Source organism: Schistocerca gregaria, chromosome 1 (assembly GCF_023897955.1).
Source record: "Schistocerca gregaria isolate iqSchGreg1 chromosome 1, iqSchGreg1.2, whole genome shotgun sequence".
Taxonomy (NCBI): domain Eukaryota; kingdom Metazoa; phylum Arthropoda; class Insecta; order Orthoptera; family Acrididae; genus Schistocerca; species Schistocerca gregaria.
Window position 1 is genome coordinate 1,144,964,415 of NC_064920.1, and position 144,179 is coordinate 1,145,108,593.

The window sequence follows — 144,179 nt, forward strand, 5'->3', positions numbered from 1 at the left end:
CGCCACCAACCCGAATATATCCTACCCAGTGCACCACATTAAACATGGGGAACACGAAATTCACTATGCAACACTATCTACGATCTGACGGTCACAGAAGGTGCCACAAATTCAATATTCTACGCTATGGACGTCAAATTGAATGACTACGTTAGGCAACGCTGTGTGACGGCCACAGGAGGTGTAATGGACCCGAGTTCCTGGCATGGGACGCCACAATGAAAGGTACTGCTGGTGGGGACTGTTGATTCTGTTGGCATAATTTTAGTGTTCAAACAACATTTATCTTTTTTCTAAGGAAACAGCCACAAATTATGATAAAAAAGTTATTTATTGAATACTGTATATAACTAACTGGTGGTTTAAGGCTACACTGGACAATGATCCTGGGTTGGCAAAGACGGTTTAACTCTGACCCTAAAATGTGGATAACGCAATCGGAATTCATCTGTCGCTGAGCAGACTGACTGATCAAATCTACTGAAGTTTCTCTATATAAATTCCGCTGAGAGCAAGTTGCAGTTGAGATCAGTACGCCCTGACAATGCCAGAGAAGCATTACGTTACCCTGTTTGCTTCGTGTGGCGCTGTAAATTGCAGCTGGCGAGGTGCTTGCGGCGGAGGTGACACGTGGAGGCGGCACCCGCAAACTGATCGTGGCTATGAAAGAAATGCGAAAATCTCACGGTCTAGCGATAAGGCAGACGGATATCAATTTACTCTCTACCAGAGCCCTGAAATCAAAGTAGATTTCACTGTGTGACACACCCATTCGCCGGTCATGCCAAGGAGCTGTTTGGTCTACTTATACAACAAAGCGCACAGGGATACCAAACGTCAAGACTGGTAAACCCAAGTTGCATAAGTGTGCCCCTGTCGAACAAGCAATCCGAGACATTTGAAGTCATATTGTCAGTACAGTAAGACCTTCACCACAGGCTCCCCAGTTCAAACGACTCGCAAGTGAAGTCAGGCTCGGTAAAGGTCCCAAGTACCAACCACACATGCCAGAGCTTCGACCAGAAGTGCTTACCAGACCAAAAACCCACAGCCGAGTGCTTTGCACCTCTCCAGAAAAAATTGCGTTTTCCGGCAAAGTGCATGAACGACGCTGTCTTCACCCCGTCTTGAGCCAATCACACGGTTCTAGCAGCGCTAAATCTCCCCTCCCACACAACAGCAAAGTCTCGTGTCCAACCTGCGTATCAGGAAAAAATAAAGAAAACGCCAATTATCGGCTTTTTTAAGTTCTCGCAAAGAAGGAATATGATTTTCTCCAAAGTCGTGTCACTTCACACAGCAACAAGTAAACAGATATAATCTTAAAGATCTTTATCTAAATCGCCTGTACCTTGGAGCTTGTTAGTACTAGCTATCAGGTGTAATTAAAGATTCTATCTCTAAACGTTTGTCAGGCGCTGGAGTTTCTTATACAACTGAGATGGCCAAAGGAAGTGATTCAGGGGCCTGTTTGCAGTATTGGCGAACACGAAAACTTCTGTATTTTTATTACACATGGCCCTGCACACAATGCCTGGTTTACGATTCCACTGTGTAGATGCATTCCTTCAGACCATTGCCCCCAGCCCAAGTTTTGGCTGGCACCATTGCAGGTATCGCAGCATTGTTCTACTGGGACCTGTATCGACGAGGGGCTGCCCTGTCTGCCCTGTACGGCTGTGGACCTGTCTGGTAAGATTTACTGAGGGATGGGTTCACCGCCAATTGCTTTCTACCACCAATGTGCCATTTCTACGAGCAAAGAACAGAAAAAAATATACCTCACGCTTTTAGCACCCTACCGGACACCATCAACGTCAGCACAGGCCATTAACTTTCTAGAGACACGCTTAAGGCGTGCCAGGTTATAACAAAATCTTTAATGATTTTCCGTATACAAAAAATTGGTGGGAGAGTAACTTGTCCTCTCTCACTGGTTGAATTAATAAACTAAATGCAAAGAGACGACTGCAGGCGTTTTAATTTTCATTTCTTACTGCACATCCAAAGCCTCTGTAAACATCTATTAGAAGAATGGACATAGAATGAATTGTTCTATGAAAGTATGACAAACCTTTAGGAGCATTTCTGGTAAATGCAATCGTTTAAAAACAGCAGCGGTGCTGAAGTAGTGGCGTTTGCAGAGAACTCCCAGGCGCAGCACAGCATTTTGCTAGTCTGCCACTGCCAGACAAGTTCAAGCATAGCGACACTGCCGTGTAATCAAGAAGAATGGAGATTTGGACTGCAGACCAAACAAAGCTGTCTTCAAACTGCCTTTTCCCCACGTGGGAGCTGCATTCAGCACCGCCTGAGGCTTGCCAGACTGCACCTGGTAACGACCAGATCGAGCACAGCACACTGCGGCACTTGCAGTCCGCGTCATAGGAAGTCCACCTTGAATGTTTTAATTTGATACAGCAGACAAAACACTTCCCCACCTTGTGGAGACAATCAATTTTGATACGTCTCCTGAAACTGGGGTAGACAGAACGTGCCTCTTAGCTGCTGGATCGAACAGGAAAGACCTTGGAGAGCATGGCTAACTGTCACATGGTTTGGATGTCAGACTCCAGGTGGCTCCTTACCCGCTCACAGTCTGGATGCCGAGTGGTATATCCAATGGCGACAATCTGATTCTGCTAGAAACGGCTATTGAGCAGCCTTCCTATCCAAACAGCAGTCTACAGGCATATTCTATGATATCATAGAGCGTATCTGGTGACACAGTGTTCTAAGGCAGCTCCACCAAAGGAGCTTTCGTGGCCACTTCTCCATAGCCAAATGGTCTTTCTTAGCGCTTTTTTTTAGGTATGGTGCTGGTGACTCGTTGTCAAATAGTTTTGAGAAGGCGAATGGTATTCCCTGAGGAAGCGTTTTAAGTGTTAGTACAACACAAAATCCACTGTTTTAATCGACTGTCATTCTGATTATCGCAGCGGCCTAGTGTAATTTTAGATTTAATGTGGTACGGAACACTGTGCACATCTGCATATGTTTTTTATACATTTTATGACATTTTAACTGAGGGCCACCTTTATATAGCTGTATGTAAGGATGGGTCTAAACAGGAGTACTCCGAAATCGTGTACTTACGACGGGATGCCCCAAGACTCTTGTCGTCGATGAAGAATTATTTGCGAACTTGCGGACACTGAAGCAGATGTGATGTGTTGCGAGTGCTAAATTTCTCTCCTTTTAAAGACAACGACGCCAAGGTTTTCGGTCCGGGTTCCTACTTCGTCATTGCGTAAATTTTGAAAACAAATCATCAGCAATGGTGGCTGAAGACTTCCGGCATAAGACGTCAGACTCCTTCGGCCAGCGGGCTTGTCAATGAGGGCGGAGGAGCGGACAGAGCTTCAGGGCAGTCCTTTGCCCTTGGGGTGGGCAACTGTGCCTAAAAGGCAGAAGAACCAACACTTATCAGCTGCATGAGGAAACCTCTGCATTAAAGAAACATTATATCTTACGGATATGTGGCCTGTATTTGAAAAAGTGTAATGATGATCTGTCCTGTGGAAAACGAATCGATACTAATTCCCAATTGGTATCTCCGTGATGAAATCATAAGAAAAAGTTTCAATAATCAACTAAAAAGATAACGTTCTGCGAGTCTGGGAGTGGAATGTCAGAAATCTGAACGTAGAAATATATAAACAGGAATGATAAGGCTAAGTGTAGATATATTAGCGGGAGGGGGGGGGGGTTCAGAAAAATTAAATGGAAAGAACACAAAGACATCTAGTCAGTCGAGTGCAGGGTAATGTCAACAACAGCAGGAAGAGATAAGAGATCCAACGACAGAAGGATTTGTTATGAATAGGTAGGTAGGGCAGGAAGTGAGTTACTGTCAACGGTTCAATGAAACGGCTGTTCGACAACAAACCAACACCGACAGCAACATTTCTGGTATACATGCCGACGTCGCAAAACGAAAATTAAGAGACAGGCAAATAATATGAGGATATTGAACCTTTCATTACGTATGTAAAGAGAAATGAAAGTCTAATTGTCACGGACGACTGGAATGCTGCTGTAGGGGAAGGAGTAGAATAAAACGTTATAGGAGAATTTTGGCTTGGCATAGAAATGAGTGTGGACAATACTAATTGTGTTCTTTTACATGTTCTGCTCTTCTGGTCACATTCACAGCTGTGATACATATGATGTAAACTGAAGGAGAAGGGGGCGAGAAAGGAAAGGAAATGCAAGGGTCTAATGACAAGAGTTGCATCTGGACTTCATGCTGAAACTGGCAATGAATGAAAATGTGTGGCGGACGTGGACTCGAACCCGGGAACTCATGCTTACTACACAGTTACGTTAACTACTGCTCTACACAGACACACTGTTTACCGCCACTATCTCTTCAGTCCCCCAACCATATCCTCCAGGCTCCTCATGTTAGATTCCCGTTGTAGGCTGAACGTAAACGCGCATCGGCACTGAAGCTCCGAAGGAACAGATGCCGCACATTAATATAATTGATTCGCGTCAGTGGACAGTGCTGATAAATATTTACGTCCGACCTCCAGCATGAATGTAAAATTAGCAAGCATGTATAAACCGAGGGGGAGTGCGAATAGGTGGCCCTGTGCTGTAATGTGAATGGGTTGTGAGAAGGAGATCCCATGCTCGAGACCCTGCCCGCTGCACATTTTCACTCATAGTGGCTGATTTCGCATAAATTTCCGATGCAGCTAATGTCATTAGACCCTTCCATTTTCTCTCCTTTCTCCCCTTTCCCATCCACATTTAATTTATACAGGATGGACGGAAATTCTCGTTACAAAAGTCTAGGACTTGTAGAGGGTAGTGAGTACAGAACATTTCGAGTAGGAACCCATGTCCGCTCAACGACAGTTTCAAATCAGATGTGCACCTCGTCAACATCTCTTTAGGGCAAGAGAAAGGTCTCAGAGTTCCCTGTCCTGGCATGCAACAGAGTAGACACGATAACGTGTACTACGTCAAACGATTCCAAGATGTCAGTTACTGTTCACTTTGCTGTGAGACCGAGTCAACACCTGTGCATCACCGTTTGAGGAATACACAGACATGCTCCTTGCGTATGGAGAAGCTGGAGGTAACGGAAGAGCTGCTAGTCGGGTGTATCACGAACGTTTTCCACTCTGTCACACGTCATCTCACTAACTGTTTGCCCACGTTACGCAACAGCTACGACAAACGGGTACCTTCACCGTGAGAAGGCAGGACTGTGGTACTCCACGGCGACGCCGCACTCCCGAATTTGAAGGATATGTACTGCGTCGCATTGAAGGATTGAAGGTAGCCCGTCAACGAATTCGCGAACAATTGCGCGTCCAATGGATGTTAGACACAGTACCGTCTTGGACGTCCTACATGAGCATCCGTACCACTTACATAGGGTACACACTATGGGTCCGGCCCGCATCTCGTGGTCGTGCGGTAGCGTTCTCGCTTCCCACGCCCGGGTTCCCGGGTTCGATTCCCGGCGGGGTCAGGGATTTTCTCTGCCTCGTGATGGTTGGGTGTTGTGTGCAGTCCTTAGGTTAGTTAGGTTGAAGTAGTTCTAAGTTCTAGGGGACTGATGACCATCGATGTTAAGTCCCATAGTGCTCATAGCCATTTGAACTATGGGTCCAGCAGACTTTCCACAATGAGTCGCCTTCTGCACATGGTTCCTGCACCGTTGTATCGACGCGCCCATGCTTCCACGTCGAGTTCTCTTCACAGATGAATGTAGGTTCACAAGCGATTGTGTTCTGAATGCTCGAAATAGCCAAGTCTGGGTGGACGAAAACCCTCATGCCACGCATGTTCAGGGACTTCAAGATGGGTTTGGAATTACTGTCTGGGCAGATATTCTGGGCAGTCACGTGAGTGGATCATACCTCCTTCCATCCAAGCCCACAGGTCCCACATACGTAGTCTTCCTACGACACGTAATGGACCCGTTCTTGGAAGCTGTGCCATTGAACGTCCGTCAGGAAACGTGGTTTCAGCATGATGGAGCACCACCTCACTCTTCACTGGCTGTCCGGTGACATCTCAACTGACGATATGGTCTGCATTGAAACTGTCGTAGAACGGAAACGATACGTTTTCGGACATGGGTTCCTATTCAAAATGTTATGTACTCACTACCCTCTACATGTTCTAGAAGTTTGTAATGGGAATTTCTGACCACCCTGTTTAACCGAGTTGTGCAATAAATTTCAGCGAACAATAGTGAACACTCTGTTCAGAAATGAAGAGGAGCAATATTATAGTTAGATAACATCATTGTCAGGCAGGGATTCCAGAATCGGATATTGCTTTGTAAGGTGTACCCAAGAGCAGATAGAATCAGATCAAAATTTAATCATGATTAAGAATTGGTTGCAGGTTAACAGACTAGTCAGAAAGAATTAATACGCAAAGAGGAGCGATACGGAAGTATTGAGGAATGAAGAGATACGCTTGAAGTTATTTTTAAAAGGACAATCACAGATACGGAAAAAAACATAGACACAGGGAAATTAACTGGGAAGAAACCATTGGTACCAGAAGAAATAATGCAGTTGATAGACTAAAGAAGGAAGTATAAAATGTTTAGAGAAGTTTATGGATACAGAAGTACAAGTCACTTAGGAATGAAATAAAGAGGAAGTGCAGGGACGCTAAGGCGAAATGGATGCATGAAAAGCTTGACAGAAGACTGAAACAGCATACAGAAAAGTCAAGACCACCTTTAGTGAAATAACAACGGAGGTAAGATTATGGGTGCATTGCGAATTTATCTGTTAAATACAGAGGAGAGAGTGGAAGGATGGAAACAGTATACTGAAAATGGAGGACGTCTCATGGCGTGATAGTAGAACGTAGTCGACAGGGAAGAGATAGGGCATCCAGCACTAGAATCAGAATTTAAAAGAACTTTGGACGACCAAAGATTCACGGTGGTGTGTAGAAAGTATGAGACGCGATATACCATCAGATTTTCGGAGAGCATCACTCACACAACAAGAAGGTGTGAAGAGTTGATAAAGGCGGGAATTACCTCACAATCAGCTTAACAGCTCTTGCATCCGAGTTTCTGACAACAATAATATAAAGAAGAATGAAAAAAATTGAGGATATGTTATTATGACGATCAGTTTGTCTCTAGGAAAGGTAGAGGGCCAGGCAGGCAGTCTAACGTTGCGGTTGATATTGGGAGCAAGACGAAAGGAAAATCAAGACAGGTTCATTGGATTTGACGACCTGGAAAAGGCATTCAACAAAGTAAAATGGTGTAAGATTTTCGATATTCTGAGAAAAAGAGGCAAGCATAGGGAGAAACGGGTAATACACAAAGTGTACAAGAATTAATAGGGAACCATTCGACTGGAAGACGAAGATCGAAATGCTGGGGTGTAAGAGAGAGAAGTACTTTGTCAATCTTTATGCAGAAGAAGCGTCGATGAAATTAAAGAGAGGTTCAAGAGTGAGATTAAAATTCAAAGCGAAAGGATGCCATTGATACGATTCGCTGATGAAAGTGAAGAATTACAGGGTGTCTTGAACTGAATGAACGTTCTAATTAATACAGTGAACGGAAGAATGATAAAAGTAATGAGAAATATCAGAAACGAGAATAGCAAGAAACTCGACATCAGAACTGGGGTTCACGAAGTAGACGAAGTTAACTCCAAAATAGCGTTGGATGAACGGAGCAAGGAGGCCATAAAAAGCAGACTACTTCCGGCAACAGGACATTCCTGGTCAAGTCGTGTAGTAATAAACATAGGCATTACGCTAAGGAAGAAAATTCTGACACGTTACATCTGATGCGCAGCATCGTATGGTAGTGAAACATGGAGTATGGAAAAACGCGGACAGAAGAGAATAGAAGCATTTGAAACCTGTTGCTACAGCAGAATGCTCAAAATTAGGTGGACTGATAAGGTAAGTAATGAGGAGGTTTTCCGCAGAATCGGCGACGAAAGAAGTGTATGGGAAACACTGACAAGAAAAAGGGACAGGATGGTAGGACATCTGTTTACACATCAGGGCAAAATCTCCATAATCCTAGAGGGAGCTGTGGAGAGTTACAACTCTAGAGGAAGACAGAAAATGGAATACATCAAGCAAATAATTGAGGACATGGGTTGAAATTGCTTCTGTGAGATGAAAAGATTGCCAGAGTAGAAAAATCTGCGGTGCGCCGCAACTGACTTTATGACTCGGAAAAAAGGAAATATTTTCCCTGGCACCCAGCGGAAAAAGACCTCCTACCCTAGTCCCTAGTCTTTGTAAGCAGAGAGGGATGTCCTGTCTATTCTGATCTCCTTTGTCGGCTGTGTAAAAGTGTACTGTTGTTTTGCTTGTTTACTTTATTTTTGTTAAGCTATTATAAACCACATGGCTAGAGACATAATCGCAATGCTTAAGCACCTTCAACCGAATGTGGAAATAAGATTTCTTTTATGCAACTGGTTGATGATTATTTCAATAAATACAGCGACAGTTCCTGAAGATGGATACAATATTATCTGTTACTGTTATTGAGATACACGAGACTGGCCTTTTCCAAAACTATTCATAATTTTACTCAGAAAGTGATCTGCGTCACCTCAAATAGGCTATTTTTAATAGTAGTATTCCATGAGGAACGATATTACAGAAATCAGTCTTCCACTTAAAGTAAAATTGTCTCTTCCGTAGCTTTAAATAATAATCGCTTGCGACTCATTATGAATCGTACAACATGTAAACTAGAATGAAAATTCAAGGCGGTCTGAAGTTGTTTTGTGGGATCGTAGCGTGAAGAGGAGTTTTGATTTTCGAAAATATGAAGCTACTCAAGCTCATAAGCGGTTCCGTTTTAATTTCTCAAGGAACTTAATTTAGACAGTTGACGCATCTTTATTTCAGATGAGATCACTGGTAATAGGAAAGCCTTCTGGTTAGGGAAGCATTTTTTCCTCTTTGAGAACTAGTGAACTGCCGCCACTTAAAAATTAATTGGTTGGATGTGATGAATTGTATATCACGTAGAACAATAAAAAAGCACCATTTCAGTGGAAAATAGTGCAGAAAAGTTTCGTTTCAATAGTACGGGTGCTGAACTAATATTTGCTTGTAAATTGCTTCTACACACCAAAAGGTAAATAGGAGAATTTGAATTATTTTCCTCCCTTTTTCAATAACGAAGCTTGAAACACAACTAAAGTAAATATTTGTGATTGTTTCAGAAACGAATCGAAATGAATACTCAGGTTAGCTTATGGTAAATGTCTCCGTTAAGAAGTTACACCACAGTGCATATGGTGCATTTAACAGAACAAGAAAGGAATCATAGTAATTGATCGCTTTGGCTAGAGTTGACCAAATGGATATTAAACCTGTAAAAAAACTTCCGGAAGATACATTTGAGTTCTTTGCTACAATTTCAGAGTTGTAGGAACAATACTACTTACCTTAGAAGATATGTTACAAAAAAGAAGAAAAATTTGACGCGCGGGATTAGCCAAGCGGTCTGGGCGCTGCACTCATGGACTGTGCGGCTTATGCCGGCAGAGGTTCGAGTCCTCCCTCGGGCATGAGTGTGTGTGTTTGTCCTTAGGATAATTTAGGTTAAGTAGTGTGTAAGCTTAGGAACTGATGACCTTAGCAGTTAAGTCCCATAATTTTCACACACATTTGAACATTTTTGAACAAGGAAATTTATGTTCGTAGCAGTTGTAAAATTAAATGAACACACTTGACTAGAAGACACTCTTTGAAGTTCTGAAGGTAGCAGGGATAATACAGAAGGAACGAATGGTTATATACAGCTTGTACAGACACTAGACGGTTGGTATAACTGCTGCTTGGCCGTACACGAACACCAACTCGGCTTGTTCCCGACAGGAATACCAGACCATTCTGCTGTTCACAGTACGCTGTGTCAGTCACACAGCCTGCTACAAGAGATGAACACACGGCACGTGGCCAGAGGAACTTTCATTCGTCAGAGTCACCTACCGTGGCAACGACGTATTTCGTAGGGTCTTTTTTCCTCCATTTCCAGTCAGGAATCCTCCCCTGCAGATTGTTGGCTCTGTCACCCTTTATACCCTCCACTGTCATGCCGCCACCTGCAGTCTGTGAGTGGTTACTGCACGTTGGCGTAGAGCCGCAGTGACAGCATTGATGTCCATCCTCAGGCTGGACTAGCGCTCGAATGCATGACCGTCCGGATCCGTTGTGCGTTGTTGGCAACCGAGGTGCACTCGGCCGTTGTGAGACGAATTGAGGATCTTCTTAATTAAGAACGATGCCCCTGACTGAGGGGTAGCAGTTCCTGTCACGAAGAATGACAATGGCTGGGAGAGTGGAGCGGCAATGTACTGACCACATGTCCTTCCATATCAGCATCTACTGATGTCTTTCGGCTGATGAAGACACAGCGGTCGGTCGGTACCATTCGGCTTTCCGAGGCCTTTTCATTGCGGATGAGCTTAGAGACACTGGCGTATGTGTGTCAGTGGAACCGATCGATCTGGAAAATTTTTTCGTCTAAAACTGCATTGTCTATAGTCTAGTTACAATTACTTGGTGGTTGATGTCCTCACTTACCGCTAAGGTGTTGCCACATCAACTCCCGGCTACCATTCGGTTATGGGTGACACACAAGCACGGTGGATGCTTGTAATATGAAGCACGCTTCAATGTTGGCCATAATCTTTTTTTCTTTTGTGATATGTTACAATACAGAATCACCAGTCTTCGATGTCCTCACTTACCGCTAAGGCGTTGCTACATCAACTCTCGGCTACCACTTCTAATGTGATGCGCGGTGCAATGTCGCTGTTAATCTCTTTACTATTGAGATATGTTACGATAGAGAAATCACCAGTCCTCTGCAGTGTGGGATGTCCCTACTTAATATAATATGATTGTGTTATTGCGGCTGCGAGTACCAGCGATGATGCGCTACCGTAACTGAGACGATAACGCTTATAGCTGTGACGACAACACTCTTTGCTGTGAAAGAAGGAGCATCTATGTTTTCATTGCCGTTGTTGGACATGAGAATGCCGATTAGACATTGGGTTTTCTCGAGGTGTGATAAGTTTGCATATGGAAGTAATTTGAAGCGCAGAGGTCAACTTGTAATTGCAATTATCAAGAATTAAAAAATTTATTTGTGGAAGAGAAGATAAATATCCTTTACGAACTTTTCTCCAAAGTTGCTTGACGTTCTCTGAGAACCGGAGAAGCGGAATGACCTGCGACCGTCAACTCCTCCTGTACCTAATCTGTTCTCTGCTTACATAGCCACAAAGAAAACATAGCAAGTTTATTAATTAATTTTTTTCTTTACAACGTAGCAGTTGCATTTTAGAGTGGCGATCGTGACAGACTGCTTGCAAAGTTAAGGGAACTTGTTAGGATTTTGTATCATTACCATGTATGTATGCTATTCATGAGAAGGGTACTATAACGTGTGTTTCTGTGTTTCATACCTTATCCTTGTCCGAGACCACAGTGGGGACAGAGAGGCGGGCAGACATGCTGTATGGTTCATCTCTACACATCACCTGAATGTCCAGGTTGTAGGCAAGCAACAGCAAGTTTACCCGTCTGGAATCTAGTACTCTCCTATTCTGTAGAGTCTTCCTATTTTAATAGTTATATATGTATATTTAAAAAGATATGTGTAGATTAGTACTTATTTTATGTGTATATTTTGAAGCTAAGTGGGTCGTCTGAAGATTTTCTTTTTAGTGATTTACGGTTATGACACGCACCCAGTCGAGAACTGAACGGGACCAGAATAGAACGGACAATGTTCAACCAGTTGAGGATGCCCGTTCCACTGATAGTTCATTACCCGTAGTTACCACAGCTAGGACTGAGGAGTTTAACGTTAAAGATATTTTACCTAGCATATCTCAAGATGTGCAGATGTTAACTGCAAATCAATAATCGATGTCTGCTAAACTGCAATCTATAGCAACTGAACAGTCGAGGATAGCTTCCAAACAAGCATCAGTGGCAGCAGAGCAGAACAAAATATCCACCATAGTTCATACTGTAGCAGTAGAACAGGCAAGTCTCTGTGCTAAACAAGACTGTCCCGTTAAGCACCAGGAGGCACTACTACCTAAACAAATATCAGGCTAACTATATCAGGCTATCTATGCAAGATTATATTGCTATGGTTGAATCATTGCCAACCGAACAAGATTTTGGGAGTTTGAAATGCGAAGTTATCATTTAATCATTCAGCAATGTGCTCTTGCTATGCAAATGGCAAATCTGATGCTGTCCCAGGAAAAAGTTCCAGATAAAAATCTCTAAAATCCAAACCGAAGCATAAGATGTTACCGCAACCATAGGTTCTCTTGTGTCCAAATTGGAGCTTGTAAAAGCAGACTGTGTCACAGTTATAGAAGAAGAAAAAAATTGTTCAAATGGCTCTGAGCACTAAAGGACTCAACATCTGTCACCAGTCCCCTAGAACTTACAACTACTCAAACCTAACCAACCTAAGGACAACACACACATCCATGCCCGAGACAGGATTCGAGCCTGCGACCGTAGCGGTCGCACGGTTCCAGACTGAAGCGCCTAGAACCACTCGGCCACAGCGGCGGCAGTTATAGAAGAGACGGTGACACAATGTGTTGATGAACAACTGCAACAAGGTGTGCTAAACGTTCAACTGGCTAATGTGTCGGATTCCATAAGGATTGAGATTGATAGTGATGTAATAAGCCAGCAATTTGGTGAAGAGTTCTTGAAGTGGAAAGACGAAAAACCAAATAGAGTGTAGAATGTTCCAAGTCAATAAAGGAAATAGGAGCAAGTGGTTCTGACACACATGTCTCATTTTCCGACGAACCGAAGCAAAATGTGATTAATTCGGCGTCAGTGATGAGCAGCCCGACGCCTACGACAAAATGTGCACATGTGGTGTCTGACTATATATGGCAATGTGCCATCCGACATTGTATACGCTCAAATGTTAATCTAGGAGAAGCTCCTAAAACACATGCAGTTACAAGCCTTCTGTCCGGATAAGAAACCTGTTAATCCTGTCGTTTTCATTCGCGGATTCAGAGGTGTTTTACTCGGTACGTAGACTGACGCACAACAGATTTCTTTGTCGCTGGCTTCCTACAACCTATTAAAGGAAGACTTAAGAGCTGCAAATCATGGGAATGGGTCGTCGACTAGTGTAAACCAGAACTTTGTGTATCACGCAGGACCCAGCGGTAATAATAAGAGTAGAGCGCAGCAGAGCTCAGGCTTCCAAGCTCAGCATAACAAACAACAGCTCAACAGCGGCCAAAGATTGAATGCCAATGCTGTGCAGTTCTAACCTAGCTGGGCGAAAAATAAACCTAACGAGTAAAGATTCAACCCGTTGCAAAACCACGAATCACGATAACCACAACCAACGTAGTCAGGATAATCGGCAATTCCGCGGGAATAACCAGAACTGGCAACCACAAAATACTCGTATTAATCGGCAGTCTCCGAATATAAATGACACGAGAGAGCAACCCCAATGACTACGGATGCCACTGACGAACCCAGAACTCATCCGTTAAACTAAAGATGACGGGATAGTGCCCCAGAGAAACGGTCGATTGTCATGCTAGGGGCTCCGGCAAGAGAGTTGTCCCGTTCCAATGCAATGACGGACGGAGACTAGTAGATGAACTTACTCATGACGTCCAGTATTATACAGCCAAGCGTATGACCATTCGTATACATGTGATATATGCAGGAGTCTGTGGCCAAACCATTAAAGTAATTGTTGGTACAGGTGCAAATTTGAATGCAATCTCCGCAACAATGTTTAAGAGGTTGACACGACACTGGAAACTATCTGTGACTTTCCTGTCAGTAATTGTGAAGTTATAGGTGCAATCGATACCAGGGCACAGAACGTAAAGATACAGACTCTTATTAAACTAAGAATAGGAAATATAGTGACTTTGAGCACGTTCCTAGTAATAAATAGATTGAGGACTGTATTTCGGGTATTCAGAGTTTCCAGGAGAAGGACGTAAAATTCAACTTCTCTGCGGGCAGTGACTCTTTTAAAATTGAAGATGAGAATGTGTGTGTGTGGAGCTGATCGGAGAAGACTGTAGCCACAGAAGATATAGTCGGGGTTCAAAAATTAAGCTTTTAAGGTGTTTCAAGAATAATCGGAGATCACAGGCAGAAGAGGTTTATCAAGTATGCACATTACGTGATATTATATCTCAAATACGTCTGAATCTGTTCTGACGATCGGCATCGAAAACAATTGGCAGACTTATTGCAGTAGAATATCGATGTCATTAGTGAAGAACTGTGTATGTGAAAGGCTATGTGGTTCAAATGGCTCTGAGCACTATGGGACTCAACTGCTGTGGTCATTAGTCCCCTAGAACGTAGAACTACTTAAACCTAACTAACCTAAGGACATCACACACATCCATGTCCGAGGCAGGATTCGAACCTGCGACCGTAGCAGTCGCACGGTTCCGGACTGCGCGCCTAGAACCGCGAGACCACCGCGGCCGGCGAAAGGCTATGTGTGCAACTTATAAGTTTACCCATATAGTACAAACTGCCAATGTTTTTATCCTGTACCTTGGAAACTTCGACGACCTGTCGACGAAGAATTGCAACGAGTGTTGGATTGGAAGTTGGTTGAACCATCCACAAGCCCATACTGTAGTCTTTTATTAGTTGTCCCTTAACCAGAGGGCAAATTTCAACTAGTTTTGAACGCAAGGCCCATAAATAAGATTATTGTTCCTGTCCGCACTCATCCAGAAAATATTGATGAGCTCATACATAAGTTTCACGGCAAGAAATTGTTTTCAGATTGTTACCTTAGGAGCTCTTACTGGCAGAATCGAGGATATACACAGCATTTGTTTATGTAGGGAGAAGCTATCACTTTAAGGTTATTCCAATTGGCCTAAATGTTAGCTCTGGTGTGTTTATGCAGGAACTGAACACTGTTTCAGGACCTGAACCGCGTAGTCAACTTACGCTTTTTGTCCCTGATCTTCTCATTGCTACATATTCTTGGGAAGAACACATTAACCTCTTGGCCAGAGTCATAAGTGCATTTAGCAAAGCAGGTGTGACAGCTAAACTGTAAAAATCTCATTTTTTCACTCGGACGGATCCATTTCCTCGGTCATATAGTAGACAATAAGGGAACAATGCGGGATTCAGCAAAGGTGAGCGCCTCAATGATTTTCCCACACAAGAAACAGGTACAATCTTTCATAGGAATGACGACCTTCTGTAGGCGATTTTTAAACAAACAGTTGATGAATGCAAAGTCGTTACACCAGCTTCTACGAAGAAACGTACCGTGGAGGTAGGCAAACGACTGTGAAGTTGCATTCCAGCTTATCAAAAACACTCCTGTGGATGCAAGATTGTTAAACAACCCGGATATGACTTTGGAGTTTAGTTTGATCACTGATTCATCGAGCTTTGGTTTAGGTAGCTCTTCGTTTCAAATCAAAGACATTAATAACCAGCCAATGTTCCGTCCCATAGCTTGCGCAAGTCGCGTATTATCATGTTACAACCCTTCCTACTCTCCCGCTGAACTGGAAGGTTTGGCGGTTGTGTGGGCGTTTCCTAAATTCCATTATTACTTGTTTGGAGCACACACTGCCGTGTACTGCGATCATCAAGCTGTCACATTCTTGTAACACTGCTAAATAGCTCACGCTCGTCTATCATGCTGGACCTTTGCTTTACAACAATATAATTTCAGCATTGTATACATAAAGGGACACCGTAACCAGATCGCAGATGCTTTATCTAGAGTACCTGAAGGTTTGGTCAGCATTACTACTGTGGAAAATGAGGAGAAGTATCATAGGATCTTGCTGATGAAAGATTTGGAGACATTATTTATATATGTGCAGAAACCTATCGGTCCTCCAGAAACAAGACGATCATTGGTCTTTAGGTTTGAATGAATTGAGTCAGCCAGACCAAGGGCAACTCCGAAGATTTTTCAAAGTAGTTGACAATGTTTTGTTCTACAGGCAGTCCGATACTTCAGATAAATGGTGTGTATGTGTACCAGAAGATTACCGCACACTCACTATGTTTTGGGACATTTTGGCGTATTTAAATGTGCAAGAAACGTCAGTAGCTATTGTTACTTTCTGAATATCAGGAGAACAGTTCAGCAGGTTTTGAAGAAATGCAAAGTTTGTTATCTGACTAAGGCTTGTAACAAAGATACACAAGATGAGACGCACTCCATCATTCCGCTTAAGTCCTTAGACCTAATCTCTGTGGACATCTGTGGCCAGTTTCGAGGGCAAGAGGGGGTAGTAAATATATATAGTTTCATTTTTGGATACGTTTTTAAGTATGTTATGTTGCACTCAGTTCGATGAGCCACCATCAGATCCGGTGTCAAGGAATTGTTTTCTGATTTTACTCCACCTGTTGGGAAGCCAAGAACGATTCTAACAGACAATGCAACGATTTTCACGCATTAAACGTGGAAGAAGGCTTTAAGGGAAGCCAATATTACACATATCAAAACGTCACTTAAAATCTCGGAGCGAGTCTCGTCGAACGTGTATTTAGTGAGTTAAATAGTTTTATGGTAACCTACTGCTCAACGAAGAAAACCAAGTGGATTGATCTGTTGCAAGACTTGGCTACAATCGTGAATAACCTACCGCATAGAGCTACTGGTTATACTCCAGAAGAATTACTCCTAAATACCGAAGAAAATAATGAGTGGGCCCAAGCATTACCAAAAATACCCCGAAAAGGGATCTCATGGGAAGGAAAAGTCACGATGCTTACCTCAAGATGAAAGACAAAGCTTTTACGACAAAGAGACACGACAACGGATTAAAGAAAATATTATAATGTTGGAGATTTGGGGCTATTGAGTTCTCGCCGGCCGTTGTGACCGAGCGGTTCTAGGTGCTTCAGTCTGGAACCGCGCGACCGCTACGGTCGCAGGTTCGCATCCTGCCTCGAGCATGGACGTGTGTGATGTCCTTAGGTTACATAGGTTTAAGTAGTTCTAAGTTCTAGGGGACTGATGGCCTCAGACGTTAAGTCCCATAGTGCTCAGAGCCATTTGAACCATTTATTGAGCTCACATGCAGGATCTTCACTTCTGGAGAAGAGGGCCAAGAAGTGGCAAAGAGCATGCCATGGACCACATGTTATCACAAAACAGCCGCATACAGGTGCATATCTGTTGGTACATTCAAAGTCATTGAAAATAAAGGGTTCATAAGGATTTAAAAATGTTTTATAAATAATTCGGTGTATGTTTAGCTGTGTAAATTTTTTTCAATATCTATGCTGAAAACCAACGTTTGATTCGAAATTCCGCTTTTATGTTAAATATGATAACTACAACCGGTCTGGTGAGGTCTTTGACGAGGTTTGAGCTGGGGTTCCTCCACCAAGCCGGCCGCTGTGGCCGAGCCGTCCTATGCGCTTCAGTCCGGAACCACGCTCTGCTACGATCGAAGGTTCGAATCCTGCCTCGAGCATTATAACTAATATAAATAACGTATCATTGGGTTAGATTTAACTAGTTCAAAGGGACTGATGACTTTACATGGTAAGTCCCATAGTACTCAGAGCTATTTAAGCCTGCATCAATCGCACCCAAATGAGTGGACCTCATTACTACTATACAACCCATTTATGTAAGCCCTTTGAGAATGAAATCCCAGTTTCACCATATCTATGTCCACATAATGGCCCCTCATGTAGTATGACTTTAATATTGCGGCTGCGAGTACCAGCGATGATGCGATACCGTGATTCAGACGATAACGCTCTTTGCTGTGACGACAACGCTCTTTGCTGTGGAAAAAAAGGAGCAACTGTCTCTTTCTTGCAATTGTTGGAAATAAGAATGTCGATTGGACAATGGGCCTTTTTGAAGTTAGATAAGTTTGCATATGGAAGTAATTTGAAGTGCAGAGGTCAATTTGTAATCGCAATCATCAAGAACAAAAAATTTTATTCGTGAAAAAGAAGGTAAATATCGTTTACGAACTTTTATTCCATGTTGGATCCTCGGACCTTCAGAAAAGACTATCAGTGTCTTTAGCAATACAGTGCATAGTCATTTATTCGCGAATTAACAATACTCGGCGAATCTGCTACTACCACGGCCAAACGCCCCACAATATTTCGCAGTCAGCTTCTGTGTTCAAAACGTTCCCAGAGACCAGATTCTTAGTCAGAAGATACTACACTGACACTGTTTGTTCAACCATCTTATTCTGCAAGTCTTTTCAGAAAATCTTAAGGGCGACTGTGAGTACCTTTGTGACCAAAAGTCTTCATCACAAGTTGTAGCAGATTTCTCGGGACTTGTCTGGCGATCTCTGAGAACCGGAGAAGCGCTAATCTCCGACATCCACCTCGTCCTGTATGTAACCCGTACTCTCCTTACCGCAGCCACAAAGAAAACATTCATCTAAAGTCAAATTTTTTCACATATTTTTTTATCTTGGACAGGTAAAAATATTAGAATGCATGCATCTAGGAAAAAGAATCAAAAGAGAGATAAAATCCAGTACCTGTCTTTTATGTGTCAAAGACAATAGTCAAAGAGCAAGTTAATTAATTTTTTTTTCTTTTCGACGTAGCAGTTTCATTTTAACCTCGTAATGTGCAATGTATGCAACAAAATGGCGTCAACAATCTACGGCAGAACTGAGATCACGATCGCTTTGTTCACGGCGTTTAAGGCTAGCCTCTACGAGAAAACTCAAGACAGAAGATTTTGAATTAAAGCTGTAAAAGTGAACAGTCATACTCGCTGCCATTGGTAACCTAATCTTATCACTACTATAGTTAGATGGGCTGCCGCGTTACCAGCCGATGTACATTCCTGGTTGGCACGTGGTAGTAGATTATAGGCGATACAAGCAGAATCCAAACGGAAAACAATAATAGTAATAAAAATAAGAACTCATAAAAAAGTCAATACGATTATGAAAATTGACGCAGCAAAGTAATGGAAAGAATAAGAATAACTTATTTAAACCAATTGATTGAATAAAAATAATGTCTGTTGATAAGATTTAGAAAAATGAAATACTTTACTGCAGTTGGCGAATAGCACACGGTGTTACGCCTTTAATTTCATGTTATTTGTTGTATAACTCTGTGACACAGTCACAGCGATTACGTGCAGCCTTCTAAACTTCAATATCATGATAAGCTTATCTCATATAAGCCGATTTCCGTGATTATAATATCTGTACATACAACGCTAATCGCTTCTTGTGGGGAAGGGTCAAGTAGTGTTTGATTACTGCTGTGAAACGAGTGTATTTCCTTCGCTTACGGAAGAATGGAAAAAACTGGTAGAAGCCGAACCGACCTCGGCCAAGGTCAGTTTGGATTACGGAGAAATATAGGAACACGCGAGGCAATACTGACCTTACGACTTCTCATGGAAGATAGGATAAGGAAAGGCAAACTTACTTTTATATCTTTTGAAAATGTTGACTGGAATACTCTCTTTCAAATTCGAAAGGTGGCAGCAGTAAAATACATGCACGAAAAGCTATTTACAGCTTGTACAGAAACCAGATGGCAGTTATAAGAGTCGACGGACATGAAACGGAAGCAGTGGTTGAGAAGGGAGTGAGACAGGGTTGTAGCCTATACGCGATGTTATTGTGTCTATATTGAGCAAGCTGTAAAGTAAACAAAAGAAAAATTTGGAGTAAGAACTAAAGTACAAGGAGAAGAAAACAATAAAACCCTGAGGTTTGCCGACGACATTGTAGTTCTGTCAGAGACAGCAAAGGACTAGGATGAGCTGCAAAAAGGAATGAACAGTGCCTTGAAAGGAGGGTATGAGATGAACATCGACAAAAGCAAAACGATGATAATGGAGTGTAGTCGAATTAAATCTGGTGGTTCCGAGGGAATTGGATTAGGAAGCAAAATAACTGATGATGGTCGAAGTAGGGAGGATATAAAATGTAGGCTGGCAATGGCCAAAAAAGCGTTCCCTAAGCAGAGACATTTTTTAATATTGGGTATAGATTTTAGTGTCACGAAATCCTTTCTGAAAGTATTTGTATAGGGCGTAGCCACGTACGAAAGTAAAACATGGACAATAAACAGTTTAGTCAAAAAATAATAGAAACCCTTCAAATGTGGTGATACAGATGAATGGTGAATGAAGGGTAGATCGCGCAGCTAATGACGAGGTACCGGACAGAACTGGGGAAAAAGAAACGTGTGGCACAACCTGACCTGAAGATGGGTTCGGTTGGTAGGACACATTCTCAGGCATGAAAGGATCACCAATTTAGTACTGGAAGGAAGTGTGGAGGGTAAAAACCGTTTTGATAGACGAAGAGATGAATACATTAAGCAGTTTCAGAAGGATGTAGGTTGCAGGAGTTACTCGGCGATGAAAAGGCTAGCAAAGGATAGAGTTGCGTGGAGAGATGCATCAAATCAGTCTCTGGACTGAAGAGCGTGTTTCCGCATGTATGATTAAATACGAAATAAAGAATTTGTGGTCCTATGCTTCAAGAAAGAAAGACGAACAAAAACTGGTTGGCCCCGGCGGAGGTTCGAGTCCTCCTTCGGGCATGGGTGTGTGTGGTTATCCATAGGATAATTTAGGTTAAGTAGTGTGTAAGCTATGAGACTGATGACCTTAGCAGTTAAGTCCCATAAGATTTCACACACATTACAAAAAAGAAACTGGTACTGAATTGAATGAATGGTTGTTTGGTAACGGAGAACGGTTCATGTGTGACGCTGAGCTCTCTGGTTGGAGGAAACTAGCTACAACGCGTCAAGTGTCAACTATCTAGTAATTTGAAAAGGATTATAGTTTCCTCAATTCATCATTAATGTAGCATATTATCAGTCGTCCTTGAAGGTAATCCTTCGTAACAGACAATCCCATGTAATGCATTAACGTATCTTTCATCTCGTAATGTGCATACAGTGTGTATCGATCAGAGCCACCTAAACCTATTTTGGATTTGAGGTCCGCCAGTTATGCAAAACACCGTTTTTCTTTAACACCCAAACATGTTTCGGCACCACTGTGCCATCATCAGTGGGTTTCCTTTTTATTTTGCACTGTAATATGAACATTTTTGTTAGAAGTTCGTAAGGTTATGTTAATATTTAGTAGAAACAATCGATCGCTTTTTTGTATATACCTTTACATTTGATGAATGTGAAATTTACAGATCCCTTTTATGTTGTAGCTTGTCATCTGTAACCAAACAATGTTGTTTAGAACGTTTTTTGGTGGGAATTAACCTATCTTCTGGAATGTAATTTAGTTACTCGCGATGTTTTCGCGCCTATATTCGGTTATTACTTACAGTTTTCCGTGGCCAGCACTCTCATTTCCCGCATTATGTTGACGTGTAGTGATGCACACGCAAGTATAGCCGGTTGTATCACAAATATCTTGATGAAAACACTTTTCCACCTCTCCAAAACACAGTATGATCGCGGTTTGTTGTGTGTCCCAGCCCAGTCGATGTTCATTTGTTCACTAGAGAGTTCGGCGCTAAATTTGAATCTTGTTTGTGTTTTATCTTTGTGTGTGTGTGTGTTTTCTGTACGCTTCTTTAGCTTTTTGCGTTGTCATTTTTATGTGGTATTTCTTTTGTGTGTGAATGGTGCGTCTTTGTGAATTTTTTTTTTTCCTTGTGTACTTTTCGTATGTGTGTGTGTGTGTGTGTGTGTGTGTATGTGTGTGTGTGTGTGTGTGTGTGTGTGTGTGTGTGTGTGTGTGTGGACTTTATCTGTTTGTGCTGTCTTTATTTGTAAAGTTCCTTTAATGTGTTGAATAGTGTGCCCTTGCAGAGTGTAATGTATTCGTTTAAGACCTGTTTTCCCTCTGCTATTGCCTTTTGTATATGGAAGTTTTCTTCAATGGTCAGTTTGCTGTATAGGCTGTGGCTGGGTTTTAGTATTCTTAAGTCTGTTTCTATTGTGGTTGGGTGGTGATTGTGGGCTACAAGGTGGTCAGCGAATGTACTATGGGAGCTGTTGCTTTTTAAAGCTCTGAGATGTTCTGAATATCTAGTTTTGAAGTTTCTGCATGTTTGTCCTATGTACACTGACTGGCAAGTGTTGCATGTGAGTTCATATATTCCTGATCTGCTGAATTTATCCATGGGTGTTTCTTGTGTTCTGATCTTTTTCTGTGTTGTGTTCTCCGTCCGGTATCCTATTTGGAGCCCCTGTTTCTTTAATATGTTCCCTATTCTGTGAACAATCTTGTTATCGTAAGTGAGTATATGCCATTTTGTTTTGTGTGTTTGTTGTTGCTCTGTTGTGTCTCGTGTGTGGTCATTGTTTGTGTTTAGTGTTGTTCGGTGTTGGGTGAGGATTTGGTTGTGTGTGGTATGTTCCTTCCTGTACTGCTTGTATATTTTTTGATTTAACTTGTCTACCATATGTGTTGTATAACCATTCTGCACTGCTATTTGTTTTATTGTGTTTAGTTCCTGTGTGTAATTCTGTTTGTTCATGGGTGTTCTGTTTAATCTGTGGAGCATGAATCTGAAGTTTGCTTGTTTATGAGTTGATGGGTGGTTTGATAGGTTGTGAATGGTGGTGCTTGTGGTTGTTGGTTTCCTGAATATTGTGAAGTTGTGTGTGTTGTTTGTTTTATGTATGGTGAGATCTAGAAAATGTAGTGTGTTGTTAGTTTGTGTTTCTAATGTGAACTTTATTTTTGGGTGTAAATTGTTTACCTCATTGTGTAGCTGTTTTATGTGTGTATGTGGTTCATCGATCAGGCATATAATGTCATCGACATAACGGTACCAGTATATAATTTTGTAGTTTTTTGGTTTTATTATGCATCTGAAGATCATGTTCTCCAGGTTGTTCATGAATATGTTAGCCAGGAGGCCACTGATTGGTGATCCCATTGGCAGTCCTTCTTGTTGAGAATAAAATTCTTTGTTGAATGTGAAATAATTTTGTGATGTTATGGTCTTGAGTATGGTTGTTATTTCCTTGATGTGTGTGTCTGGTGTGTTTCCTTGTTGTTTCAGTCTTTGTGTGATGATGTTGATTGTTTCATTTATTGGAATACAAGTGTACATTGATGTGATATCGAATGATATGAGGGTTGCTGTGTCCGGTATGTGTATGTTCTTGATTCTGTCGATTAACTCCATTGAGTTTTCCAGATTTCGGTTGTTGTCAAAAGTGTACAGTTTTTTCAGTAGTAAGTGCGTTTGCTGGGCTAGAATTACACACAGGAACTAAACACAATAAAACAAATAGCAGTGCAGAATGGTTATACAACACATATGGTAGACAAGTTAAATCAAAAAATATACAAGCAGTACAGGAAGGAACATACCACACACAACCAAATCCTCACCCAACACCGAACAACACTAAACACAAACAATGGCCACACACGAGACACAACAGAGCAACAACAAACACACAAAACAAAATGGCATATACTCACTTACGATAACAAGATTGTTCACAGAATAGGGAACATATTAAAGAAACAGGGGCTCCAAATAGGATACCGGACGGAGAACACAACACAGAAAAAGATCAGAACACAAGAAACACCCATGGATAAATTCAGCAGATCAGGAATATATGAACTCACATGCAACACTTGCCAGTCAGTGTACATAGGACAAACATGCAGAAACTTCAAAACTAGATATTCAGAACATCTCAGAGCTTTAAAAAGCAACAGCTCCCATAGTACATTCGCTGACCACCTTATAGCCCACAATCACCATCCAACCACAATAGAAACAGACTTAAGAATACTAAAACCCAGCCACAGCCTATACAGCAAACTGACCATTGAAGAAAACTTCCATATACAAAAGGCAATAGCAGAGGGAAAACAGGTCTTAAACGAATACACTACACTCTGCAAGGGCACACTATTCAACACATTAAAGGAACTTTACAAATAAAGACAGCACAAACAGATAAAGTCCACACACACACACACACACACACACGCACACACACACACACACACACACACACACACACACACATACGAAAAGTACACAAGGAAAAAAAAAATTCACAAAGACGCACCATTCACACACAAAAGAAATACCACATAAAAATGACAACGCAAAAAGCTAAAGAAGCGTACAGAAAACACACACACACACACACACACACACACACACACACACACACAAAGATAAAACACAAACAAGATTCAAATTTAGCGCCGAACTCTCTAGTGAACAAATGAACATCGACTGGGCTGGGACACACAACAAACCGCGATCATACTGTGTTTTGGCGAGGTGGAAAAGTGTTTTCATCAAGATATTTGTGATACAACCGGCTATACTTGCGTGTGCATCACTACACGTCAACATAATGCGGGAAATGAGAGTGCTGGCCACGGAAAACTGTAAGTAATAACCGAATATAGGCGCGAAAACATTGCGAGTAACTAAATTACATTCCAGAAGATAGGTTAATTCCCACCAAAAAACGTTCTAAACAACATTGTTTGGTTATAGATGACAAGCTACAACATAAAAGGGATCTGTAAATTTCACATTCATCAAATGTAAAGGTATATACAAAAAAGCGATCGATTGTTTCTACTAAATATTAACATAACCTTACGAACTTCTAACAAAAATGTTCATATTACAGTGCAAAATAAAAAGGAAACCCACTGATGATGGCACAGTGGTGCCGAAACATGTTTGGGTGTTAAAGAAAAACGGTGTTTTGCATAACTGGCGGACCTCAAATCCAAAATATTTTTAACTGCAAACACGGCCAATACAAGGACCTGCACATCAAAATGATGAATACCACCTAAACCTATTCAATGGTAGGAAACAGCCATTGGCTACATAAGAGTTCTGTTCTGCGATTGGCAAAGTAGTTGCTGCGTTTTTTATCTGTCAACACATGCATTTGTTGCACTGTACATTGGGATTATATCAGGATCTCCACTTGTCGAAAAATGGTTCAAATGGCTCTAAGCACTATGGGACGTAACGTCTGAGGTCATCTGTCCACTAGACTTGGAATTACTTAAACCTAACTAACCTAAAGACATCACATACATCAATGCCCGATGCAGGATTCGTACCTGCGACCGTAGCAGCAGCGTGGTTCCGGACTGAAGCGCCTAGAACCGCTCGGCCACATCGGCCAGCTTCCACTCATCGAATCTGTATAATTGGTATAGTGCATCGACGACATTAGTCAAGATTTCTTGGCAGCGTAAGACAGGAGTGTAAGTTCCTTCGTAAACTCATGCAGAGGAGATCTGAATTCATTGTTCCTCCTCGGGAGAAACTACGGAGAAATTTGAGATTTTGTTCCCCTGTAGTTTCCTAACGATTGCCATACCATTCGCCCAAAGCCACTGTGCAGTTTCCACAGAAGTAAATAATTATTACAAATATTTGCGACTATAGTTCAGGCTTTAGGTGAGTCTGATTAGGACATGCATGCGTTTCTGCTACTTCTTGTGCTTCTCAGACAGCATAAATCTGTTACTAACCTTATCTGTGTAAATGTAAGAATCTGTCAGATAGCCATTTTGAGGTTTAGTCAGAGCATCGATTTTTATAGCGTACTTTGCAGGCTTTTGTGGTATATACATTTTGAGATGACCCTGCCTCTACTTGATACTATGGCTTCATCAACAACAGCATAATTTTTCGGTAAATTCTTCTTCTCTGTTTGGTAAACGCCTCTCATAGACACAGCTTCTCAGACATTATTCATCAGAATACAGGTCGTAGCGTGCGACATATAGAAAAAAAAGATCTGATTGACTCTCGAGACTATTTGAAGCGATAACAGAGCACCAGAAGTCCCAAAAGAGCGTTCATCTCTGTCATGTTTTGTGTTTTTTATGAAACGTCCTCTGGAGTTTTTAAACGTGACTGCAGTGATTCTAATTCTTTGTTAAATCTGAGAAAATTTGTTGTATGATATCGTCGGTAAAAAAGAAGCACCAAGTGTCAATGGCAGACGGGTTTCTTTCTGATGCACGAACTGGTCATTCAGGTTTTGATAAAGGCATTTTTATTGGGTTGTGAGCTTATCTACAAACACAAACACTCTGACATACGGCACTCCAAGTAAAACAGTTCTCCCTAGCGTGGAAGTAACTAACAGAATCGCTTTGGTAGTCCATGATGAACTAACAGAGAACTTTGGAACACTTCTTGAAACTGGTGCGTCACGTTCTGTGTTTATCATATCTGGCACTTCATCACTGGAACTGTGATTTCTCACTTTTTCCTGTTGGGTGATGATATTCGAGATTAGTGGTTTGTTTCATAGAAAATATTCTCATCCAGTGCTTATTCGCCTATTTTCGACTGAGTGCTTTCTTCAGGGACATATGAATCACTGGAGTCAACTTCAGAGCCAGAATCTTCCGAAAACATCTATGTCATTTGCAATAATTATTCTGCTTCTGTTAGACATATCTGCAAGTATTTTTGCAACTTCTTCGCTGTCTGAGTTAAGAAGCAATTCGTGTTATGACTTTTTTGTTGAATGTAATTAATGGAAGAAGTTGTATGATGAGTGCCTGTCTACCTTCGCAGACTAGTGAATAGTTAAGAAACAATGGTAAAATGAATGAACCAAACCAAATTAAATGAGAAACTGATACTGTATAAAGTACGTACATGTTTACAAACAATATTTTGAATGAGCAGAACTGCAGTTTTCTCAAACAAAGAGAATTACATTAAAACTAACTGAAACTGCACTTAAACATAATAAATTGGATAGCTGTGATTTTATGAACAAGGCTCTTCTCCCATGTTCCTCTAAGCAAACTTACTGAAACATAAACTAAGCTGGGGTCAGGTAACTAAAATGTCAAATAAAATATATTAAAGAATAAGTTGTATTATCCATCCGCAAGGTAGATGCACCACAACAGTGGGAGTTCAGGACCTGCAGTCTGGGTGAATTTTTGCAGCATGGGTCTGTAATGGAAGCAAGTTTTGTTGGACAAATCGGTGCGAAGAGGCACGTGACCATCACTACACTATGACTCTTAACATGCTGTAAGTGTAGTGGAACCAACGTTAACCATATCCACCTGACAAACGTACGTTCCGTTCTAAGTGTAAAATATGCAGGGTACTTCTTTCGGATGAAATTCCCAACTATCTGTTTTTGCTGCAGAGGACAATGAGTACCCTAAGGAACTTTCAACGCAACAAATAGCAGGTCACATCTTATGTTCAGAATAAACAATAATTGTTAGAAAATTTTGTTCCACGCAGAATGAGCGAGAATTTTTGTTTATGTTCTTTCAGACGTTGTTCAGACGTCTAACAGTGGTACTACCAGAAAAGTTTCCAGCTCTCGAGACGTTGGATGCAGTGTACTATTTTACATTACTGGCGTACGGAATCATCTGAACATCGTTAAATCTAAGTACTGAGTTCCATACTGCAATTGTTCTTTTTCACATTACGTAGAATTCATATATCCACACAGATTTTGTTATTGGAAAACCTCTAAGTATGACGTATTTTAGATGGTTATAGACATTACTTCTTCTTAACTTTACAAAGCTCTTCTCATGTTTGCAGCAAATTGCCTGATGATGATTTCTAAACATCGAAACAATAATACAAATGTTCACTGCCGATGACTGAGGTAGCAGAACATGACTGTCGACAGATAAGCGCAAACTGTGTGGCAACAGTTACATACGGAAAATATTATAAACAGAAATAGGAAGCTCAACTGACGTCTGACGATGAACCTGTAGGTTGAAATCGGTAACGACGCTATTTGTGTTTAATAAATAGTATTACTAATAGTGGCTAAGGGCTGCCTTTTAATTATTGTAGGAAATAACTTGTAGGAAAGTACTACCAAAATTCCAAACAATGTGCTTATACGGGACTCTTCTGTTGAGAATCCAGTGTGACACTTAAAATTTATTTCCTTCTTGGGAGACCACAGTCATGTACAATCTCTTTGAAAGTGGCTACCGCGGTGGACGAAGCGGTTCTAGGCGCTCAGTCCGGAACCGCGCAACTGCTACGGTCGCAGTTTCGAATCCTGTCTTGGGCATGGATGTGTGTGATGTCCTTAGGTTAGTTAGGTTTAAGTAGTTTGTAACCTCCCCACAAAAATAAAATATAATATGAATAATACTCTCATTTAGCGTAACTACCCAACAGTGAAAATATAATACAATGTGACAAACCTATAACCTTTCAATAATTGACAGTCAAGTTAACCTGGTAAATTTTGGACGTCAGCAATGCTGCGTCATGGCCCTGATACAACATTCTGAATAAGCTGAAAAATCTTACCTTAATTAGGTCGCCGGATAACGCGTATATATCGGCTCCTATAAGACATTTTTCCTGGCGCAGCTAAGTGCAATGCTGGCCGATAGATTTGTCTTATATAAAAGGGAAGAACTGATTTTTTTTTCAATGATCGGGATGGCCAAGGATTGGAGAAATTATTGAATTGTTTAAATTGAGATTAATGTCAAAAGTTACTTTTTATGAGAAAGATTATTTTTAACAGATTTTTTTAAACATTTACATGGGACTTGATGTAACAATACTACATATGCGCGAGGCTGCTTTTACCTTATCCTACAACGCTCAGGCTCAGCCATCGCTGCACACGACCGGCCCAGCCAACACGATACACCAGACACGACTGCTCGCTAGCAACAACTTACTCCTACTAACACACAGTTCTTACTGCAGTCAATACTACTCTTTGGTCTCAGATTCATTTCTAGCTTACATATCGCAGGCAGCGCGTGAGCAATACATCGAAATTACATCAGCTCGAGTGCGCCAGCAACAAATTCTTTAATTACGGACCTCTTACATAACCCTCCACTGCGGGGCAAAAATTTGGCAACGATGGTGAGTCAACTGGACTTTCCATGAGCAACAAATTTTTCTATAATCTATTTAGTTTACTAAGGCTACAATCACAGAGTACATACATCATTGATAAGTGCAGAACATATTCAGAAATTAAATAGTGTGCACATGCACTGAGTACAAAACATATTCAGAAATGACAAAGTATATACGCAATGAGAACAAAATATATTAACAAAATAGAGTGCACACGCACTGAGTACAAAACATATTCAGAAATGACAAAGTATATACGCAATGAGTACAAAATATATTAACAAAATAGAGGGCACACGCACGATAAAAGTTTTTATAATTTTACAGGAATTTAAGTGCACTGTATAAGCTTTTACTATTTTACAGGAACTAGGAAAAGAATGGGAAGGATTGCATCATGGTTGTAGCACAGTAGGTTGCACGTAGCTGCACTGAAAGTCCATATCTTTCTACAGAACCACAACACCAAGTGAGACAATCTGAAGTTCTCTTCCGTGAAGTATTTATCAGTGTAGCCAAGACACTGAAATGTTGTATTAATATTCAATGTTATCATTTTGGTAGTATATTAGGTACACCAAACAGTGGGACCATAATAACATCTCCATCGTTCAAGGTTGTGGACAGCTTGATATGTCAACACCATATTCTTGTAGATTCCATACTCTTACAGCAACGTAGAATTAGTGCAAAAACCAAAATAGTGCTCCATGATCATGAGGATGGACAAGATAAACGGATATTGTAGTAATTAGGTCAGAAGGTGAAGGACACATTATGTCTTATGCTAGTCATCATAGAATTACACTAGTGTATCAACCGATATGAACAATATTGAGTATTGCGAAACACTATTCATAACTCATCTGACTAAATCAGTGGCATTCATAGGCCAGTTACAAAGTATTCATATAGTGTTACAAAACATTATTCAGTGTTATTCACAAGTCAATCAGTGGCATTCATTGGCCAGTTACAAAGTATTCATATAGTGTTACAAAACATTATTCAGTGATATTCACAAGTCATCATTTAAACCAGGAGTTATTGAGTGTTGCATCAAGTTACTGGTCTTTATATACGATATTATGTAAGTGACAGACATATTTAAATTGTAAGAAATTGGAACTATTACTCAAGGTCGGTAGCCCAATAATACATAGACATAATGGAATCAATACACAGAAAATTTGCATTCTCTTTAGGACTAAAAATATATCTTACACTTGTAGCATTATTTAGTTGTATACTGGTAATAGTTGGGACTCGTAATTTTTTTTAGCAATGCATTGCACTGGGATCGATAATTAATTGCTGGGGCATGAAAATATTTGCTTTTGACTTATTCCTGGATATAAGGACTATTAATGTCATTCGTCATGAGTCAGCTGTAGCACGGTTATGAAACAAGTACAGTATATGTGATCACATTCATAAATGATAGACACAACTGGGTAACAAAATGCAAGTACTAGAACAGGTTTAATAACTAACTACTTATAGCATATTATGTCACGAAAAGCTTCTCCTGGAAAAAATACCAAATGGATTATTGAGCTGAAAGAATAAATGCATATTATGCTGAAAAATAGTGAATTTCGAATTAACAGGTAATGAAACATGTACTTAATATGTATGTACTCTAGCTGTCTTTTCCAAAACATTCAGTCATTATACTATGCAACATAAGACATACTGTCAAAAGGAATGGCAACAAATACTTAAATAACTACATATCATTTCTTAACTAACAGTAAATATATATATATATATAATTATCGTCATCTGCAAAGAAAAACTTCATTATTCATATTATCATAACTTCATCACTATAATCACCTGCAAAGAAAAGCTTCATTATTCGTATTAGCATATTATTCATATAACTATTCATCATCATTTATTATCATCTGCAAAAAATAAACACTTCATTATTCATATTCATATTACCATTTACTTCATACAACTACTCATTATCATTCATTACTTCCTATAGTGTAGAGTTTCTTACTTCTAGCATATTTCATCACTAAAATTAACATGTGTAGTTCTGTCTGACGGTCTGGATCAATCGCCTTGTATTCTGAAAGAAAAATAATAAGTCAAGACAGCTATCATACGATGTGTATAGTATATTCTGGTTAATGCTTGTTAATTCAGATCCATTTACTCTTCATGACAATATATTGCATTTTCTTTCCTTCATTCTGATGGTAAAATTTCCATTTCATAGTAAACCACTGTGGTTGTTTGATTCATTTCTTTTACACGGTATTGCTTTCTGAAAAATGATGAATATGGATTTATATTTCTAGTAATATAATTGAGCATACAGCATAGCATGACAAAACGTATTAGGTCAAAAACATAGTCAGTTGCCAAGCGCAAAAAATGTACACACAGTATCATAATGTAGTAGCTAAAAATGTAGAATAGTCAAGATATTGAGATATCATAAGGAAAAATGTCAAACTCAACTGGTGTTTGTTACATCTTCAATATTTGATAGTGCATACAGACAAATATTCTACTTTCGATAGGAAAACAATCATACATACACAAAATCGAAAATGTGCACGGTCTGATATATAGCGACAAGAAAAGCGACCTGCTAACCTTACCTTGCCGGGCACTTTCCAGGAAAAAATATGATAATCATCAGTAAATAGTCACATAAATATAATTGCGTGAGTGGTCATATAAATATCAGGAAATGGCGGTACAGTGAAATAAATCGTAAAGTATGTTCATTCAATAAAGGCTTTAATATTGGAAATATATTGATTGCCCTTGCTTTTTCTGGTTCTCAAAGTTTTAACATGTACCACATTGGAATGAGGAATGCTGCGAATTCTGTATGGACCTGCGTATAGAAGTTCAAATTTACTGCATGTGCTCTTTCCTCTGTTGGATAAATAGTGTGTGCGTACTAATATCTTCTGTCCAATATGAAAGTCACGGCGTGAACAAACCTGTTTTTGTTGTTTTCTCCGGCGCTCTGCTGCACGTTTGATGTTGTTGAGCGCAATCTCAATTATTTCATGGTGGCGTAGTCGACGAGATGTAGGAAAGGACACTAATTCTTTAATTTTTTTAGGTGGTTCAACATTTTTCAATATAACAGTCGGAGATAGCATAGTAGATTCATTTGGTATGGAATTAATTACATCCTGGAATGAGAGTATGTGTGTATCCCAATCAATATGTCTTTTATGGCAGTACATTCTACACAGTTTACCCGTTTCTTTCATCAGTCGTTCACAAGGGTTCGAAGAAGCGTGATACTTGGATATATAGATCGGAGAAATGTTTCTAGCTCGTATCATACGTGTCCATATCGCAGATCGAAATTGTGGTCCATTGTCGGAAATTACTTTCAATACATGCCCTACATGAAATAAGAAATGTTTTACAAATGCATTCGAAATAGATTTAGCAGTAGCTTTGCGTAATGGAGTTAAGGTAACAAATTTCGAAGTCAGTTCAACAGCGACAAAGATGTAGCAAACACCTCTATTAGTTCTGAGAATCGGTCCAAAAATGTCTACAGCGGCCATGTGACTCAATTTAACACGTACAATGGGATGTAACGGAGGAATATGTGAAGTCGTGTCTGATTTAGCTTTCTGGCAGATTTTACATGACGCCAAAACTCGTCGAATCCGTTTCTCCATGTTGGCAAAATAACAGTTCTGTCTCAGTATAAGAAAAAGTTTTCTGGCTCCATAATGTGCGTAACTTAAATGTGTATACCAAATTAATTTGTTAACAAGCTCGTCAGGGATACATAATAATCAGTTGTTGTTATCAGGGTGAGAGCGGCGAAAGAGAATGTTATTGCGTACCGTGTAATGGTTTCTAATGGTAACGTTATTCTTATCTTGCCAAAGGCGTTTAATTTCTTTCCACACGTTGTCTTTGCTCTGCTCTTGTGCTATGTCTCGTAATGACGATGAAATAAAATTTTCAAATGCGACATGTTGAATATACATGACGCTAGAATTTGCTTGGCAGAAGTTGGTTGCGATGTCTTGCTGATTGTTGCAGAGAGAACGGGATAGTGCGTCTGCTACAATATTTTGTGTACCGGGAATGTGAACAATTGTAAAATTAATTTCCTGTAAATACAGTTTCCATCTGCTTAATCTGTCATGTGCAAATTTAGTGGAAAGTAAAAACAGGATAGCTCTATGGTCTGTGTAAACGGTAGTATGTCTTCCATAAAGAAAATGCCTAAATCGGGTAAATGCCCATACAACACATAATTTTTCAAGTTCTGTAACAGAATAATTGCGTTCAGCAGGTGACAGAACGCGACTTGCAAAAGCAATGTTTTAATTACTGTATTACCGTCTTCAATTTCCTGAAAAATGTGTACGCCTAAAGCTGTGTTTGAACTGTCGGTGGCAATGGAAAAATTTCTAGTGAGATCTGGGTGTGATAAAAGTGGTGCATTCAACAAAGCTTGTTTCAGATTGACAAATTCAGACTGCGCTTGGCTATCCTAGGAGCAAACAGTGTTTTTACCCGTAAGTTGGCATAATCAAGGGGTGTCTAAAGCAGAGTAATGAATAAATTTACGGAAAAAGTTAATTAACCCCAGAAAGCTGCGTAGTTGTTTCTTCGTCGTTGGAACAGTAATGTCACGTAAAGCTTGAAGTTTTTCCGGGTCAGGCGCAATTTCTTCTGCTGAAATTACATGTCCAAGAAATTTTATAGTAGTTTTGCCAAAGTGCGATTTGCTAAGATTAACTGTGAGACCTTGTGCACGAAAAGTTTGCAGCAGTTGTTCAAGAATCAGATTATGTTCAGACCAGTTAGCTTCTGCAATAAGAATGTCGTCTACATACGTTGTGATTCTCTCTTTAAGTTCTGTCGGAAGTATAGTATTCAAACCGCGAATAAATGCTGCTGAAGAAACTGTTAAACTGAACGGTAATTTGCAAAACTGATAACAGTCACCAAAACAGAGAAATGCTGTGTACTTTCTGCAGTTCAGATGGAGCTGAATTTGCCAAAATCCCGATTTCAAATCTAATGTGGAATAAATAGCAGTACCATGAAATTTCAGTAGGAGTTCTTCTAGTGTCTGTGGGCGATCTGTTTCATTAATAATAATGTCATTGATGTGAGGCGGATTAAGTACGAGCCGAAGTGAGCCATCCATTTTCTTAAGAAAATGGAGCGGGTTTATATACGGACTAACTGCCGGTTCAATAATAGCTTGCAATTCTTTCTAACCTGTTCTCTGTGAATATACGGAATGGGATAATGTTTAGCTTTAAATGTGTCGTGCTGTTTAACTTGAAATTCTTACATGAAACCGGACATAGTACCAGGGATGTTGGCAAAATCTGGAGCTTGCTGTAAAAGAATTTTGCGTAGTTGCGTACATTCGTCGTCTGTATTTGCACTGCTCTTTTTAACCTTATCAGAAATCATTTGCATAACGTCATAGACGGCTTCGTCTGGTATATTATAGTTGTGTACGAACGTATCTGTGAACAATGTGGAATGACAGTCTATGTTACGTGATGCAGAAATGACCTCTGTCCGATTAATTGTTTGTTCTTCTGCAGATAAAGAGTGCTGAAAATCTAATACCAGTTGTACATTTTCATCCTTTAACATTAAATACGAATTTTGAAAGTCAATAATTGCGTCGCGTTGTACCGAAAAATTCGTACCTAAAATAACGTCTGTTGTCAATAAGGCAACAATCCAAAAATTTGAGTAGGACGTATGACCTGCAATACAAAATGTTAAGTGTGTCTGTAATTTTACATCTACTCCTTTACCAGATACTGCTCCTTTTACTTTAGTTTTGCCTAATGGTAATGTAGGATAAGTATTCTCTTTGTTACAAGCGTTGAAAGTTTCCTCATTTATAACTGACATAGGTGATCCAGAGTCGATTACTGCTGAAAATGTGGATGATCCAATCTTTACTTCAATGACAGGGTGGGAAATGGTTTTTTGAACAACTGGTTTTTCCTGCAAAAGAGTGTCTCGGATGTCGTCAAACGTAATAACATTTTCGTGAACAAGAGTCTGTGTATCAAAAGTATTGCTTACATCGCTGGAAGGTTCAGTCTGTGCTGTATCTAGTCAAATTCTATCTGACGTGCTGTTATTTGCGGGAGGATGCTGTGGAATCTCGACTATTTGTACTGTTCTATTATTTCTTCCTCACGTATTAGGTTCGGGATGATACCGACTGTCAGGTTCATTCATGATAATCTGTTGTTGTGGTTGATTATGCTGCTGGTAAAACCGACTGTTACGCTGAAAACTGTGCTCATTACTTTTACGTCTGACATATTAATCATTGCTGTCACATTGTATTATATTTTCACTGTTGGGTAGTTACGCTAAATGAGAGTATTATTCATAGTATATTTTATTTTTCTGGGGAGGTTACAAGTTCTAAGTTCTAGGGGAGTGACGACCTCAGAGGTTAAGTCCCACAATGCTCAGAGCTATTTGAACCATTTTGTCCTTTTGTCTCTGAAAGCAATTTTCGCACTTTGACTGTTAATTGTTTATTTATTTTACTCAATCATTATTTCAGCGTTCTAGTTATTCCCAAGTCCATGTTGAACTACAAAAATATAAAATCGAAATCATGACTGAGTAAAATAAATGAAAAATTAACTATCGGATGATGGAAATTTCTATCGAAAATCTCTACATGGCTGTCATCCCCCACGAAAGAAGGATCATTAACTGCTTGCCAAGCAGTATGGGAATGTTCTTCGATTCCAAAGGACGAGGGTAACATTTTTTTGTATAAGTCACCTTGAAACAGTGAATCACGATGTTGTAATCATGTGATTGCCTTGAGACCATTTTATGTTTTTGTTTTTGTGCATCTAAAATGGTTATATCTGCACTCTGAGTATTTTCAGTTCGACAAACACTTGAGAATTTCTATAGAGCCGAAGGCATGCTTGTGTAAAATAAATGCACAATTAACAGCAAAACGGGGGAAATATTTATAAAAAAGTATATTTAGGATTTCCTTCGTAGATTTTTCCGTTCGAAACCACAAACATCTTAAACTGGGTTAGTAATTCAGGAGCTCAGGGAGAATCACATAAGACACTCGTAGCTCTTGCATTTCATGTCCGCCATTCATAACAGACTTACTGTGGTGGTACGCCTTTAGTATGGACGGGACGCGAGTGGTTGCGAGACACCTGCAGAGCAGGGCGGGACGCTTGAAATGAGCGCCAACATTTTGTGAGACGCGCCCACGGTCGCCACACGCCACCATGAATAAAGGAGTGTTTAGCCACGCGGCCCGCCGGCCGCTGAATAATGCATTGGAGCCGCCGGACAGCCGCCGCCGACGCCGCCGCCTCCGTCGCAGAAAGGTGGAGGGAGGTGGCAGTGGGGCGCGGCAGAGTGAGCGGGGGAGGTGCTGGGGCAGCGACAGATGTTCCAGCCAGGCGGGCGAACCAGGCCCTCACTCTAATAAATTCCGAGGCAGAGCCCGACGGTGATAGCCGAGGGAGAGACAGGCGACAGGAAACAAATGACAGGTGAGACGCGAAGTAAAACATCAGTCGGCATTTATTATGTCTTTCTTCAGCTGCCGGCTTTTATTGCATATCTAGACTTCATGGGGCAAAGGAAGACAAGACACGACTAACTCCAAGTAGAGCTGATGCATGACACCAGATATTACTTCGATGAGGCGAGATAGAAATGACTGTAGTCGGCTAAGAGAATGTACGTCCGCAGAGTATTACCAAAGAGGATGCGAGAATCTGAAACTGATTTTGTTGTTCCGCATAGTGAGCGCATACACCACTTTCCCACTAGAGCACGCTCGCTAAGCACAACAGCGCAGGCGCAGCGCTCGTCCGTCTCTGCACTACGAGATGGCGCTGCCATAGAGACGGACCATATTCTGCTTCCGACGATACGCATATTATTATATAACGCAGCCAGTGTTATTGCTGCTAACTCCCTCATCCGCCCTATCCTTTGTTATGCCCATCCGTCCTGGATCTCCGCCCCCACTCTACCTTTTATAAATCCCTTCAAATTCTTGAACGCCATGCTCTCCACCTCGCCTATCGCATCCGTCTCTCCTCCCCCACGCGGATCCTGTATGATCTCATTCCGTTCCCCCCACCTCCTCCTTTTCCATGAAAGGATGCGGATCCTGTGCATCTCCTGAAAACTCGATCCTCCTCACCCGCTTGTCTTGCCCATCCTCTCCCACCCCTGCCCGCTGCCGCGCCTGTATTCCCACGTCCCACCCAGTCTCCATCTCTCCAGCCTCCTTCCACTCTCCCGAGGTGGCTTCCACCAGCTCCCTCTACCTGATGATGCCCTCCTCCCCTCCATCTACCCGTCCTACCAACTTTGATCCTCCCTCCCTCTTCCTGTGTTTGCTTGTTTGGGCACGCTCCCTTCCTGCTCTCCCTCTTCCCTCCCTCCTCACCACTCCTGCCCTGAGCTTCCCCTTCCCTGTCCTTCTCCTCCTCCCCCCACTTCCTTAGCCATTGGCATCCTTGTTCTCCCCTCTCCCCCACCTCACCCTTCTTCCCCTCTTGGCAGGCCCCGGACTCGCACACACTAAGTGAACATTTGCGCGCTGGAGATTATCGCCATCAGTGTCTCGTGTGTGCCGTCTTGTTTAGTGTTCCGTGTTCACCGTCACACTCCATCGTTCACCAGTGCCATCGACATCTTCAGTGTTTGTGCTTCGTGTCAACAGTCTGTAGTGTGCATTGTCATAGAGTCTGAACGGCTTCATGATGTTCATGTGTCTACCTTTTTTTCCCCCCACCGTTTTGTTTCAACTCATGTGTCTTCTCTGTTTTATCATTGTACTATCTTTGGCTGAAGAGTTGCGTATTGTACTGCTGCCAGCCTACCTGTTATACGGATATTAAAATCACAATAAAGTAAAAAAAAAAAATTGCTGCTAATTAAGAACCATTTCTCTTTGCAGATCACACTCGCGCAGTGATACATAAACGCTCGAGGTATTATAACGAGTGTTGAGACCTCCAATTAGTCAGTCTGCCTTTGTCTGCACCAGTCTGTACGAGATCTACATTTGTCTGTACCAGTCTATAGTCAAGTTTCAGTCTGCGCCTAATAAGATTACCATATTCCTCTGCATAGCCATGAAGATAAATGTATAGACATTTTTGTCAAGTATCAGAGATATGTGTGAGAATACGATTAACGTACCAATACCAAAGGAACTTCACATTGTCAATTGTAAATAGCATCCACAACTAAGTTAAGTAATTTTTATGCTTGATGTTATTTTAAAAAATGTGTGTGAAAATTAATCAAGTTCTGTTTAAAGTTGGTTACCGTCAATCTGCTAATCTAAGCGTGCAAGTGGCATTTCTATTGTCTGACCTAACGGCAGAAGATAAACGCACCACGATAAGACCACGAGACATATTGCTGACACTCGCCTACTTCGTTAGAGCGACAAGTCAAATAATCTGAAGGTGTGTGTACTGAATGTCTTAAGTACGCTCACCACACATTTCTACGTGTGGTTCGTCTAATCTGAAGATGTATTATGCTCCCTAAAGAAACACAAAGCTTACTGTATTCTCAACACTTTCGAGGTACAGCTCCTGGGGTGCCACCAGATATCCTTTATTGAACACGGAAAAGCTGCGGATCACACAATATTTCTCGTTACACAAGATGTATTCTAAATATTTAATATTTATCTATACCGTATATTTTTGATGATAGACTACTCAGTATCTGCAAGGTAACACACTTCATTAGTATAATCAAAGTGCATCTTTATGCACGGTATTAGAATAATAAGCACAGCTGCTGCTGACAGAGTGTCCGAAGTGTCTGCCTATTACAGCTATATCTACATGATTTCTCTGCAGTTCGCAGTTACGTGGTTGGCGCAGGCTTCGTCGAACCATCTTAGGGTATTTCCCTACCGTTCCACTCTCGAACGTCTGAGAGCTCCGATTTCTGTCATTTCAATGCGATGATATTTCGTCCCTGTGTAGGTAGGTTCAAACGCTGAAGAGAAATTTAGTGACTGAAATTTCATGAGAACTGCCGCAACAAAACCCTTTTACGTCACTGTCATGGCGGCAAACAAGCCGTACTCAGAACCGCTACGTATCCTAGGAATCTCATTAAGTTTCATATGGGTTTAAGTTACGCTTGTCAGTTATATTGGTAATTCATGTAAATGATACAGTGGCTTCTCGGAAATTGGTGACTTTATTCGCACTCCAAATGTGTTTATAACATAATGATGGAACGGGATTGAAACTAGCATGGTAGAGCTAATTACATACTACAACGAAAATTACTGGAAAAATGCTGAAAGAAAAATGAAAACAATCATCTTGTGTGTATATCAAACGACTCTTATTCACTAGAGGGTGACAGAACTGAAACTGCATGTTGTCTGGGCATAGTATTACGAATGTTTTTGATGAAATTATACAGATGTTTTAATGAATTAGCGGTAATTAAGAAACGGGATTTAAGAAAAACTATTAATCGGAATCGAGGTATACTGACGTCGTGCTTCAGACCCTCACTTCCTTCAAAAGGCTTCCCTAAGGGAAAGTGTCAAAATTAAGTTGAGCAGAGCCCTCGTATCAAGCTTCACAGGATTAGTTTATGAAAGCTACCTCGCATAAAACCCTAAATGAATAAAAAGTGCTTCGACCACCTGTACATGTTAGCAAAGTTGCGAGCAAGCTGATGGAGCAAATACAGGTAAAAAGATCGATGTGGTAGGGCAAATACAATTAGAGGAATTTTATATAATACCGAAAGTATCTGTTACGTTCATTCGAAACCAAGGCTTATTACGCAACGTTTTACGTCATACCTTACAAAGGAGTTTTCATCTCATTCAATCAATTAGAAGCAGGCTGAGAGATTGTCAAGACTTAAGACTAACAAAAACCGCAGATATTCGGGAGATTTATCAAATCTCACAATACGACGTTCCTAAAGTAACAGTAACAAATAAAGCGCAACAGATCGGATTCAGAGATTTAGAAGCAAAGACAGGTCTGCTATATCTGGAAGTGAATGCCCCCTAAGATTGATGTAGGAGGTTGCAAGACAAGGAGAACGAGAAGTAAAACACTGTTGAGATAAAATAAGCCAATCATAATGAATTTTTCCCTCTGCAGCGGAGTGTGCGCTGATGCGAAACTTCCTGGCAGATTAAAACTGTACTGGCCAAAGAAGCACTGTGAAGACGGGTCGTGAGTCGTCCTTGGCTAGCCCAGTTGGTAGAGTAATTGCTCTCAAAATGTGAAGGTTCCGACTTCGAGTTTCCGTCCGCCACACAGCTTTAAACTGCCATGAAGTTTCAGGCAAAATCATTCTCATCTAATTCTCAACAGTGCATGTATCACACAAATTAAGCAAATAATTTCTTAATAGATGGCAAAAAATGTATATGCCTGCGGTGCAGAAGGAACCCGCGTTCAGTTCTAAGTTTTAGGAGTAGGCAAAAGACGACCGGTTAAATCCGATACCGGTATTTTAGTTCTGAAGAACCAGTAAATGTCGTTAGTTGTTTGGCCTCAGTTACTTTTAACTAATAACCGAGTAAAAATCCCGAAATATCAGTTAGCCGTAGTAGCAGAGATAATTTATTTCCTTTTTAAATAAACTTTTTTTCTAAAGGAGTAATTTGAGTAATTTTTATTCGTGAAATTTGCACTGATTTTAAGTACTGCGTTGTTATATAAAATGGGAAAAGAAATCAGTGCTACTTCAGTAAAAATGCTGACAGAAACAAGCAACAGCCGGCCGGAGTGGCCGAGCGTTTCTAGGCATTAGACTCTGGACAGCTACGGTCGCAGCTTCGAATCCTGCCTCGGGCATGGATGAGTGTGATGTCCTTAAGTTAGTTAGGTTTAAGTAGTTCTAAGTTCTAGGGGACTGATGACCTCAGAAGTTAAGTCACAGTGCTCAGAGCCATTTTTAGCCAAACTAGCAACAACACATGGCATAAGAATTGGTACGGCGTTGTTGGGACAATTATGTTCCTGTTGCGGTGCGTTCTGGCTTACGGTACTTGTGTACGTGAAGTAAGCTGACTTGCCCCCAGCCCCCCTCCCCCCGCATTTGGTCAACACAGTAGTTCATTCCTGTCGTCGCCGTTACCAAGTGACGTAATATAATAAAACAGAAAGGAAACTGTGGTAACAGTAGTACTTTAAAAACATAATAATAATTCGTTCACAGTGTACAATGAAAATGGAAAGGAGCTGATGTGCTGACTGTGTCTACTTAATATGCGTTTATTTACTTGGAGCCCTTGAAAACGGACAGATTAACCCGAAAAAAAGAGTTCTACAACCTTCATTTTAACACTTTAACACTGACTATTCGTAAAGCCCAAATAGTCGCATGATCTCCGATTACTGCACGATTTTTGAGCTGAATTTCAAAAAATTAGAATCAAGAAGAGATAGCAGATTTTTTTTTGGTATTAGCTAATTATTACTTTTCGCCCCAAGCAGCGATTTTTGGACAACTGAATTTCCTTTTATTTTGATCACATAATTTAATATTGGGTTGATATGTATCTTAAAGCTGAGATAGTCAAAATTTTTCCGTCTCTGTTCGATTTTTATGTTTATTACAGGAAATAACAGGGATAAAACCTAAAATCAGTTATTTCAGAAAGCGATTATTTTCAGTGGTTTCAACAGTCAGCTTGTACTGGTGTGGAATAATGGGGATACACCCGAAAACTGTTTGTTTCAGCTATTACACCTTCCCTACCAAGTACCTCCAATGACTTTTCTGATGTAGGGAAGTCTCGAACTTGGTCCATCCGGCCACGTGAGGCCCGATGAGGAGTTGCTAGAATAAAACAGATGCAGCAGCAATAACATCAGCATTCATCTACCGGCTGGAGAGTCTGGTGAGAATCTGACGATATATACGCTAAGACAGATCGCTACTCGTACCGTCTTGTAGGCACTAGTCTGCAAATCGGAATAGGTTAATGGTCTAATCCGTGAGCGGTTTCTACTTTACATTAACGTCTACATACACACTGTGAAAAAATTTTCTGATAATAGTCAGACCAATGATACAATTAAGAACAACCGAAAACAATACTGTGCCGGCCGCGGTGGCCGAGCGGTTCTAGGAGCTTCAATCCGGAGCCGCGTGAGTGCTACGGTCGCAGGTTCGAATCCTGCCTCGGGCATGGATGTGTGTGATGTCCTTAGGTTAGTTAGGTTTAAGTAGTTCTACGTTCTAGGGGACTGATGACCTAAGATGTTGAGTCCCATAGTTCTGAGAGCCATTGCAACCATTTTGAAACAATACTGTCTAACATTTCGCCTAGCCTTGGTAATGATCTCAGTTCGGAGAAGGCCTATCCCAAGCTCTTCCAGGTATCTCATATGGAGCCAAAGTCACTCACTGATAATAAACCGCCGCACAGTTACTATAATGTGAGGATCTAGATTGATAAGTTTTCCGCGCGCTTCCAAATAGTCCCAGAAATTTTCTGTGGGCGTTAACCCCAGGATGCACGGTGTGCCGAAAATACACATGAATGCATATGCTGGTCCTTCAAGGCCCTGCCGTAATTTAAAATTTTCCCCTTTTCATATAATAATTCTTTGGAGTTAAATTTATTTATGTCAAATTTATTGTCATATTGAAAGATTCCTAAGAAACAGGAACAGGGTCTGGTGGGCCTGATTAACATTTTATTAATTTTTAAAAAAGCTCTGAGAGTGAATTTTTATTAGTTACATACATTTACGTACAATATATAAAAATAATTTTATTAATTCAGTTATAAGTTGCAGTTTACGTTTTATAACATTTATTACAACCAATTTCTTCAATTAAAAACCTACTCATTATTCACAGTATTATGTATATAGGCAATATTTTGACAAAATGTTATTATTCATTGTTCACATAAAATTGCATTTTTCTTAGTTTTCAACATGTGACAAAGAAGAAGCACAAAGAACGGCACTATGTTCTTTACAAATGGTGGTTTTACACTTACTGCATGTCATAGCACTTTTCCTGTGTTTATTATATGGACAATAATTGCATCTTATTCTTTTTCCTGAAACAGGTAGTTGGTTCAGCAATATGACATCTTTTTGAACACCACATCTTTGCATGACATCAACGATTTTCTTTGGAAGATTAGGGGTCTGAATACGAAGTTCCAGTAGTGGTCTTACCATTTCCTGTGTTAAATGTCTTAGGAACATACACCTTTTATCACTTCTTCAACTATGGTATGTCAGATGTTGGGCGGAAAATATAATTTCAGTGTTAATTGCTGCGACGTCCATCATATTGCTACATAATACAAATGGCCATCTTCTTGTTTGTCTCTTGCAAGTGTAATAACGAATTTTCTGGTCCACTTGATCTACTCCACCCTTTGTAGAGTTATAGAACTTTATTATATCTGGTAATTTTTTTGCATGAGTTTCATCAATGTTTCTGTCGTGATGCATTGTGCTAATGAGAACTACAGACTTTTTCTTTTAGGCAACATAACTCACTATTGTAATGTCACCTCTAAATGCAAACAAAGAGGAATGAATCGCTCTTGAAGCAGATGGTTTCATCTCATTAGGAATTTCTGGTTTATTTTGTTTGATTGTTCCCATCACTGAAATTTGCTTCTGAAACTTCTCTTCTGCCAGCTGGACACTAGTAAAGAAGTTGTCAACAGTAATATTTTTTGATGATCCTTCAATGCTTTTAGCAAGATCTTTCATCACATTCAATCCAAGATTTTTCCGAATAGGTTCAAGGGTCTTGCTTCCAGTGTAAACAATTCCGTCTAAAGCATATGCAGATGTAGCATCACATAACCAAAATATTTTTATGCCATACTTGGCTGGTTTATAGGGCATATACTGGGTAAAGCTGCATCTTCCACGGAATGGGACTAGCTGTTCATCAACTGTGAGCGAATCATTGGGAATCATTCTATTTCTACACTTGTCAAGAAATAGTTCCCATATATAGTGAACAGCTGCAAGTTCGTCATGTGCAGATCGAGCTTCACGGGTACACCTGTCATCAAATCTAATCATTCTCCTTATATCCTCGAATCTATTTACTGACATGGTGGCTTTATATGTAGAATTAGCCTTTTCATCCAAGAATAATTCTGTAATGGGAACATCCCAACTCTTCTCAACACTGGAAAGCAGTAAGAGACCAAGAAAACCCTCCACTTCAGCAAGTGAAACGTTTTTCCATGTAAAGCAGCCACTCTTCTGCCTTCAATATTTCTGCAGTTGATGATTTCCTCTAGTATTTCCTTGGAGATGAAACACTCCCAGGCATCCTTAGGTTCACAGGTTTTCAAACCACGGGCCGCAGCAGGTGTCTTCTTTACAATATTCTGGACAGGCGTACGAAAAATTGCAGGAGGATCTAATTTCCAAATCGTTCCATTCCGACTACTGTATGTGTGATTTTCTATACCTTTTTGCGGTGGTTCCTCATTTTCAGACTCTGATGAAGTAATATTATCGGATGGACTGTCATCTACCTCAATATTCACATCTGCAGTTTCATTGGCTGATCTTCACTACTTGCATCTTCAAAAATATTTCCTTCCTTGCAAGAATCATCTTCTTCAAACCACTGAGACACAACACTTTCAAAACTATCTGTATTTGCACGTACTGACTCTCTTGCTTTGCATGTCGAATCCATAGCAAAAGTCGTGTCTCCCGAACAACAGCTTGTGCAGCACTAAACAAGTCATACCAGTAACAATATGGGCCTTGCAGCAACAAACAAACAACAGTAACAATGAGGCTGACAAGAGCAGCACATGATAACAATACTATGCAATAATAAAACATTTGATAGCAAAAAGATCGTTAATACACCGACATCGCCAATATGTGAAAGTAGTGTGTATTATTTTTTAGTTATACTACTACTACTACAGCTACTGCTGCTGTTGGCACTCCTGTTGCTGGAAATACCACTACAGTTATTATTGAATTAATAACTGCTCCCAAACAAATGTTGAAGACAATATAGGCTAAAGAACATTTATAAATGTGTGAGGGCCGCTGAAGCCCTGCTTATGCACTCACGGTGTATGGGTAAACATATTGAATTATACAAAAAACTTAAAAAGGTATCTCGTTCAGACTTGATAGGAGGAATGTCACAGTGTTAGTGAAAGAGTATTGGAAAGTAGTTTGAAATATATTTAAAAAAAATACAGAGTTATTTAAAAATGAAGACATACAAGGGCCTCGGAGGCCCTGTATATGCATCCTAGGGTAAAGAGAGAATGATTTAGGCTTTCTGAATGTTACCCAAATGAAGAACGTGTTTGTGGAGATCTGCGACTTTGAGGACCGTAGATGCAGCAGCATACTCAAAACTTGGTCGCCGCGAACGTCTAAGCAAACACCCTGGCGCTTGCTCAAGGTAGCCTGGGAGGGTGGACCGAAGTCCTAATACGAAAAACGTCGACAGAACTTCACAGGACCACCTTCAGCCTGAACAACATCCTGGACTCCATACTCTGCGGACTAATCGCTCCACTGGACAGACCTCACACTCGGCAACAACACCACAGCTTGCTTGGAAACTGATTTAGGTGGACAGCGAAGCCTGTCGACGGTAAAACCGATTGTCCTTGACAAGGTGTAACACTCTTCTTTCGGTTTGGATCTTTTGCACGAGTAGCGTTCGTACGTCGTGTTACAGTGCTGTCATTGGCAAACTATTCCTTGTAGCTAGTACAGTCCGCGTTAATGCACAACCACTATTCACGGTGCTGTCATGGGCACCCCAAGACATGATAGCTGTTTCCCGCCATTAACTCGCGGCCCTAAGTTTAACCATCTGACCTGTGCCAGTTCCATGAATCGATTAACATATAGACACCACTGTGGATTATGTTTATGATCAATGCGGCAAAATGACCACAGCATTGTGATAACTTTCTGAATCTACCATTAGCTAAGACCTGCGAGGCACACGTGGTATCGTCGTAAGCAATGATGCTGTAGGGATAACTACCCAACTGCACATCGTCTGTCCGTCCTAGGTTACAGTCTAGGTTGATTAATGCTCCAAATGCGGTGTGGCTTTCAATAATAGGTATTTTGACGAACTCACAGCTGGGGAAGTGGAAGATCAAGAAAGAGGTTTAGCTTGCTGTTGTGTGGAACAGTCGAATGGCTTAGAATCGGGGCGATCGTAGATGCTCATTTAGATGGAAATATCTATCACAAAACCTACAGTTGAAGACGAAAAACAAAAAAAAATTCAAAACGGAAGAATTATAGATATGAGACAAAAAGTCCTACATGAGATATACAAGTGGAGAGAAACAAATTATTACAGCGTCAAAAAATTGTATTATTAATTCAAGAGAAAGAACTTCACAAACTGAGGAAGTCAGTAATGCGTTGGTCCACTTCTGGCACATATGCAGGCATTGGCTGATAGAGTGTTCTTCTATGTCCTCCTGGGGGATATCGTTGTATAAATTTTGCCCAAGTTGCTTATCAGGCTGGGAAAATCCCGAGCTGATTGGGAGACGATACTCATAACGCTCTAAGCGTTCTCAAGTGGTTAGGGTGACCTTGCTACCCAAGGTAGAATTTGGCAAGGACGAAGACAAGCATAGAAACTCCAACGTGCGCGGGCGGGCATTATCCTATTGTAATGTAAACCTAGGATGGCTTGCCGGCAAGGTCAACAAAACTGGGCGTAGAACATCATCGACGTCCGCTGTGCTACAAGGATGCCGCGGATGACAACTAAAGGGGTCATAGTACGAAAAGAAATGGCACGATAGGCAATTACTCGTGGCTCTCGTGCCGCATGGCACGCGTCAGTCAGATTGGTTTCCCACAGCCATACGGAGCTTCTTCTGATATGTGTTCGTCCTGGAATCTCACCGCTGTCGGGATTTGAAGCTCTTCTTTTCAGAATGTAAAAACGCCGACATTGACTTTTAATATTTGTGACAACGTTTTCAGTGTATCTGGTTAACTTGTCCGAGGTCAGTGAATATTACTATCATATTTGTTGGTCATATGTGCACAAGATGTCTATCACTCTGTCCCTGTGAGTTTCTCTCTCTCTCTCTCTCTCTCTCTCTCTCTCTCTCTCTCTCTCTGTGTGTGTGTGTGTGTGTGTGTGTGTGTGTGTTTCATTCCTCACAGATTCTTCACCGGCCGTTCCTCGCTCAATGAGATGCATCCGATGGCATTCACTTCTTCTGACTATGTTACGGTAGCATGGCGTAGTTTGTCTTCATTCAGCCGGCCTTTGTGGCCGAGTGGTTCTAGGCGCTTCATTCCGGAACCGCGCTGCTGCTACGGTCACTGGTTCGAATCCTGCCTCGGGCATGGATGTGTGTGATATCCTTAGGTTAGTTAGGTTTAAGTAGTTCTAAGTCTAGGGAACTGTTGACCTCAGATGTTAAGTCCCATCGTGCTTAGAGGCAATTGAACCATTTTGTCTTCATTCAGTTATTTTCTCCAGAAAAATCAATGTAGAAGTCTCTGTTGATATTATCCTTCGCATTTGTACTGAATTTCTACATCCTCTTTATTAATCAACACGTGGTACTTCGAGTATGGTTCGATTCGGTTCTGCTATGTATTCTCGATTACGTCTATTGTTCGGAGCGGGTTCATATTTTTACCGCGGTCTCGTCAACCCGTTCTATGGTGTAAGCTTACAGGTTGTGTGCCTCTAGCGCCGTATCTTCAGTAGTTCTCGTATAGTCGACTTTTATTCCAGACCTTTACAGTATTATACTTAACTTACTGAAGTCAGTGTGCATCTTACACGTGTTCCGGTTACAAACTATAGTTACTGATGGAGGTTTTAAGAAAGCAGCGAATAAAGGATGCGCATTCGGTTAAAATACCTACTTGTTTAACTACGTAAACGAGCAGGAGTACAGTTGTTGGGTATACAGTAAGAACAGTTTGAAACTGACGGAAGTTTCAGACAACTAGATGTGATATCACAATTGTTCTTTGACGGTGTCCTTGAAAAACTAGTAACGTATTACTGTACAACAAAAACTTGATTAAAACTGTGTTAGATGGCAGTATGTTACCATTTTCCCAGTAATCCGGTTTACTCTTGCAGTGTCTCATTGATATCTGCATTTGTTCTCGTCGAAATACCTTCTTCCGTAGAGCGTTACCACTCTAAAAGTACAGATGCCTATGATAGGTAGTAGTGTATTTCAACTATGTATTCTATTACAGACAGTCATATGTCATCCATAAAGGGCTTCATTGCCTTGACAAACGCTGGCACCTACTCTCACGACAGTAGGTTAGCTGATAATCCGGAAGCTGATTTGATATGCCCTCTAGTGCCATAAGCTGCTCGGTCCCATTCCACTGGCCGTAATACAGACAACGTCAGTAGTCACACATCAAGCTAATCAACGCACGCAAAAGAGCGTCATTAGTCTCTCACATGCAATAACACTACAGCAGGGAACAGTTGCAATGCTGTCACTATTCCCATATATGAGATTGCTTGTGTTTGTATTACCATAACGATAGTTCAAGGTTAACGACAGATCTGTCTGTCCACGTCGTCAGTGTAATCGCACTAAACTCTTCTCAACATCAAATCTTTTAACACTATTTGGAGACAAAAGATCAGTATTATCTTCTCTGCGATATGATAAATCATCAGACATAATTATGCTTTTTTCTCACGAACGATATGACTTGTATACGGCGTATATTTGAGGTACAGCTCTACTCATTTATTTCAAGTTTCTGCAACCAGTCACTTTTTATTTTATTTTAGGCTTAATCTAACATAATGCAACGCATTTCGAACATGTTTTGTTCATTTTCAAGCGTTAATATATGCATACATACATAAATAGAGAAATGTTACTTAAAAATAAACAGTCTTAGACTGGAACACTTTGTCCATTGTTTTTAAACTTTTTTAATGTAGCTGCTGATGTAGCATTTTGGGGGGGGGGGGGAGGAGGGAGGCAGTGTAGATCTAGAAATCGAAATCAGTGATGTCTTCTGCTGCTTTCCTTCTTTGTTGTTGACTGTGTATATTACAGCAATTTCATCATCTTGCTGCTTCACTTGCATCACTGGTGTAATGGTGGAGCTGTTGATTGACATTGCACTATTGCAAATCAAATTTTGTCACTGATTGCCACTTCACAAATTGCGTCGATGTTATAAACACTACACAAGATGGCGGAGTTTTGCGTGCATCAGGTTCTGCCACCCTGGAGGCCCGTGTGTCTCACTTCTCTCTCTTCACATTAATTCGTCCGGAAACGGCAAAAGCCTAATTGACCTTGTTTTACCCTACACGTAATCATACGTTTCAGGGCTTTGAGTGTGCGTATACCTGGCCAGTTTGTTGTCTCCTAATCACGAGGGTACTGGCTACACAGATTTTGGCACATCATCCATTCACTTACATCACACAAGTGTTTGTCTCATCTTTCACAACACGTACCGTAAAAACAGATCAAAATTATTTCACAAATCATGATAGACCATGAGTATCAGAACACAGAATAGATATTCACTAACCATTACATAGATTAAGGCACAGCAACCTGCACTTATATCACATATATGTTTGCACATCTTCTACATCATTTTCAGTATATGCATGATCAACAGATTAAAATTAGTACACATAACTGATACTGCATATCCCCACGCATAATAGTCCCACATTGATCACCATAGGAATCTAGTTCTTTGCTGATACTTGATTTCGTCCTATAGATCTTGAGTTTTGTGTGTATCTTTTAAATCCTCCACGTGTCGGACTAAATGTTCGACTGGCAGAATGGTAGGTCTATAAGATACCTTCTCGTCTTCTGTTAGACAACAATCTCTGCCTGGTATTAGAACAGATCAAGATCCGACTGTAACATGATTGGTACTCTTTAACACTTACATTTATTGAGAAGCTTCAGCTTCCCTGTCCCTCCTACAGTGAGTTCAATGGGTGATAAATCATAGCATAATACCGTTAACGTTCTTCGGAACGACAACCAACCACTCCTTCTATTGTCTCCGTGTCAAGATACGTTCGCTTGGCACAGAATATTTCAATCTGCAATATTGCGGTATCTCGTTCGCACCTTTAGTGGTCTTAAGTGAACATCGTCAAAAAGTTTTATTGACATATCTGATGTTTTGTATTGATATTTTTAATAAGACAGTTTGTCCGTGGAAAGCTGCTCATAGAGCCTCTTTGCCTTATCAGTCATCAGATTTTTTTTTCTGGATCAGTGTAACTGAATAAACGATTAGTCTTGTCGAAATCCATGGGTAAAGGGCATATTTTGTGTGGCGTATACTTATTACTATCTACTAAAGGTATATCTGATACATAAATTACCGCCAGGTAAGAATACATCTAAGTCTATTATACACAATGATTGATACCCTTGGTCCTTGGTAACTTCAATCAGAAATTTCTTGCCCAGAATGAGATTTTCACTCTGCAGCGGAGTGTGCGCTGATATGAATCTTCATGACAGATTAAAAGGTCCCGAGTTCGAGTTTCGTTCCGGCACACAGCTTTAATCTGCCAGCGCACACTACAGTGCAGAGTGAAAATTTCGTTCTGGAAACATCCCCCAGGCTGTGGCAAAGCCACGTCTCCTTTCTTTCAGGAGTGCTAGTTCTGCAAGGTATGCTGGAGAGCTTCTGTAAAGTTTGGAAAGTAGGAGACGAGGTACTGGCAGAAGTTTAGCTGTGAGGACGGTGAAAAAAAAAAGCTGAGGGGGAGGACCAACAAATGAACTTGATCGGATGTCATTGTGACATCCGCAACAACCAAATACAATGATCAACAACAACAAAAAAAAGAAAAGTTTGTAGAGCGGGGGATAGGCAAAGATCCCGAGTTCGAGTCTCGGTGCGGCACACAGTTTTCATCTACCTGGAAGTTTCAATTCCTTCCCCTTAGGTTTTCTTTAATTACTTCCAAATATTTAATCACTTGAACTAGACTGGTCAAATGCGATTCCAACAGACCCTTCTGTGCATTTACAATGACGGTAATTAATCAATCGTACTCCCTATTCTTCGTTAAACATCATGGTCGGCAGTACTGACTAATCAGTGATTGTTATTACTCGTAGTTTCATCACGTACTGTATTTTCGTACTATGTGGGTACTTAGCTTTCAGACGCCACATTTGCTGTGATTGTTTTCATTTTCCGTATCTGCAATTATAGTCATTAAAGGTGGTCTCACAATTGTCATCTGTTCTTTTGTCAACCTCAAAAGTTCCCCCTGATGTTGGTCCACAGCATCTGTGTTGGTTTTAAAGAATGAGGGTACGTATCTTACTTTTTTTCCAATGAAATTCAGAATACCTGTTTTCAAATGTGCATGCTCGTGCCTGCCCAGTTGGCCTATAAACTCGTTAGCCTCGATTATCTTTTCCACATGCCAATTCACAACTGCTTCCCTCTGCTGACACTGAATTGTGCGTAATTTTACTTGGTTTACCCTTGTCATACAATGCGATATTGCTGTTGCCACAACTTGTTGAGTATTCTCAGATTTGTCATGCAGTTCTCTTAAAGTTCTGTACAAACTAACCGTCCCTTTATTACCACAATAAATTCCTGCAGCTGACTGGAAACATTTCACATGTACATCTCGATGTGGTGTCCTCCACTGGACAGGTCCCCATAGTGCTTCCAATAACTATTATTCTGCACAGTGCCTACATTCCTGCCATCTGTATTCAGAAACATTAAAATAGTCTGCATGCGGGAACCTTCACACGTTTTTGCTCCCTTTACTTTAATTACTACGTTAGATCCCTTAACGTCAGTGAAGATCCTTACCAATGGCTTTCGAAGCTGCTTCAATAGGATCTTCTTACGCTTTGAACGAACGGGAGTGCTCGGTCATTCTTTCTATAAGTCCTCGAATTCCGTATTTCATATTTGACAGCCTTACGTCTTTCTCAACGATCTTCAAGTATAATCTGCAAAACCTCGTGCATATCTGTCCGTTGTCATTTAAATGTAGGTGGTACTACAATTGACAAACAATATTTATACTAATTCGTACTTGAAATGTTGAAACGTTAAAATATATTTTACTTTATCCTGCGTTCGACTGCGAGAGAGGGCCTGTGATATCTGTGTCAAAGCATGCAAATATAAATTCAAACGTAGATGATAATTCGCGAGGGTGCTTAGTTTTCGCCTACATATTTTTATTCCTCTGGCAGTTGTCAGATGCTTTTAATGAGCCATCAGTCTTCTAAGTGGTTCGATAGAGTGCGACAAGAATTCCTCTCCTGTGTCAACCTCTTCACTTCAGAATAGCACTTGCAATGTACGTCCTCAGTTATTTGCTGGATGTACTCGAATTTCTGCCTTCCTCTACAGATTTCACCCTCTACAGCTCTTTCTAGCACCATGGAAGTTATTCCCTGGTGTATTAAGAGATGTGCTGTCATCCTGTCCCTTCTTTCTGTCAGTTGTTGCGGGGCGTCGATGGTCGAACCCGAGACTCCAGATGGTCGAGCTTAAGCCAAGACCTACCGCGCCACTTTTCGTCAGGAGGCTGAGCAAGTTCTAAAGCGTCGATGGGCAGTGCAGAGTGATACAGCGGTATTCAGTAGCATTGCTTTACTCGCATAATTTACAGTACTACGATGGGTGCAGCGTACTGTTGGCGTGCCGCCAGCAGCGTTGTCCAGCGAGTCCAGCCGGCTCATCAACTCCTGGTATGCTGATACCGCTGTTCCGCTGCTCAGCTGGAAGGCGGCCGCGCTCTGCCCAGTTGCCGCTCGCCGAGGTGTCGCGTCTTGCGTTGAGTAGCTGCCTGCGATCCCGGAGACTGTCACAGTCCCTGGTCCTTGCTGCCCTTCGCCCCATTTGACCTGCTCTGTCCGACAGTGGGATGAAGTTGGTTGTACTGGTCATCTGTGGCCCTTGGCCGCTGCTGCTTCCAGGACAGGACCATAGTCGAATGAGCGCCCTGCTTGATTCAGTGCCACAACTTGCCTCTAGTGATGCTTGCCCGATGGCAACACCCACCGCCGCCTCTGGCGCCGTTGCAGCGATGCCCCCCCCCCCCCCCCCCCCCTGCCGCCAGCGTACGCCTCTCCTGGACCCTGGTAAGCCATGTGGGAAGCGAAGGTGGCCCGTCCTGGACCTTCTGCAGACTGCTGTCACTGCCCTCCTTCAGGCAAAGCATGCTATCTCCAAGTACCCGGTTGCCGTTCCTGCATGCCCAGGTGTTGTCCCCAGACGCTGAATACAGCCCATAAAAGAACACCGAAATAAAGTACAGGATTACGTAGAATATTTACAACATCGCTGCCAGACTGGCCCCCATAAGCACATGTCCAATCCGACTCTCGACTGACCTGACACCCCCTCAAGCTAAGAGTGCCTGGCTGTTTATACTGCTTTTCCCCTCACTTCTGACGTAGTGTCAGAGAGAGACAGAAACTATGGCAGGGGTAAATTCCCATACGTCAGTCATTTAAACATCGCTTTCCTGGCTCTGGTCTAGTGCCCCCGCCTCATACATCGCAATAACTTCAAGCAACACTGCAGTTCCCTGCCTTGCTGTTGCTTCACACCAAAAAAATCAAACGTGCAATACGCCGCTACAGCTCCGTGCCATGTATACCCTGTGTGGCCTACTGGCTGCCGATTATTACCACACACTGCCAGCTGCCTCAGACTTCATCGCCCAACCGCGCCGTTACCGAATTTTAACAAAATTACCCTTTTCTGCGACTAAAACTAATACTAGAGCAGCACAGTGTTTTCCACATAATACTGTATTGTCCGATTCTGTACAGAACCTCCTCATTCCTTACCTTACCAAAAAATGATCAAATGTGTGTGAAATCTTATGGGACTTAACTGCTAAGGTCATCAGTCCCTAAGCGTACACACTACTTAAACTAAATTATCCTAAGGACAAACACACACATCCATGCCCGAAAGAGGACTCGAACTCTGGCCGGGACCAGCCGCACAGTCCATGACTGCAGCGCAATAGACCGCTCGGCTCCTTACCTTTACCAGCTCACCTAATTTGCAATATTCGTTTGCAGCACCATATATAAAAACGCCTCCATTCTATTTTCTAGAGGTTATCCCACACTCCACGTTTCACTACCATACAATGCTGTACTTCAAACGTACGTCCCTCAGATTGAGGCCTACGTTTGATAATAGTAGACTCCTCTTGACTAGAAGTACTGTTTTTGCGAATGCTAGTATGCTTTCGATGTCGTACTTGCTCTGTCCGTATGTGGTTATTACGCTGCCTAGATTCTACTTCGAGACCATCAATCCTGTTGTTAAATTTGTCGCTGTCCTCAATTCTGCTACTTTTCAATACTTTCGTCACTCTTCAGGTTATTCTCAATCCATATCCTCTACTCATTAGACTGTCCATTCCATTCAGCAGACCATGAAACTCTTCTTCACTTCCACAGAGAATATCAATGTCATAAGTGAATGATATCATTGATATCCTTTTCCCCTTGAACTTTAATTCTGTTCGTGAACCGTCCTTTTATTTCCATCATTGCTTCTTCCATGTATAGAGAGAACAGTCGAGGCGAAAGACTACATGTCTGTCTTACATCCTTTCTAATCCGACCGCTTCGTTCTTGGTCTTTCATGCCTATTATTCCTTCTTGAATATTACCTGTCACTCCTCCCCACAGCTCATCCTTATTTTCCTGAGAATTTCGAACACCTTGCACAATTTATTTACACTGTCGAACTCTTTTTTCCAGGTTGAGAAAACCTATAAACTTGCCTTGATTTTTCTTTAGTCTTGCTTCCATTACCAAGCGCTACGTCAGAATTGTCTCCGTGATATCTTTACTTCTCCTAAAGCCAAACGGATCGTCACCTAACACCATAGTTTTCTTTTCCATTCCTTTGTATATTATTCTTGCCAGCAACTTGGATGGATGACCAATTAAGCCGATAGTGCGATAAATCTCGCACTTGTCAGTACTTCCAGGCATCGAATTTGTGTAAATGATATTTTTCCAAAAGTCATATGACATGTTTCCTGACTTTTACATTCTACACACCAACATGAATAGTCGTTTTGTTGCCACTTCCCTCAATGATTTTACAGATTTTGATGTAATGTTATCTATCCCTTCTGTCTTATTTGGCCTTAAGTATTTCAAAGCTGTTTTAAATTCTGATTCCATTACTGGATCCCCTACTTCTTCTACATCGCCTCCTGTTTCTTCTCCTATCACATCAGACAAATCATTTCCTTATAGATTCTTACAGTGTACTTTTTCCACCTATCCGCGTCGCCTCTGTAATTAACAATGGAGTTTCTCTTGCACTCTTAATGTCCCTACCCCTGCTTTTAATTACACCGGAGGTTATTTTGACTTCGCTATATGATGAGCCAGTCCTTCCGACACTCATTTCTTTTTCTATTTCTTCTCTGCACCTCCTATCAATTTCATTCGTTAGCGACTTGCATTTCTATATTCCTGAATTATCCTGAACATTTTTATACTTCCTTCCTTCATCGATCAACTGAAGTATTTCTTCTCTTACACACTGCTTCTTAGCAGTTACCCTGTTTGTAAAGTAGTTTTGCTTTCTAACTTCCATGATTGCTGTTTTTTTGACATGTCTATTCTTCTTCAAGTGCACTGCCTACTAAACTATTCCTCATCACAGCATCCTTAGCACCTCTACATCCCTCTTCCTTTTGTACTGTTTCTTCCTAACTAATCTCTTAAACTTAAATCTACTCTTCATCACTACTACATGTAATCTGAGTCTATGTCTGTTCTTTCACTGAGACTTACGGTACAGCATCTGGTTCCAAAATATCTGTCTGCTCATAATAACTGAATACTACCCGTATCCCCCAACCTTTGTGAAGTATTCTTGAACACAGTGTGATTCTTGAACAGAGTAATCACTGTCACCAGCTGAAATTTAGTACAGAATTCAATGACTCTTTTTTCTCTTTCCTTCCTAGTACCAAGACAATATTCTCCCAGGTCCCTATCTTGACTCATTCCCTACAACCGCATTCGAGTACGTCTGTGACTATTAGATTTTCATCTCCTTTTACATTGGTACGGTCTTGCCCCAGTGGTAACACCAGTTCCCGTCAGATCACCGAAATTAAGCGCTGTCGGGCTGGGCTAGCACTTGTATGGGTGCCCATCCAGTCTGCCGAGCTCTGTTGTCAAGCGGGATGCACTCAGCCCTTGTGAGGCAAGCCGAGGAGCTACTTGATTGAGAAGTAGCGGCTCCGGTCCCGTAAACTGACATACGGCCGAGAGAGCGGTGTGCTGACGATATGCCCCTCCATTACAGCATCCAGTGACGCCTGTTGGCTGAGGATGACACGGCAGCCGGCCGGTACCGTTCGGCCTTCCAAGGCCTGTTCGGACGGAGTTACATTGACACTTTCTATTAACCCCACCTTTATTAACTAATGGATTATAGCCTAACAGTTTAAAATAGTTTGACCGTGTGCAACTCATAAGGTCTGATCGATTAATATTTGCACGGTAGTTATTTCGTATCCAATCTAGCAAAGCTACTTAGAATGTCAGGTAACCATAATCAGTGCATAATTTGTTCTTAATGTTCTGTATCCTTCGTCTAAAAAGCACGAACGAGGCAGTTACTCCCATCGTCTGACAAAATAATAACGGTTAACTTATCACATGTCGCTTATTGATGTCGTCACACGCCAATATTTCTTCATGTGGCAGTGAATACACGATCCTCGTTGCAATCCAATTCGTGGGTGTCCGGCGCGGTTGTCGTGTAATCACGGTGCACAAATGAACACTTAAACAGATCAAACAAATCACTCAATTAACGCCATTAACGCATCTGCTGGACGTCAGGTCCACGGCTTTGGGTGACACACACAGCCGTTAAACAATTGTAAACTCGGTCGGCCGTCCCGCCGGAATCCTCTGTATCCCAATGGGCGCTCGGCTGTCAATAGCACCTGCTGCGACCTGCGTAAGGCAAAGATTTATTGTTCTCAATACAGAAGAAAATATACCATCTTAGTTTATATATAGTTCAGTCTCACCGGCCACTTGACCATCTTCTTCTTCTGTGAGGATGCATAGTGTCCGAACTCTTACGGGAATCGGCAACGCGCCGCGAGTAATGAGTATATGGTCGGGGGCACTACGAATGTAGTGCGTGACAATACGTGGAGAATGTGGGTTTCGCGGGAGGCGTGTCAGAGACAAATCCCTGCAGTCGCACTATCCTCTGGGTCCTCGGCACCTCATACAGCTCAAACGTAGGCAAATGGATGGGGTCCGACTGCGTTCCCAGCCTCGTTCAATCGCACAGGATGAGATGACCTCTCTCTATCATCTTCTCCGGCTTCACAAGCGATCTCAAAGAACGTGTCTTTCTAACATTCGTTCTCTAGATAGGCATGAGTGGTCGTCCCAATCTGATCATGCGAGAACTTCACCAGTACCTTTCGAGCTTTATGCTGAAGTGGATTCAGACTGTCCACCGTCTGTTGATTACAAAAATGGTTCAAATGGCTCTGAGCACTATGAGACTTAACTTCTGAGGTCATCAGTCCCCTAGAACTTACAACTACTTAAACCTAACTAACGTAAGGACATCACGTACATCCATGCCCGAGGCAGGATTCTACCCTGCGGCCGTAGAGCTCGCGCGGCTCCAACTGTAGCGCCTAGAACCGCTCGGCCACCCCGGGCGGCTGTTGATTTCACCTCCTTCCTCAATTGTGTTGTTACACCAGCTCTCCAGCAAGAGTTATTCGCTGTATTCCATCGCGATGATATACTTGATATTGTGGCTCGTTCTCCCTCCCATAAATCACCTGGCGTCGATGGCCTTCCGAATGAATTTTATATTCGATTTAGGCCCCTAATAGGAGATACGATAATTTCCATGGTGAATGAAGTGTTCCAAGAAGGCCCTCTCCAGCCCAGCTTTAAGGTTGCTGAAATAGTCCTGATTCCCAAAAAGAGGGGATATTTGCGTGTGGATCAGGTCCGCCCGATAACCCTCTTCAACTATAATTATAAAATACTGGCACGAGCGGTCAATAGCCGACTATCCGTCTTGTGTCCTATCATCATCACGAGTCATCAAAGTTGTCTTCCGGGTCGTACTCTCCTGACTCCCGTTGCTGAATGTCGAGATTTAATTTCGATTGCTTCCACCATTCCTGTGCCAAGCGCTTTGCTTTTCATTGATTTTCACCAAGCGTTCTACCGCGTCAGCCATGGATTCATTATGCGAGTATTGACGACTGCTGGTTTTAACAATGCTGCATGACGGCTCTTTAGATCTCTCATCACTGGTATTCGGGCGACGGCTCTTTGGATCTCTCATCACTGGTATTCGGGCGTCCATTGATTTAAATTGCCGTCTTACTTCCCCCATCGCGGTGTGTCAGGGCGTCCTTCAAGGGAGTCCATTTTCAATGTCGCTCTACGTGATGTTTCTGGACCCATTATTGCGAACTATAGCTGCTCGTTTGAGTGGCTGGTCGCTGCTCGCAGAAAGGTTTACCGTTTATTCATATGCTGATGACGTTAATGACCAGAAATGTCGTTTACTCAATTTGCGAGGATTTGACGCTGTTGAAATTCCATGGGCTTCGAAGGTCATCCGATTTAGGTCGTTGGGTGTTATAATTGACAGCTGTCCGCTAAAGATGGCTACGATAAACTGGAAGTCTGTCACGGATAAGATTAAGAGTGCAATCATTGAACACGAGCGTCGCTCCCTCTCACTTCTTCATAAGGTTCGGGCCATGGAAACGTATGTGTTAAGTAAGGCTTATTTTATTGCACAAATCTTTCCACTTCCTGCGATGATGTCCCACAAGTTGCAAAGGTTAACTGGCAGGTTTATCTGGCGCCACTCTGTATTTCGCTTGCGTTATGGTGTCATGGCGCGGCCCCATTTGCAGGGAGGTTTGGGACTCCCTGACATTCGAGTTAAGGTGTAAGAGGTCCATAATTAAAGAATTTGTTGCTAGCGCAATCGAGCTGATCTAATTTCGATGTATTGCTCACGCGCTGCCTGCGATATGTAAGCTAGAAGAGAATCTGAGACCAAAGAGCAGTATTGACTGCAGTAGGAACTGTGTAGAAGTAGCAGTAAGTAGTTGCTAGCGAGCAGTCGTGTCTTGTGTATCGTGTTGTCTGGGCCGGTCGTGTGCAGCGATGGCGGAGCCTGAACGTTGTAGGGTAAGTAAAAGCAGCCTCCCGCATATGTAGTATTGTTACATCAAGTCCCATGCAAATGTTTAAAAAAATCTGTTAATAATAATCTTTCTCATAAAAAGTAACTTTTGACATTTATCTCAAATTAAAGAATTCACTAATTTCTCCAATCCTTGGCAATCCCGATTGTTGAAAAGAAAAGTCAGTTGGTTCCTTTTTTATAAGACAAATCTATCGGCCAGCATTGCACTTAGCTGCGCCAGGAAAATTTCTTATAGGAGCAGATATATACGCGTTATCCGGCGATCTAATTAAGGTAAGATTTTTCAGTTTATTCAGAATGATGTATCAGGGCCAAGACGCAGCATTTCTGACGTCCAAAATTTACCAGGTTAAATTGACTGTCAATTATTGAAAGGTTATAGGTTTGTCACATTGTATTATATTTTTACTGTTGGGTAGTTACGCTGAATGAGAGTATTATTCATATTATTTTATTTTGTGGGGAGGTTACACTTGGCGACAACCGGCCAGGATCGTATTTTTGTGAATTTCTGAGAAGTAGTCAGTTATATATCTGCTCTTATTTACACCATTGTTAAAGGTAATTTGCATCTGGCGCAACGAATTTACTAACTTGTCATTCTTTCTTTCACAGATCATTGGCAATTTATTGCTCTTTGTTGTAATTGTATTTGTTCCATTTATGCTTTGTCTTTGTTTGATTTTACTTTGAGTTGTGAAAATGCCGCGAAAAACTGCTAACAGTACATCGCGAGTCGTAATGAGTGAAAAATCCGACTTTAATGATTTGACTGATAATACTAGCGACACTCAGTGTCTTGATGATAATTCTCCAGTTACAGACAATCAGTGCGTACCGATCACTAGTAATGATTTTAATGCTAATGATGAGCAAGGAAATTCAATTGTGTCCTCTAATAATTTAACGATAATTGATGAGGCGGCACGTTCCGTTACAATGAACGCTGCCCAGTTTAACACACCTGATATGCAAAATTTACAGAGTGAACAGATAAATTTTTCTCACGAAGATGAACGATGTAGTCAAAATACGTCAGATTTATTTGATTCCGAGGTAGTGACCCACAGTGCACGCCCAATTAGCAAACCTTTTTGTGAATCAGACAATGACCAAATGGTTATACAAAACGTGACACATGCAGATACACCATCACATAGCACAGAGAATACAATATTGATTGGGATACACACATACTCTCATTCCAGGATGTAATTAACTCCATACCAAATGAATCTACTACCCTATCTCCGACTGTTATATTGAATAATGTTGAACCACCTAACAAAATTAAAGAATTAATATCCTTTCCTACATCTCGTCGACTACGCCACCATGAAGTACTTGAGATTGCGCTCAACAACATCAAACGTGCCGCAGAGCGGCGGAGAAGACAGCAAAAACAGGTTTGTACACGCCGTGACTTTCACATTGGACAGAAGATATTAGTACGCACACACTATTTATCCAACAGAGGAAAGAATAGATGCAGTAAATTTGAATTTCTATACTCAGGTCCATACAGAATTCGCAGCATTCCTCATCCCAATGTGGTACATGTTGAAACTTTGAGAACCAGAAAGAGCAAAGGCAATCACCATGTCTCCAATATTAAACCCTTATTGAATGAACATACTTTATGATTTATGACATTGTAATGCCTTTTCCGGTTACTGATATGAACTCTTACTGATGATTATCATATTTTTTTCCTGGCAAGTTCCCGGCAAGGTAAGGTTAGCAGGTCGCTTTTCTTGTCATATATCAGACCGTGCTCATTTTCGATTTTTTGTGTATGTATGATTGTTTACCTGTCGAAACTAGAATTTTTGTCTGTATGCACTATGAAATGTTTAAGACGTAACAAACACCAATTGAAATTGACATTTTGCATTATGATATCTCAACATCTTGACTATTTTACATTTTCTGCTCCTACATTATGATACTGTGTGTAAATTTTTTTCACTTGAAAACTGTCTGTTTTTGAGCTAATACGTTTTCTGTCATGCTATGCTGTATGCTTAATTATATTACTAGAAACAAGTTTTTATTTAATGGGTATATGAATTAAATGCAAGATATAATCCTTATTCATAATTTTTCAGAAAGCAATACCGTGTAAAAGTAATGAATTAAACAACCACAGTGGTTTACTATGAAATGGAAATTTTACCATCAGAATGAAGGAAAGAAAATGCAATATATTGTCATGAAGAGTAAATGGATCAGAGTTAACAAGCATTAACCAGAATATACTGTACACATCGTATGATAGCAGTCTTGACTAATTATTTTTCTTTCAGAATACAAGGCGATTGATGCAGACTGTCAGACAGAACTACAGATGTTAATTTTAGTGATGAAATATGCTAGAAGTAAGAAACTCTATACTATATGAAGTAATGAATGATAATGAATATTTGTATGAAGTACATGGTAACATGAATATGCATAATGAAGTGTCTATTTTTTGCAGATGGTAATAAATGATGATGAATAGTTATATGAAGAATATGCTAATATGAATAATGAAGTTTTTCTTTGCAGATGATGATAATGATGAAGTTTATATATTTACTGTTAGTTAAGAAATTCTATGTAGTTATTTAAGTATTTGTTGCCATTCCTTTTGACAGTATGTCTTATGTTGCATAGTATAATGACTGAATGTTTTGGAAAAGTCAGCTAGAGTACATACATATTAAGTACACGTTTCATTACCTGTTAATTCGAAATTCACTATTTTTCAGCATAATATGCATTTATTCTTTCAGCTCAATAATCCATTTGGTATTTTTTCCAGGAGAAGCTTTTCGTGACATAACATGCTATAAGTAGTTAGTTATTAAACCTGTTGTAGTGCTTGCATTTTTTTTACCCAGTTGTGTCTATCATTTATGAATGTGATTACATATACTGTACTTGTTTCATAACCTTGCTACAGCTGACTCATGACGAATGACGTTAATAATCCTTATTTCCAGCAATAAGTCAAAAGCAAATATTTTCATGCCCCGGCAATTAATTAGCGATCCCAGTGCAATGCATTGCTAGCAAAAAAAAAATTACGAGTCCCAACTATAACCAGTATACAACTAAATAATGCTACCAGCTTAAGATATATTTTTAGTCCTAAAGATAATGCAAATTTTCTGTGTATTGATTCCATTATGTCTATGTATTATTGGACTACTGACCTTGAGTAATAGTTCCAATGTCTTACATTTTAAATACGTCTCATGTCACTTACATGATATCATATATAAACACCAGTAACTTGATGCTACACTCAATAACTCCTGTTTTAAATGATGACTCTTGTATAACACTGAATAATGTTTTGTAACACTATATGAATACTCTGTAAGTAGCCAATGAATTTCAATAACTCAATAGCATCTGTTTTAAATGATGACTTGTGAATAACACTGAATAATGTTTTGTAACACTATATGAATACTTTAGTAACTAGCCAATGAGTGCCAATAATTATTCAAATCGGTTGATACACTAGTGTAATTCTATGATGACTAGCATAACAATTAATGTCCTTCACCTTCTAACCTAATTACCGAAATATCCGTTTATCCTGTCCATCCTCATGCTCATGGAGCACTATATTTGTTTTTGCACTAATTCTAGGTTGCTGTAAGAGTATGGATTCTACAAGAATATGGTGTTGACATATCTAGCTGTCCACCACCTTGAACGATGGAGATGTTATTATGGTCCCACTGTTTGGTGTAGCTAATGTACTACCAAAATGATAACACTGAATTTTAATACAACATTTCAGTGTCTTGGCTACTCTGATAAATACGTCAGGTAAGAGAACTTCAGATTGTCTCACTTGGTGTTGTGGTTCTGTAGAAAGATATGGACTTTCAGTGCAGCTATGTGCAGCCTACTGTGCTACAACCATGATGCAATCCTTCCAATTCCTTTCCTAGTTCCTGTAAAATAGTAAAGGCTTATACAGTGCTTTTAAATTCTTGTAAAATGATAAAAAATTTATCGTGCGTGTGCACACTATTTTGTTAATATATTTTGTTCTCATTGCGTATATACTTTGTCATTTCTGAATATGTTTCGTACTCAGTGCATGTGCACTCTATTTAATTTCCTAATATGCTCTGCACTTATCAATGATGTATATACTCTGTGACTGTAAACACGGTAACTAAATAGATTATAGAAAAATTTGTTGCTCATGGCAAGTCCAATTGACTCACCATCGCTGCCAAATTTTTGCCCCCCCCCCCCCCCCCCCCTCGGAGGGTTATGTAAGAGGTTCATAATTAAAGAATTAGTTGCTAGCGCAATCGACCTGATGTAATTTCGATGTATTGCTCACCCGCTGCCTGCGATATGTAAGCTAGAAGAGAATCTGAGTCCAAAGAGCAGTATTGACTGCAGTAGGAACTGTGTAGCAGTAGCAGTAAAAGTAGTTGCTAGCGAGCAGTCGTGTCTTGTGTATCGTGTTGGCTGGGCCGGTCGTGTGCAGCGATGGCGGAGCCTGAGCGTTGTAGGATAAGGTAAAAGCAGCCTCGCGCATATGTAGTATTGTTACATCAAGTCCCATGCAAATGTTTAAAAAAAATCTGTTAATAATAATCTTTCTCATAAAAAGTAAATTTTGACATTTATCTCAATTTAAAGAATTCACTAATTTCTCCAATCCTTGGCAATCCCGATTATTGAAAAGAAATGTCAGTTCTTTCCTTTTTTATAAGACAAATCTATCGTCCAGCATTGCACTTAGCTGCGCCAGGAAAATTTCTTATAGGAGCAGATATTTACGCGTTATCCGGCGATCTAATTAAGGTAAGATTTTTCAGTTTAGTCAGAATGATGTATCAGGGCCATGACGCAGTATTGCTGACGTCCAAAATTTACCAGGTTAAATTGACTGTCAATTATTGAAAGGTTATAGGTTTGTCACATTGTATTATATTTTCACTGTTGGGTAGTTACGCTGAATGAGAGTATTATTCATATTATTTTAATTTGTGGGGAGGTTACAAAGGCTTCCGCCTTATTCATCCATCGCACCTTGTTAACGTGTCAATACGACCCCAGTCATTTACAGCTCGCCTTTATGACTGTATCCGAACGGCGAGTTTAAGGCCTCCAGTAGATATTGGTAGGATTAGTTATAAATTACGGCACGTCAAGGAATTTTTTCTTGAGGTCAGTTATTTAGGAGTAAATATCCTTTCCCAAGCGAATCTCTCCCTGAAAATGCTGTTAAGCCGCTGGCCAGTTCCTCATAGTATTACCTCTGTGGAAGCCCTGTCACCAGAAACGAACTGGAAGATTGTTTGGTCGAACATCAGACTACCGATTTTCCCGATGGAAGTGGCGTCCTCGTGGTACCAAGTTGTTCATGATATTGTACCTTCCATCGTGCGACTTTTTCGTAATTCCTGCTTTGGGTGCACTAGGTAAAACGTTTAAAAAATGGATAGAGCGTCTGCCATGTAAGCAGGAGATCTAGGGTTCGAGTTCCGGTCGAGGCACACATTTTCATCTGCCCCCGTTGACGTATGTCACCGCCTGTAAGCAGCTAAGTGTTTTCATTTCACTTTTGTTCGAATTGTGGTGTAACTTTCCTGCCGTTTATACCAGCTAAGATTTATAACGGTCTGTGATCGAAACTAACAGCGAACTGTGCAAAATAGGTGACAGCTGAATGTTTCAGTGTGAATTTTAACGCTTGGTAGTAGCCCTTTGCTAAATCCACCATTAGAAACAATTTTCTTTTCGCACAGTATACAGGATCTCATTATCCTTGGGAGGAATATACCATGTTGAGGGAAATGTTACTGAGTTTGCTATAGTCAGCTACTCCATGCCATTTCTGTCGATCACTGGCGTTTAATTTCTTACGTACCATTGTTAGAGGGAAATACCAGTCACTTGTGCTGTGTAATGATATCCCACTGGTTAACATTCACTCGACTTGTGTCTGGAGGGCCACTTCCTGGGCTTGCAGTATTCCGTAAGGCCTTGATTTGTGGTTGTCCTCTCTGCCTCCGGTATCAGGGGTATATTAAGCTTCCCCAATGTGTTAAAAGATCCCAGGCAAATGAAAGAAAACGTTATATGCAACACATTTCTGATGGGAGGCCGTTCCTACTAGCTATTTTTATGCACTGTTTGGCTATTTTCTTTGAGCAGGCTAAGAATTAACCTCGTCATGACCTTTTGCTTGGTGGTTAACTGTCGAATTTTGCCAATACTGTGGTCGGGGGATGGTGGGTGGGGGCAGGGCGAGGGGTGGCACGCAATGGTTCTGTGAATGCTTCGAGCCTCTGGAATCTACATGTCAGCTCGAATTTCTTTTTGCAGCCGTACATGCTCTGCATGCACTCTCTCATAATGTTCCTCATTGGAATTCATTAAAATCTCTCCTCCACGCTTAAGTGCCAGTGTTTGCTGCTGGCTGGGCTTTCTCCCATCAGTATTTCTTAGCCTGTCGTCTCGGCAGGAGGCACACGGCTTTCCTTCAGTCGTTCGTTGGTGCCGTCGGTGAGAACGTTTGGGACGCTTTCCTTCTAATGGTGCTGTGTTTGGGCTCTTATATAAACCTCAGCTCCTGTGCCGTTATCGTGCCCTGTGCTTTGTTACACAGTGCCTCTGTGTGTTGGCTCGGAGTCCCTCGCATGTCCACATCTGGTTACAAATGCCTAACTCACTCTGCCAGTATCGGTTGTTGTATTCAGTTCAATGGTCAGTCTTGATACCTTTGCGTCTTGTTTGGTTTACCTTGGTCTGCTCATTCTTCTCGTAATCGAATTCTCCTGCATTTATAGTTTAGCACAACTGTGTCTTCGTAGGGTCTCCTGTCCTAGTAGCCCACAAAAAATAGATCTATGCTTACTCTATATTCTGAAAATCCGGAGCATATTCTGTGCCCTTCTCGGTACGTAACTTTATCTTGGCTTGTCCCTTGGATCGGGTTCTCCATTTTCTGTGGTTCGAATTGTTATTGTTTTCCTCGGGTCCCCATTCTTCCTTTTTATAGTGGCGGCTTTAATCAAACTCCCATTGGCTCTTCTATCTATTAATAAGTTTATATGAGTTCTATTGGCATGAAAACTTCACAGCTGTACGTAGTCATTCTATCTTGTGAAATCTGCTGTACGTGTTATTTCCGAAGCAGGCAAATGCCATTATAGGGTTAATTGTTCACCCCGTGCACGTACCACTGTCTTTTCTCGATCATTGCACTATCCTTGAATGCTCACTGCCTGGCCCAGTTTACCAGTTACCTCATAACAACTTCGTTATTTTTCATTACTCGCTTCAGTGTCATTCATAAATGGAATTACATGATATCAACAAGGGAACTCCTTTGAACCACACTCAGCAGCGAGCCAAGGAGTGAATCGGACTTGCAGGAAAGCGATCATTCCTCTGGAAAACGTCCTCCGCAGATGGTGATGAAACGTTCGGTCTTAAGGCGGAATCCGTTCGACCGCCGCGTTTCAGCCAGGAAAATTTTATTAACTGTAACTCCTAGGCTTAATACTATGTAAACTGTTTACTGGAACAGTAATCTAATGTCCGTTTATTGTCATAATTCTTATTTAAGCTTTCCCCTAGCGCAGACCAAATTTATGTAGCTTACTATGGGCAGATGCCCTATAACATACACACATCAAAAAAAGCTTTCATCGCCCCGTTCCCCAGAACTCCTAAAGATAGACTTTGACTGTGGATATTGTATCACAGGGAGAGTCCCTTTGACTGTTCAGAGATGTCTCTAAACAACCATGCATGAACAGCGCCTATTGGAGGGTTTACGGCAGCCTATCAGTTCCAGTCATTCCACCAGGAAGGAGGAACACGGTGTTGTCTGTAGTTCAACCATGACTACATTCGCAATACCACGGTTCTATCGCGTCCGCATTGTTACTTCGTGCCAGGAAGGGCTCTCGACAAGGGAAGTGTCCAGGCGTCTCGGAGTGAACCAAAGCGATGTTGTTCAGACATGGAAGAAATAAGAGAGACACGAACAATCGATGATATGCCCCGCTCAGGCCTCCCAAGGGCTACTACTGCAGTGGATGACCGCTGCCTACGGATTATGGCTCGGAGGAATCTTGACAGCGACGCCACCATGTTGAATAATACTTTCCGTGCACACACAGGACGTTATGTTATGACTCAATCTGTGTGCAAAAGGCTGCATGATGCGCAACTTCCCTCCTTACGTCTATGGCCTGGTCCATCTTTGCAACCACGACACCATGTAGCACGGTACATAAGTGCCCAACAACATGCCGAATGGTCGGCTCAGTATTGGCGTCTTCACCGATGATTGACGCATACGCCTTCAACCCGACAATCGTCGGAGACGTGTTTGGAGGCAACTCGGTCAGGCAGAACGCCTTAGATACTAAGGTGGGGGTTCCCTGCTGTTTTGGGGTGGCGTTATGTGGGGCCGACGTACGCCACTGGTGGTCATGGAAGGCGCCGTAACGGCTGTACGATACCTGAATACCATCGTCTGACCGATAGTGCAGCCATATCGGTAGCATATTGGCGAGCCATTCGTCTTCATGGACGACAATTCGGGCCCCATCGCACAGCTTGTGGATGACTTCCTTCAGCATAACGACATCGCTCGACTAGAGTGGTGAGCATTTTCCCCAGACATGAACCCTATGTACAATGCCTGGGATAGATTGAAAAGGGCTGTTTATGGATCCCTCTGAGGGATCTACGCCGAATCGTCGTTGAGGTGTGGGACAATCTGGACCAACAGTGCCTTGATGAACTTGTGGATAGTATGCCACGACGCATACAGGCATACATCAATTCAAGAGGACGTGCTACTAAGTATTATAGATACAGGTGTGTACAGCAATCTGGACCACCACCTCTGAGGGTCTCACCCTTATGCTGGTACCACATGCAATGTGTTGTTTTCATGAGCAATAAAAAATGTGAAAATGATGTTTATGTTGATGTCTATTCCAATTTTCTGTACAGGTTCCGTAACTCTCTGAACCGAGGTGATGCAAAAGTTTTTTGATTTGTGTATTTTAAAAGTATTGTCTTTGCTTTCTGTTCTACGAGTTGATATGCACGTTATCAAGAAATTCAGGAAGTAGTTCCCTATCCCCATCGAACTTCCTGGGCACAAGCTTTGCGGCCTTCGTGTAACTCAGATACTGATAGTCCACACTATCCACAACGTTATGTTTCAGCTCAGCAGCGTTTTCCATTTTCACTGAGCTGCAAATGTTGAGTTCCCCGGTGTGTCGGTTTACGCGCTCTTGGTCCCAGGTGCGGTAAGCCTCTCGCTTATGTAGGCTGTAGGTAGCGATGACTCTGGCACAGTGGGGCACTTGCTCACGTCAGCTTCAGACACCAACATCTCTATCCCTAATCCCACATCTTATGTATCAGGGCTGCTCTTATTCTACTGCTCTTCCCTAAACCTCTACCTGTATTGGATCTCTCTTCGCTAGCACACCACTGAACAAAACTCCACACTTAGTACCCAAATTTCTTTTACCCCTATGATGTGCATTGAGGGAGTACGAAGGATACACTGGTAATAGACAGAGACGTTATCTCAATCGACTCATTGCATGAGTGGAAGTATGCTTCAGCCACTTAAAGACCTCCGAAAGCTGCAGGGAACGAGATGTAACTGGTGCAGAGTACGGAACTCGATGAGGGTAAATAAGGGAGCAGAACAGATCTTATAAGTCTCATCATTGTCAAATGACATGAAAGACACATCTGGTGCTGTCGCTTAACCTGCGATACCGCCCGTAGTGCTTCTGCTGCTCTGGATCTGTTTCCATAGCGACGGCATGTGCCGAGGCTAGCGAAACAACGTTGGTCCGAGGTCCAGCGACATGTGACACAGAGACGGTGCCGACTGAAGTCTGTTGTTCTCTATTCTGAGTTTATTGGTTGATGCGCTGCTGTTTATATGGCCAAAGTGCTAGGTTGCAACGAGGAGGTCTCCAGAACACTGAGTGACGCGCTAAGCGTGGCTGGTAAATTTCACAATACGCTTTCACTACCGTATTAGACTGGGTCTGGAAACTGCCTCCTGTTGCTGCGTGGGTCTTCAAACACCGAGGGTCACAAAGCCGTGTCTGTAACTCTGTTTGTCACACGGCACCATGAGGTTGTCCCTTGCTATTAGCATGTTTAAATGTAGCGATTACACCTCCTGCCTCCTCTACCGCTGGTTTCTGTGCTGCTTCAGTGGACAAATTTCCAAGTTTTCTAATAAATGTATCTGCGTGGTTGCAATCTGCAACGTTATGCAGGAAGATTGTGCCTTCGGTCCTGCCTACGGAACATCAGACCAGCTGTGTGGCTGGACTGAAGAGGTTTTAGCAAACAGAACACAGCATGTTGTTATCAATGGAGAGACGTCTACAGACGTTAAAGTAACCTCTGGCGTGCCACAGGGGAGTGTTATGGGACCATTGCTTTTAACAATATATATAAATGACATAGTAGATAGTGTCGGAGGTACCATGCGGATTTTCGCGGATGATGCTGTAGTATACAGAGAAGTTACAGCTTTAGAAAATTGTAGCGAAATGCAGGAAGATCTGCAGCGGATAGGCACTTGGTGCAGGGAGTGGCAACTGACCCTTTTTTTTTTTAGTCATCACTCTACTGACTGGTTTGATGCGGCCCGCCACGAATTCCTTTCCTGTGCTAACCTCAGAGTAGCACTTGCAACCTACGTCCTCAATTATTTGCATGACGTATTACAATCTCTGTCTTCCTCTACAGTTTTTGCCCTCTACAGCTCCCTCTAGTGCCATGGAAGTCATTCCGTCATGTCTTAGCAGATGTCCTATCATCCTGTCCCTTCTCCTTATCAGTGTTTTCCACGTATTCCTTTCCTCTCCGATTCTGCGTAGAACCTCCTTGTTCCTTACCTTATCAGTCCACCTAATTTTCAACATTCGCCTATAGCACCACAATCAAATGCTTTGATTCTCTTCTGTTCCGGTTTTCTCACACTCCATGTTTCACTACCATAGAATGCTGTACTCCAGACGTACATCCTCAGAAATTTCTTCCTCGAATTAAGGCCGGTGCATGAAATTAGTAGACTTCTCTTGACTATAAATGCCTTTTTTGCCGTAGCGAGTCTGCTTTTGATGTCCTCTTTGCTCCGCCCGTCATTGGTTATTTTACTGCCTAGGTAGCAGAATTCCTTAACTTCATTGACTTCGTGACCATTAATCCTGATCTTACGTTTCTCGCTGTTCTCATTTCTACTACTTCTCATTACCTTCGTCTTTCTCCGATTGACTCTCAAAACATACTGTGTACTCATTAGACTGTTCATTCCGTTCAGCAGATCATTTAATTCTTCTTCACTTTCACTCAGGATAGCAATGTCATCAGCGAATCGTATCATTGATATCCTTTCACCTTGTATTTTAATTCCACTCCTGAACCTTACTTTTATTTCCTACGTTGCTTCCTCGATGTACAGATTGAAGAGTCTTCGGAATTGTGTGGATAATGCTATTCCGAAAGTCAGATGGTATGTCGCCAGACTCGTATATTCTACACACCAACGGAAATAGTCGTTTTTTTGCCACTTCCCCTAACAATTTTGGAAATTCTGATGGAATGTTATCTATCCCTTCTGCCTTATTTGACCGTACGTCCTCCAAAGCTGTTTTAAGTTCCGATTCTAATACTGGATCCCCTATCTCTTCTAAATCGACTCCTGTTTCTTCTTCTATCACATCAGACAAATCTTCACCCCCATAGAGGCTTTCAATGTATTCTTTCCACCTATCTGGTCTCTCCTCTGCATTTAACAGTGGAATTCCCGTTGCACTCTTAATGTTACCACCGTTGCTTTTAATGTCACCAAAGTTTGTTTTGACCTTCCTGTATGCTGATTTTTCGATGTCTTCACATTTTCCCTGCAGCCATTTCGTCTTAGCTTCCCTGCACTTCCTATTTATTTCATTCCTCAGCGACTTGTATTTCTGTATTCGTGATTATGCTGGAACATGTTTGTACTTACTCCTTTCATCAATCAACTGAAGTATTTCTTCTGTTACCCATTGTTTCTTCGCAGCTACCTTCTTTGTACCTATGTTTTCCTTCCCAACGTCTGTGATGCCCCTTTTTAGAGACGTCCATTCATCTTCAACTGTGTTGCCTACTGCGCTATTCCTTATTGCTGTATCTATAGCGTTAGAGAACTTCAAACGTATCTCGTCATTCCTTAGAACTTCCGTATCCCACTTCTTAGCGTATTGATTCTTCCTGACTAATGACTTGAACTTCAGCCTACTCATCATCACTACTATATTGTGATCTGAGTCTATATCTGCTCCTGGGTACGCCTTACAATCCAGTATCTGATTTCGGAATCTCTGTCTGACCATGATGTAATCTAATTGAAATCTTCCCGTATCTCCCGGCCTTTTCCAAGTATACCTCCTCCTCTAGTGATTCTTGAACAGGGTATTCGCTATTACAAGCTGAAACTTGTTACAGAATTCAATTAGTCTTTCTCCTCTTTCATTCCTTGTCCCAAGCCCATATTCTCCTGTAACCTTTTCTTGTACTCCTTCCCCTACAACTGCAGTCCAGTCGCCCATGACTATTAGATTTTCGTCCCCCTTTACATACTGCACTACCCTTTCAATATCCTCATACACTTTCTCTATCTTTTCATCTTCAGCTTGCGAAGTCGGCATGTATACCTGAACTGTCGTTGTCGGTGTTGGTCTGCTGACGATTCTGATTAGAACAATCCGGTCACTGAATTGTTCACAGTAACACACCCTCTGCTCTACCTTCCTATTCATAACGAATCCTACACCGCTTGTACCATTTTCTGCTGCTGTTGATATTACCCGATACTCATCTGACCAGAAATCCTTGTCTTCCTTCCACTTCACTTCACTGACCCCTACTATATCTAGATTGATCCTTTGCATTTCCCTTTTCAGATTTTCTAGTTTCCCTAGCACGTTCAAGCTTCTGACATTCCACGCCCCGACTCGTAGAACATTATCCTTTCGTTGATTATTCAATATTTTTCTCATGGTAACCTCCCCCTTGGCAGTCCCCTCCCGGAGATCCGAATGGGGGACTATTCCGGAATCTTTTGCCAATGGAGAGATCATCATGACACTTCTTCAACTACAGGCCACATGTCTTGTGGATACACGTTACGTCTTTACAACAGTGGTTTCCATTGCCTTCTGCATCTTCATGTCGTTGATCATTGCTGATTTTCCGACTTTAGGGGCAATTTTCCACCAGTAGGACAAGAGGTTGGTGGTTACTGTTTAATTTCCCGTCGGCAACGAGGTCATTAGAGACGGCCCTAGAACAAGAGAGTGCCCTGAACCTCTATCCGCTCCTCCGCCCTCTTTGACAAGGCCGTTGGCAGAATTAGGCTCACTTCTTATGCCGGAAGTCTTCGGCCGCCAATGCTGATTATTTATCAAAATTTCGGCAGTGGTGGGGATCGAGACCGGGACCGAAAACGTTCTAATTATGAATCAAAGACGCTACCCATAGACCACGGGGTCTCTTCCTGACCCTTAACATAGCCAAATGTAATGTAATGCGAGTACATAGAAAGAAGGATCCTTTATTGTATGATTATATGATAGCGGAACAAACACTGGTAGCAGTTACGTCTGTAAAATACCTGGGAGTTTGCACGCGGCACGATTTGAAGTGGAATGATTATATAAAATTAATTATTGGTAAGGCGGGTACCGGGTTGAGATTCATTGGGAGAGTCCTTAGAAAATGTAGTCCATCAACAAAGGACGTGGCGTACAAAACACGCGTTCGACCTATACTTGAGTATTGCTCATCAGTGTGGGATCCGTACCAGATCGGGTTGACGGAGGAGATAGAGAAGATCCAAAGAAGAGCGGCGCGTTTCGTCACAGGGTTATTTGGTAACCGTGATAGAGTTACGGAAATGTTTAGCAAACTCAAGTGGCAGACTCTGCAAGAGAGGCGCTCTGCATCGCGGTGTAGCTTGCTCGCCATGTTTCGAGAGGGTGCGTTTCTGGATGAGGTATCGAATATATTGCTTCCCCCTACTGATACCTCCCAAGGAGATCACAAACGTAAAATTAGAGAGATTCGAGCTCGGACGGAGGCTTTCAGACAGTCGTTCTTCCCGCGACCATACGCGACTGGAACAGAAAAGGGAGGTAATGACAGTGGCACGTAAAGTACCCTCCGCCAAACACCGTTGGGTGGCTTGCGGAATGTAAATGTAGATGTAGATGTTTGAGACACTGATAGCCATAATTCTGATAAATTAAATGAGATCTGCAAACTGTCCCTGAAAGTCATTTTCAATTCTTTGCGCAATGAGTAAAAGAATATAAATGGCAGTTTATGACTGTGCCAGTATTTCAATTAAATCTTTGATTTCATACGTATTTGTGGCTACATTATTTTACATACTACATTACATTATTATAATAAGTATAATATGCTTACTATATTGTATCACAGTACTTCATATTACAGTACTATCATGTAATAACATAACACTTTTTTCCTCTATATTCTAAAATAATTATATTTCTTTGATTATGTAATGCTTTTTTCTTTTCATTCATTTGACGATCTATGTTGTATAGCATATGTACACTCGTACATAAACTACTGCAAATGTCTATTCCCTATGGCATAAGCACTACGCCAAAGAAATTAAATTTTATGTACTATCACAGGAAGAGGGAACTCAGAGAGCTGAATGTCAATAGTCGGACGAGAGCAATGGCGTTTGTTGGCAAGGCTGCTGATGGCTTGTTCTAGAGACATATAATATATAGTAAAGCCATTAAAAATTAATTATGTGTGTGGGAAACGGTATAAAGTGGTCGTAGTCTGTCGGTGGTCGACATTAAGTTTTGAAAATAAGCTGTTACAGACCGTATTTGTGGTGTGCTACAATTATTCAGAGAAAACTGTTACAGTTTGGTAAGCCTTTCATATAAATAGTGTTGTAGAGCACGAATTTATAAATAATGACAGCGTGGGGTATTTTTTACGTGTCATCAATCTTCTGAGTGATGTGATACGACCCTCCCCAGATTCCTCTTGCTCTCCAAACTCTTCATTTCACAGGGGACTTGCATCCTACGTCCTCAATTATTTGCTGGCTGTATTCCAATCTCCGCTTTCCCCAGCAGTTTTTACCCTACACAGCTCCCTCTGGTACAATGGAAGCTATTCGGTGATGTGTTGACGGACGTTCTACAGTCCTTTCCCTTCTTCTTGGCAGTGTTTTCTAAATGTTCCTTTGTTTGCCTGTTCTACTGAGAACCCCCTTATTTCATATATCACTTCACCTGCTTAAAAAAGGTTCTTCTGTAACACCACATCTCAAGCGTTTCGATTCTCTTCTGTTCCAGATTTCCCACTGTCCATGATTGACTGTTGTACAACGCTGTCCTGGAAACGTACATTCTCTGAAATATCTTCATCAAATCAAGGCCTAATTCATGGTTGACTGATAATCAACTAACGATCGCCCATCTGCTGAAAAAATAAACTGTGTGTTTGAACGTACATGAGTGACTCCGATGCCTGTCAGAATGTAGTTTCCATCCCATTTGGATATCCCACCATACACGTTTCTTCATATTTTACACTTCTAGGAACTGCTATATTACACCAATACACGAGTCATTCAGCTTCAACAGTATTTTAGCGACGTATTACAAAATAATCAAGGTTTCTGTGAAGGATGTTTCACAATCAGTAGCGGATGATTGGAATGAGAGGCTGAGAGTGCAAGATTAGTATACAAAGCGATATCACAATTACTTGCTCAAACTTATAAGGGTTAAATTTTATGAGCGAATAGGGTTGGAGGAAGCGGTGGCAGGCCGCCAAATGCCTAGACAGTTGTGTGGAAAAATGTTGTCGAAAAGTCCCTGCATAATTCATTGGCCAAAGAAAAGGTGAACAGTAAAAGCGAACCAACATGACCTAAGTTACGTACTCACCCAAAGTGAACAGTGAATCTATATTTTAAGCAAATGTATAGGTTCACATTTAATTCTCATTGGCAAAATTACTTGAACAGTTTTTATGTGCACTTAGTAGTGTTTCTTTGTAAAACATGAATTACTAGTTTATATGGCTGTACGTTGAAATGAAACCAACAGCTAAATGCAAGATCCACTGCTGCCCAATGCTGTGTACAGAGCTTATGTGTCCACTGAGAACGGAATTTTGTACCAAACTTAACGGAGAATAAAACTGACACGTTTGGAATACGTACTAACTAGAAAAAGCGGCATGTGTTAACTGAGGAGAAATCTGATACTTTCAGAATGCATACTGACAAACTGGGCGGTGCCCTTGTCCTTATTTTGCCAATTTTTCAATAGAAACGGAAGCAAAATATGAACTGTGTTTGTAGAGTAATATTCCAGTTTCCGTATGCTGGCGCAGCCGCTTCGCGTGCCTACAACTCGATTTTACGAACGTCTCTATGCAAACATGTCTTCCATTGTTTTCGCCTACACCCTTTGCGCTTCGCAGTTGAAAGCTGTCAGAAAGGCTGCCAGATGTCAGGGATATTCTAAGATGCTAGACTGTAGTACTGTCTTAGTTATGAAGAACCATTGTACGAGGGGCGTTCATTAAATAACGCAACACATTTTACTTCTCTACCAGTTTCGGTTGTAAAATGACAAATCTGTTGTGGAACATCATGGATTATTCCCGCTTCAGAATCTATAGTTCCTTAAATTTCCGACAGGTGGCAGCGCTGTACATAGCCTTGACAATGGCACCTATAAAGGAGGTGCGTTCCGAACAGAGAGCTGTCATTGAATTTATTCTGGCTGAGCATAGCAGTTTTTCATAGGCCCTTACACAGTGTCTATGGAGACCTGACCTTGGCAAAAGTACGGCGTTTCGTTGGGCAAGGCGTCTGTTCTACACCCTAACAAGAACGCGCAAACCTGTTGGATCTGTCGCGTGCAAACCGGCATCTGACTCCTGCAATGTTGGAACATGTGGACACACACATTGAGGTTATAGACGAATACAAACGGACTTATGCTTCACCATGACTATGCAAGGCTTCACTCAAGTCTGCGCCCCGAAAGGGAACTCAGACCGTATGTTGCACTTTCGCAATTCCATCTATTTGACGAAATGAAGGATGCACATTGAAGAAAGCAGTACGTGGATGATGCGGAGATTACTGATGCAACAAGACGTTGGCACCGACGTCGACCCGTAGGGTGATATCACGTATGCATGGACGACCTCCCAGCAAGGTGGCATTAAGGCCTTCGTGTCGGACAGATTATGTTTAAATTCGTTTTCTGGTCATAACAGAAGGGGAACATTATGGTGTGATGAAATTCTCAGTAAAACCAATCTCCTGTAAGGAAAAAAATGTGTTTCATTACTTACCGAACGCCCCTTGTACTAGATTAGATTAGTACTTGTTCCTTAGGTCATGAATACGACACTTCGTAACGCTATGGAACGTGTGAGGCTAATAAAAGGTGTCTACACAAGTTATTAAATTACACAAAATATTACGACACTTAATATTTTCTTGTGGGGGTTGGGGACATTACCCACTTACTATATCCAGAAATTCACCTAATGAGTAGAAGGACTTGCCATTCAGAAATTCTTTTAATTTCCTTTTAAACGCTATATGGCTATCTGTCAGACTTTTGACGCTATTACATAAGTGACAAAAGACTTTTGTGGTAGCATAATTTACCCTCTCTTGAGCCAAAGTTAGATTTAACCTTGAGTAGTGAAGAAATTCGTTTCTCCTAGTGTTGTAGCCATGTACACTGCGACTACTTTTGAATTCGTTCAAATTTCATAAGGGAAGATATATAAATTGTGAGGCTACAGTGAAAATCTCTAGCTCTTTAAATAAGTGTCTGCAGGATGGTCTTGGATGAGCTCCAGCAATTATTCTGGTTTGTGCAATGAACACTTTCTTACTAAATGATGAGTTATGATGTCATACGAAAGGAGAGAATGAAAATAGGCCTTGTAAGCTAATTTACTGAGATGTATATCGCCAAAATTTGCAATGACCCTATGGCGTAAGTAGCTGAACTCAAACGTTTCAGCAGATCCTCAGTGTGCTTTTTCCAGTTCAACCACTCACCAATGCATACACCTAGAAATTTTGAATATTCTACCTTAGCTACCGGTTTGTGAAAGAAGTCTATCTTTATTAATCGTGTCATTCCATTTACTGTGTGGAACTGTATATACTGCGTTTTGTCAAAGTTTAATGACAGCCCATTTGATAGAACCACTTAATGATATTCTAGAAAACATCGTTTACAATTTCACCAGTTAATTCTTGTCTTTTGGGTGTGACAGCTATACTTGTATCATCGACAAAAAGTACCAGCTTTGCATCTTCGTGAATGTATAATGGCAAGTCATTAACATATATTAAGAACAGCAGAGGACCCAAGACCGAACCTTGCGGCATCCCATACTTGATTGTTCCGCAGTTTGAGAAATCAGCAGTTTCTTACATATTATGTGAACTGCTTATTTCAACTTTCTGCACTCTTCCAGCTAGGTATGAATTAAACCACTTGAGCACTGTCCCATTCATACCACAGTACTTGACCTTATCTAGAACTTTACCATGATTTGCGCAATATAAAGGCTTTCATATATCACCAAAAACCCAACGGGTGACTTCCGGTTACTCAGAGCATTTAATATTTCATTTGTGAAAAAGCCTTCTGGAAACCAAACTGACATTTTATTAAAACGTTATTTTTACAAAGGTGTGAAGCTACTCTACAATACATTACTTTTTCAAGACTTTTGGATAAGGCAGTCATGAGACACATTGGGCGGTAGTTGTTGACATCAGACGTATCCCCTTTTTATGTAGTGGTTTAACAGTGGCATACTTCAGTCCATCTGAGAAAATAGCCTGCTTCAGAGAGCTATTACATATGTGGCTAAGAATCTCACTTATTTCTTGGGAACAAGCTTTTATTATTCTGCTGGAAATGCCATCAATTCCGTGTGAGCTTTTATTCTTGACAGAGTTTATTATCCTCCTAATTTCAGAAGGAGAGGTGGGTGGAAATTCAACTGTATCAAATGTTGTGGGTAAGGCCTCTTCCATTAACTGCCTTGCTTCTCCTAATGAACATTTAGATCCTCTTTTCTCTACAACATTTAAAAAATGATAATTCAAAATGTTTTCGACTTCTAGCTTGTTGTTTATCGATTTTCCTTTCGCTTTGATGCTGATGCCGTCATCCTGTACTCTTGGTTGCCCTGTCTCTCTTGTAATAATATTCGAAATTGTTTTGACTTTGTTATCAGAGTTATTAATCTCAGATATGATGCACATGCTCCTCGACTTTTTAGTAACCTTTCTTAATGGAGCACAGTAGTTTTTATAATATTTGGCTGTTTCTGGGTCATTACTCTTTCTTGTTGCTAGATACATTTCCCTTTTTGTGGTTACAAGATAGTTTTATTCCTTTAGGGAGCCAAGGTTTTTTGCATGGTTTCTTATAATTAGATTTAACTAGTTTCTTGGGGAAACACGTTCCAATTTCTCTTACAAGTGTATCATGAAATAAGTTATATTTTAAATTAGCATCGAGTTCCTTGTACACCTCATCCCAGTCTAACTGCTGTAGACTCTCTCTGAAGTTTCATACATGATGCGGCATTACTTCACTCATTTCAGTGTTGATGATGTCATATCTCTTGAAATATGCGTCATACAATGATACATGTAGTAGATATATTTAGCGTCATATGTTGATACTCCATGCAAAATGTGTTGCGAATTGAGTTAGTATCAAAGAAGCTATAAATTTAGATGTCACGCACTATGCGGCAGTTTTTCGAGCTTCTCGGTTTTTCGAGCATCATATCTCCTGAACTGTGACTGGTAACGTGCTATTATTTTTTATCTGCATTTAGTGGCACACGTGCATAAAGTCAGCACAATTTATCGTGAATAGAGTTAGTAGCACAAAAGAAACAAATTTAAACGTTATACACGACAATCTAGTTTTTACGCATCTCACTGTTTATAACGTCATGTCTCCTGAACTATGATCAGCAGGGGGATTGTATCCCGACAGTGATCGTTGCCAGAGAGTAAAGGATATGAGTACCACGTTTGGTTGAAATCGGTCCATTCATTTAGGACGACATGTGGGACACACACACACACACACACACACACACACACACACACACACAGACATACACACACACACACATCCTTTTCTATAATATGTATGGTTATCAAAGAAGCTTTGGCCCTTACGTTCAGAAATACAGGAGCTTCTTACCCATAACACCTCGTTTCATTCAATATGTGTATCCCGCACGTACATACAGGTACACCTTCATTGCAATGAGAATGGGAGTTATCGATGTTAGATGGTAAACAGCAGCTGGTATCTTGATTTTTACTACTCCAGAAGAGGGAACCGACGGGAAAAGCTCTCGGAGAGGGTCTATTGTATTCCAGCACATACAGAGAAAAACAGTAATTCAACCTGCGGCTGGAACGGGACTCTCCGAGTCCGGAGCGGAACAGACACATCGCTCATACAGCGCCCTCCGGCTGCACGACGAAACACACAGGGCACCGCCCGCATCCGGAAAAACAGCTGCTGTCGGTCGTCAATAAATTACGAGTCCCTCGGGTCTTACCGCTGTAGAATCCCAGATAACTTGGCCTGTAAATCTGCCACGATCCCCTGGCTTCTTTACCGGAGTACCTCAGGCGTAGTTTTGCAACCCCAAGCCGCGGAAGGAAATCTCGCCAAAGGCTGCCGCGTACGCTGGTCACGAAGCGTTATTATCTTCGTTAGCCAGCTACTGTAAACGGCTGCGTTTCAGCTGCACCAACAAGCCAGCCCTTCGGTGTAACAAATACGAACATTTTTGCTGATCTGGGATTAGTTCTCCCGACGTTTCTGGCTTTTTGATACAATCCCATGCATGCAAATGAGCTAGTACACCTACTTACGTACTTTGGAGAAGGTAAAAAAGTCCTTAACACGATTTTCACACATGTTCGTAACGCAGTTTTGTATAATTCCGTGATTCCGTTCACGCAATATCGGAACCTATGAAATTTTAAAACGACATTTCCACCGTAGATTTCGCATACATTCACGCGGCATTGGATTTGTTATTATTGTTGGTAATACAACACATAAGAGTTTTTCAGTATTCAGTATATATATTACCAAAACGGTTCTTTCGTGTAACTTACTCTTGTGGAAACTGTAAACGTATAATATATTGGTAAATTTGAAGCACACCCTAGAAAAAATTATCGTCTATAGTCTTGCATCGCAAACCACCATATGGTGTGTGGCGGAGGGTATTTCTCGTAAAAGAACCAACTTTTCCCAATGTGTTCTATTCTGTTATAGTATATTATGACCGGAGGTAGGTCGATATAAATCGACGTAAATCATATGTTACAAAGAAATGTGGTATTGCTGATAGATTATTTTCAGAAGAGTCACTCAATTTCTGTAACTCCCGAAGCACCTTCAACAATTTTAAAATTGTTACGTGCCAGCCAACCATTAATTCTGTTAGGCCTGTATTTGTCCCATGCTGTTAACTTTCTTTGAGGTGTAATTGTATTCCCTAAAGTTTGATAGTTGTTACCAGTGAACTGGTGTTATGGCCGAGGTAATAAATTCCTCAATGAAAACTGAATGTAAAATTTTATTGCTTGAAGTCGTAGTCATTTATCATCGCGTCTAAGTAAAGAATAATTTTTGATTGCCCTTGGCCTGTAACGCTGCAGTTACTTAAAAGTTTATTTTTGTCGTTACCGTGAAAGACACTGGACGCTTCGCATTGGACTTTAAGCCGTTTGTGCAGTTTCTTGAATAATCTCGGCGAGCAACCCTGCATAGCGAATAACAACTCCCTACAAACGGCTTGGCAGTTGAAATATTTGATAAGTCTACGTCGTTCCTCCAACACGAATTGACCTGTGTTGTTTATAAATATCATTGTATTCTCACGCATTTCAACGATTTATTTAACTGTTTATTTACTCACTGTAAGAGGTTTAATTGTTGTTGATAATAAATCGCTGTTCTAGTACACTTTAACTTTGTGGTTCATACACTTTCCCACTCCCGAACAAGTTCCCTAATGCTTCGCTAATTAAGAAATTGTCTGGCTTATAAATATTTATGTTTAAATACACTAAATTCCTTAACTAATTATTTGAAATTGTTAGTCTACCATTTGGGGAGAGAGAGAAAATTAATATTATAAGAACAATTTGGAAATTGTAAAATATTATTATTATGTAATGACGAAAATTAATATTTTGTTACATGTATATATGATACTATTGATGATGACGGGAATCGCTGGAAATCATGGCACAACTGAAGCCATAATAACCAGATGACTGCAGCTGAGAGTCAATGTCAGAGCCCAAGGTCAATAAAGAAAGATTCAGTGGGAAACTGCATAATGATGGCTGCCAACCCTGAAGCATAACAACCACAACAACAAGGATCACCAGATTCATCAAATAAGCGCTTCAAATGAATAACCTTTACAGTGGTTTGCGCTCTCAAATAACGACTGTTAAGTCACATGTGCTCCATGAAAAAGCTATAGTGTATGGGCGGGAGCTGCGGTGAAGTTAGGAGGCAAGTGAAACCCCACGTTTTTTACGTATTTGTATTTCGAACAGTAATGAGTCACACATAAAAATATAATAATTATTGTTTTCTATTAGTATGATAACAAAATGGTAAAGAGTACTCAATACAAGATGGTTACTAGACCACAGAGAAAAATAAGTAAAATATATATTTTCTACATTCAGAATAAGGTAAAATATGATAAGTAATTGATGCATGCTCTCAGATATCTCATAACAAAAATATTTAAAATTTTAGTTTATTGCAAAACTTCAGGAGGACTTTATAAGAAAAAACTACATAGTTTCATTCTGCATGGAAATATAATTTCGTTTGAAAAGTGCATTTACCTTCATGTAGATTGTTTTCGAAAAACAGCATGTTCTGTGTAGATTTTATGGTGAATATTACTAACAATGAGAGAACATGGTAAACAGGATTTGGATATTACAGTAATCGGAAGGAACAAGAAATTAATATGCCTTTGATACATTGCTATAAATTTGTAAAACTTATTTATTTTTGGTAAATCTTGTAAAAGACAATTGGTTTTGCACCGTTCGTAATGGAATTGTATACCCTCTACGATGATTAAGAAAGGCTACAATCAAAGGCATTGAAAAAGAAATATGACCAAAATTTGAAGGCTCCCTCTACGAATGTTAATACTGCTATTCTTTCACTTTCAAAATTTGAAGTTTGTTTAAAAAACCACGATCTATAAAGGAAATGGGCAATGGAATATGTGAGTACCCTGTTTCTTGAACAACATTTTTTTCTACATTTTGTGCTTTATCGGCAATGCAGCCAGCAGAACTAATTCACTGCCTTAATCAGTGCTGCACAAAATGACCACACCGTGAGTTGTTTCTGTCGTCGGGACTCGTGTTGCTTGGTCCATATGTCAAAGACGTGAGTCACTTGGTTGAGGAAATGTACAGGGTGTTTCAAAAATGACCGGTATATTTGAAATGGCAATAAAAACTAAACGAGCAGCGATAGAAATACACCGTTTGTTGCAATATGCTTGGGACAACAGTACATTTTCAGGCGGACAAACTTTCGAAATTACAGTAGTTACAATTTTCAACAACAGACATAAGACTAAAGACATCAGACTACAATAACGCTATGCACTAAATCAAGTAAATTTACAAGCAAATTATAATCATTCTACAATGGATCGTATAAGCATAACTACAAACTTACCCAAAATATGCAGGATACTTAGGTTTTGTGCCGGTCTCGCCAGTGGGCGATAGAATGTATTTCGATTTTGTTCTTTGTACTAGTCGTCTTAAACTTGAGTTTTAGGAATTCATTGTGATGATTTCTTTCAACTATTTCATTGCTATCTGTTCTATGGTATTTGTTAATAAATGCATTGTAATGGCACCCAGAACTTAATTAAAATGTATTAGTTACCTGCAGTCCATAAGTAGAGACATACAGGTCGCCTGTTTGCATCTCCGAACAAATCCTACGTGCTTCCAGGTCTGTTGTAAGTGACTACTTCAACGAGAGATCCACGACGAACAGATAGGAAGAAGTCTAATGCATCGATTCTTTAAGGTAATGTAGGAAACGGTTTACTTGACTCACGCAGTCTCGAATGCGAAGGTATGAGCAGTTGTACTGTATATAACCTATAACTTATAATATGAACTTATGGTGAAGGGGTTCTGGACAGGCTGAAATCTTGATATTTCCAGTGTTCCTCTTTTCATTAATATCAATCTACGGAATGTCCTCATTCCAATGAAATATAGCTCATTGAAGCGGCAAAGGAGCTGGTGTAGGCATGTCTATTCAAATACAGAAGTACTGTACCCAAACAGGCAGAATACGGCGCTGCAGTCGGCAGCACGTATATAAGACAAGAAGTATCTGGTTTTGAGTTGCAGCCTGAGCCAGCTTTCTCAGCCGAGGAGAGCTCTAGAAGTAGTTCTGTGCAGTAGAAGCAAATTGTGGTGTGTTGTTTTCACAACGCCAGCAAATTGTCGTGTTCTGTACCGCACAGCATGGGCAAGAAGTCGCAGGAGAAATCTGATGCCACGAGGGGGCCTTCGGTTGTGCGACTCGCTGAGTCTGCCGACCAAGCAAGAAAGACCCGACAAGAGTCGCGGCCTTTTCCCCCTTTGTACGTCAAGTACAGCGGCGGGTGGACTGCGCTGTTCGAGTTGCTGACGACCTGGCACTCTCAAGGGGGCTGTTTTGGTGCTGTGACGAAGCAGCGGTCGGGGAAGGACTGCTGCGAGCCGAGTTCGGCAACGAAACCGCAAGGTTGCACAACCAGACGAACAAGAAGAGGGCGTCGCTCTATGACGTGACCGCACAAACGGCCGACAGTGAGAGCAACATCTTCGGCTTGCGAAAGTTGCTGGCCTTCCCGGTTGCGACAGGGGCCCTTCCGACCGCCATGGACCGCCAGCCCAAGTTCTTCAAGTGCCAGGGCGTTGGCCATGTTGTGAAGTGCTACCGCAAGCCAGTGCGGTGCGTCAAGTGCTTCGACGAGCGCGACAGCCGCGCCTGCGACCGTGGCAGAGAGGCTTTGCCGACTTGCACCTGGTGTGGCGGACCGCGCGTCGCCAGCTTTCTCATGCGGCAGTCGCGGCAATCGCGGCATAGGGCGGCGAGGCGGCCGCACCATCACAGCGGAAGAGACGATGACGTCGGCGACGACGACGGGCGCAGACCAGCCCGGCTCAGATGAGGGACAGCGCAGAGGCAGCTCCACCCGTCAAGAGCGGGGACGACCGCACGGAGGCGGACGCTCGGGGTGGAGCTCGCGCTCCTGAGAGGAGCAGCGGCGTCGACGTCAGCACCGCCGTGGAGGAAGCCACAGAGTCCTCAAAGCCGACATGGTGGCAGAAAGGGCTGCATTTGCAGCCGCCGTGGCTGCACAGAAGGAAGAGGCCTTGATGCAGCTGCGTGCAGAAGGAGTTCGAATCACTGCGAACGCTCCTGCAACCTCGCTGAAGGGCCTCCCCAGTAGCGCCGCAGGGGAATGGTGCCCAGAAGACAACTGCCGTCCCAACGGTATCGGCGGCGACGTAGGGGCAACCCCCGCAAAGGATCTAGAAGTCAAAAAGGCAGCCTACATCGCGCATGCGCGAGGGAACAGCCTGCAGCCATCCGATGAAACTGAGGTGCAGTACGCCGAGCAAGCAGAACTACTCGAGGAGCAGCTGCGGCAGAACTGCGCCAGGCAGTAAAAGGATACGCCGACTAACAGCGAGCTGCCGGCATTCAGCACCAGCCTGATGATGCTGTGCCAAGTCACTGACGACACGGTATAGCACAGGGCGCAAGGCAACGCACTGCGTTGCCGCACCGGAGCCCTTTTATATTACGACCAGCGGCACTGACACGTTATCTTCTTGCAGTATACCCACTGTTAAGATAACCTACCCTTGCATGAAATGTCGCAGTCAGCAACATATCCGCTACTGCTTTTACTACCCGACCTAACTATCGCAGAGGTTTTTTTTTCCCCTCGGCGCTTGCCTTGGCACTTATTTCCCCTCTGCCCCTCAAACCTCTACACTGCGTTTGACTTCCGAATCATTCTATCTCCAGATGAGCGCGTATAAATGACTAAGCATAACCAAACGTAGGCAGACACCGTAGTACCCATATCCTGCGACACCTCACTTTAGTGAATACTAACCCTTATGCAGAGATGGCAGTAGACCTCTTGAGTTGTCCATCATGCCGGTGTGGGCGTGAACGAGCACGACTTCTTCAAAGGCGCAGTTGTTAGATGGGTTACTGCTGCTACAGTGGCAGGTTATCAAGCTTTTAGTGAGTTTAAATGTGTTGTTATAGCCGCCAAACGAACGATGGTACAGAGCATCTCCGAGGTAGCGATGAAGTGGAGATTTTCCCTCTTGATCATCTCCCGAGTGTACCGTGAATATCAGGAACCCATTGAAATGTCAGAGCGCCGATATCGCTGCGGCCGGAAAAAGATTCCCCAAGAACGGGACCAACGACAACTGAAGAGCATTGTTCGACGTAGCAGAAGTGCAACCCCTCCGCAGACTGCTGCAGATTTCAGTGCTGGGCCATCAACAAGTGTCAGCGTGCGAAGCATTCAATGAAACATCATCGATATGGGCATTTGGAGCCGAGGGCCCACTAGTGTACCATTGATGACTGCACGACAGAAAGCTTTACGCCTCCCCTGGACCCATCAAGACCGACATTGGACTGCTGATGACTGGAAACATGTTGCCTGATCGGACGAGTCTTGTTTTAGATAGTATCGAGTGGATGGACTTATACGGGTATGGAGAAAACGTCATGAATTCGTGGACGCTACATGTCATCAGGGAACTGTTAAAGCTGGTGGAGGCCCTATAATTGCGTGGGGCGTGAGCGATTGCAGTTATATGGGAACCCTTAAACGTCTAGGTACCACTCTGACAGGTGACACTTACGTAAGCATCCTGTCTGAACATCTGCATCCATTCATATCTATTGTGCATTCCGATGGACTCGAGCAATTCGAACAGGATAACGCTACACCCAAAACGTCCAGAATTGCTACAGAGTAGCTACAGGAATACTCTTCCGCGTTTAAACACTTCCGCTGGCTACCAAACTACCCAGACGTGAACATTATTGAGCATATCTAGGGTACCTTGCAACGTGCTGTTCAGAAAATATCACCACCCCCTCGTCCTCTTACGGATTTATGGACAACCCGATAGGATTCATGGTGTCAGTTCCATCCAGCAGTATTCCAGACATACCTAGAGCCCATGCCACGTCGTGGTGTGGCTCGGGGCTCGGGGCCCAACACGATGTTAGGAGGCGTACCAGTTTCTTTGGAAAAGATGCAGACAACACATCGTATGGAGCTGAGATGCACTGAAAACCTTAACGGATATTCTCTGCAAGCTGCATTTCTTAAGAATGGAGTGCATTTTAGCTCTTCTTCTACTTAAAAATTTGTTCATAATTGCAGATTATACTGTGCAAAATAGTGCATATTTCAATCCAAGAGTTTTCTTATTTTGTGAATCTCAAGGAAACTATAGCCTTAGATGCACAGAAAAGTACAGACACTTTCTTCTTTTTCTGCACACTTTCTAGAAAAGTAATTATTATCTTACAACTAATCAGTACTTTTAGAAATACGCTCCTGGAAATGGAAAAAAGAACACATTGACACCGGTGTGTCAGACCCACCATACTTGCTCCGTACACTGCGAGAGGATAGTACAAGCAATGATCACACGCACGGCACAGCGGACACACCAGGAACCGCGGTGTTGGCCGTCGAATGGCGCTAGCTACGCAGCAATTGTGCACCGCCGCCGTCAGTGTCAGCCAGTTGGCCGTGGCATACGGAGCTCCATCGCAGTCTTTAACACTGGTAGCATGCCGCGATAGCGTGGACGTGAACCGTACGTGCAGTTGACGGACTTTGAGCGAGGGCGTATAGTGGGCATGCGGGAGGCCGGGTGGACGTACCGCCGAATTGCTCAACACGTGGGGCGTGAGGTCTCCACAGTACATCGATGTTGTCGCCAGTGGTCGGCGGAAGGTGCACGTGCCCGTCGACCTGGGACCGGACCGCAGCGACGCACGGATGCACGCCAAGACCGTAGGATCCTACGCAGTGCCGTAGGGGACCGCACCGCCACTTCCCAGAAAATTAGGGACACTGTTGCTCCTGGGGTATCGGCGAGGACCATTCGCTACCGTCTCCATGAAGCTGGGCTACGGTCCCGCACACCGTTAGGCCGTCTTCCGCTCACGCCCCAAGATCGTGCAGCCCGCCTCCAGTGGTGTCGCGACAGTCGTGAATGGAGGGACGAATGGAGACGTGTCGTCTTCAGCGATGAGAGTCGCTTCTGCCTTGGTGCCAATGATGGTCGTATGCGTGTTTGGCGCCGTGCATGTGAGCGCCACAATCAGGGCCAACACCCGGCATCATGGTGTGGGGAGCGATCACCTACACTGGCCGTACACCTCTGGTGGTCGTCGAGGGGACACTGAATAGTGCACGGTACATCCAAACCGTCATCGAACCCATCGTTCTACCATTCCTAGACCGGCAAGGGAACTTGCTGTTCCAACAGGACAATGCACGTCCGCATGTATCCCGTGCCACCCAACGTGCTCTAGAAGGTGTAAGTCAACTACCCTGGCCAGCAAGATCTCCGGATCTGTCCCCCATTGAGCATGTTTGGGACTGGATGAAGCGTCGTCTCACGCGGTCTGCACGTCCAGCACGAACGCTGGTCCAACTGAGGCGCCAGGTGGAAATGGCATGGCAAGCCGTTCCACAGGACTACATCCAGCATCTCTACGATCGTCTCCATGGGAGAATAGCAGCCTGCATTGCTGCGAAAGGTGGATATACACTGTACTAGTGCCGACATTGTGCATGCTCTGTTGCCTGTGTCTATGTGCCTGTGGTTCTGTCAGTGTGATCATGTGATGTATCTGACCCCAGGAAAGTGTCAATAAAGTTTTCCCTTCCAGGGACAATGAATTCACGGTGTTCTTATTTCAATTTCCAGGAGTGTATCTCTGTTAAAGTGGTTACAAATAGGTAACGACGAAGTCATATTTTTGCAGATTTTGGTCCCTAATATTTTCCTTATATATGAATAAATTTTACACTGCTTAAAATGAGGATTTTTCAACCTGTCCCTTAAACTGAGAAACGTTTATGACTTTTTGAAGCCATAGAGTGCTTTTTGCAAAGTTCAAAAACCGCCAGCCCATTCTCCCTAGCCTTCCGTAGATAATTGCAGCCGACGCCTTAGACAGCCATGCCGACGCCAAGACAGATCTACCCAGCATGACAGCAAGACCCCAAGCACCCCCACGCGACTAGTCTGCTGCTGCTGCTGGCAGTGGCCTCAGATGCTGTCTCAGACAGTTTCTCCACTCCCAGTTCCTACTGCTTTTCCTGGTGCCTTCATAACGTAGCGACTTCTCGAGCCAGCCTCACTAACAAAACATTCTTACATTGATTTACTGTGGGCCCTGCAGCGACCCGAGTGTTCACGAAGTGTGGCAGACAAGGGGACTATGAGTTTACAGCTTCGTTGCAGAGTCTGTTTGTCTCGTGGGCTGGGCATCGCTACCTGCCTACACATACACCTTCAGATGTGATTTCTGTGCTGAAGCCGTGCTGGCGTGGCCAGCGTGGTATGTAGGAAAACAAATACAGTGGGAACATTTTAATTCATTGTTGAAATTTGAGTAAGCCTTACTGGTTAATGATCTGAGGGATTGATTAGTTTCTGTGGGATATCAGTATTTTAGCAGATATGATATTTTCTGTACTACTTCTCCTACCAGGTTTTAAATTGCAAGAAATTTCCAGGGGCAGACTCTGACCACACTATATTGGTTATGAACTGTAGATTAAAACTGAAGAAATTACAAATTGGGAAATTGAGGAGATGGGACCTGGATAAACTGAAAGAACCAGAGGTTGCAGTGGGCTTCAGGGAGACGATTAGGGAACGATTGACAAGAATGGGAGAAACAAATATAGTAGAAGAGGAATGGATAGCTTTGAGAGACGAAATAGTGCAGGTAGCAGAGGATCAAGTAGGTAACAAGACGAGGTTTAGTAGAAATCCTTAGGTAACAGAAGAGATATTGAATTTAATTGATGAAAAGAGAACATATAAAAATGCAGTAAATGAAGCAGGCAAAAAGGAATACGAACGTCTAAAAAATGAGACCGACAGGAAGTGCAAAATGGCTAAACAGGGATGGCTAGAGGACAAATGTAAGGATGTAGAGGCACATATCACTAGGGGTAAGATAGATATTGAAAACAGAAAAATGAAAGAGATTTTTGGAGAAAACAGAACGACTTGCTTGAATATCAAGGGCTCTGATGGAAACCTAATTCTAAGCAAAGAAGGGAAAGCAGAAAGGTGGAAGGAGTATATAGAGGGTCAAATACAAGGGCGATGTTTTTGAGGACAATAATATAGAAATGGAAGATAATGTAGATGAAGATAAAATAGGAAATATGATAGTACGTGAAGAGTTTGACAAAGCACTGAAAGGCCTAAGTCGAAACAAGGCCCTGGGAGAAGCAAACATTCCATTAGAACTAATGACAGCCTTGGGAGAGCCAGGCCTAACGGAACTCTACCTTCTAGTGAGCAAGATGTATGCGACAGGCGAAATACCCTCAGATTTCAGGAGGAATATAATAATTCTAGTACCAAAGAAAGCAGGTGTTGACAGATGTGAAAATTACCGTGCAATCAGTTTAATAAGCCACGGCTGCAAAATATTAAATGAATTCTGTACAGACGAATGGAAAAAGTGGTAGAAACCAACCTCGGGGCAGATGTGTTTGGATTCCGTAGAAATGTTGGAACACGTGAGACAATACTGACCCTACGACTTATCCTAAAAAAATAGATTAAGGAAAGGCAAAACTACGTTTCCAGTATTTGTAGACATAGAGAAAGCTTTTGACAAAGTTGAGTGGAATATTCTCTTTCTAATTCTGAAGCTGGCAGGGGTAAAACATAGGGAGCAAAAGGCTATTTACATATAGTACAGAAACCAGATAGCAGTTAAAAGAGTCGAAGGACACGAAAGGAAAGCAGTGGCTGGGAAGGGAGTGAGACAGGGTTGTAGCCTATCCCCGATGATATTCAATCTGTATACTGAGCAAGCAGTAAAGGAAACAAAAGAAAAGTTCGGAGTAGGCATTAAAATCCAAGGAGAAGAATAAAAACTTTGAGGTTCGCCGATGACATTCTAATTCTGTCAGACACAGCAAAGGACCTGGAAGAGCAGTTGAACGGAATGGACAGTGTCTTGAAACGAGCATATAAGATGAACATCAACACAAGCAAAACAAGGATAAGGGAATGTAGTCGAATTAAATCGGGTGATGCTGAGGGTATTAGATTATGAAATGAGACACTTAAAGCAGTAAAGGAGTTTTGCTATTTGGGGAGCAAAATAACTGATGATGGTCGAAGTAGAGGGGATATAAAATGTAGACTGGGAATGGCAAGGAAAGCGTTTCTGAAGAAGAGAAATTTGTTAACATCGAGTATAGACTTAAGTGTTAGGAAGTCGTTTGTGAAAGTATTTGTATGGAGTGTAGTCATGTGTGGAAGTGAAACGTGGTCGATAAATAGTTTAGACAAGAAGAGAATAGAAGCTTTCGAAATGTGGTGCTACAGAAGAATGCTGAAGATTAGATGGGTAGATCACATAAGTAATGAGGAGGTATTGAATAGAATTGGGGAGAAAAGGAGTTTATGGCACAACTTGACTAGAAGAAGGGATCGGTTGATAGGACATGTTCTGAGGCAGCAAGGGATCACCAGTTTAGTATTGGAGGGCAGCGCGGAGGGTAAAAATAGTAGAGGGAGACCAAGAGATGAATACACCAAGCAGATTGAGAAGGATTTAGGTTGCAGTAGGTATTTGGGGATGAAGAAGCTTGCACAGGATAGAGTAGCATGGAGAGCTGCATCAAACCAGTCTCTGGACTGAAGACCACAACAACTTCTGCTATCCCTTGGCCGAATTACTATTTGAAGTTTGCAGCCTGTAAAAAAATTAGTTTACAGATTTAATTAGATGAGTATAATTGAAAAAATAGGTTCGTTAATGATAACTCTAATCACGTACACATATCCGGTAAACAGACTCGCTCCACCCCATGTCTATAGAAGAATCCTTAAGCGATCTATGGAATGTGGAACTGACTCCCTACTTGAACAGAGCTCCCTGACAACTGTTTCAAACTCTGTGAAACGGGTGGATCACAATTTTCACCGTACAAGCTGCTACTCATTATGTATCTCAGAGTGCAGCTGTGAAACGGTAATGAGCTGCCGAAATGCCGGACGGAGCCAAAGATCGTACAGAAACACTGACGCACTACCTGAGCAAACAGATCGACCAACTGCGCTATTCCGTGTAAGCCGGCCGTGGTGGCCGAGCGGTTCTAGGCGCTTCAGTCTGGAACCGCGCAACCCCTACGGTCGTTGGTTCGAACCCTGCCTCGGGCATGGATATGTGTGATGTCCTTAGGTTAGTTAGGTTTAAGTAGTTCTGAGTTGTAGGTGACTGATGACCTCAGCTCTTAAGTCCCATAGTACTCAGAGCTATTTGACCCATATTCCGTGTAAACATGAAGTGGTCGCTATTCGTGTTGGCCTCAGTCTGACGCTGTAACTTCATCTATCTTTCTGCCTTTACATTCGATTGGAGCTAGGCTTCAAGTACCTGCCAAAACATTCCTACTGACAATGCCTCTGTCTTCTTTTACGTTCTCTATGGATCCCACAGTTTAGTCAACTGGCACCTTCCTACAACCAGTCTATTTTACCAGTTACAATGATTTAGAATGAGAACAGTAACTACAATCATCCTTCCTTTTTGTAAGGGAAAATCCTCTGTCGTAGCTGGGAGAACAGTTCGCCGACTTGTTATACCGGGGGCCCCGGTATTGATTCCAGACTGGATTGGATATTTCTAAGTTTAGGGACTGGGTATTTGTGTTGTCTTCATCAACATCATTTCATCCTTATCGACGCACAAGTCGCCGAAGTGACGTCACATTAAAAGACGTGCACCAGGCGATCACCTCTTTTCGCAGGGAGGCCCTCGCCAAACGACATTTCATTTTTTTAATAAGGTAAAACAAAGATTTAGTCCTAAGATGAAGCAAAATTTCGAAGTGAATATTTATTAGAATCAAAGTTTCGAAGTAATACACTGTAATAGTGTTTTGGCCATTTAGAGCCCTTTTCAGATGTTTTCATCTTGGTTACAGCGTTGTCCGTTAACTTAGTCTTAGTCGCACCGTATGGTTGCTCAGTATTGAAATTTTAGTATTTTCATGTGTCTGCTCTTCTGTGGGAACTTCTCTCCGTTGTAGGAACGCGGCCTACATGTTACTGAATAATTCCAACGCAAGAGAATCTAAATTTCCGTGGCACGTATATCTGGGTGTCACGTGAAAAATTTATAAGACGCCTGCGTTGTTCCTCGCTGCATGTGAAACAGAAACGTAAAAGTTAGGATGATATATGCCATAGATTCACCACGAACGCGTTTCCCCAGACCCCCTTAGCCGAGACAGCTGGCGAACCACTCTGAGATTGTTGTCTGCCCTTGGTGGTTAGGTAGAGCCTACAGCCAGTAGGAGAGATGCCGCTCTCGTTATAGTTTACCACCATTTCTTTCTGACATTTCGATGCTCAGTCAAAACGTGTCCCCTCGTCCTCCCCCACGGACCGTAAATAGCGGAAGGCCACGACACAGCAACACACTATTAGGTGTACGACAGTGAAATAGGAAAGTACAAGGGTTGTCTGCAATGGGAGATATAAGTTTTAACGATAACAGAAGATAATGACCTAAGTACAACTATTGGTCTCCTAAATCAAGTAATTGATAACTATAATCTTTTAACCCACTATTACAAGGCTCCTGAAAATTGTCAAATAAAATTATGAGACACGCTTAAATACATATGTTACAAATTGGGAAATACGAATTCCTACACAACATGGAGGACAAATTGTTAGCAATTGCGTAGACTTCCGGGGCCAAAGTCAACTGACATAAAAGTTTTCTGGGAATGGAACCGCAACGTACTATAAAAGTCTATCACTGATGAAACCAACTTTTCGGCCATCTTCTGGGTCTACTGGTGTGTTTTTGAACCACACCAAAGCATATGTAAGAAATGAGACCACGTGACGCATCCTAAACGATACTGCAGCGGCAGTATCCAGATAGTTCGAGAAAAACATCATGAGGCATTATTCCAGCCTCCAGTAAGCTACCATCCCACCTATTTTGCATTCATTGTAAATGAAGAGAAAGTATCTGATATCGGCGAGCACTAAAGGAGACCATTTCTGATATGGTTAGTGCAAAAGATATGGAAATGTGGATTGCAAAACTTGTAGTAAAGGGAAATGCCTGGTCGTATTTTCTCATGACTACTCACTGAACATGACATTACGTCATAAAATAAAAAAAAAACAACAAAAAAAACGTTGAAGAGTTTGGTAACATGAGGCGTAAGGACTGGGATCTTTATTGGAGTAGTTTACTTCGGTCAAGGGACTCGGAATCTGCTGTTGTCTTTAGCTTCTTGCAGTGTGCACCATGATTGGTAGTTATCGATGACTGAGGTGTGGACTCGTATTTTACTCCTGGTGTCCACTGGCTGCGCGCCGGCAGTTACTCTCCGGTAACTCCTGCCTCTCGTGTTATTAGTGCGGCCTCTTCAGCTTGGATACTAATTTAGCTCTAGTTTCAGGAAACACAGCTTGACTGGTCGCAGTCTGTATGCTGAGAGTCTGACTAAAAAAAATACACTTACATGAATGAAATTTGTGCCAATGGCAGTGGAATCACTCCAGTGCGCATGTTTGGGAATTGTGCCTGCTACGAAAATACTGCGCATAGACGCTCTGAAATATATAAAAGTACGAATAACATCGTACAAGTAAGAAGTGAATCAAGTCAGTAGCATGTGCCAATGTAAAATCACATATAAGAACTGCGGAGGAATATTAATAAAACGACAGATGTAAAGTACCTGAGAGAGAGATAAATTCTGTGTGGAATTTAAGCATCTACGTGCGAACTAAGTAACAAAGATACACAGATTGTAATTAGCTACGGCAAAGAGATAATTATTCCCTGTTGGACATTGGAAGAGAGATGTTCTATGTCGGATTGAGAGGAGACTGTAGGAAGCCCCCATTAAGGCAGTAATTTATGTTTTATGGTATTTAAGAAAATAAATGCATATAAAAGCGCAAAAGGAGTGTCTGGTGTGTGTAGTTCATAACCCTTAATCATTTCAACAGAAATATTCAGTGATTATAAAGACGCATGTCGTTCGGATGTTGTGTGGTTTGATGGTCCGAACCTGCAGTTTTACATGGTTTTGGGATTCGTGGAGAATATTTCTCCGAAGACATAATAATTTCACGGACTTAAGCTGGACACCACATTCCATACATATGACACAGCATAGCACTTGGCTGTACCGCTCGATTTCCGTAGAGCGATAAATTATCTTTAGCGATTTCCGGTGGAGAAGTTCCAGCAAGTAGACTCAACGAGATCTGCTGCTGCGAAACGCATATCCGTATTCTTTAACTTACGGAGAACAGTAAGCAATACAGACTTTATAACTACCGCTGACATAATTAAAATGACACAAATAAAAGGAGCAAATATTAAAAAGGAATCGCTAAACCAAACCATAAATAAAAATCAGTTAATAACAATAAGCAATCACATTAATAAAACGTTCATTAAATAATAGAGAAAATGAAAATAACAACTTTAAAACCTGACGCATCCTTAACGATACTGCAGCGGCAGTATCCAAGTAGGTCGGGAAAAACATCATGAGGCATTAAACCAACTTCCAGTATGCTGCCATCACACCTATTCAGCGTTCAGTGTAAATGGAGAGAAAATAACTGACGTCGGCGAGCACTGAAGGAGACCATGTGTAATATGGTCCATCACGTTGGTGCAACAAATATGGAAATGTGGATTGCAAAGGCTATAGTAAATCGTGAACTGGCTTTCCACTGTTGAAACGGTGGTTTCAGGGAGTATACATACGCGTTCACAACGTTGACATTTTCATCCACGACAGCACATTAAAGGGAATTCATTCGACTGGACATACGGTACTTCCTTGTCTGTCGCTCATATTTAGTGTTCCGACGTGCCTTTTTGTAGTTTAGAGAACTCTCAATGTCAAATCGATATGATTACTGATTTTTAATTGTGGGTTAATGATACAACCTTCCACTTTTCAGTCTGCATCAAGTATTTCTTCATTTTATCTTTTGTGCAGTCTTCCCTGCCTAACTGAGAGTACATGATTTCATTTAGGAGAGGAGAGTCTGGTGTGGACCACACGGCCACAACACCGAAAATGATGTCTGATTCCAGTTGCATCAATGGTCGTACCTTTTATTTTCTCAGAACAATTACATTGATACATCGAACTTCCCATTTTATTCTAAACATTCTTCTCAGAGAGCGCTGATTACATTGCTCCAACCAAATTAGATCCATTCTGTAGGTGATCGACTTTATCTCATTATGATCTCTAATCTTAAGTTAAAGGATTAACATAGTACGTCAGTTATTAAAGTTGGAAACTGTGCATACACCTTGAGGCAGCGTAAGCCACAGAGCGCAAATTACCCAGATTATATTCATCAAGTAAATGAAAACACTTAGGAACTTCCAACAAATTTTCCATATACTGTAATCATAAACCTTTTCATAAGTTTTTCTTGCTGACACCTGCACAAAATAATGAAAGGAAATAAGTTTATTGAATTGCCCTGTTTTGGTTAGACTTTTATGTCTATAGATGAATAAACACAAACTAATAGATCACAGACAATTTGAGTATCTTGATCATAAATCCTTTTCCACATTGACTCATTTGCAATCAACCGTTTGAAGCTATTCGCGATTTTAATAAGAATCAGACGTTGCTGGTAGACAAAAGCATGTTTTGAACATCGACTGATACAGACTCTTACGGTGAGAAGTAATGGGCTCACTGATGTTCTCAGTGAAAAACATGTCAATATTTTAAACAGAGCGTGTCGAGTGGCTGAAACTATTTCTTTGATTGTCGACCTGGAAGAAGCGTACGATAATATAACATAATGTAAGATCTACTCGTAAGTCCGAGAAAATTAGGAGTATGCTATAAGAAGAGACGGATGGAGTATAATATGTACAAGAACTAATATGAAACTTTCTGGCAGATTGGAACTGTGTGCCAGACCGAGACTTGAACTTGGGACCTTTGCCTTTTGCGGGCAAGTCTTCTACCAACTGAGCTACCCAAGCACGACTGACGGCCCGTCCTCACAGCTTTACTTCTGCCATTACCTCGTCTCCTACCTTCCAAACTTTAAAGAAACTATCCTGCGACCTTGTAGAGCACTTGCCCGTAAAAGGCAAAAGGTCCATGTTTCGAGTCTCGGTCTGGCACACAGTTTTAGTCTGCCAGGAAGTTACATATCAGCGCACACTCCACTACAGGGTGAAAATCTCATTCTGGGAATACGAAAGAAGTCGGAATAATACGACTGGAAGACCAAGAATAGTGCCCACTCCCGACCTCAGAAGTCGCGATATCCTCAGAGAAGAAGAATTCAACCCTAGTTTTGTAAGTAGGCTGTTTAGGTTTTCTTATTGGTAACGTCACGTAGCGCTCTGTATGAAAAATCACTGGTTGTGCCGTGTGCAGTCTGTGGCTGGTTTGCATTGTTGTCTGCCATTGTAGTGTTGGGCAGCGGCAGCTGGATGCTAACAGCGCGTAGCGTTCTGCAGTTGGAGGTGAGCCGCCAGCAGTGGAGGACATGGGGAGAGAGATGGCGGAGTTTTGAAATTTGTAAGTATTGGTGTCATGAACTGATATATATATATATATATATATATATATATATATATATATATATATATATATATATATATATATATATAATGACTATTAAGGTAAATACATTGTTTGTTCACTATTAAAATCTTTCATTTGCTAACTATGCCTATCAGTAGTTAGTGCCTTCACTAGTTTGAATCTTTTATTTAGCTGGCAGTAGTGGCGCTCGCTGTATTGCAGTAGCTCGAGTAACCAAGATTTTTGTGAGGTAAGTGATTTGTGAAACGTATAGGTTAATGTTAGTCAGGGCCATTCTTTCATAGGGATTTTGGGAAGTCAGATTGCGTTGCGCTAAAAATATTGTGTGTCAGTTTAAACACAGTCTTGTATAATTTTTCTAAGGGGACATTTCATATGGCGACCCTGCCAGGATTCGAACCTGGAATCTTCTGATTTGTTTCTTGTAATTTGTGTAATTAGTGTAGATTTTGTTTATTGCTAGCACGTAATTGTAGAGAGAATCTCCTTTCTAGTTGCAGCCTTTCATTGTTGTACAGTAAAACAGTTGTGGCATGCATGTAGATTTGCACCAAGTATTTCGCAGCTGCGCATGCAATTAACTAGATATTATTTTCAGTGCTATGTTAATGTGTTCTCTTATATTTGCTCTTCAAATTGTGCTTTTGGTGTTATCGTGTGAAATATTGTGACAATAATGGCGTCTGAAAAACATAATACTAGGCTACAAAGAGAACTGAGAAATGATAGTGAAGACGAAAGAAGTGTGTTAGTGCCTAATGTTCAAAGTAGTAATTTGGTAATTGTGCATAGGGAAATGGAGTGGGTAGCAAATAATGGTGCACACAGTGAAACAATTAGTGAACAGAGAAGCATTATCAATCGATTGGTCGGCAACAGTTCGCCTCAGGATTCCGAAATGACAGGACACAATCTTGCAAATACTGTCGATTCAGGTTTTGCGTTCTCACTGTTTCCTCAAATAAGTGAAGACACATTTTCTGTTTTTCAAACTGTGAATATTGCCGGTTCAAATGCATTGCCCAACACGTGAAGATTTAACTACTGAAGTACATAAAATCGAATCGAAATGTCAAAAAGTCTGTAATGACGTAAAAACACAAATTTGTGAGCATTTCCAACTTATTTGCATGAAAATGCATTACAGAATCACGAAGCAGCCATAAAAGAATTGCATTCTATTGTTCATGAAAATCATGAGTCCTTGCAAGCTAAAATTGACTCAGTTGCATCTACCGATTCGGTTACGCAACTTGCAAAAACACAACAGAACTTAAAGGACACAGTAGATTCTCTAAAAATTTGTTCAGAAAGACACATGGAAGAAATAAGTTCACTATCTGATAAAGTAGCCGAACATTCAGATCAGTTCACTAACTTATCTACAAAGGTAGATGATAATCTGAATGACACAAAACCTGTAGCCTTCACTGATACTGAAGAGTATGAACAAATTAGAAAATTCAAACAGAATCAAAATCAAATCAACACACAGTACAAAAGAGAAATGCGGGAAGTACAAGATCAGTGGTCTCAAGTAATACAAGAATTACATATTTCAGAGGACACTCGCGCCCCAGTACGGGAAGAGGGACGTAGAAATACACAACATCCACAAAATAATGACACAGGACATTTCGGAAATCATGAAAGAAATTGGCAAGGTACACCGAATTTTGAGATGGAACCGCCGAAACGACGTAACAATGACCGATATGCTACTCGCCGACACGATGATTTTGACTATAAGCTGTTCATGACTGCACGTAAATTCAAAACATTTAAGAATTCTGGCTACGACATTCATCCACAAGCGTGGCTTCATCAATTCTCTCATTGTTCCCCCCCCCCCCCCCCCCAACTGGTCATTAGAGCACAGATTAGAATTTATGTGTGGCTACTTGGAGAATGAACCAGGTGTAAGTATGCAATCGGTCATTCACGATTGTCACAGTGAAGAAGAATTTTATCATGCCTTCCTCTCAGCATATTGGTCTCAAGCTACACAAGACCGAGTAAAACATGGCATCATAATGATGAAACATTTCGAACAATTGGAATTTTCCTGTCTTGTGAAATATTTTGAAGACATGTTACATAAGAATCAATATCTTTCAAACCCATGCAGCCCCACAGAATTCATCCACATTTGCTTAATGAAATTGCCTGAACACTTACGACATATTATTTTGGCAGGACGTTGCAAAGACGACATTGAAGCTTTTCAGGGACTCTTACAAGAATTAGAAATTGACACAGACAGTTGCGGGATGCGAAAACAGGAAAACAATCACTACAGGTCACATCCGTCGCAATTCCGCAATGAAAGAAACAATAACTGGACACGACAAGGCCATTCTCACAACACAAATCGTGACCAAAACAGACACCACCCATATGACAACCACTGGCAGAGTAATAGTTACAGAGCAAGATCGCATTTACGTAGTAATGAATAACACAGAGACAATCAGAGAAACAAACAATATGGGAACCAACATAATTACTATCAAGGGAGACAGAATAACTTTAGACGCAACGGTCCAGCGTGCAGTTACGATTCAGGGAGAAATTCTCCACCACGTGTCCGACAAGAAAGAAACTATGGAATCTACCGACATCTACATGTCTACATGACATCTACATCTACATCTACATGACTACTCTGCAATTCACATTTAAGTGCTTGGCAGAGGGTTCATTGAACCACAATCATACTATCTCTCTACTATTCCACTCCCGAACAGCGAGCGGGAAAAACGGAACACCTAAACCTTTCTGTTCGAGCTCTGATTTCTCTTATTTTATTTTGATGATCATTCCTACCTATGTAGGTTGGGCTCAACAAAATATTTTCGCATTCGGAAGAGAAAGTTGGTGACTGAGATTTCGTAAAAAGGTCTCGCTGCGACGAAAAACGTCTATGCTGTAATGACTTCCATCCCAACTCGTGTATCATATCTGCCACACTCTCTCCCCTGTAACGTGATAATACAAAACGAGCTGCCCTTTTTTGCACCCTTTCGATGTCCTCCGTCAGACGACAGACGATATGATCGTAACGACAGACCTGAATTGCAGCAGAACTGGCGGGATTCAAACAGAGCAGGGCCCTCTCGACAAGGTGAATTTGTAGAAGTTAGGTCTCCTAATCCCAATAAAGACCCGCGCCAACAAAGAAACAGACAATGACTCGCACCGCAGGCAGCCGCGTACGCCGGCTGGCTCAGAGAAAAATGACATTGGCGCTAACCTTGAAAAAAACTCCAGTATTCTTAACCGATGTATACCACATGATAATTGCGTTTAGGTTGAAATTCTACGTACTAGGAAGAGTAAAGGTTTACAGCACATTTCACATGTAAAACCGTTTATTGAAACATAATCTGCTTTTTAACTTGTCTTTGCCATAAAGCTGTTCACTTCACATTAGCAGTACGCTTTGTCAGACTTATAAACTGTTAATATGTAACAATGTTTGAAGTTTACTATCCAGTCTAGAACCTACAGAACATATTTAGACAGTAGTTACGAGTGCATTGTTATAGTGAACAGATGTCACAGTGTTATTGTGTGTGTACATTCTTGCTTGTTAGTTGCACGATTACGTAACGACTATACGGCTTACATACTTAGAACATATACTGTTAATCCGATTTTAATGTAACATTTTGGTTTAGTTGAAAAGACATTTTTTATTTGAACTACTTTCTGTGAGATTAAAGATGACTTAGCATTTGGTTTCTTTGATAGCTACACGATTGTACCACGACGCTACTAATGTGTGACACCGTTTACATTGTGCTTTTGCGGTGTATCTGTTTTATATCTGCACAGTTTTTCTGTATTATTCTGGAAAGTAAAACATGTTTTAGTAGTAACTTCTGTGGTATAGCTACAATGAGACAGTCTTTATCGTAGCACAACAATACGTTACATGATAGTACTTTCTTGATCACGGTAAGGTACGTAATAACTACGATATCTATACGGAAAGCACTTTCGTTTATGATGAGGTAAGTACATTGACTTCAGCAGAACTTTGCTTACAGAGGACGATAACTACGACAGTTCCACCGAATTATCTCACAGCAAAACGCACATTTAGCACTACAGAGCACGCATTTGAGTGATTAATTTGGTACTTAAATCATTTATTTTTCAAGATTGTTGAAATACAAAGAAAGTTTTTCGTGATACATTTCATTCCATTGCTGTAATCTGTAACACCTGAGGGTATAATTACATTAATCATCAGGGGGGCACATGCTTACTTTGTGTACCATGTCTCTGGCAAGCACAAGGAGCCCTAGTTAATATGGTATTTGCTTATACAACTTTGCACATCGGTACCATATTTCTCTAACACAGAATTACACAGCTATCTGATCATTTAACTGAGAGACAAATATATTTTTTATTATGTCAGTGACACATGTTTACGCAATTACACAGTTTGATAATTTTACACTTATGAAATTGTATTTTGTCTGTACTTTGTGAACTCTTCATATGTTTTCAGAAACATTGTGATACTATGAGAGCTTTGAATGATGTATTTGGTATATGAACATGATTTTTAAAGTACGTTTGAGGCAGATGACACTTTTGACATGAGCAGAGAATTTTCTTTAGGTTTTGAAATTATTACAGAAAGCTATTACGTTTTTGAGATTTGACTGAGGTGTTATGATATTATTACGACGACGATGTGAATTATGCTGCGGAGGTATGTTTAAGCTGATGCTATATGAGTTATTTGGTTATGCTACGTATCTGTTATGAGGAAATATTGAAGAAGTGTCGACGAATATGTATATGTGTAATAAGGTAAGGAATAATGAGTAGTGGTTAGAGACACCGGTTTGTGGAAAATGTTGTTGGAAACCAAGAATCGTACTTTAAGAGTTATGAAATGTGTGTACATGCGTGAATGTATTACAAAATGCTGTCGAAAATTTTTTGGACACTTTTATATTTATAGGATTTTATTTTCTACACATTTGTAACGCAAATTCGCAACCTGTGACAATATTTTTACATGTGACTGTGACTGTAGCTGCTGTCGTAAATATTTCGGTGCGAAAGGTAGGTGACCGTGACGCAGTGCGTTGCGAGTGGCCAGGTGTGCCAGCCGCCTTGAGAAAAAGTCATTAGTGTGTGCCTTTCAGAGGCACAGGTGGAGCAAAAAGGAGGCCATTATCCGCGCTATTGACATTCCTTTGGAGAAAGCATCGTAAATACGACACCCTCAAAGTCGAAAATATGATTACACTGTACAATTCTTAATTTATGATATTTACTGAAATGAAATGATGAGAAACGTTTCATGTCTATTGTCTTGCTAGTTGAAAGATTGTTTACTGCACTATGAAACGCCATATGACTTGCGAATGACGTTTCACGCCTTGTTTTGCCTATTTTGTTTAATATCTAGTTTCTAGCTGTACTGCAGCATTGGTTACTATAAAATTTAATAGATGTACTAATATAAATATTTTATGCCTACAGATCCAGTAAATAATAACTTTATGATGTACTTAAAAAAAAGAAAGAGATGAAAACGACATTTCCCTTGGCAGGAATTGCATACAGAATTTTCTTTTCAAGTGCATGGTAATATATATTTTTTTACAATAAGTTTTTGTGGTGCACCACTTTAATCATGTAGACATTAAGATGTGAATATACGTTTCCCTTATCTGCATTGTTGTCTTTAGTGTAATATTTTTTCTGCTTGAGCTTTGTCATGTTTAGATATAAGTTATTGTATTTGCTGTTGCTGTTTGCCAGGCATAGTGCTACTAAATTTCACTTTGTATTACTCTGTTAAGCTAGTTTTACTACTGATTTATTTTTCTTGTCGCTGCACATTGGTTCATATCGGTTGTAATGTTGCATTGCTTGGTAATTTAGATTTACTGTAGCTTGCTTTGCCCATTGCCATTGCTTTGTCATTGCTGTTTGTGTTAATGGTTTTGTGCTGCTGCATTGCGTCGTCCCTTAGTTTAGCATCTGAGCTCAGTAGGTTCAAGTTAGCTTAAGAGGGGTAGACTATATAAGAAACTAACTATGATGAATTGGAAGAAAAGCATGGAGAACCTATAAGAAAATTGTTTGGCCAAAAAAGTAGTGTAAAGTGGAGAAAAACTATTTTTGAAACAGGATGAGAACAGAATACAGAAAGCATGCTTGGATAGGAATTTTTTTGGCTGGAGCAAATGTTGAAATAAGAGGGAAGATCTATGGTATGAAGTTTTGGGTTGGACTGCATTACCAAATGTTACCCTGAAAACAAACCCTGTCCTTTCCTTTTGTGTTATCCCACTATGTGTTTGTGTACACCTGTGTATTTATTTTCTTCCGGTCTCTGTGTACTGTTTCATAGAATATTTTCTCTTCTAATACTAAGCTACATTCACTATGATGAGGAATACTGTTACCCTCAAATATAATTTGCATTAATAATACGTTCTTTACTTTGTAAAGATGTTTGGACATTATTTATCTACTCTGTTTTAATACTCACGTGTGAAGTTGATGTTTCAAAAGTTATTCTGATCTTTTATGTATGTACTTATGTCGTAATTTTTGTAACACTGCACACGTTTCTGTTGGTCGTACTATATGGACAATATGTGAGAAGTAGGGACTGATAGTGTTTGCACGTGTGTTAATAATTCAGCAAGGGACTGGATAACAGCATTGCTGGTTCTAAGGACAATTCCAAAAACTTTCTACGTGCACGAGTGGTGGTTTATGGACTTGCTATATTCTCCGCAAGACTCTTTGATGATGATTGTGCACCTGCGCAGTCGCAACAGTTGGCTGCTTGCTATCTCTACGAGGACTGAAGTGGGCCTACACCTTTGATGACTCACCAATACAATTATTTCTACAAGGACTGCAGTGGGTCTGCACCTCTGGTGGCCCACCAATAACATAATCTCTACCAGGACTACAGTGGGTCTGCTCTGTGTTGACCTACCTACCAATATTCTTCAACGTCGACTGACTCTGATGCGGGTTTTCTCTGTTGTGGCCCATTACCTGTCAGCATGTCAAGAGTCAGCACTGTCTTTCCGTTGGAAGGACAACACTACCTCTTCAAGACTGCAGGGAAATCCACTACTTCCAAGTGCAATTTCCTTTTTTCCTCAGTCTTTGAGAAAACCACTGCTATTTTACTGTGATGATTGATCAGGACTGTATATATGGACTGTGAGAAAATTTTAACTTTTGACCAACATTGTATCAATAAGTGTGTGAATTTGATATCTTTGTTATTGTAATTATAAAAAATTTTATCAAATCATTACTGGCCACTGCCCTAAACAATTTGTAAACTTTTTTGTGGGGAGCATGGGGGCTATGTAAGTAGGCTGTTTAGGTTTTCTTATTGATAACGCCACGTAGCGCTCTGTATGAAAAATCACTGGCTGTGCCGTGTGCAGCCTGTGGCTGGTTTGCATTGTTGTCTGCCATTGTAGTGTTGGGCAGCGGCAGCTGGATGCTAACAGCGCGTAGCGTTGCGCAGTTGGAGGTGAGCCGTCAGCAGTGGTGGACGTGGGGAGAGAGATGGCGGAGTTTTGAAATTTGTAAGTATTGGTGTCATGAACTGATATATATATATATATATATATATATATATATATATATATATATATATATATATATGAATATATGAATATTAAGGTAAATACATTGTTTGTACTCTATTAAAATCTTTCATTTGCTAACTATGCCTATCAGTACTTAGTGCCATCAGTAGTTTGAATCTTTTATTTAGCTGGCAGTAGTGGCGCTCGCTGTATTGCAATAGCTAGAGTAACCAAGATTTTTGTGAGGTAAGTGATTTGTGAAACATATAGATTAATGTTAGTCAGAGCCATTCTTTCGTAGGGATTTTTGGAAGTCAGATTGCGTTGCGCTAAAAATATTGTGTGTCAGTTTAAACAGTCTTGCATAATTTTTCTAAGGGGACGTTTCAGTTTCTAATTTCAGTCTTCCTAGCTTCAAGTAAGCGCTTCACGCACTGGTATGGCAATTTTACTGCAATTTAATTTTTACTTCAGAGAAGATCTTTTCCGTCATTACTCACGTTTTGTTTCGTTATCGAGTTAACTCTTTGAAGCTCACCCGCCTGGTTATGTATCTTTATCATTCTCCCTTTATTCATTGATCTGTCGGATGCTCTATTTGAATCTATGCCTTTTTGGCTAATTTTATAATTTTTCAGTCACTGCTGGAAGTGTAATATTTATACATTATGTGGCTGGACAACATCCCAACAGTAATTTTCCAGTATCATTCTGGTGGCGACCCTAATAACCAATTACTTTTATTATGGTTGTTCTATTTTAATTACATAAATTATTCCCAAATTGTGATGTACCTTCTACGTTCGTGTCTGCAGAGTAATTTTTGAACATTATTTGAATTAATATTACGTTACCAGATCAAATTCACCAGCCATTAAAGTAAATCATCAACTGAAATACCCAAATACTTAAACCATAAGCAATAGGCGAAGCCCCTGACCCGTTCAGGAATTATCAAACAGCAGTTTCAACGTGTGCGACAGTTCATTTTTTCATGGCTTCAATTTATCATTTAGTGTGATCTGGGGTGATAGATTCAGCATCAACCTAATCAGCACACCCGTCTTCTGGCGTAAATGGGCTACGTCTCAGCCCTTTTCTTATGAGAGATACAGAATGTGAATTTGCTTTCTTCTTGTGACGGGTCAGATCTTATTGTAAATTGGCGACACCTTGGCAGTTCTTAAAATTTTGTCGATATAGTGGAGCGCCATTCAGACAACACATTAACATTTCTTGAAGTGTTATATTTTCGTGATTCACAGGGAATCTTCCTGTAACGACTCAGATATCTGTTCGGAAACTAAAATCGGGTAGGCCGCGAAATGGAAAAGACAGAGAAAATCCGATAAAGCTTTGCACACATACGTCGGACATGGGCTCCAGTATGCCTTTCGACAGTGTCACGACGCACGTTTCAGTTCTGAGCCAAAGCACCTAACGATGCTTTGAACAATAGTGCTTCAAGTATCGATGCCCGATGAGAGATTTCGCCTGTTTTCATACTACTCCCCTGGAGCGGTTGTATCGAAAGTGTTTGATCACTCGCCATAAAGCCCGTATGTGGCCCATCTGGTGTTCATCTCCGCTCAGATGAAACGCTGGCTATGAAGATAACACATTGGCACGGACAATACAACTGCAGACCAGTGCAAAGAATTGGTGAAAAGCACAAACAGATGCCTTCTATGACGTGGGTATTGGAAATCGTGTACACGGTATCACAGATGTCTCAGTCGGAACAATGACTTTGTGGAGAAGTAGTTAGAGGTTATAGAAAAATGTTCTAAATATAATTTTTTATATTTTCATTGTGGTCTCCATTCCGCTACCGATCAGACCTACATTCCGAACAGGTCTCATAAATAAAGGTATTAAGAGAACAACCAACTGAATTTCGGACAGGAGTATGCAACTGCTAATGAATATGTTCAAATGTTATGGTGGTATGTACACTCCTGGAAATGGAAAAAAGAACACATTGACATCGGTGTGTCGGACCCACCATACTTGCTCCGGACACTGCGAGAGGGCTGTACAAGCAATGATCACACGCACTGCACAGCGGACACACCAGGAACCGCGGTGTTGGCCGTCGAATGGCGCTAGCTGCGCAGCATTTGTGCACAGCCGCCGTCAGTGTCAGCCAGTTTGCCGTGGCATACGGAGCTCCATCGCAGTCTTTAACACTGGTAGCATGCCGCGACAGCGTGGACGTGAACCGTATGTGCAGTTGACGGACTTTGAGCGAGGGCGTATAGTGGGCATGCGGGAGGCCGGTTGGACGTACCGCCGAATTGCTCAACATGTGGGGCGTGAGGTCTCCACAGTACATCGATGTTGTGGCTAGTGGTCGGCGGAAGGTGCACGTGCCCGTCGACCTGGGACCTGACTGCAGCGACACACGGATGCACGCCAAGACCGTAGGATCCTACGCAGTGCCGTAGGGGACCGCACCGCCACTTCCCAGCAAATTAGGGACACTGTTGCTCCTGGGGTATCGGCGAGGACCATTCACAACCGTCTCCATGAAGCTGGGCTACGGTCCCGCACACTGTTAGGCCGTCTTCCGCTCACGCCCCAACATCGTGCAGCCTGCCTCCAGTGGTGTTGCGACAGGCGTGAATGGAGGGACCAGTGGAGACGTGTTGTCTTCAGCGATGAGAGTCGCTTCTGCCTTGGTGCCAGTGATGGTCGTATGTGTGTTTGGCGCCGTGCAGGTGAGCGCCACAATCAGGACTGCATACAACCGAGGCACACAGGGCCAACACCCGGCATCATGGTGTGGGGAGCGATCTCCTACACTGGCCGTACACCTCTGGTGATCGTCGAGGGGACACTGAATAGTGCACGGTACATCCAAACCGTCATCGAACCCATCGTTCTACCATTCCTAGACCGACAAGGGAACTTGCTATTCCAACAGGACAATGCACGTCCGCATATATCCCGTGCCACCCAATGTGCTCTAGAAGGTGTAAGTCAACAACCCTGGCCAGCAAGATCTCCGGATCTGTCCCCCATTGAGCATGTTTGGGACTGGATGAAGCGTCGTCTCACGCGGTCTGCACGTCCAGCACGAACGCTGGTCCAACTGAGGCGCCAGGTGGAAATAGCATGGCAAGCCGTTCCACAGGACTACATCCAGCATCTCTACGATCGTCTCCATGGGAGAATAGCAGCCTGCATTGCTGCGAAAGGTGGATATACACTGTGTGGGGCGGCGAAGAAGTTGTCGAATGTGTTGTTTGAATGTTCATTTCACGTAACAGACTATTGCCGATGCAACATATGTGGGACGGCGAAGAAGTCGTTGTTTAATGTTGAATGAAAGTTGAACATTGCCATCTTAAATCACGCGAGCCTGGCAACTAATTTGGTGGCCAGTCAGAAAGCGAAGGCAAACTTACTGACCTTAGTTCCCAGTCTGCACGGCCACATTCCTGTACAGCCCAGCTAAACGAAAAATATCCATAGTTCTTCTCGGGATTAGGGCTGCTTCAATAAGATTTAAAGTTCCAAACAAGATTTTATTATCTTAAAGGCTCACACAAATTACTCGAAACTTCTGAAAATGCTAAAGACATTAAATATTGTTAATTCAGCCAATCGTTTAATAGTTCAGAGGCGACTTCTACAGCAAGTTCCTCCCGAATAGTTCATTACTCTAACTAACGGTGCTCTATTAATAGTTCGCAATAATGTTAAAGAAAAGATTAATGCTCGCCTTAAAAGTGGAGTTAGTCACCACTTGCCACGCGGAATTATACTTCACACGGACGGCACAATAACAGTTTGTTACCGAAGTCTAAACGATCCAGGACGGTGTACAGTCCTCGCGATTTTCAATGTCCGTTTACATTGCTAAGTACGCGCATGTCACAGCCCGCTATGACGTCACCCGAGGCGAGGCGCGATCGGACGTTAAGCTCGCGTGGACTAGGCGTTGGTCTAATGCGGAGTGAGCTTACTACTGCCTCTGCCGCTCTTTTTATATAGCTCCGGCGCGTACCGCCAAGAGAGCATCTGTTCTTTCCGTTCCTATGCAGATGCCTGCAGCCTCCAAATGATCGCTATCTCAGGCACATAATCTTAAATATCACATTTAATAATAGCTTTACAAACTTCTCAATTTTTGTATACATACATCTGAGCAGTACAGAAGCACGTAGAAAATCTCAGCCCGCTAAAATTAAAACTTTACTCTCTAGAATTTTTACAATGGAACTAACGGTAGATTGTTACCTCTGAACCATAGCTTTATCAAGACTTGTATCAGCTGTTAATTATGCTACAAGACTAAAACTTGGTGTAGCTTTGTTAATTGTCCTATCTGATCATAGGTCTTAAAGAATTTGTTTTATCATTAAAATTTAAAGTACTTAATCTATAATGCTTATGTACATTTTACTCACAAAAGTAGTTTTTACTAAATTACTAAAAAAACTAGAAGAGGTAACTGATTGTGGTATTTCCATTATTATTATTAGGGTGAACTGAAGCATCCTACCAATTTTCAATATTGTAGCTCTATTATTTCGCGCCTCTGATTTTTCCGAAAAACGCGGATTCTGGAGTCAATTTTAGTTTTATGGTTTTGGAAACCAGCACCACTCATTAATGACTTCTTACTGCACCTTCTCACCAAATTTTGGCTTCCTAGCGTCATTATTTAGCGCCTCCTATTTTTCTTTCAAAACGTGAATTTTACGTAAACTTCTAATTGTATAACATTAAGATTTGTTACCTGAAACATTATTACATAGAACTATACTTTAACAAAGTTTTACACGCAAATCTTAATTTTTACTTTTATGTTAAATGTGGTGCAATACTATATGCAGGCGCGTTACGATGACGTGACGCTACTAGCAGTGAACTAGGGTAAGTCCCGTGCACTCGCTCGCCTCTGTATCTTATACATGATACAGCGCTCGCTTTGCTTCATCACCCCCTTTTTAATTTTCGTGAAAATCTATTTTTGAACAAAATTAAATTTCTAAAAGAACAAACAAGCGATGGATTACTTTAGTATACCTCTTTCAACTTAAGTTGTTTCTTCTTAGGAAATTCCTTATTACTACATACACAAAATAACCATACTCATATACACATAGAAAACCTAGTACAGAAGACATTCACAAATTATTTACATACATTTACATGAAATATAAATTTTTCAATGGTTACAAAATAGTTATTTTTTTTTTCTTTAAAATCAGTCTCTTCCTGAAAAAGAAAATACACACGACTTTTATCACTGCAACGCACTCACATTTTTCTTTTACTATAATACTCGGCACTGTGGTGGGTGTCCTATTGTAACACTCATTTAATTTCACTGACTGACAAAATTGTGGGAGGAAATTGTATTCACTGTGGTTTGCGTCTCTACTTCCAATCTCCCTACCGCTTGTTGTCAGTCATTCATGCAGCCTGCATGTCCCTGAGAAACAGACAATACAGTCTAAGTTTCTGTTTTCAACTTATATCTAAGGTAGGACAAAGTACATTTTATAGTTTATATTCTGGCACTATTTTACTAATTGTGAAGTTGTCAGAAAGACATTTAGCACTAAGTCGTATCTGATACAATAGCTCCTACTTTCTTCTTTCATAAATAATCTTTTAGGTTCCTAAATAGTGAAAATTCTTTTAGCAAATTAATATATTAAGATCTTGCTTCAACTTAGAAAATTGAGTAACCTTTTAGTTTTAATGTACTCTGGCTTAATTATCGTATGGATTAGTTCATCAAAGAAGTCATTTGCTGACCAGCACTTTGCTTTATTGTATGAATTACTAAAGAAATTAGTTATTTTCAGTATACCGATTCCAAATTTCTGCATTTTCCAATATTTGTGCGTTTCTGTTGTCTGTTTAACTATTTATTTGCCTCAAGCAAGATTTAGCGTTTTTCACCATTTCACGAGACGTGAGGGAATTATTCTTTAATCCTACATAATTTACTTCAATTTACTTACTTCACTTCTTCACCTTATTCATTTTCTCCCTTTTCTTCCAGATTCAAAATACTTCATTTCTCCACTTCTTTCTCCCTTTTCCTTTTGTCAGCCTATTGACGTCCTGTTTCTATATATTTGGTGCGATCCTCACACCACTTCCACACATCTCCATTTATTTAATTCTAAAACGCCATTGCTTGCCTCTATGAGCATTACCTTCTTACGCTGTTTTCCTTCAGACAACCTTATTTCTAGCAACATACTACCTTCTGCATAATCTCATGGATTATTCATATTCATACCGTACTTCGTATACTGCAAAGTGTCTCTCTTAGTTGTAGTTTCTAACCCTTTACAATTACATGAAATATTTTAATTTATTTATTTTAGCCATGTTTGCCTCTTATTGGTACTCAGACTTTTGTTTTGCCATTCACTAGGTAGATCCTTACTAAGAATACTTAAAACCTAATAGCATATATACAACATGAAGACATATGTGATTCTTACCTGTTATGATAGACCAGAAGAAGGGAATGAAACTTGAAAAGGAAATAAAGTTTCACCCAGCTGGGACTGCACGGTACGCCAAACCGTGTATCCGCCAAAGAGTGGCAGACTCCCTACAGTAATTAATTACTGTTAATTTTAAATTCCTTTAGATCCACAATATTTCTTAGACCTAGTTCTCTCTTACTCTTTGGATATTCCAAACGATAGGCATTTGCATGAGGTTTACTTACTATTCTAAATGGTCCATGATATACATGCATAAACTTTTTAGTTTCTGCAGAAATTTTCTTTGATTTTTCTTTTGTTTTGACCAGCACTAGCTCACCAATTTTAAAACTAGTGGGGGAAGCCCTTGCATCATGTATTGGATAAGGCTTCTTAAAAAATACCTTCCCAGGCTTGATATTCAAATGGCATTCATAACCTTTAACTTCAACAGGTGCGTTTGAGAATACATTACTATGCTTAGTTAACACACTCTTTAACTCTGATCTTTGTTCGTCAGCAATTTGCTTTGTTGATTGTACCTTTTCCTCTATTTCCTTTAGGATGTGTCTCTCTTCAACCTTAGCACTTTCCTCATTCTCACTGAAAACCAAATTTTCCTGCAAGTATCCTTTATTCTTTATTACTCTAATAGGCAGTTCCCAAGATTCATTACTACCGCCTATATGACTTCCTATAAAAGACTCTCTTATCACTTTAGAGACAGGTAAAGTTAAAATTAAGTTGTTCTGATCAAAATTGATCTTTCCCTGGTACTTTGATAAGAAATCAGTACCAATCAACATATCAACACTTAAGCCTAGCACAATCAAACAAGGATGATCTATTACTACGTCATTTATACCAATGGGTATCAAAGCTTCGTGTTGAACTGGTCTAGAGACTTTTCCAGTAGCACCTATAATCTTTAAGCCACTTACTTTCATAACTGTTAACTTCTCTTTATTGGGTATGGTGTCAAAAATGTTTGTGATAAAGCACTTGCTTCACTGCCACTGTCAAGCAGACAACGCACAGTGACTCCTGATATGTTTACTTTGATAACAGGGTGAGTTATTTTACATTGAACAGGTTGCTCACACACCTCGTCTAATAAATCTCGTTCTATGTTCTTCCAGCTAAAGTAATTCTGATCAGTTGCAATTACATTTACATTTACATCCTGGGGCTCATCATGCTCTATAATCTTAGCTGCTTTCTCTAATCTGTCCACTAACTTTAAATCGAAGCATCTGACGACTTTTTCTACTTTTGTTTGCTGCACATCAGCCAAACTATCCTCTACCTCTGAGCAACTGCGTCCCTGCGCAATATTGCTGTTCATAAGAATGTCGTCACCTTCAACCATTTGTGGCACGTTTACACAGCTACTAGATTCTTTCACCTCGTTACTATTTCTACCCCCTTCATTCATCATTTCCTCCTCTCTAAAGTTTTGCAGTACTGATTCTACTTCTGCTACTTCTACTTCAGCTTTTAGATTGCCATTTTCATCGAAGATGTAAGCTTTTACTTCATCATTATTCCCATCAGACTCAAACCCATTATCTATTTCTTCCCCATTATCTACCTTGAGTTCCTGTTCTTCCTTAACCCATTTTTCTAGTGTATCCAAAATACTATCCACTATTTTGTGAGAGTGGCTTAACACATCACTGGTATTATCTGTATTTATTTCGTCATCCATGTTGTCTGTCTGTGTATGTTGGCTGATTGTCTGTGTTTCCGTTACTGGCTGTGTTACTGTTACCGCCTGGTGAGCGCCAGTTTCCTCATAGACGGGATTTAGTTTCCCACACGCGGCCTGTTGTGTTCATCTGTGACACCACTAGATATAGTAGCATCATGACTCCCTTCTTGTCTTAATGGCATAGTATTTACTTCTCCACTTTCGTCATAGTATTTGTTACGAAAGCGTTGTGAGTATCTACCCCCTCTTCCTCTGCCACGGCTTTGGTTTCGATAGTTTGTTTTGGTGTGCCTAACTTCCATATTTCTAACGTTCACGTTTCCATTATTTTGTACGTGATTGTTAGAAGATTTGTTATTCTGCTGCACCTGCTCCTCAGCAGCAGCTACTCTTTCCACTCTTTCCAGATATTCAATAAATTTGTCTATATTATCTCTAGGGGCGGAAATGATCCTCTTCTGCCAGTACCACGGCAGCTTACCTTCTAAACCCATAATGATCATATCTGGCTTCATCTTTTCTGTCAAATGTGACAGTCTTGAAACCCACTTCCTAGCGAAATCCTTTACTGATTCACGCCCTGGGAAAAACTTCTTACCACTCCAGAATTCCCTTAACACATCATTTTGTTTGTTATGTGACCAGTATTCGTTGAGAAATGCAGACTTAAATTCAGATAAAGTTTTACATTTGATCATTACATCCGCTGACCATCGCAAAGCATCACCTGACAAATGACTTCTTATAAATGAAATTTTTTCTCTTTCTGACCAAGTGTTGGGGAGAACATCCTCAAAGTCATTCCAAAATTCAAGAGGGTGAATGTACTTATCAGGATCAAAGCGCAAAAACTGTCGACACCCTATAAAAGCGGCGTCAACTGAAGTCACATGCTGTACAGTAGAATGACTAGAATTAACAGAGGTTACTCTATTTTCTAGGTTAGCAATGTTAGTATTTAATTCCTCTACTTGTGACTCTACTGCTTCTATCCTGGCAGAACATCTTTGTTCCACTGCACCACGAATTTCGGTACAGGTTTCTTTTACTTTCTCAATGTTTTTCTGACAAGTATCTACTTTAATTTGTACCTCTTTAACTTTGTCAGAGCAAAGTTTGGACTCGTTGCTCAATCTTTCGGACAACCTCACTTCCAAAAGTTCATCTGCCTCTTGATAATTTTTTTGAATTTGATCTATTTCACATTTGAAAGTACTATGCATTTTAGTTAACTGTTGCCCTACTTTTACTTGAATGTCATGATGAATAGCATCTATCTTATAATTCAAACTATTCCATTTTGATTGCAGTTCTTCTTTTAGTTCTTTATTACTATCCTCAATTTTAGCCTCAATTTTATTTTGGTTTGATTCGAGTTTGGCAAACAGTATTTGCATCCAATCCGGAGCTTCTACCTTGATACTTTGTATCTCTTGACTTGACTGAGCTGGAGATATATTGAGCTCAGTTTCACTACCTGACAAAGTTAGCAACTCTACTGGCTCCCTTTTGACTTCTATTTCACTTATTGATTGCATCCCTGCACTCTCATTTAAATTAAAGTCATAATTTACTGGTGACAAATTACGTTCTAGTTCAATATTTGAGGGATTAATGGAACCATCCTCATTAAACTCAATTCCTGATCCTGAGGATTCTTGGTCAGAGACCGGTTCCCTTCTGAAATGTACACTACTTTCCATATCTTTTAGTTTGTTAGCAGCAGTTAATAAATATTTTAAAAGTCTTTGACTTAACTTAAATGCTTGATTTCGACGAATGATGTCGTCGCGGTGTACCAGCAATCGTGATGCGACGCGTCGCGACGTATTGAAGGCAGCAGCAGCAGCTGTAGCGTCGAGTACCGCCACAGGAATCGCCTACTGCAATAGCTCCAGGGGGGGGCAGCAAGGCACCGTTGACCGCTCGGCGCAGCCGGCAGCTGTCTCGCAGATCAGCGCAGCTCCGCGATGACGCACCGTCTTCCTTTAGTCTCAGCGCCGTCGGCAGCCGCGATCCAGCATCGTCGCCTTCCTCACCATCGTCACTAACCAACGTACAGCGGTAGACACTTACTGTTTATACACTACACCCGCCTCTACTGGTAACACTGTTCCCACACTAGTTCAATTCAGTGTCCTGTTATTGCCTACCGAGTTCGTTAATTTATACCAATCGCTTTCACACATCGAGCACTTTTATTTGCTTTTAATTCAGTTTTCCCGGCCGATGCACCATATGTGGGGCGGCGAAGAAGTTGTCGAATGTGTTGTTTGAATGTTCATTTCACGTAACAGACTATTGCCGATGCAACATATGTGGGACGGCGAAGAAGTCGTTGTTTAATGTTGAATGAAAGTTGAACATTGCCACCTTAAATCGCGCGAGCCTGGCAACTAATTTGGTGGCCAGTCAGAAAGCGAAGGGAAACTTACTGACCTTAGTTCCCAGTCTGCACGGCCACATTCCTGTACAGCCCAGCTAAACGAAAAATATCCATAGTTCTTCACGGGATTAGGGCTGCTTCAATAAAATTTAAAGTTCCAAACAAGATTTTATTATCTTAAAGGCTCACACAAATTACTCGAAACTTCTGAAAATGCTAAAGACATTAAATATTGTTAATTCAGCCAATCGTTTAATAGTTCAGAGGCGACATCTACAGCAAGTTCCTCCCGAATAGTTCATTACTCTAACTAACGGTGCTCTATTAATAGTTCGCAATAATGTTAAAAAAAAAGATTAATGCTCGCCTTAAAAGTGGAGTTAGTCACCACTTGCCACGCGGAATTATACTTCACACGGACGGCACAATAACAGTTTGTTACCGAAGTCTAAACGATCCAGGACGGTGTACAGTCCTCGCGATTTTCAATGTCCGTTTACATTGCTAAGTACGCGCATGTCACAGCCCGCTATGACGTCACCCGAGGCGAGGCGCGATCGGACGTTAAGCTCGCGTGGACTAGGCGTTGGTCTAATGCGGAGTGAGCTTACTACTGCCTCTGCCGCTCTTTTTATATAGCTCCGGCGCGTACCGCCAAGAGAGCATCTGTTCTTTCCGTTCCTATGCAGATTTAATAATAGCTTTACAAACTTCTCAATTTTTGTATACATACATCTGAGCAGTACAGAAGCACGTAGAAAATCTCAGCCCGCTAAAATTAAAACTTTACTCTCTAGAATTTTTACAATGGAACTAACGGTAGATTGTTACCTCTGAACCATAGCTTTATCAAGACTTGTATCAGCTGTTAATTATGCTACAAGACTAAAACTTGGTGTAGCTTTGTTAATTGTCCTATCTGATCATTGGTCTTAAAGAATTTGTTTTATCATTAAAATTTAAAGTACTTAATCTATAATGCTTATGTACATTTTACTCACAAAAGTAGTTTTTACTAAATTACTAAAAAAACTAGAAGAGGTAACTGATTGTGGTATTTCCATTATTATTATTAGGGTGAACTGAAGCATCCTACCAATTTTCAATATTGTAGCTCTATTATTTCGCGCCTCTGATTTTTCCGAAAAACGCGGATTCTGGAGTCAATTTTAGTTTTATGGTTTTGGAAACCAGCACCACTCATTAATGACTTCTTACTGCACCTTCTCACCAAATTTTGGCTTCCTAGCGTCATTATTTAGCGCCTCCTATTTTTCTTTCAAAACGTGAATTTTACGTAAACTACTAATTTTATAACATTAAGATTTGTTACCTGAAACATTATTACATAGAACTATACTTTAACAAAGTTTTACACACAAATCTTAATTTTTACTTTTATGTTAAATGTGGTGCAATACTATATGCAGGCGCGTTACGATGACGTGACGCTACTAGCAGTGAACTAGGGTAAGTCCCGTGCACTCGCTCGCCTCTGTATCTTATACATGATACAGCGCTTGCTTTGCTTCATCTGTACTAGTGCCGACATTGTGGATGCTCTGTTGCCTGTGTCTATGTGCCTGTGGTTCTGTCAGTGTGATCATGTGATGTATCTGACCCCAGGAATGTGTCAATAAAGTTTCCCCTTCTTGGGACAATGAATTCACGGTGTTTTTATTTCAATTTCCAGGAGTGTATTTTCTGTTACTTCATTGTTCAGAGCTTTTCATAGTTGAGTAAATTTCTTTGACAGATTTTAGATGTTGACCACAGTTTTGTTGTTGTTGTTGTATCTTTTCTGCATTGTCAGTTTTCAAGGGAGTGAATGTTTCTTCCCGCTCCATGTCACAGGAATAGGCGCCTGCATCTTATCTTCTAGCGACATAGGACTAGGGGCCAACAGGGGGGAGCAATTTCAAGGGGTGAATTATGGTCTTGTGGAAGATACCCAACTGGATGGGTTAGGCAGCCCCAGTGATGACGCTGACGAGATGGGTGATAGCATGGAAAACGGGCAGAGCATGGAAATGCAATAGAATCAGTCAGCGGTGACGTTTTCACTAGCTGAAGGAGCAGCATTTAGAGGCGTCGACAATAGAGAGCGTTCTCCAGAAACCCGTGGCTGACACTGAGGAGAACAGGAAGTCACAGAAACAACGAGACAGAGAGTGTAACAAGATTATGGAGACACGCAATTAGAGGATTGGGGCGACTTTACAGGCAGCTACTGAGGCAGTCCAGAAACAAGTAAATAACAATACCAGAAACAGTGAGGAACACCAGAAAACCGAGAGGCTTTCCAGGAGCAACGGACGGAAATTAATAAGGGTGTCCAGATGCACTTGAGAGCCACGAGAAAAGAGTTTCGAAAGTGTCGTAACAGATTAAGGAAGTCCAGCAAATAGAACAAATAGTTTCTGAGATAGAACAGCGTCAGAGCGACGAAGAAAGTAGAATTTCCCCCGTGGTACAAAGAAATGAAAGGTGTGAAAACACTAGCTGAAAGAGAGTGCACAGCCAAAGAGGCAGTAAAGCATAGAGGAACAGGATGTGGTATAACGTTCGCTATGGCGGTCGCGGACTCAGAAGCAGTATAGGAAAGAGTGAAACTTACGGAATCGAAAGGAAATACCAATACGCTCCTCAAGCACCGGGAGGAAATAATGTCCGAGTAACCCCGCAATTTCCGGCTAGAAGTGTCACAAACGTTAGGCATATTGGAAATCTTTGGAAGATCTTTGGAAATATCTTATGAGACCAAACTGCTGAGGTCATCTGTCCCTAAGCCTCCACACAATGTAACTGAAACTAACGTACGCTATGGACAACACACACACCCATGCCCGAGGGAGGACTCGAACCTCCGACGGCAGGAACCTTGCGGACCGTGACAAGACAACCTAAGACCACGCTACTAAGACGCGCTGCGGGCACAGTGAGTGGGGCAGGTGCAGCCGAGTGCAGCATCCAGTTTTTACTGACCATGAAGACAGGCAGTGACCATAATCGATCACCCAAAACTAATAGGAGTGTGCTATTACGGACTGCCGGTGCTGCATGCTATGAGAAGCATCCAATACTCAACGAAGTCGCAAGGTTGTCGAGAGCGAAAGCTTTTGACCATTACTGTTTCTTTCGAGATAACATACTGCAGCCGAGTGAGATTCGTAACAGCACTGACTTCCCGCCGCAACAAAAGTTACGGCGTCGATGGACAGTGTAGCGAGCGAGAGACTACATTAAGCTGGTCGCGCGTAAGCGTAAACAGGAGGCCGATAGCAGAGCGTGTCCCAATGCCAACCATGTGGAGGAGGAAAGAGCACAGGACGATACGCACGAGAGGCAAGGTGCCCAGATTGTGCTACATTTGATCTAAGTAAGTTTTCTGACGGGCAGTTTTTGAGAAATTCGCGTGTAATATTGTTTTACGATGCACCTTTCTTTTCAGTTTTTACAGTGTGTATCTTGTGCATCATAATGATGAATAACTTAATTCATGCTTTTCTTTCCGTGGTGGTCTTGAAAGGTGCTGATTTAACAATTTTGATTAACACGAATGCTGGGGTGAAAAATGATGTTGTTTCGGCAATTTACTGAATGTTACACTGTCTAGCGGACCAATACGGTGAAAACTTTATTTAAAGAGGCAGGTGGCATTTGAGGCGGCACACAGATGTGCGTGGTTTCGTGCATCGAAGAATCAGAGACGAAGCTTTTGGCATGAGTCTGCGCATGACAAATACCGACATTACAAATGCTGCAGCGACACATGTTGCACAACAAAGTGGTAATGGAAAGCAAATTGAATGTGGCTTGTGTCAATCTGGATTAGCAGGAGTGGATAAAGTCAGTTGGTACGTCTACTTGCGGAAGGAGGTCGCAGTTTGATCACCGTGACAGATGATGTACGAGGACGATTTTGCGTGTGTGTGTGTGTGTGTGTGTGTGTGTGCGTGCGTGCGTGCGTGCGTGCGTCCACACGCGCGCGCGCTCGCCAGCCCACGTCGGAGGAGACACCGACCACCACGGGGTATTAGCGTTGACTTTTATCCCAGTCGAAGTTCGGCCGGACCATTGAGGTACCAATGAGGAAGATGTTTATGTACCGTCCACGCAACAGTGCGTTAGAACCGGCGGTAATTTTTAAAGAAGTTAGTAACCCCTACGGAATTTAATGTTCATTCTGTGGCTGTCTGATCCCATACCGCGGGAGGAACGATGACAGTCCTTTATTACGATCTGCTACAGACATCAGGCACAACACCTAGCCGTAAGATATGATTTTAATTAGATCACAACGTTACTCACAGGAAATCTAATCGCTTTGTTTAAAGTGTTTTCTTCTAAGCTATGTTGTATTAGAAGTTCGCTACATGACGTTATGCAGCCAAAAATATTCAAATGTGTGTGGAATCTTATGGGACTTAACTGCTAAGGTCATCAGTCCCTAAGCTTACACACTACTTAACCTAAATTATCCTGAGGACAGACACACTCACCGATGCCTGAGGGAGGCCTCGAACCTCCGACGGGACCAGCCGCACAGTCCATGACTGCAACGCCTGAGACCGCTCGGCTAATCCTGCGCGGCTATGCAGCCCTACATTATTGAAGACAGTCCTGGGGCATAATAAGAATGATCCCAGTAAAGCCATGACGTCAGCCCTGGTGGTATCCGAGAACATATTATTCAAAAGACAAGAAGCAACCACACTACAACAGAGATGGGTAAAAAAAAATACATAAGTTACTTTCTTCCAGAAATAATTCAGCCTATACAATGATTTTGAATGCAGATGTATTTTTCCTATCGGTGTTTGTGCACATCGTTTTTTGGGATAATCATAGGTGGTCACAAGCGTGCAGCTTCAGTATTATTACTTTCGTAGATACTACGCAGATTCGCATCCGCAATAGCTTAAGTTTTTTTTCCTACACAAAAGAGCGGGTGAGTACATGTTAATGATACGAGGTTGTTCAGGATGTAAGTAGGCTGCTTAAGTTTTTATAATAACGCCACTTAGCGCTCTGATTAAAAATCACTGGCTGTGCTGTGCGCAGTCTGTGGCTAGTTTGCATTGTTGTCTGCCATTGTAGTGTTGGGCAGCTGGATGTTAACAGCGCGTAGTGTTGCGCAGTTGGAGGTGAGCCGGCAGCAGTGGTGCATGTGGGGAAGTGAGATGGCGAATTGTTGGGAGCGGATGATCTGGACGTGTGTCCATCAGAGACAGTACATTTGTAAGACTGGATGTCATGAACTGATATATATTATCACTTTTGAACACTATTAAGGTAAATACATTGTTTCTTCTCTATCAAAATCTTTCATTTGCTAACTATGCCTATCAGAAGTTAGTGCTTCATTAGGTAGAATCTTTTATTTAGCTGGCAGTAGTGGTACTCGCTATATTGCAGTAGTTCGAGTAACGAAGATTTTTGTGAGGTACGTGATTTGTGAAACGTATAGGTTAATGTTACTCAGGGCCATTCTTTTGTAGTGATTATTGAAAGTCAGACTGCGTTGCACTAAAAAAATTTTGTGTGTCAGTTCAAGCATAGTCTTGTATAAATGTTCAAAAGGGACGTTTCAAGGACGATTGTAGGAAAGGAAAATAGTAGATAATCGAGGTTTTCTGGCCAATTTAGAGCAATAAGTGAGGGAAAATCCGTAAGGCTACGAGTTTAAGCTACATGGAGTAATAGTGAAATTTTTCTTCCTTTGGCGCATGACTAGCAACTAAGCCTTCCATCACCGTTGTAAACACCCTCTTTTCTTTAAGATATGCAGCCCTACATTATTGAAGACAGTCCTACGGCATAATAAAAACAATCCCAGTTAATCCATGACATCAGTCCTGGTAGCGAGGCATTTCTGTCACTTGCGTGCTTCAGGGTACGGAGCAACTAATGGGATGAACAATTGGGTACTAATAACACAAACCCTACGCGACACGACTAACCATGTGGATGGATGTACGGATGAGTGAATGAGAGCCACTTATTTTCTACAATTTTAAAAATAAAATAGCTTTACATTACTGAACGTAACACTCAAACGAAAATTTTGTAAATTTTAGAAGTATGTCACTTAACTAAAATAACAAATATCTTGAAATTTATTCGGCGGTTGTAAAGAAAAATTCTAACAGTTGTTAATTTAGTGTAAGTTAGTGTGTTAGAAAATTTTGAAACCAAATATTGCATGTTGCGAAATATACGAAGTTAAAATGAAATGATCAGTTTAATAAGCCACGGCCACAAAATACTAACGAGAATTCTTTACAGACGAATGGAAAAACTGATAGAAGCCGACCTCGAGGAAGATCAGTTTGGATTCCGTAGGAATATTGGAACACGTGACGCAATACTGACCCTACGACTTATCTTAGAAGAAAGATTTAGGAAAGGTAAACCTACGTTTCTAGCATTTGTAAACTAAGAGACAGCTTTTGGCAATGTTGATTGGAATACTCTCAAATTCTGAAGGTGTCAGGGGTAAAATACAGAGAGCGAAAGGCTATTTACAATTTGTACAGAAAGCAGATGGCAGTTTCAAGAGTTGAGGGGTATGAAAGGGAAGCATTGGTTGGGAAGGGAGTGTCACAGGGTTGTAGCCTCTCCCCGATGTTATTCAATCTGTATATTGAGCAAGCAATAAAGGAAACAAAAGAAAAGTTCGGAGTAGGTATTAAATCCATGGAGAAGAAATAAAGAATTAAAAAACTTTGAGGTTCGTCGATGACATTATAATTCTGTCAGAGACAGCAAAGGACTTGGAAGAGCAGTTGAACGGAATGGATAGTGTCTAGAAAGGAAGATATAAGACGAACATCAACAAAAGCAATACGAGGATAATGGAATGTAGTCAAATTAAGTCAGGTGATGCTACGGGAATTAAATTAGGAAGTGAGACACTTAAAGTAGTACATGAATTTTGCTGTTTGGGGAGCAAAATAACTGATGATGGTCGAAGTAGAGAGGATATAAAATGTAAACTGTGAATGGCAAGGAAAGCGTTTCTGAAGAAGAGAAATCTGTTAACATCGAGTATGGGATTAAGCGTCAGGAAGTCGTTTCTAAAAGTATTTGTGTTGAGTGTAGCCATGTATGGAAGTGAAACATGGACGATAAATAGTCTGGACAAGAAGAGAATAGAAGCTTTCGAAATGTGGTGCTACAGAAGAATACTGAAGATTAGATGGGTAGATTACATAACTAATGAGGAGGTATTGAATAGAATTGGGGAGAAGAGAAGTTTGTGGTACAACTTCAGTAGAAGAAGGGATCGTTGGTATGGCATGTTCTGAGGCATCAAGGGATGACCAATTTAGTATTGGAGGGCAGCGTGGAGGGTAAAAATCGTAGAGGGAGACCCCGAGATGAATACACCAAGCAGCTTCAAAAGGATGTAGGTTGCAGTACGTACCGGAAGATGAAGAAGCTTGCACAGGATAGAGTAGCAAGGAGAGCTGCATCAAACCAGTCTCAGGACTGAAGACCACCACAACAACAAAATCAAATGAAATAAATAGACTATACGGTATCTCTTTGAAAACAGAGACATAGAGTTCCAAACTATTACAGAAAACATGGAAAAGATTGAAATTTAAATATAATGATCCCATACAATCCATTGAGCCCATAGACTCCTTTACGAATATCAGATTTGCTATTTTACATTAAACTTAACTGAAAAAGAGTGGAATCGCAAATTTAGTCAGCATGGATTGGTGTCATAATTTACTGTTTATCAACAGTCCCTGTGATATACGACGGCTATCCACAAAGTACATTACGTTTTGGAATTAAAAATAAATAAAGTATTAGTAATTCTCTTTATTATATGCAGATGAACGCCACACTTAAATACTACTTTTCTACATAGTTGCCATTTAAATTAAGGCACTTATCGTAGCGATGGACGATGTTGGAAATTCCTTCGTCGTAAAATTCGGCCGCCTGTACCTTCAACCACGTGGTAACCTGTTCTTGAAGCTGTGCGTCGTCATCAAAACGCTGCATAGCCATCCACTTCTTCATTGCTGGGAATAAGTGAAAGTCGCTCGGTGTCAGTTCGGGACTGTACGGCGGTTGAGGAAACGACTCCCACTTGAAAGATTCGAGAACTTCACGAGTGGCATTTGCCGTGTGGGCCCGGGCGTTGTCGTGAATCAGCAAGATCTTTGAGCCAAACTTTCCCCTGCACTTGTTTTGTATTGTTTTTCTGAGGTTGTACAGAGTTTGGCAATACCTTTGAGAGTTTATTGTAGTGCCACTTTCCAAGGAAATCAACAAAAATCACACCTTTTCTGTCCCAAAAGAAGAGGTAACCACGTGGTTGACGGCGCAGGCAGCCGAAGTTTACGACGAAGGCATTTCCAAGCTCGACCATGGCTACGGTAAGTGGCTTAATTGAAATGGAAACTACGTATAAAAGTAGTATTTAAGTGTGGCTTTAATCTGTATATAATAAAAAATATTCCAATACTTTGAAACTTCCTGGCAGATTAAAACTGTGTGCCGGACCGAGACTCGAACTCGGGACCTTTGCCTTTCGCAGGCAAGTGCTCTACCAACAGAGCTACCGAAGCACGACTTACGTCCGGTACTCACAGCTTTACTTCTGCCAGTATCCGTCTCCTACCTTCCAAACTTTACAGCAGCTCTTCTGCGAACCATGCAGAACTAGCACTCCTGAAAGAAAGGATATTGCGGAGACATGGCATAGCCACAGCCTGGGGGATGTTTCCAGAATGAGATTTTCACTCTGCAGCGGAGTGTGCGCTGATATGATACTTCCTGGCAGATTAAAACTGTGATCCCGACCGAGACTCGAACTCGGGACCTTTGCCTTTCGCGGGCAAGTGCTCTACCAACTGAGCTACCGAAGCACGACTCACGTCCGGTACTCACAGCTTTACTTCTGCCAGTATCCGTCTCCTACCTTCCAAACTTTTCAGCAGCTCTTCTGCGAACCATGCAGAACTAGCACTCCTGAAAGAAAGGAAATTGCGGAGACATGGCATAGCCACAGCCTGGGGGATGTTTCCAGAATGAGATTTTCACTCTGCAGCGGAGTGTGCGCTGATATGAAACTTCCTGGCAGATTAAAACTGTGTGCCCGACCGAGACTCGAACTCGGGACCTTTGCCTTTCGCGGGCAAGTGCTCTACCAACTGAGCTACCGAAGCACGACTCACGTCCGGTACTCACAGCTTTACTTCTGCCAGTATCCGTCTCCTACCTTCCAAACTTTACAGCAGCTCTTCTGCGAACCATGCAGAAGTAGCACTCCTGAAAGAAAGGATATTGCGGAGACATAGCTTAGCCTCAGCCTGGGGGATGTTTCCAGAATGAGATTTTCACTCTGCAGCGGAGTGTGCGCTGATATGAAACTTCCTGGCAGATTAAAACTGTGTGTCCGACCGAGACTCGAACTCGGGACCTTCGAGTCTCGGTCGGGCACACAGTTTTAATCTGCCAGGAAGTTTCATATCAGCGCACACTCCGCTGCAGAGTGAAAATCTCATTCTGTTTCCAATACTTTATTTATTTTTAATTCCTAAACGTAATGTACTTTGTGGGTAGCCCTCGTAGATTCGGTTGCAAGTGCTACTCAGAGAGGAACTCGTGGCGAGCCACGTCAGGCCAGTCAGAACACTGACATATGGAAGGAAAGAACGGGTGAACCACCTGCCAGGCGCGCCGTCCGCGGACCTGCTACTCCTTGACAGAGGTCAGCCGCGACACGTGGTGGCGCGCGGGCCGCACGCCGACAGCCGGCTGACCACTCCGCCCCCGCTGGTTGCTGCAACTCTGGCGGCGCGCAATGATTTCCCTAAGGGTAATGCATTATTAACGCCGGCCACGCAGCCAAGCCAGCCGCCGTAGGCAGGGCTCGGACCGCACACTGTCGGCCGCCGCCGGAAGTTGCAATCGTGCTGACAGCTGCCCGGGTTGCACATACTGTACGTCCAGACGACAATATGAGAGCGCCCACTACCTTCTGACTTTAGCATGTGAGTACACAGCACACATAGCATATGTTTCTGGTTATAATTTCCTGTAAATTCGAAAGAGATTTGACCCATGGTTTAACAATACTGCTATCTGAATATTAGTATTGAAATTCTAGCAGAGTACCAACTATATAGTTATTCCAATATTCTATTACTCCCTCTTCTACTTGCCTCTCTCTGTCTTTCCGCCTTCTCCTCCTCTTTATCCACATCTTTCATCACGTCTCTGGATCCACATTCTCCACCCTCACTCTCTCTGTCCATACCCTTCTGCCCCCTCCTCTGACCATCTCCTCCTCCTGCTCTCTCCCTGTTCACCTGCTGCTTGTAATAGTACTTGAATTACGTAACCACTGCGGCACTTCACCTCAACCTCTCGATCCCAGAAAATTATACTGAGTTTCTGTAAAGTATTTAACATATTTCTGAGACAATATTCAGATTTGATTTCATTCATGTAGAGGTACTTCGATACATCGATATGTTTATGTTGCAATGATATTATTCTTATGTGAATTCTTTCTTTTGTCACTATGATCTTTGTCGTACTTGTAACTCTGATCTTTGGGCGCGTAAGCGCTTATTAGTTAGTTAGAGAGTCGGACCTTGAAAAAGTCAAGTCTTGGACGTCATGTTGAAAAGACGCGTATTGTGGTCAGCTTATAAAATGTGAACTTTAACAGTGAGGAAGATATTTTCAGGTTTAATCTTCAAGAATGGTTTGTGATACACATCTATAAAACTTTTGAATATAGCGGAATAAAACCTAGGTCTCTTTGCATGCGAGCTTAGAATCATAGATTTTCGACGATTGAGCCATGATTTTATAACGAGATCAGCGTGGGAAACACGAAAAGATGAGTGCCTGGTTTATTCATTATTACATGAAATGGCTTTATTAACTGTGCTCTAATGACACCTTCCACATAATGCCCAAAAATGCAGTATTTAGCAGCGTGAGCAACACCACAATCATTATTAAATTTTGACCTTTGTTGTGGTAGGGTTGTTAGATCCTCCACCTCTTTTTGTTCAACTACTTCTCCTCATTCTGTCCATCTGCCCTTCCCTTCTGTCCATCTACTCCTGCCCACTCTCCCTGTCGATCTTCTCCTTCCCCCTTCCCCTCTCCCACTCTTCATCTCCTTTTCTGTTTGTCCATCTCCTTTTATTTCCTTTCTCTCTACATCTCATCCTCTCCCGTCTCACTGTTTATCTCTTCTTCTTCCCATTCACTGTGCATTTCCTCTCCCCATCTGTCAGCGCACCTCCGTATCTCCCATCTACCTGCCAATGTCTTCCTCCACCTATCTCGGTCCTTCTCCTCCCCTTTCCTTTCACTTTGTAAGTAGGCTGTTTAGGTTTCTATAATGGTAACGCAACGTAGCGCTCTGTATGAAAAATCACTGGCTGTGCTGCGTGCAGCCTGTGGCTGGTTGGCATTGTTGTAATATTCGCTATTGTAGTGTTGGGCAGTTGGATGTGAACAGCGCGTAGCGTTGCGCAGTTGGAGGTGAACCGCCAGCAGTGGTGGATGTGGGGAGAGAGATGGCGGAGTTTTGAGAGCGGATGATCTGGACGTGTGTCCATCAGAGACAGTAAATTTGCAAGACTGGATGTCATGAACTCGTATATATATATATATATATATATATATATTTTATCACTTTTGAACATTATTAAGGTAAATATCAAAATCTTTCCAGTGCTGACTATGCCTATCAGTAGTAGGTGCCTTCAGTAATTAGAATCTCTTATTTAGCTGGCATTATTGGCGCTTGCATTATTGCAGTAGTTCGAGCAACGAAGATTTTTGTGAGGTAAGTGATTCATGAAAGGTATAGGTTATTGTTAGTCAGGGCCATTCCTTTGTAGGGATTATTGAAAGTCAGATTGCGTTGCGCCGAAAATATTGTGTGTCAGTTTAATGTTGATCAGAATAAGTAAAGAGCGAAATATCTGAGTACGTTCAGTTCTGCTCAGCTGTTTGAAAATCAAATAACGTAAGAGGTTTAGCAGCACAGTCATTTAATAATTTTTCTAAGGGGAGGTCTCAACTTCTCTCTCTCTCTTTCTCTCTATCCATCTCGTCCTGTCTCTGACAATTCCGCCCCCCTTCCCTATCTCTGTCCATCTCCTCCTCTTATCTGTGTCCATCTCCTCCGTCTTCCTGCCTCTCTGTCGGTTAATCTCCTACTCATCACCCATCCCTTCTTTTTCCATCCCCACTAAGAGGCTGCTTGTTCTTATCTCCACAGCATTTATTCTCAGATTGTAACTAATACAACTACCAAATTTGATTGAAACCGTTCCCGGGTTTAGGATGAGCTTTTTATCCATGCCTTTGCCCGTGTACACACATGTCATATTTATTTCCTTCATAATGTTGTAGGGATTTGCAGGAAGGAAAAGTGAGTAATGTTTGTTTCAAGTCATTAAGTGCTCTCATTCTCAAGTACAGAGTGAATAAAATAAGGATATTTGAAAATCGTGAGATACATTGTTTTACCATTCCCATCCCAATCCCTCTGATAGGTAGGAGGTTCTTACCCAATATCGATTCTTTCCAGATAGTAAATGGCATTTGTACAGGTCTGGATGAAATAGGTCCAGTGTTCAGAAGATGTAGCACATATGTACTTGCGTATCATATATGGTTACAATAAAAGTGGATGTCGCAGTGAAACGATTTTTAAAGAGTAATGGGACAGTAAAAGGCTATGTAACATGAATTAAGTTGAGATAAAACTGCACCCAAATCTTTGATGTTTCCACTGCAACCGACCAGAGTTAATGTATCACTCCTCGTAGAATTTGAGCGAAAGATGTAGATGTTAGTGCAGGATGTATTTTCTACCGTCCAATGAATGAAAAGTGATTCATTTGATAGTAAGGTATAGAAGTATTCTTCGGTGCAGAACGTATCCACTTAATGGAATTCACAGTCACATCAGGTGAAAATTACATTTGAAATCAGACAAGCCTTTGCCGAGGACAGATCAAGAAATTTTTGGGATACATGATGGTGGCGCTTTGATGCACAGAATATAAATGAGCGCTTGTATGGACGAGTGTCAAGGATCGGACTTGAAAATGACTCTTTGAGGAAGAGAAGCCGACCGCGGTGGTCTAGCGGTTCTAGGCGCTCAGTCTGGAACCGCGCGACTGCCACGGTCGCAGGTTCGAATTCTGCCTCGGACATGGTTGTGAGTGATGTCCTTAGGTTAGTTAGGCTTAAGTAGTTCTAAGTTTTAGGGGACAGATGACCAAAGATGTTAAGACCCATAGTGCTCAGAGCCATTTGAACCATTTGAGGAAGAGAATTCATGAGAGAGTTGAAATTAAAGCCAGTTATCGTTCAGCAAATAGGGATAAAGCTCATAAACAACACATTCATGTGGGTGTACAGAACCACATATTTATGAAAGACAGAAATGTAGCAATATATTTAAAATAATTCGCATTATTCCCCTAGCCGGGCCCGTAGGGCTCAATCGGGCACCTCGTCCTCCTCTGCTAATGACGTCATTGGATGCGGCGTGGAGGGGAATGTGGTCAGCACAGCGTTTTTCAAGTCCTTGTCGGGTTTATTGACCTTGGAGACTCTACTAATCGATCGGGCAGGTCCTCACTTGGCTAGATGAGACTAACTCCAGCCTGTAGAAGTTCTCCAGCCTGTAGAAGTTCTCTCGCCAAGGAAAAATATCTAGCACGACTGAGAATCGGACCCAGGCACCCCACATGTCTGTCAACTGGCCTGACCACTCAACTACACGGGTGGACTCGTACTCAAAATAATCCACATGATGTTATTTAATGAGTGGAAAAGCAACGTAGTAAGCCACTGCTACGCCAGGAAGATTCAAAGAAAAGCAAATACTGTTCCTCAAGTTTTCTAACAAAGGTGTTTTGCAATACAGACTTCAGAGCTCTTTTGCGAAGATTAAAAGCTTATTCTACTTAAGGTTCAAAGTCAAAAGAATTTTGCAAATTTTTTCATTTTCTTAAAAAAAGTATTATCGTTAACTGCTAAGATTATATGTAAAACACAGTTTATATATACTGTCAAATAAACAGGTTGTGTGAAAAAAGAAAGTTATATTTGTGGGTAAACCCTTCCACGTTTTCCTTAATTCCAGTAAGTACCACTTAGCACCATCGTGGCTATAAGGAAACATAAACAAGACAAAACAAAAGAACAAACAAAAAAAAGGCTAAACGTCACAACAAGAGAGCGACTAGCGATTGAGCTGTGAGACGAGGCGAAAACAGCGGTGTTCATCTGCGACTATTCTCACATTACCGTCAGACGTGTGTTCTGGAACCGAACATGCTCCAATCAGTCGCCGCCGGTTTTTCGTAACTGGTAGTCGAGTCAGCAGCAGCGAGTACTTCGGCAAGTGAAGCGATTACTCTCTGCTAGTCAAGTAGATGCGATGAAAATCGTCGTATATGAAGCGGTCTTAGCCGGCCTTGGTGGCCGAGCGGTTCTAGGCGCTACAGTCTGGAGCCACGCGACCGCTACGGTCGCAGGTTCGAATCCTGCGACGGGCATGGATTTGTGTGATATACTTAGGTTTAATGTGGTTTAAGTAGTTCTAAGTTCTAGGGGACTGATGACCCTAGAAGTTAAGTCCCGTAGTGCTCAGAACCATTTGTATTTTGTTTTGTTTTTGTTTTTGTTGTTTTGAAGCGGTCTTAATTGTTTTCTTGTTTGCAGTAAGACAAATACCTACACCAATGTGATGCCTGCACCATCACGATAATCGTTCCGGCTTCTCTTACGCGCTAGCGTAAACCGACGCACTAATAGTGATGCGCCCATCAATAGCACTGAACACTTTGTCTCCCCCTGGAGTGACAGTTCTGGGTAGAGAACCGCGATGGTGGTATCCGCTTGCGGAGGCTACGACGATAGCAGCCAACATGGGCACAACACTGGCTCGTTTGTATGAAATGCTTTAAGGTATACAACACTATCACCTCTGGTTGTCATAGAAGATGATTCTGTCAGCAGGTGTGATATTTGATACGTTATAAAGTCCTTGGCTCTACCCTGTCTTCGGTAAGGCTCTTTTTCATAGAAATAACGCATTTGCAATATACATTTTTGCCCCTCGTGTCTCTGTTGGGTACCACTTCATACATATCGATGAGGAGAGGTAGGCGACAGAGTAACGCAGCAATTTTCATCGTAGGAAACGTGGACAGGACCAGAAATGATTAGCGTACATGTTAACACAACAAGCAGAATATTTACTTAACGTGTATTTCTCCAAGAATACGAAAACTCATTACACATAGTGTGATCCATCTCAGACAGTAGCAACTAGGATGAGACTCACGGCGTTAAGCACGAACGATGACGTCGTAGTCCTGAGGTTCCAAGTGCCTAAGGGCTGTGTAACTGCCGCCGGCCATGCTATACCTGGCGCAGAGGGCGCCATGGAACAGACCCATGAGCGACATTGTTCAGTGGGGTGCGCACCATAGGGTCCGCCATTTCTCACGCGACCACCATCGGAGTCAGATGGAAACATGGAGTCCCGTTGGTATCAACTCAGTGGAGTTGTATCGATACGTAGTACGAGAATCCTGAGCTGTCTTGATGCAGAAGGTATCTGGCTGTTGCCCTGGCCAGCACAAGCTTCAACTCTCTTAATATCTGGTCATTGCCGAGTCACAGGAACGGCACCACTCACACGTTATTGGACTTGATGAACCCTGGAACCCAGGATGATGTATCTGTATCTATCATCCAAGGTTCGTTTGACTCTACGCCCGGGTATGCCGCTACATAATGCTATATACCCTGCACTCTGGATGTAGAATTCCCACTCCGCCCATCTGTGCCTGATTCCGCCTCTACCACAGTGCCTCGAGAGCTTCGTTGATTTCCCTTTAGTGTTGCGTGAGTCCTTGTTCGCGTCTCATCTTTGTTTGTCTCTCAGCGACTTGTGTTTGGAAAACAAAATATCCCTTCCCATTTGCAGGTGTGTGGATACCGAGTACATATAATATACAAAGGACGATTAGGGGCCTGTTTGTATAAGTAAGGAGAGTGGATACATTCGCATAAATTGACCGCCTCCATCTTAGAATCCACTTATGAACATCTTAAAACTTTAGCGGAACTCGCTCCCAGCGTGAAAGCAGTTGTGCCCAACTATGTTCCTGAAGAGCAACGGGGGTCATAGCTTGATGCGTCTAGTGAATCTCCGCCGTTAACCTCGCTTAGAGACGTTGACAATGTAGTTTCCGAGTCGTCTCTACATTCACTTCAAAACAAGAGTAGACTAATGCAAGATGATGAGATGTCAGACGATTCTTCTTCCCTTCTCCGTCCTAATGAAATGATTCCGTTGGAGGGTGCCTCTCCGTTCACTTAACCAGTTTTGTGGCTGCTGACCTCCTCGGCATAATTCAGTGATGAAATCTGATCACCCGAGATGACGTCATCACACAACCGATTTTATGCCCATCCATTGTTGTAGCTGCACCGCTGGGCTGTGCCGACTCCTTCCTATGCGCTTGATACAGAATTTCCGCAAGACTCCCCATTTTTAGCGCAGTCGACAGACGCTTTCCTGCAAACCCGCAATAAACAGTGTATTCAACCTGAGCGTGCGGTGTCACGAAAAAAGGAAATACATAAAGAGGGTGGACAACGGGGATCTAGCAAATTAAATTGATAATCATCTATTGACTGGCCATGGACTGTGATATACGACTTTCAAGTAATTATCTGAATTGTTTAGGTAATTACAGCATGTGGGCCTATACTTTTGTAACCTTAAATGTGAACAGAATTAGACACGATCTTAGACTTGTGCCGCAGAGACAATTTATTTATGATTCAAGAGCAGACAGGTTATTTATAGAAGATGGGTTATTTGATCCTTTTCCGTTTCCAGCTATTCTGCCGTCTTCAACGTGCTTCAAACGGTCGAAGGATACGCTGCACTTTTTATAACCTTATTTTCATTCATCTTAACGCCACTTCCGGATATGACCGTTCCACAGATGGAGCGCATTTGCTAATAGTTTTTGTATGTCCTAAACTCCGCGAAAACCTCTGTTAGGTGGATATTTTATTTTTATCTTGTGTCCTGTGGATGACACCCTCAATGTTAATTTCAGTAGGGATCTAAATGATTTGATGCGCTGTTCGCAAATACGCGATACATGGATCTGACGCTGTCCCATTCTCGTCAGGTATAGGCATTTTACAGCCGCAGACTTGATCGTTTTTATCTTTCTGATTATTTTTGTGGCCAACTATTAGCGATAAAAGTGACACCAAATTCTATAATGAGATTTTCACTCTGCAGCGGAGTGTGAACTGATACGAAACTTCCTGTCAGATTAAAACTGTATGTCGGATGGAGACTCGAACTCGGGACCGTTGAATTTCCCAGGCAAGCGCTCTACGGTAGAGCCGTAGCTGTAACATAAATCATATGCCGCAACCAGTAAAATTATATCGCCTCCCCTGGTTGCTGAACACATCTTCCTTTAAGAACCTTTCCCCCGAGATTATCGTTCGATAGGTTTGGGCTCGCAGCTTGCGTTCCCAGGACCTTTATCCTTCTCTTACGGAATGGTTATCAAGGGGATGCAAAACCGTTGCTCCCGAAAGCGTTCAAGCGTTACGGCGCTGTGATGGCGAAAGATCTCTGCCAGACTCGGAAATTTTATCATTCCGTCTTACGACAACTTTATGAAGGTGCCAGACAACGTCTATTAGCGATTATGGATCACCGCCGTATTATGATGAAGCTTCTTCCGTTAAAGAGACAACAAATGGAAGGACTTGGAGTGCGATCAAAATCCCGCTCATACCTAGAGAATCAACTGACCTCCTTATACCAACTTATCCGGTTACGGTCGCGTCGAAAAAGACTAATGATCGCGTCCCTCATTCGCCCCGATGGTCACGTACTGTCATTATAACATCATATTTCCGAAGTGATCTGCAATTACGTTACCGGCATCAATGACGTCCATGCTACTGATGTCAGTTTACGTGATGCATTTACTCTCCACGTGAGTTGCGTGGTTACTCCTGCTTCAAATGAAGAATTTATAAGTGACTTTACTGAAGATGATTGGAATCGCCTTTTTGTTGATTCACCACCGCAAAAATCGACGGGACTTAACGGTATTCCTAAAGAATTTTATGTACATTTTTGGCCTCTGATAGGTGATACCATTACGTCGCAAGTAAATGAGGTCATATGGGGGGAGGGTGTTCGACTCTTGTCCCCCACCCCCCTTTCACGATTGGTAAAACCGTTCTAGTTCCGAAGACAACCGGATGTCTATAGAATGATAAATTCTGCCCTATCATTCTCCTTAATACCGTTTAAGAAATTGTCGGGCCAGCGATTAATAGCCGGTTGTCAGTATTACCTGAGAAAATTCTTGCAATTCATCAAAGATGTATGCCTAGAGATACGAACGCCGGGGCGAAGACTCAGTTGCTACATATGCTTCCTTTTCGAGCGTTCCTTTCTATTGCTTTTAATAATGCAATTGACCGGGTCAGTGTCTTGGTGAAAGTGTTCTAGACGACCGGTGTCAATCCTATTGAGGGTTAGGTGTTATCCGAACTTTTTACTGGTATTCAAGCGTCTGTCTTGATGAATGGACAACATATTCCCGACAGTACATTCTAACGGGGCTTACCGCAGGGGAGCCCCGTCTTCAAGTCCGCTTTTTGTCGTGTTCCTATAACCTCTGCTTCGCCGTACTACTGCTCGGTTATATGGCTGTAAGTTACTGGCAGAAGACCTCTCAGTTCGAGCGTACGCCGATGATGTTACGCTATTGCTACACCATATTGCTGGTATACTCTTGCTCTGTTTAGGGTCCTCATTAATGAATATAAGGGCACGCTGTTACCATTGCGGGGTTTTCTTAATCTGCATCTACATCTACACAGATAATTCGCAAGTGAAAGTGAGATACGTGGCGCGGGATACCCTGTACCACTACTGGTTATTTCCCGACCTCTTCCACTCGCAAACAGAGCAACGGAAAAACGACTATCTGTACGCCACAGGTGGGTGTTGGTTAGTGTTTTATCGTCCCGTCGACAACGAGGTCATTAGAGACGGAGCGCAAGCTCGGGTTAGGGAAGGATTGGGAAGGAAATCGGCCATGCCCTTTCAAAGGAACCATCCCGGCATTTGCCTGAAACGAGTTAGGGAAATCACGGAAAACCTAAATCAGGATGGCTGGAGACGGGATTGAACCGTCGTCCTCCCAAATGCGACTCCATTGTGCTAACCACTGCGCCACCTCGCTTGGTGTGTACGCCAGAGTATGAGCTCTAGTTTCTCGTATCTTATGTTCGTGGTCCTTACACTCATGTTGGCGGGAGCACAATCGTTCGGCAGTCACTTTCAAATGCCAGTTCTCAAATTTTTCTCAGTACTTTTTCCAGAAAAGAACTTCCCCTCCCCCCGAGGAATTCCTATTTGTGTTCCCGAAGCTACTCCGTAAGACGTAAGTTTTGTACAAACCTACCGGAAACAAATCTAGCAGTCCTCTTCTGAACTGCGACGATGCCTTCCTTTCAAGCCGACCAGACAGAGATCCCAAACACTCGAGCAGTCCTCAAGAATAGGACGCACCAGCGTCCTATATGCGGTCTCATTTACAGGTGAATATCTCTACCTAAAATTCTCCATTAAACCAAAGTCGACCATTTGACTTCCATACCGCAGATTTCGCACGCTTATTCCACCTCATATCGCTTTGCAACGTTGCCCACAGATATCTGAACGACCTGAATGTGTCAAGCTGGACACTAGTAATACTGTATCCAAAAATTGCAGGTTTCTTGATGCAATAATTTACCAACAGTCGTATGTATTGCAGAAATTTATTTAATGAACTCATGTGCTACCAGTTTCGGCATTACATTGATGCCATCTTCAGGCTCCACACGTCATAGTCGTAAAATCGCTATACACGGAAGGAGCCATACAACTGGATCTGTGAATCAAATTGTTATGCAACAGCTCTTGGTGGCCAGGCGACACAGACTGTATCCATAATCCCTCTGTATCGCCTTTGTGGGAATTACATGATCAAATGCATAACGGAGAGCGGATGAGCTCTGTACAATGGACCAATTGTCTGATGAAGTGATAAAGAATACAGTAGTCGACAGGCAGTGCAACGGGAATTCCAGTGTTAAATGCGGAGAAGTGAGCGGATAGGAGGAAGAAGTACATTGAAGGCCTCTGTGAGGGGGAAGATAAGTCTGATGCGACAGGAGAAGAAACAAGATTCGATTTAGAAGATACGGGGTATCCAGTACTAGAATCAGAACTTACAAGAGCCTCGGAGACCTTAAGATCAAACAAGGCTGAAGGTATAGTTAACATTCCTTCGGAATTTATATAATTATTTGAGGGAAGTGACAACCTTACAACCACTCACGCTGGTGTGTAGAACGTGTGAGTCTGGTGATACAGCAACAGACGTTCGGTAAAACGTAATCCACACAATTCCGAAAATAGCAGGAGCCGACAAGTGCGAGAATTATAGCAGAATCTGCTTGACAGCTGATCCATCCAAGTTGCTGACTAGTCAGAAGAATGGAAAAGAAAACTGAAGATCTGTTAGATGACGTTTAGTTCGACTTCAGGAAAGGTAAAGGCACCAGAGGCAGTTATGACGTAGCGGTTATTGATAGAAGCGTCATTGATGAAAACTAAAGACAAGTTGTCGTCCGAGAAAACACGTTCGATTGTGTAAACTGGTGAAAGACGTTCGAAATTCTCAGAAAAGTAGGGGTAAGCAGAAGGGAATGACGCCCCTACTGTTCAATCTACGCATCGAAGAAGCAAAGTCGGAAATAAAAGGGGAGTTTCAGAAGGGGATAAAATTCAAGGTGAAATGATATCTGTGATAATATTCACTGATGACACTGCTATCCACAGTGAAAGTGAAGGATACGTTGGATGGAAGAACAGTCTAAGGAGTGCAGTACACGGACTGAGGGTAAACCGCACTGAATGCTTCCGGGAGTCAAGGAACGGAGTATCTGTCTGTGCGCCTGCATCCACTGCTTTCTGTGTCTTGGAAAACAGAGTGAGTTGCTTTCGGAATACGTGTTGGTCCGCAGAGCAATATTTTCGGTCTCCACCAATGTCATAACACGCAAGCATAAGACATGTTCCAAAATCCTACATCAAACCGGCGCTAGTGATACAAGCCTAAAGTTTCGTGCATCTGTTCGACGACCCTTATGGGAAACGGGAATGACATGTGTTTTTCACCAACCATTATGAGCGCTTCGCTCCTCAACAGAAATACGGCACACTGCTGGCAGAAATAATTCGTTCACATACTCTGTGTAGAATCGGACTGAATTCATGTCACGTCCAGTTGCCTTTCCTCTGTTGAGCGATTTTAGTTAATTTCTGCCCATTGGTCAGTTATTTAGATATGTGCCGTTTTGTCTTCCGTCTGACGATTCAGAGAAGGAAGTGCAGTGTTATCTTCTTCTGTGAAACGGTTTTGGAAAAAGTCGGTTAGGATTTCGGCCTTTTCTCTGTCATTTTCTATTTCAGGGTCGTTATGGGACTAGATTGTCTGGTCAGATGGCTTCAACATATGTATCATTTAATTTCTTAGGTTTTTTGGCAAGTTGGTACCTATAGTTGTACTTTCAATATTCCTTGAACGCTTTGGGCACAGCCATCTTTACGCTGAATATGAATTCATTTATTCTTTACCTGCGAAGTTCTGGATACGTTTGAGTTTCCAGTGAAGTTCCCTTTGCCTTCGCAGCAGCTTGCTAGAACGGTTGTCGAACCACGGTGGGCCTGTTCCATCCCTTCCATTTAATCTTAGGACACACATTCTAAAGCCTACTTCACGATTCTCCTCAACTTTGTCGGTTCCTGCTCACCGTTTTCACTAGCGGAGACGGCATTTTCTTGTTGCTCTTGCTCAACAGAAAGATATTCGTGTCTTTTTTTTTGTATTTCCATTTGGAGCCATAGTCAGTCATGCTGTAATGTCCTTATATTCATTGATTTCCCAGTGCACGCTTACTCAGTCAGGAAGTTCTGTTCCGTATTACATTTTTGGCCAGGCTAGAGGCTGAACTGAGGATTCATGGAATCAGTGTCGACTTTGATGTGCACTTCCACTGCTCAACGGTCATCGTAACTTGAGTGCCCCTCTTGGCGTCCGGCCTCAACAAAGTCAGGGGTCAAACTGAGTTCCTCCATACCACGGAACCAATGGGCGCCTGCCCGCATCAGAAGCCACCACACGGACACAGGTCCGTGGGTCAAATCATGATGCCTTCGCCCCAGACACGGAGACCATCAATTTGCCAGCCACGCCTATGGCTTAGTCCTGCTTAGATGCCTCTCACAGAGCTAAGCCAGACGTGCGTCGTGCAGGAGGTGGCCACTATCTTTTCTTACCTTAGCCATCCACCAAATTTTCAATGTCTGTCGGTATCAACACATCTAAAATGGTTGGAGAATTTTCCGTTCCGATTTTCGCAAGGTCCATGTTTCACTAGCACACAATTCTGCGTTCCAAACATACATTCTCAGAAATTTCTTCCTCAAATTACAACCTCTATTTGATACTAGTTGTAGACTTGCTCAGAAATGACCTTTTTGCCTATGCTAGACTGGTACTTATATCCTCCTTGCTCCACGTATCATGGGCTATTTTGCTGCCTACGTACGAGGGTTCCTTAACTTCATGTACTTCGTGACCACAGGTCCTGATATGTTAGTCGCTGTCCTGATTTCTGTCAGAGTTACTTTCTACCCGTATTCTATACTCACTAGACAGTTCATTCCATTCAACACATCCTGTAATTCTTCTTCACTTTCACTCAGAACAGAATTTATCATCAGCGCACCTTATCATCGATATTATTTCACCTTGAATTTTAAACCCATTCTTAAACCTTTAATTTTACGTCATTGCTTCTTCGATCTGTAGATTAAGCAGTAGGTGAAAGACTGCATCCGTGTCGTACACCATTTTTCGTCTGAGAACCTCTTTCCTTTTTGTGCGTAAGTCTATTGTTATCCGCAATTTAGTTATATTTTTGTTTATTTTGGTAGTACCATCGTTTTATGTCGATGACTCACGCTTTGTTTATTTTGTGTAATATCTTTGCAATTTTGCAAGCTGCTAGGTTAGTTTCGTTATCGCTGCTGTGCTGTTAATTATGGCTGCTCCGCAGTCTATTTCCACCAAAGAAGAGCAACGTTCAGTGATCCTTTGTTTTCTGGTCGGAAGGCGTATCAGGAGCTGAAATTCATCGAAGACTTTCGGTACAGTACGGGAATAGAGTTTTGTCACAACGGAGTGTCACGAAAGGATTGATAAATTCCGAAATGGTCGCACTAGATGAAGGAGCCGAACGACTGTTTACCGCCACAAATGAAGAAGCCATTGAGAGTTAACGAGAAATGGTTCTCTTTGACAGACAATTATCTATTGACGAAGCAGCACATCGGGCGCCATTAGTCACGGTTCTGATTACGAAATCATCCACAACAGACATGGGGTGCATGAAGTTTGTGCAAGATGGGTCCCGAAACAACTCACGCAGTTGCATGAACAAACGCGCTTGGACATCTACCAAAATATGGTAACGAAGGAGACAACTTCTTAGACAGGTTCATTACTGGTGACGAAACATGGATCCATCATTACGAGCCGTAGCGTAAACGGAAGAGTATGGAGTGGAAACATCCAAATTCGCCTTGCAAAGAAACAGTTCAAGACCCTATCGTCCGCAGGAAAACTATTGTTTACGGTTTTTTGAGGCCCACAAGTTCCATTACTGAAGCATTATGGGGAAAAGCGCACAACAATAAGCAGTGTACATTACAGTGAGATGCTTACTGCCTGCAATTCGAAGCAAACTCCGAGGATTGTGGTCAAAAGGTGTTGTGTTCTAAACATTCATGGTGGTGTCTGATTGTTCTATATCGTGTCTCCCTACCACTTTCGCGCAACGACGCTCTGAGTGTGTTTTTTAGGGAATTGACTACTTTGAACCTGGGACCTGTTGCTGGTAAGGAGACACCAGACCACACATGACATGTAGAATTCAGAAGAGTTCAGTGAGATATAACCAAATACTAAATGATCTCAGCGTCAGCTCCACTGCACTCCCTGTAAAGGAATCTTAATACTAACTAAATATAGTGGAAAGGATTCAAGGCTTTCCTATTTTTAGCTAGCTGCTAAAATAACGTCGAAAAAGCAGTTAAGTTTACCATTGGAAATTTTATTCTACTCACAAAACATCATTTATAAATTGCACTATTGATAAAAGGAAATGTTTTAATACAGGATGGTAAAAACCAACTGCGTTCAACAAAAATGTGAACGAATATTCCCTAAATGGGTTTCCAAGTTCTACAATCGATCAAAGGATGACCTATGCCATATCACATCTATAATCTAGGTTTAAATTAAGTTTCACAAAAGAGAAAACTATCAAAATGGTCTACAGTGACCCTCAATTATCTTTCATTACTTATCTAACTTGTCGTAAATTACAGTGGCTGATATGGCTTCTCAATAACTCTATAAAAGAAAAATCATCGCGTTTCAGATCTGTTCTTCAAGTGGCAAATGTGAACACCATGAGTTTTAATTAACGATCTACACTAGTATTACGCAAAAAAGGAGTGTAACAGATGAGTCTTCTGCAGTTCTGAGTGAAGCCTTAAGCGCTCAAAAATGCGGCATTGCGTGTGTTCATTACCTTGTCGGTGTTTAGGCAGCGTCAGGGCGACAGCGGCCGGCGCACTAGCCATCCAGCTCGCCATCTCGGAACTAACTCTCCTAACTTCTCGTTACTACAATTTACCGAAGTTGGTTTAAAAAAACAAAACTATCTGGCTATGTTTTCATCTGACCAATCAGGGTCTTAATGTTAACCTTAAGCTCCGCCTACAAAAATTCTGTCTATCCAATGAGAAACGTTACACTTTCCGTGGTGAGGCAATGTTTTTAAAGTTTGCAACGTAACAGAGACGCTAAAAAGTCTCACGCTAAAACCTGCAGCTGGTGTGGTCCTTTTAACGTTATCGTAAGATCTATACTGTTCTTCTGGAGGGCTCTATCTTTTAACATGGGGTGGGGGGGGGGTGGTCCTTGACGTACCTGAGACGCAAAAAAGTCTCACGCTAAAACTTGCGGGTTGTAGTGGCCCTTTTTGTGTTATCGCAAGATCTATACTGTTTTTCTGGAGGGCTCTAGCTTTCAACATGGGCTGGGGGGTGGTCCTTGACGTACCTGAGACGCGAAAAAGTCTCACTCTAAAATGTGCGGGTGGTGATCCCTAGTGGTTAGCTTGCGACGTGGGTGTCCAGTCCGACCCTTATCTTAGGGCCTTCTAGCTTAACACGGTTCTGCTCTCGGCTTCTGTTCTTGTTTCTCCCCTCGGAACTTCGTCGGTCTCGTGGTGGGAAGGTACGACATGCATTTAGGTATTCTTGTGTTAGTCTGTGGTATTCCATTTGCTCACTCGTTACTCATATTACTTTGGTTAATTTAATGTCACGATTTATTCGGAGTTATGTGACATACTACTAGATTTGCTTATTGTGTCAGGGTTTTCATGGAAGGTGTTGGATTTGCCTGACACCTTACATATCACCACCCTTCGAACTTAATTTTTGCACTGAATTTAGGCAATGATTGAGTCGTTGTCTAAGTCAGTCAAAAATTTTCTAATTTATCGAAATTATGTTGCATACTGTTCAGCCACGTTATTCTGTTCTATGCTAGTTTTTATTACTAATTTATATTTTTATATTCTTCCACATTATAATTAAAATGACAAGAGAAGAATATTTTTATACTATTATTAATTTTTAATTATTTTCTTTCTTTATTTAAGTGTGTAGTTTGCTTTTTAAGAAGTTTGCTATCGAAAGAGAGGGGTCTGTCACATCGATTTTCTTAGAAATATTGTTTTTATAAATTAAGTAAAATCTATTCCTAACACATTTTCTAAATATCATGTACAAGTAAAATGTTTTTGTTTCTAGACATGCATTTCAACATTGTTACACTAACAAATAAGAATTATTTCAAGAATTGCTTTGACAAAGAAATGTACATACACAAGTATTGAGATATTATCCTGCTAAATGGTACAAATGTTAAAAAAAAGGAAAACATCCAACAAGATAGTTTTTTATTCTTTGTTTTTATAAGGAGAAGGTAAGTAAAATATAGTTATTCTTTCCTTTTGATGAGGAGAAAATAAGTGGCATATTGTTTCTTTATATACTGTCCATTTCAGAACTAATGACTTATTTTTATCGATAGTCTATTTTTTATTTAAGTCCACAGTCAATGACTGTTATTTTTTTAGTTTATTTGCTGTCTGGTGTGCTTAACTTATTTAGTTTTTCACAACTTTCTTTTGCACAATTCTTACATCACATAATTTGATTTCACACATTCACACAATCCTATGAATGTTTAAGCATGAGGTTGGCGAATGTTTTTGCACGAACGTGATGGACTTGAGCGAGATTGATGTGGGAAGCATTTGATGTACAGGTTCTTTCGTCGTTCCTTGTTGGTTTTGAATGTGTGTGTTGCTGTTGTGAAGGTCCCATTATGGAATGGAGCTGTGAGTGCAGAATCTTGTGGTTTACTGGCTTTTTATGCGTGAAAGTCATCGTTATATGTCGCTGAAAGCGGTCGTTTGTCCTTGTAATACTTCGCAGACGACTAGTTTACAATAGTATAGGGATTTGGGGTGGTATGTCGTCTATTCTTCACCCAACTTATTTCTTGGTCTCAATCTTGTGAATCTTCAACTTCTGTTCTTTCTGCTTTTTCTCTGCTTCTTACTTGCTTCTTGGTTCTTCTCTGGGCAGGATATGGAAATATTTATTGATAAGTAATCGCTTTGAAGTTCTCCTCCTAGTAACAATTTGATATATTGTTTGGGCGCATCATTTCTACTTTGTGGAAGTTCTTCTTCAGTTTCGTGCATCAGCGTGCTGTTTAATAATAGTAGTGTGTCTTTTACGCATTTTATTTGCCAGCGGTGGCTTGCCCAAGCGGTCTTCTCGTCCGGCCGTTTTTTTTTTTGCTCGCTCCGCTGTGTCGGGGGCGCCCTGGGGTTTATGAGCGGCGAAAGTGGGGTGTCCTCTTGTCTGTCCATACTGACGTTCGGCGTTCCGTCGCGTCTCTGCAGGGGTCTGTCACTGTGCGGCCCTGTGTTCCATCCCAGCAGGGTTCCTCCTAGTGGGTAAATTTATTGCCCACTTTCTGTACAAGGGCCGTCTGTTAGTTTCGCTGTCCTTTCCCTTCTCTCGATGCTCCTGCTATGTAGGAATCGTGTCTTGCTGATTATGTCCTTTTCTTTCTTGATACATCTCGCATTGCAACTGGTGGGTCGTTGCATCTCTTCCTTGCTGAAGTTTTTACAATGGTTCTTACAAAAAGTTTTACTTATAATCATCTAACATATATCTAGTACCTACTTGTTTTATGCCTTCTTAAAAAGCTTTACAAATTTCGGCGCCCTTTCCATGTTACAATTCTAAGATATTTGGAGTCTTAACGTCTACTCAAGAATCCTCAAATTCGTTTTTATTTTATTTTTGTGTAGTGTCATGGTGTATGGCATTTTAGTATTTCATGCTGTTAGACTATCTACGCTTTATCCCTTCACCTTAAGCTTTGGTACTATTGGTATTATTATTGAAACTACTTTCTTTTTTTCACCTTTCTCTCTCTTCATTCTTCTTTCTCCTGACGATCTTATCTGCAACATAATCTTGAAATATTGTGCTGATTATTTACGAGCAATAAAATTAATCTTCAAACTTGTACTGAAAGTGTTTAATACTGCCAGTCTTAGCTAAATGTACCTCGGCTTTATCTCGTAAAATATTCTCTAATTCTCTTTTACTGTGTTCCAAAATACCTTGAACTTCTTGCAATTTTTCATCGATTTCTTTACGAACTTCTAACATGAGTTGAGGCGATTCCCCCTTTTTAGCATACCATTCTAACTCTTCATCCTCTTTATCTTGTGTCATTCTTAATTGTTTGTTTATAACTGGTATTTCTTCTAATTTTAGCTTTTGCTCAAAGAGAAGTGTGACATTCCCGAATGTTACGCTACCTTTCCCCAAATCTATTTTCGCTCGTCTCTCATTTAAAAAATCTGCACCTATAATCAAATCTACAGTTAGTTTAGGTATATACACGGAGTTGGCTTCGATCTTTTGACCTTGGCACGAAAGAGTTAACCTTGTTTAGCTCGTAACTTCTGCAGCATTGTTTCTAATAGGACCTCTTACTTTAATCTTACGTGTTTTCAGAACTGATAATTCCTCATTGGCATTAGATTGCATGAATAAATTTTCTGAGATGGCAGTCAGTTCACTTCCGCTATCAATTACAATATTGACTGGGATATGCTTTACCACAGCCTTCACAATTGGTTGAATTTGAAAGGGTTGGTTCTGTTCTTCTTCTTTTTGCATCAACGAATCCTCCACTGTATCATACACGAGTCTTTTTAGGAATTTCCCTTGTGAATTCGAACTCTCTGTAGGATACGCTTCGACTGCTACTTCTCTCTCTTTTATTTCCTCTTC